Genomic DNA, 128,002 nt, shown 5'->3' with positions numbered 1-128,002 from the left:
ATAATAAAATATTTTTTAAAAATTTGTAAAGGTTTGAATGAAGATATACCGTAGTAAATAAGCACATGAAAAGATGGCTAGTCTCATTAGTCCTTATAGAAATGCAAATGAAAACCACAATGAGACAATTATTAGAATGGCTGAAGCTAAAAAGAGTGAACATACCAAGTGTGACAAGAATGTGAAACAACTGGAACTCTCATACACTGCTGGTGGGAATGCATAATGATACAACCACCTCAGAAAACAATTTGGCAGTTTCTTCAAAAGTTAAACATACACTGTCCTGGCCAGTGTAGCTCAGTTGGTTGAGCATTGTACCATGTACCCAGAGGTCTCTGGTTCCATTTCTGGTCATGACACGTGCCCAGGTTGTGGGCTTGATCCTCAGTAGAAGGAGTACAGGAGGCAGCCGATCAATGTTTCTAATCGATGTTTCTCTCTCTCCCTTCCTCTCTCTCTCTCTCTAAAAAAGAGAAAAATCAATAAAAAACGTATATATTCTTTAAAGGATAAACATACACCTACTGTATGATCTAGCCATACCACTTCTATGTATTTACCCAAGAAAAATGAAAACATGCACCCACACGAAGACTTGTACATAACTACTTCCAGCAGCTTCATTTATAATGACTTTATTTGAAAACAACACAAATATTCACGGACAGGTAAATAGATAAACTAACTGTGACATAATGGACTACTACTAAGTAATAAAAAGGAATGAATGTAATGATATGAGTGAATCTAAAAATAATTATGCAGAACAAAAGAAACCAGATAGAAAGAGTACATACTGTATGATTCCATTTATATAAAATTTTAGAAAATGCAAACTAATCAAATGTGACAGAAAGCAGATCAGTGATTGCCTGGGGATGGAGATGGACAGGAAAGATTGTAAAATGGACAGGAGAAAACTTTTTGGGGTGATTGATATATTCATTATCTTGATTGCAGTGATGTAGAGCTATTTTAAACTTATCAAAATGTATACTTTAAGTTACTTTGTTTATATATATTAATTATGCCTCAATAAAATTATTAAAATTTATTACTGAATAACTAGATTATGTATACACATACATTGTCAAATCAATTTTTTAAAGGGACAATCACAATTATTGCCACGATCTTGCAAATACTCCAGCCATTCCACTGGTTACATGACAGACATCAGTCCTAAAGTCTAAGTTATCCAAACTCTTTAAGCTTGTTATTGATACCAACATCAGGCATCATCTATTCCTTCATTTCTTCAGGGATTCAAGGAAAAGGCCAACAGTGTTCAGGGGGAAAAATGGATCAAGTGATCTTAAACTTCATATGAAGAACATGTTCCCAAGAATATCAAAGGAAAAGAAAAAAAAGGAAAGGGGGATTCAGCATAGCAGGTATCAGAACATTCTCTAAAGCTTCTGATTTTAAACACTATGGTATTAGGCCCTGACCTAGTAGGTCAGTTGGTTAGAGCGTTGTCCCCATATGCCAAGATGTGGGATTGATCCCTGGTCAGGGCACATACAAGAATCAACCAATTAATGCAAATGTAAGTAGAACAACAAATTGATATCTCTCTCTCTCTCTCTCTCTCTCTCTCTCTAATATATATAATTCTCTATCAAAAAATTAATCACGCCGAAACCGGTTTGGCTCAATGGATAGAGCGTCGGCCTGCGGACTGAAAATGTCCCAGGTTTGATTCCGGTCAAGGGCATGTACCTGGGTTGTGGGCACATCCCCAGTAGGAGATGTGCAGGAGGCAGCTGATCGATGTTTCTCTCTCATCGATGTTTCTAACTCTCTATCTCTCTCCCTTCCTCTCTGTAAAAAATCAATAAAATATATATTTAAAAAAATTAATCAATAAATTTTTTAAAAACACTATGGCATTGGATTAAAAATAGATCGGTGGATATACTATAGAATCCTTTAGTAGATATCAATATATGTGAGAATTATTTTTAGGTAAAGAATTTCTCCAAGTTTACAAAGCTTAAAATGCCCAAGCAAGCAATGGACCCAGGTCTGGCTAACTTCTAAAATCCTTTATTTTTATTATTTTCTTATTTGAGTAGGTAATACTCAAACTACCATTTTGTATGTTACAAAATACAAAAGGGTGAAAACTTTTCTGGTCAGCATTTCCTGTTTCCCAGCAACCCTGTGTCTCTCTATGGAGACAAACAATGGAACAAGGCTCTTGTCTGTCCTTCCAAGAATATGCAAATAAGCATATAAGTCAAAAGACACCACTAAGAAAATAAACAACCAAGGAACAAGTGAGGAAAAATATTTATACTATATAGATCTGATAAAGGATTCATAACCTGAATATCTAAACATATAATTCCTACAAATCAACAACAGAAAGACAACTCAAATTTTTTAAATAGGCAAAAGGCTTACATAGATTCTTTATAAAAGACTAGGGGCCCGGTGCACGAAATTCATGCACTGGGTGTGTGTGTGGGGGGGTGTCCCTCAGCCCAGCCTGTCCCCTCTCACATACTGGGAGCCCTCAGGCGTTGACCCCCATCACCCTCCAATCGCAGGATCGGCCCCCTGCCCCTGCAGGACGCCTCTGGCTGAGGCGTCCGGCCCGGGCAGCGGGGACCCACAGCTGCAGCGGCCCCGCGATTGTGGGCTTCGCTTTAGGCCCAGGCAAGGGACCCCTAGCTCCCGGGACTGCCAGCTTCGACCGTGCCCAGCTCCCATTGCTGGCTCCACCCCTACTTCCTGCTATCACTGGCCAGGGCGGAAAAGGCACCTGATTCTCCGATCATGGCTGGGGGGCAGGGCAAAGGCGGCCCTGGCCCCCAGCTCTTAGCTCCCCCCTGGGTTTCCAATCACTGTCAGTGGCAGGGGGCTTCTTCCTGCTTTCCCTTTCGCCTCCCTGCATTGTGCCTACATATGCAAATTAGCCGCCATCTTAGTTGGCAGTTAATTTGCATATAGCCCTGATTAGCCAATGAAAAGGGTAGCTCGTACGCCAATTACCATTTTTCTCTTTTATTAGTGTTGATGATACACTAATGGTGAATAAGCACATGAAAAAGTGTTCAATGCCATTAATCATCAGGAAAAGGCAAATTGAAATCGCACTCCACTAAAATAAAAATGGACTAGCAAGAGCAAACGTTGGCGGAGTCCTGTGGATCCAACTAGTACTTTCATACATTGCCGGTGGGAGTGTAAATGATACAACCACATTGGAAAAAAGTTTTGCAACTTGTTATAAAGTGAATCATACATCACCTCCATGACTGACTTCTTGGTATTTTCCCAAAAGAAATGGAAAAATTTGCACACAAAATGATTTGTGCATGAATCTTCACAACAGCCTTAGTAGTAATAACCCCAAACTGGAAGCAATACAAACTTCCATCACCAGGTAAATAATAAATGACTTGTGGTATTTTAATAAGTAGAATACTACTGAGCAATAGAAGGTACAATTGATAGTTGCAAAACATGTATTAATCTTAAAAACATATTCAGTGAAACAAGCCATTCGTAAAGGAGCACATACTGTGGAGTTCTATATATATGAAGTTGTAAAACAAGCAAAACTAATATATGGGCGTAAAAAATCTGAAAGTGGTTGCCTCTTGTTGAGGGATTGACTAGACATGGATGTAAGGGAAACTTCTGGGGGCATGGGAAGTTTAAAAAATATTTTTTAACCCTCACCCAAATAGATATGTATATATATTTATTTATTATTGATTTTTAGAGAGAGAAACATCAGTCAGTTCCCTCCACCCTGACCAGGGATGGAACCTGTAACCTTTATTTTTTAAAAAATGTATTTTATTGATTTTTTACAGAGAGGAAGGGAGAGGGATAGAGAACTAGAAACATCGATGAGAGAGAAACAACAATCAGCTGCCTCCTGCACACTCCCCACTGGGGATGTGCCCGCAACCAGGGTACATGCCCTTGACCGGAATCGAACCTGGGATCCTTCAGTCTGCATGCGGCTCTATCCACTGAGCAAAACAGGTTAGGGCGGAACCTGTAACCTTTTGATGGAACCAACCATCTGAGCCACACCAGCCAGGGCAAGTTTTTTTTATAAATTTTTTTTTGTTGATTTCAGAGAGGAAAGGAGAGGGAGAGAGAGATAGAAACATCAATGATGAGAGAGAATCATTGATCGGCTGTCTCCTGCATGCCCCACACTGGGGATCGAGCCCACAACCCAGGCATGTGCCCTGACTGGGAATCGAACTGTTACCTCCTGGTTCATAAGTTGACGCTGAGCCAAGCCTGCTGGGCCAGGGCAAGTTTTGATGATTACATAGGAGTATACAAAATTCATTAAATGAAACAGTTAAGATCTATACATTTTATTGTGTAAAGAAGGGAGAAATTAAGAGATGGAGAAGGGACCTACCAATTAAAAGAAACTTACCTAATTGCAAGGTATAAATTATGATTCAAACAATCAAACTAAAAAATATGAGAAAATTGGAAATTTGAACACTTATTGCTTATTTGATGAGATAAAGAACTTGCTGCATTTTAAAGACATGATTATATTTTAAAAATAAAACTTGGGAAATGGCGAAAGTATAGAAATGGAGAACAGATTAGGGCAGGGGTGGGCAAACTTTTTGACTCGAGGGCCACAATGGGTTCTTAAACTGGACCGGAGGGCCGGAACAAAAGCATGGATGGAGTGTTTGTGTGAACTAATATAAATTCAGAATAAACATCATTACATAAAAGGGTACGGTCCTTTTTTTTTAGTTTTATTCATTTCAAACAGGCCGGATCCGGCCCGCGGGCCGTAGTTTGCCCACGGCTGGATTAGGGGTTCCCAAGTTCTAAGAAGGAGGTGAGGTAGGAGGGATGTGGGCAGGTCTGGGTAAAAAAAAGCAACACCAGGGACCCCTTGTGGTAGAAATGTTCTGTATATTGGTTAAGTTGTCAATATCCTAGTTGTGATATTGCATAGAATTGTGTACAGTTTTGCAATATATTAACATGGAGGGAAGTAAGTAAAGGGTCCACAGGATTTCTCTGTATTATTTCTTACAAGTGCATGTGAATCTATATTTCAAAATAAAAAGCTTATCCTATCTAATAAAAGAGTAATATGCAAATTGACCATCACTCCAACACACAAGATGGCCGCCCCCATGTGTTCACAAGATGGCTGCCACAAGATGGTCGGCAGGGGAGGGCAGTTGGGCGGGACCAGGCCTGAAATGGAGGGCAGTTGGGAGCGATCAGGCCAGCAGGGGAGGGCAGTTAGGGGTGACCGGGCGGCAGAGTAGGGCAGTTTGAGGTGACCAGGCCTGCAGGGGAGGGTAGTTGGGGGCAACCAGGCCAGCAGGGGAGGGCAGTTAGGGGCAATCAGGCTGGCAGGGGAGCAGTTAGGCATCGATCAGGCTGGCAGGGAGTGGTTAGGGGGTGACCAGGCTGGCAGGCAGAAGCAGTTAGGGGCAATCAGGCAAGTAGGCAGGCAAGCAGTTGGGAGCCAGCAGTCCTGGATTATGAGAGGGATGTCCCAGATTGGAGAGGGTGGAGGCTGGGCTGAGGGACACACACCCCATGCACGAATTTTGTGCACCGGGCCTCTAATCTTATATAATAAAAGGCTAAAATGCAAATCGACTGAACAGCGGAATGACCGGTGGCTATCATGTGCACTGACCATCAGGGGGCAGATGCTCAATGCAGGAGCTGCCTCCTGATAGTCAGTGTGCTTCTACAGGGGGAGCGCTGCTCAGCCAGAAGCCGGGCTCAGGGCTGGCAAGCACAGCTCCCACCTCTGCGGCAGCGCTAAGGATGTTCAACTGCCGGCGTAGGCCCGCTTCTTGTGGGGAGTGGGCCTAAGCTGGCAGTTGGACATCCCCCGAGGGCTCCTGGACTGTGAGAGGGCCCAGGCCAGGTTGAGGGACCCTCCCCTCCCAAGTGCACGAATCTCGTGCACCAGGCCTCTAGTTTAAAAATAAAATAAAAATGGAAAATTGTAAAGTTTAGTCAGTCAAAATAAACAAAATAAAAAATAAGATATTCATCAGAGCACAGAGGATTTTTAGAGCTATGAAACTACTCTGTATATTGTAATGGTGGGTACATGTCAAATTTGTTCAAAGCTCCTTGAGGGCATTATGTTAAGTGAAATAACTCAGACACAGAAAGACAAATATTGTATGATCTCACTCAAATTTGGAATCTAAAAAGACCAAAGTAATAGAAATAAAGAGTAGAATGTGGTTGCCAGGGGATGGGGATGGGCGAAATGAAGAGATGTTTGTCAAAGGGTATAAACTCCCAGTTGTAAGATGAAAATATTTTGGGGATCTAATGTACTGCATGCTGGCTATAATGAACAATAACATAGTACATACTTCAAAGTTATTAAGAGAGTAGATCATAAATGTTATCATCATAGATGCAAAAAAGATAATTATGTGAGATGATGGAGGTGTTAAAAATTAACCTTATTGTGGTAATCATTTCACAATATGTACATGTACCAAATCTTCACATGGTATACCTTAAATTTACATGTTATATGTCAATAATATCTTAATAAGTCTGGGGGAAAATTAAAAACAGAAATAAATCAATTTGTCCAAATCCATTGAATATGCAACAAAAAAGAATGAATCCTAATGTCAAGTATGTACTCTGGGTGATAATGATGTGACAATATAGGTCCACCAGTTGTAACAAATATACCACTCTGGTGGGGAATGGTGAGAATGGGGGAGGCTATGTATGTATGGAGGCATGGACTGTATGGGAAATCTCTATTTTTGCTCAATTTTGCTGAGAACCTAAATCTGCTCTAAAAAAATAGAGTATCTATCTATATATAAAAGGCTAAGGGACCAACCGTCCATCTGACCATCCGACCAACCGACCTGCCAGTACATATGATGCGCACTGGCAATTTAAAAATAAATGTTGGCCAAAACCGGTTTGGCTCAGTGGATAGAGCGTCGGCCTACGGACTGAAAGGTCCCAGGTTCGATTCCGGTCAAGGGCATGTACCTGGGTTGCGGGCATATCCCCAGTAGGAGATGTGCAGGAGGCAGCTGATCGATGTTTCTCTCTCATCGATGTTTCTGGCTCTCTATCTCTCTCCCTTCCTCTCTGTAAAAAATCAATAAAATATATTTTAAAAAAAATAAAAATAAAAATAAATGTTGACTTGTGCATGCGTGATACATATAAAGCTCTTGCTGGCACCAATCACACGTGTGTGTTTCGATCTGTCAATGTCGCTCGTGAATTTGGTTGTTTTTGTTGACATTCAACGTGAACCACATCGAGATTTATTCACCAACAGTCCGATCTACTGACCAGCTGGTACATATGGCAAGCACTGGCAATTTAAAAACGAACATTGACTCGTGCTTGCGCAATACATATAAAGTTCTCACTGGTGCCAATTGCATGTGTGTTTTAATTTCATAATACTATATTATATATCTACTTTGACATGTAATTTTTTGCAATAATGTAATTACTGCACGAATCTTTCTTCTAATTAATTTCCTTCCAATGTGCATGAATCTCTGCACTGGGCCACTAGTATAAAAAATAAAATATAAAATAAAAATGGTTGGTACACATTGGAAAATATACTCAATTTTTAAAAGTAGTAAGCACAGTCCCAGCCAGTGTGGCTCAGTGATTAGAGCACTGACCTGCACACTGAAGGGTAGCGTATTTGATTCCTGGTCAAGGACACGTACCTGGATTGCAGGTTTGATCCCCAGCCCTGGTTGTGGCATGTGCAGGAGGCAACCAGCCATTGTGTCTCTTTCACATCAATGTTTCTCTCTCTCTTTCTCTCCTCCTCCCTACCTCTCTCTTCCACTCTCTCTATTAACAACAACAAAAAAATCAATCAATGGAAAACGTCCTTGAGTGAGGATTAACTAAAAAATAAAAATAAAACTACTAAGGATAATGCAAAATAAAAATAGGAGACATAATTTTCTGTGCATTAGATTGGTAAAAATAAATGAATTGACAAAACCCCATATCGGGAAGGGGGTGGGAGATGGGCAGGCAACGTAAGCTTTCAAAAAGGAAGTTGGGCAATGTGTATAAAATTTTAATAAGCCCATCCAGTGTTCCAGTAATTCTGCTTCTAGAACATTCTCCTAGGAAAATGCACTATATATATATATATATATATATATATATATATATATATATATATATATATATATATGGGAAAGTTCATCATAGAATTGTTTTGAAGAGCAAATATTATAAACAATTGAAATGTATGTAATTAGATCAATTCTAAGATACACATGCAATGCAATCATGCAGTAATTCAAAATGATAAAATAGATCTGTATTATTGACATAAAAATATATTCTCTAGACACTGTTAAAATATTTTTAAAAGTGCCCCCCTCTCTCTTAGAGATCCTGGTTTATTTGGTTCTTAGTCCCCCTGGAGCTAACATTCCCCTTTTCTAATCCAGCCACCTCCCACCACCAGGTTCGGCGAGGAATCTGTGTAGGGTAGACACAAATGACCTCCTTCTTAGGGTGAGCACAGTCTAGTTTCTGGAATGGTTTTGAATACAAATGTTTTGACCTACTGTCCCATGCAGTCAGGACACTCCTAATTTTAATGTCTGTTTTATAGCTGTGGAAACTGAGACTCATGATGTTGAACATTTTGCCTAAGGTCTGTCTAGGAGGTTCTTGCTGAATGAAAGGAGACCTGCTATGTGCCCTCTCAAAATGTGATAGAGGTTGCCAAGAGCGGAGGGTTAAAGGGGTGTGGAAACGAGAGCTGAAGAGGGAGTCAAGGTGGAAGAGGCCGTGAGGCCAGGTTTTGGGGAGAGGGGAGTGGCATAGAGAAGGTAAGGCAGGCTGTCACCGAAGACCTTCAGCCCCTCCTGCCACAAAGTCCTGTCTGCAGACACGATTCTTCAATAATGCCTATCAGAAGGGGGCCTTCAGCAAATGATGAATGAATGAATAAACGAATGAATAAAAAGAAACGTAGAATTTATTATTGTATTGGAAGTACAAAACCAGAATCAAACCCTTCTCAGACCTCGGTGGTCCCAGGTCTCTGTACGTCACCCCACATTCACCAAATATGTGAGTCTCCTCAAATCTGGACAGCCATGGGATGGGGGGGGTGGCTGTGCCCAGTCTATGGGGATGGGGGCTCCAGAGCCACCACCATCCTGGGTCTATGTTCAGCTGTTTACAGGCCCACAGATCTGAGTCTCCAGAATTCCCGGGTGGGGTCATGCCTGCAAGGCCCCCTTGCCTCAGAGCTAGGTCTTGGAGTGCAGAGAGATGAGCCCTGGTCCCAGGCTGTGCAGGCAGAGAAGAACTTGCTGGTGTCATCAGGACAGTGAGGGTGCCTCTAGATATGGCAGGACCAGGATCGAGGTGTCACCAGCCCCCAGAAAGTTGTCTGTGCCAGAGAAAGGTGAGTTGTCAATGAGGTCCCTCCTCCCAGTGCACCCAAGACATGGGAGCCCATCACCCCCAAATCAGGCCTTGGCCCCTGATCATACCTGTTGAATTGGGCAAACATAGGGGGTTAACTATTGGGAAGGAGAGGCATGTACACCTGAACGGGGAGTTAGGTATCATGGTTCCTTACCTGGGCCAGGGGGCAGTGCCGCCGTGCATACCACTCCTGGCAGTACAGGCTGACCTGGATGCCCTGGCCCAGAAAGAGCATGGTCCACATCAGCACGTTCCATGCTGGGCCCGTGTGTCGGTCATGCATCATGAAGTTCATCGGTCCTGAGGCAGGAGAAAAGATTGTCACGCCAGCTCCAGATACCCGTGCCTTGTGTCCCTGGCTGCTCTCCCACCCCAGGGCACCGGGGAGAGATGGAACGGGAAGACTCCATTGGGAAAGATCTTGAACTCAGCTCCAGAAACCCATGGAGGTCTCAAGTGGCTCATGTAAAACCAGGATTCCTCAGTTTACCCTTCAATATCCTGGCTCTCATACTGAACCTCCTAACCTCCACCAGTTTTCTCTCCTTTGTCTCCCTCTATGTGTGTCCTGCTCAGATGCTTCTCTCCAGTCAGAAATCTTCTTCCACATTCCCCAGGACACCCCCTTGTTGCCATCAGATGCTGCCTTCATCCCTGCTCCCAAGTCTCTTCTCACTCCAACTCTCACACACAACTCTCATGCCTTCTCCCATGAGGTATGCATATCCCCTTCTGTCCTGGGTGTGTGGCCTTCCCCATCAGTCTGGACTCTCCAGGGTCCGGAGCACAAGCCTCCTCCCTCTGGATGAATTCCCCTCCAGTGGCACACAGAAGCAAGCTCACCTCCAATGACGAGGAAGAGTATCATCATGACAGGGTAGAAGAAGCCCAAGACAAAGCAGAAGATATACTCATGGACGACTGAAGAGACCAGGAACACGCCCAGCATGGCTGCCCGTCGGGCCTGGCCACCAAGGAGCTGGCAGGGATAGGGGGAGGAATGTGGAGTGATTCTCCTTAGGATCCCTCCACAAAAAGCATCCCCCCCTCCCCTGCCCCGTTTAAGAAAGCCAGGAGGGTATGTGGTGCAATGGAAAGAATATGGGATTTGGGGTCAGAAGGGCTGCCATGTCTTATTTAAGGATATTTTATTAACCCATTTGGGCCTTAGATGCAATTTTTAAAAGGGGATGATATAATAATACTTCTCAGGGTTGTTGTGCAGATTAAATGTATGTAACAACTCTTGGTAACTGAAAATTGATATATGCATGCTCCTTAGGAGGGCAGAAAGGCTCTGTGGAGGGGGTGGAATTAAGGAGGAAGGAAGGAAGGAAGGAAGGAGGAAGGAAGGAAGGAAGGAGGAAGGAAGGAAGGAAGGAAGGAAGGAAGGAAGGAAGGAAGGAAGGAAGGAAGGAAGGAAGGAAGCTGAATCTCAATATGAAATTTCTGTCCATTGGATTGGGTAGAATGGGGGAATGGGGCAGGTGGAAGTCAAGGGACCCTTAGGTTGGATGGTGCAGCGGGAGGAAAAGAGAGGATGGTCTAGGGAGGCTCCATTAAGTGTGGGGGCTGCAGGGTCTGCAGAGCCCGTACCCACAGCCCATCTTGATACACATAGCTGTACAGCCAGTCGTGGACCACCACGTTCCAAGTGCGGTAGTAGTTGGAGAAGGATGTGGAGTTCCACCAGTCCTGGGGAAGGGAAGGGGAAAGGGAGGGGGAGGGGGAAGGGGAAGGGGGAGGGGAAGGGGAAGGGGAAGGGGGAGGGGGAGGGGAAGGGGGAGGAAAAGGGGAAGGGGAGGGGGAAGGGGTCAGAGTGGGAGAAGGAGGTAAGCATCAGGGTCCTGCTTCTTCCCAGGCCCCAGCTTCTCAGCTTCTCACTCCTCCCCTGTCCCCTATCCCAATGTCCTTCCACAAGAGCTGACCCCAGGCAAAACAGAGACAGCAGCACTCTCCCAGCTCCCTCTTCAGGACCTGGGGCCCTGCCTTCCCTGGTACTCTCCCTGTTTCTGGAACTCCCCTCCATCCACACAAAAGCAGTTAGCCCTGGCTAGTTGGGAGGTGGAAAGTTGGCATTTAACCACACCCAGAGGGCACATTTCTCACTGTGGGAGACTGCAGGCGAGGTGACACCCAACATTGCCACCATCCTCCCCAGATCTCTCCCTATCTCTCCCTGCCTCTAGCTCCCAAGGGGTCCAGGTCCAGGTCATACCCGGTAGAACATCCTGTCTCCAAATCGTAGCATCTCTGCGAAGGCGTTGAGCCAGCAGTGGAGGAAGGCAAAGAAGATGAGCAGCAGCATGAAGATGCCTGGTGAGTGGGGACAAGGGGCTGCAGGTTAGACTGGCCCACGTGGAACCCCCAGGAAGCTCTGCGGAGCCCTTGCACAGCAGCTAGGGTTTCAATCCTACCCATCATTTATTAGTCATTTACTAATTCATGCATTTATTAATTCATCCATTTGTTTATCCATATCAGAGATTGATGTCAGAGATTGGGGATATGAGATAATTCTTAAAACCCCTGGCCATTGAGAGTGATGGGGGGGAGGGGAGACGAGAGAGAGAGAGAGAGAGAGAGAGAGAGAGAGAGAGAGAGAGAGAAGAAGAAGAAGAAGAAGAAGAAGAAGAAGAAGAAGAAGAAGAAGAAGAAGAAGAAGAAGAGGAAGAAGAAGAAGAAGAAGAACGAGGAGGAGGAGGAGGAGGAGAGAGACAGAGACAGAGAGACATGTTCAACCACACATCGAGGTCAGATGTATCGGGAGTTAAGCATGGTGGCCATCGATGTGCTTGGGCGTGCAAAGCACAGGGAAAGTCATGGTAATTGATGCTTAAAAAAGGGAAGGCTTCCTCCAGAGGGCCTCTCACATGGGCCTCCAAGAAGGAACTGGATTTCATAACTGGAAAGTAGTGAAAGGGCATGCCAAGCTGAGGGACTAGTAGAAGCAAAGGCTTGGAGTCATGAAAGTAAATGGCTGGGGTTATGGTGGAATACGACGCATAGGACGGGCCTTGAATGCCGGGCCAAGGTTCAACTCTTATCTGGAGAAGCCAACAATGAGCTGTCACTGGAGCTTTTGAAGCAGGATCAGAAATGACTACTCTGTAGGACGGAAGTTCATCTGGGCAGCAGTGAACTCAGGGGCAGATGGGAGAGGAAAGATTCAGGTGGGAGGGACACAGGTTGGGAGGCTGATGTGGAAAGGGGAGTAGATGCTCATCTGAACTGAGACCCTGACAATGAATAGTGATAGGAGGGGACAGGAGTGCAGGGAGATTCAGAAGGAGGTGTTGAAACTGGCAGAAGGTAAAGAGCAAGGGGAGTGAGGAATTCCCGGCTAAGCTTTCCCAGGACACAGCCTTCTGCAGTCCTGCTTTAGTGGGCATACCTGGCAAGGTGGCATGCATGATGGAGAGCACCAGGGCACGGGTGCTGAAGGGCTCCCGGCTCATGTTGGCAAAGACAGGAACACAGAGGCGGCCCATGATGAAACAGGCATAGAGGAGGCAGCCCAGGGCCTGAAGTGGGAGTGGTAGGTACCTACATTTGAGGGGCGGGGCACTGGTAGCTGCCCCCTCACCCTAGAATTGGACTCTGGCCCAGCATCTTCCTTCTCTTCCCTCTGACCTCCTCCCCAGGCTTTCTCCACCCCCACCCCCACCCCCGCCACAGAAATATCCCCTCAGCTCCCATGAGTCACAGGTGGTCCACCCTTCTACCCCATCTTCTGACCTGGGCAAAGTTCTTGGCCACATAATTCCACCTGATGTTGGGTGTCCTGCAGCAGCAATGGGGATTATATGTTTCTTGTTCCCTGGTCAGACCGGGACCCAGGTTCTGGGGCCCTCTCTCCACAGCCCCTCAATTGCTCAGGGAGGTGGGGGACTAGAACAGCTTGCACCTTCCATAGCAGAGGTGGCAAATGGACTTTGAGCCTGCGTGTCAACCAAGGTGACCAACCATCTGGGGTTTGCTGTGGATCGAGGGACTTCCCAGGACCTAGGATTTTCAGTGCTAAAACAGGGACAATTCTGGGCAAACCAGGACAGTTGATCACCCTCGTGTCACCATGGGCTGGGCGAGGAGAGGGGGTAGTCTACCTGCCACTTCTTTCTCATCTCTGTGATGGGGCTGCTTCCTGAGGAAGTATCCAGGGGAGGCCAGGGACTTCAGGGAGAGGGGAGGAGGAGGGCAAGATCCCTGATGGGCCTAGGCATTTGGGAAAGGGTGCAGGGTCTTACCTGGGGTAAGTCTCCCTGTAGATAAGTGTGGGGCAGAAGAGGAAGTAGAGGTAGCTGGAGAAGCTGGGGGCCCGGACCCCCTCACCTGGGGAGGAGTGAGAAGGGTCCGTCAGTGAAGGGGAAAGGGAGAGAGGGCAGAGGTGTGGGAGGGTGGGACTAGGGTATGGAGAGCTGGCTAGGACAGAGGTGCAGGGGCTGGGTGAGGGGCTGGATATTGGGTTTAGGATGGGGTGGGGGAGGTGAAGCTGGGCAGGAGCTGAACCCCTCTTTTACTTCCATTCCAGGCACCCTATTTTCTGGGGCAGGACCTGCTCTGGCTGAAGCTTTATTTGGCACCAAGAAGTTCCACTATCCATTCTCCCTCTCTCTCAGGCTGGGCCTGGAAATGGGAAAGCACCAGGAGTTCTGGGCAACAGAGGTGCCATCTCTCAGAGTGGGACCTGAGAATGCGGAATGGCTCAGGCCCACAGAGCCCAGCTGGAGGTCAGAGCTGTGCCCAGTGGGCAAGGTGGGCTTAGGAAGTCAGAGCTTCTATGAGGGTCCTGCCGCTGCGGGCTTTATCCAATCAGCCCAGAGGACAGAGCTCACGACAGCGCCCGCTGAAGGCCTCACCTCCTCTGGCACGAAGGATACCAGGCACAGCCTCTCTCAGGAAGGAGTAGCTCTTCATCAGGAGTCTGACCTGAGATGGAGTGGAAGGGAGGTTACATTGGGGCGTGGCTTTAAGCATATCACAATCTCTGTGAGAGAGAGAGAGAGAGAGAGAGAGAGAGAGAGAGAGAGAGAGAGAGAGAGAGAGAGAGGCACTTCGTAAAATCTGTGTGTTCGGAGCACATACTTTATCCTTTTGTCGGATTACCTTATTGCTGGGATGACTCGAGGGTAAGGAAGGGGGCACGGAAAAGGCAAGGACAGAGCTTTCGTTGACCAACCCCAGTGACTCCATGAGGAGCTGGACTATATTTGCTTAGTCTGTCTGGTCCATTTCTTTGGAGCCTGCTGGGCCGCTCAAATCCCTCGCGACAAACTCCGCCCCTAGTAACTAGCTCCACCCCATGCGAAGAGCAGTGCCTTCCCTCACCCGGCCTCCACCGCCCCTTGGGGCGCCCCGCCTCCCCTCCCTCCCCGCCTCAACACCTGCTCAAAGACCAGGACGCAGCTGGAGGCTGGCGGGAGCTGATGCTTCACAGCCACGTGGACCGGGAGTATGCCCAGCACTGCGGCGTGAGCGGCCAGCAGCACGCAGCCCAGGCCCGCCCCCAGCGTCCAGGCGCCGCTAGCCTGGGGCCTCGCCCACAGCCGGAGGGCCTGGTAGGGCGCCAGCAGAGTGGACAGGAACATGGGGGCCCATGTCATCAGAGCCAAGGGCAGCTGTCCGAAGCTGAAGATCAATAAGTCGAACTCCAACATCAGCCTTGGGGTGGGGAAGGAGAGACAAATGAGACAAATGTGTAGCCCATTCTTTCCCCTCCCTCTGCAGCCAGAGCTCTTGGAAGATAAACTGAGGTATCTTGCAAAGCTTGTGAGCTCCTCATCTCTGAAAGTGTTCCAGGTGGCACCTCTGCTGCCTAGGACTTCTAGTGCAGGGCGTTGCCTGAGGAGACAGTTGGGAAGTGAGTTTGCTTCCAAACTGCTGTTGGAGCTGCTGTGGGTATTACGGTGTTGCAGAAGAGCTCGTGTTTTGCATGCTAACTAGGACAGGAGGTATTTAGTGTTTAACTTTGCTCCGTTCTTTGGAGGGCAGGTTGTTGAGTGTTTTGTTTGCTTAGATTGAGTATACAGTTTTAACGATGAAAAACTGAAACAACCTACGTGTCCATTAGGAAAGGACTAAATGAACAAAGCCAGGCATCTTCAGACTCTGTAGTCATTAAACACAATGGATTGACATGGAAAGAGGTCTAAACCAGGTTGCTAAGGAGTGAAAGCAAAACAATAGATATAGTGTCTTATTTATGTAAACCCTTACGAAGTACATCTCTTTGGTGCTTATACACATACTAGAGGCCCGGTACTTGAACATTCGTACACTGGGTGGGGGGTGTCCCTCAGCCCGGCCTGCACCCTCTCACAATCCAGGACCCCTCGGGTAGGGTCCCTAGGCCTGGCCTGAGACCAGGGCCTATTGGAGCTTTCCTTCCCGGGCTGTAGGCAGCTGGCCCCACCTCTACCGCTGCCACTGCTTGCCATCTGTGCAGCACTGCCTCCCTCCCCGCCCCCGCCACCAGTGGCCTCCCTCTGCAGGCGACAGGCGTGGGGTGCGATGGCTTGGCTGGCCTGGGCCTCCTTCTGCGGGGCAACCACTGGCCGGCTGCACACCTGCCACAGAGTTGCTGCCACCACCACTGGTGGCCTGGGCCTCCCTCTTTCTTTGCTGGGGGGCGGGACCAGCCCTGTGAGGGGCCATCTGCCTACCTGATAGCCCCTAACCCCTCGCCTGCCTACCTGATCACCCCTAACCACTTGCCTGCCTACCTGATCACCCCTAACCTCTGGTCTGCCTACCTGATCACCCCTAACCACTCTGCCTGCCTGCCTGATCACCCCTAACCACTTGCCTGCCTACCTGATCACCCCTAACAACTCTGCCTGCCTGCCTGATCACCCCTAACCACTTGCCTGCCTACCTGATCACCCCTAACCGCTGGTCTGCCTACCTGATCACCCCTAACCACTTGCCTGCCTACCTGATCACCCCTAACCGCTGGTCTGCCTACCTGATTGCCCCTAACCATTTCCCTGCCTACCTGATCACCCCTAACCACTTGCCTGCCTACCTGATCACCCCTAACCGCTGGTCTGCCTACCTGATCACCCCTAACCACTCTGCCTGCCTTCCTGATCACCCCTAACCGCTTGTTTGGTGTTGGGGAGCCCCGGGAGGGGCTGTGGTGGTTCTGGTCTCGGGTTGTCCCGGTCATTACGCTTATGGTGGCTGGCCTTTTATTATATAGGATGGGTGGAAACCACTCTGGAGGGAAACTCTCAAAACTGTTGAAAATGTTACTTCTGGGAAGCAGTCTGGGATTGAGGGGGGTTGTCAAGAAGGACTGTAACTTTACAAGTATTTGAATTTTTTACTGAGATTTGATCCTTAAAATATTCATAATTAGCAACAATTTACCAAAAGGAAGTGCTGTTGCTGAACTTGCAGACCCTTGGTCCTCTTCCTTTTACTGCTTCCTAAGCCCTACTTAGTGGGGAGAGGCGGGGAGAGCCTGCAAATACAGACCCCAGGGGTGTACAGTCTTCTGAAGCTCATCCCCTAGAGTGTGTGTGAGGGTGGTCTCTGGGGGAAACAACCCACCAAGGCACTTGTGTGGCTGTCTGTCTTCCCCACAAGGTTGGGAGTGCCTCATAGACAGGGATGGGGTCTGCCCCCAGGGCCGGTCCTTGGAAGATGCTCACAGGAGGTTACTTGAACTGAACAGCACTGACTTGGAAAGGAGAGGGGAGGGGAAGTGTGTATGTGTGCACACACATATGTATATCTGCCTCCAGACAAGGCTCCTATTGAGAAGTATATGAGGGGCTGTCCCCAGAATGGCTGATCCTGGGGGGACAGACTGAGGGCCATCCAAGGCTGTGAAAGGAAGAAGCTAAGAGTGTGTTTTAGGTGGGAATATTGTTGGAAGCAACAACGATGTGTGTGCAATCATCAAAGGGGAACCTGTGCCCTCTCTGGCCAATAGTTGGTGGAACCCCGGGGACCCAAGGGGTCTGATCTGATCTGCGTGCCTGTCCCAGGCAAGAGAGGGGCCTACCTGCCCTCGTCAATGAAGTCGATGGCCAGGGTGCTGATAATGAAGACACACAGGCCGGCGATGAACATGTGGTAGATGGTCCGGAAGTGCTGCACCTCCATCAGTTCACTGGAGGGAGAGGGCCCTGGATGTCAGTGCGGAAGGGTCCTCAAGGTCATGTGGACTGGCTCAGGCACCGTACACATGTGAGGATGGAGCCTACTGATTGGAAAGTCTGAGGGCTGGGGTGTGACTGGGACATCTGCCCAAAGCCCTTTCTTGCCCAGACACCACGTATCCTGGTGGCCTTTCTTCCACACTTCCACACAGGACAAGTGGGGGAACTGAACCTTAAAACCCTTTCCAGGTCCTCTCCCAAACCATCTAGAGCCTGAGGATGAGAACTGAGATGGACCCCTAACCAAAGCACTTCCTTTTCCTCCCACCCTGTCCTCTCCCTTAACTTACTCAAGCAGGGACTTGCGGTTGATAAAAACTTTCCGTTTCTTCAGGGGTGGCTCCTGGGTTCTGAATTGAGAGAGTTGTTCTGGGTCAGGAGCCAAAGGAAGAAGGCAGTGGGCAGAGGGCCTTGCAGAAGATCAATACTTGGGAGCCGAGAGTAGTAGTAGCAGAAGGTCAAGGCTAGGGCCAGAGGGCAGGATCAGGCAGAAGGTCAGGGCCAGGGCAGAGCATGGCTGCAGGTGGAGGTCAGAGCCAGGAAGGCAGAGGCAATAAAAGGAGAAGGGGGAAAGTGGAAGTGAGGGTCACGCCAGCGCTGGCAAAGGGCGCATGAGGTGATGTTTATGGCTTACAATCTTACAGTGGTGGAGCCTGCTCCAGCCATTCATCAGCCCCTGGCTCCTCAGACTCTTACTTGTTCGGGGAATCTGGAGAAATAGTGGGCAGAGGTCTGCCTTGTGGTGGGTAGGATTGTACGGCCTCTGACATGGCGCGATCCAGCAGCTCCAGCAGCTGTCTCTGCGCTTGCTCCAGCAGCTGCTCCTTCACAGCCTACGGGACAAAGCAGGGCCCACTGTCCCTCCAACCGGTTTGCCATCCTCTCATTCACTCAACATTTACTGAGCTCTCTATGTGCACAAGTGCTAGGGAGAGAAGACACGGTTCCTGCCCACAAATTCCCCAATAATTTCTCTCCCTTGGGCTTCCCAGGGCCGCAGTGATGATCAAGGAGAAACAGCAGTAGTGACATTTCCAGTTCCAACTGCCTTGTCATCTCTGACTTGACTCTCTTCTCCCTGACCCCAGCCTCCCCTCTCCTGACCTCTAGCCCCACTAACAGAAGACTGTTCATGGGCTGATTTTTGGCTCCTGCCCTGATGACCTGTGTTTCAAACCCCTTCATCTTAACCCTTAGCTCTTACCTGATCTGAGGGGTTAGAACCCAAGACCAAATTGTCTTTATCACCAAACTGGTCCTCTCCCCTACTGCCCTCCACTTTAAGACCTGCTCATCTTGACCTCTGACCTCTGAGGTCCCTCACCTCCATATGTTGAGTCCATTGCACCAAGTCAGGGCCTCCAAGCGCCTCAGGATTTCCTAAAAGGAGGGGTCAAAGGGCACACCCAAAGGGGAGGGGTTAGGGTTCTGCTGCCTGGGGTGAGCCCAGAGGCATCCTCTGCCAGGAAGTGCTTTCTGTGTGCTCAGCAGCCTCCCAGCCCCGCGACCAGAAGATATCTAGCATCATGGGTGCGGCAGTCAGAAGAGGAAGTTATTTTGTCAGGGGGTGAGGAGGCCATTGGTAAGCAGGGAGCCTGATGACTTTACTGGAAACAGGCTTCTCAGGGAACAGGAAGTCTCTCTGTTTACCCTCTGAGGTTGGAGAGTCAGAAAGATGAGGCAAGGCCACAGCTCTGAATGCCCCTTTTCTGTTTCCGTCTTCCAGCTGGGTGGTTAGGGGCAGAGGCCGGAGTCTGCCTTCCCAGGACAGCTGGAGGGGTTCCAGGTAGAAAGGAGGAGCCCCCTCTCGACAGGGTATCCCCACTTCCAACCCCACCTGAGCTTTCTCACTCCCAGAGGGTGGCTCACCTCCTCCGGAGGGTGGGTCCTCCTGCTCTCTTCTCGACCCCGCTCTCCTCCGAGAGCGCGCTGCCTTTGGCTCCATGATGTCAGCCTTGTCTGGGCAGCAGGTGGCCTCTGCCATGTTCCTTCCTTCCCTTCACTGCCTGCCAACCCGCTGAGCTCCCATCTCTCAGCTCAGCGACAGCTCCAAAGACGAAAGTCCTCTCAGGAGGGCGGCCTCCAGAGGACAGGGGATCTGATCCGGAGGGCAGAGCTTCTCAGCTCCAGGCTCGGTGGGCTGTCGCAGGGATGGACTGGATGCAACCCCGCAACAGCCCAACCACCCGCCAGATGCCCAGCTCTGAGCAAGTGTGCGCTCCCTCCCGCAGGAGGAGTGACTGTGCATGTGGTGGGAAGGGGGACTTTGCCTCTTTGAGGCTTATCACCTAGCATGGCTCACCTTCCAGCAGGCTGAAGGTCGGGGCGGAGTCAGAAACCTCTTCAGTTATCAGTACACTCAGCTCCCTTAGACCGTGAGATAAGGTGTGTGAAAGGACCTTGTCAACTTGAAAGCATTGTATGCCGGTGATTAATATTCTGATGGAGTTGACACCTGTGACAATTGTGGAGCTGTGGCCCCTCTAGGAAGCGCTAGGTGCCGTGTCCCTGAATGTCAGCTCTTCCCTACACTGGCTTGGGTTAGCAGGTAGGCAAAGTAGACACATATTTAGCACCTAAGGAATGCCAGGCATTGTCACATGCGGAAGAACTGGATATAAATCCTCCCTCCATCATTTCCTGGCTGTGTAATTTCAGGCTAGTGACCCAAATATTTTAAGCCACAGTTTCCTCCTCTGAAAAACAGGGGCAAAAGTCCCTTCCTCACAAAATTACTATAAGCACAAAAAGAGGGAATCCAGGTAAAAGCACATGGTCCAGGGCCCAGCCCGTGAGGGGAGCTCAATAAATAATAATGTCATCTCCTTTTTAGTAGGATGCAGCAGAAGGGTAGGTACTTTGAGAGTTTCTCTTTGTTAGGTTCCTGCTGGGGATTAACTATTAATTCTTCCTCTCCCCTGTGTCCAAAGATCACTTAGAAACAAGATCACAACCTCATACCAAGGCTGGGAGCTCAGTGTCTCCCCACCTCTGTCTCCGCCCCCGACTCCCTGGTGGGTAGCTGGGTGAGGCTTCAGGGCTTGAAGCCTCTGACAATGGCTCCCTCCTTCATTCCAAGAGCAGCGGGAAGGACCAAAGGTAGTCAGGCCACAGGAGAGGCGAATGGCTATTGGAGGGCTGTAAAGGGGGGGGGGGAGAAGGGCCAGGGGCTCCAGAAATGTGAGAGGTGGACACAGAGACATAGACCAGAGCCCCCCAAAACAGCTTTATTGACACCCCAAGCCAACACCAACTTTTCCATGTGTGATGTCTCAGGGATAAGGGGGGGAATGGGGCAGGGCCTGAAGGTGGAGTGTGGGACTGAGTTACTCATTACTCAACAAATGACCCAAGATGACAGCCCCAGGCTCCTGCCAGTGGCCCTGCAGGACCCCATCCAGCCTTAGCCACTGCTCCCTGCGGAGCAGGGGGAGCCGCCATTGCTGTCCGTGGATGCTGGCAGGGGCTGGCCCATCCGGTCCACGCACCAGCAGGGCCCTCGGCGCTGCCCCTGGGAGGAGCGGCACTGGGGAGAGAGGCATACAGATCGGAGGTGAGGCCAAGGCTCCAACAGGAGAGGTGGGCGGGGTCCTGTGGGTTGGGGACGGGCTGTGGACTCCTGAGCCTGAGTGTGCGGAAACAGCTAAGAGTTCTCAGGACCATGAGTCCTGCTGGGTTCCCTTCTTCCCTTGCTTCTCTTCTTCTCCACACACAAAATTGTGCCTGTTCTTCTAGGCCAGAACAGCAGTTCTCAAAGTGTGGCTCCCAAACCAACAGCATCAGCATCACTAGGGACGGAGTTAGAGATGCAAATTCTCAGGCTCTGCTGGTGGGGCTCAGCCACCTGTGCATTCACAGCCCTCTAGGTGACCCTGATGCGCTTCACACTTGTGTCCCTCTGAGTTAGGCATTCCTTGGGCAGTCTAACTCCTCTGCTATAGTGTGTGGTTGGTTATTCTGTTTGTGTGGGCTCTGAAGTTGGGAGATCCTTAAAGGCAGGGACAGTGTCTTATTTATGCAACCGTATAAGCCCCCCGCCCAGCCCTGGTAGGAGCCTTGTACTGATGGACCAAGGGGGAGAGAGGAGTGGCCTCACCTGCCGCTTCCGGTAGAAGCCCCGATGGTCACAATTAGGCACATAGAGAGTTTGAGACCCTCGGAAGATTTCGGTCTGGAGTTGCCGTAGCACTGAGTCCAGATGTTTGCGGCATGGGCCCTGGGAGAAGGGAGAACAAGCAGCTTAGAACCAGCTGAGCTTCACGGCACAGTCCCTGGGCCCCACCAGCCAGGCTCCCAGGGTTAACCTGGAGACTTCTCTGAGCCCCAGGAAGCAGTCCCACACGGACGTCCTCAGGGCTCCCCACCCCCTCCTGCTCCCTGCCAGCCCCGCACGCACCATCTCAGTGTCTTGGACACCCCCGGGATTGGGCCTGGCCGGAGTGGCAGAGGTCCCCAGGTTCCTTTGTTGGTCTCTGCGGTTCGGGTCCTGTTGGCGAGTGGTCCCCACTTGGGGTTTACTCGCCCTAGGATTCCCCCCTACGGCCAAAAGATGGGAGAAGAAAAGGCCAGAAATCAGCCAGATGTCAAAGGCCGGCGCCACGTGGGAAAGAGCCTTGCTCACCCCCTACTCACGGAAGTGGGGGACAGAGAGGGGCTTTTGGAGCGGCAGAGGTGAAGGGGGGTGAGAATCTGGCTCCACCCTTACCTTCTCCTGGCCTCAGCTTCTTTCCCTGGCAAATGGTACTATCACATTTCCTGACAAGGCTGAGAAGGGAGGAACACTTTGGAAAGGAAAAATCATGAACAAATACAATAGTTTCCCCTTATCTGTGGTTTCGCTTTCTGTGGGTTTAGTTGCCTGTAGTCATCCATAGTCTGAAAATATTAAATAAAAAATTACAGAAATAAATAATTCATAAGTTTTAAATTATAAATAGTGTGATGAAATTTCTCGCCCTCTTGCTCCCTCCTGCCTGGGATGTGAATCAGGCAATTGTCCAGTGTCTCTACGCTGTATATGCTCCCCATTCATTAGTCACTAATTAGCCATTTCTGTTATCAGACCGACAGTCATGGTATCTCAGTCCTTGTGTTCAAAACCCTTATTTTACTTATTAATGGCCCTAAAGTGCAAGAGTAGTGATGCTGGCAACTCAGATATGCCAAAGGAGCCAAAAAGTGCTGCCTTTAAGTGAAAAGATGAAAGTTCTCCACTTAATAAGGAAAGAATAAAAATCGTATGGTGGCCCAGCTGGGGGTGCTCAGTGGTTAAGTGTCAACCTATGAACTAGGAGGTCACGGTTAGATTCCAGGTCAGGGCACATGCCTGGGTTTCAGCTCAATCCCCAGTAGGGGACATGCAGGAGGCAGCTGATCAATGATTCTTTCTCATCATTGATGTTTCTCTTTCTCCTCCTCCCTTCCTCTCTGAAATCAATAAAAAAAAATTTTTTAAATCGTATACTGAGGTTGCTAAGATCTACAATAAAACAAATCTTCTTTCCATGAAATTGTGCAGAAGGAATAAGAAATCCATGCTAGCCCGGTCAGTGTGGCTCAGTTGGTTGAGTATCATCCCACGCACTAAGAAGTCATCGGTTTAATTCCTGTCAGGGCACATACCTGATTTGTGAGCTCAATCTCCAGTAGGGAGCGTGCAGGAGGCAGCCAATGAATGTTTCTCTCTCATCAATGTTTCTATCTCTCTCCCTTTCCTTTCCTTTCTCTCTCTCAAAAAAAAAAATGAAAACACATTAAAAAAACACACGAAGTCATGCTAGTTTTGCTGTCACACCTCAAACTGGAAAAGTTATGGCCACACTAAGTGCTTAGTTAAGAGGGAGAAGATATTAAATTTGTCAGTAAAAGACACGAACAGAAAACATGTTCCAACTGACGGCAATGTGTTGTGACAAATCACAGTGAGCCTATACGAAGACCTAAGCAAGGGATTCCCTGAAATGAGGGACATCAAGACATTTACTGCAAGTAAGAGATGGTTACACAGATTCAGGAATAAGTTTGGACTGAAAAAAAAAATAAAAATTATTGGAGAGGCTGCATCTGCTGGTGTAGCTCTGCTGCCACATTTCTGGCAGCGCCGAAGGCGTTGACTAGGGTTTGGTATTAACCTCGGTTTCATTGGAACGTCTTCTCCAGCGGATAAGGGGGACTACTGTATATTGGGAGGCCTTGGGCTTGGGGTGAAAGGCCTGGCTGTTCCACCAGAGGCCAGCAGGGGGTGCACTAAACCAGGGAGATGGGGCAGAAAAGCAATGGGAGAGGTCAGCAGCAACCAAGTGGAATGTGTGTCCCTGCTGTGACCCTGCTGTGGCTCAGCCCAGCGCTTCCAAGCCTGCGATGTGGTTACTTTTGGGACAGCAGAGGTCTCACCCTTCTGGTCCCCTGTGGCTCAGCCCAGCTCAACCCTAGTGGTCCCAGGAACATGTGAGATTCGTCAACCTAGACCGGCAGAGGGCAGGTGGCAAAAGTGCGGGAATGAGGGGCTTCCAACCTGCAGGTCGCTTCTGGCTCTGGGGAAGTTTCACATATGGTGTGTCTGGGGCGGGGGGTGGGGGGGTGGGGGGGTGGGGGGGTGGGGGGGGTGGGGGGGGTGGGGGGGGGTGGGGGGTGAGCTCAGGATGGAACAAGATGAAGAAATAAGTCAGGGCATCAGGATGAAGGAAAGGCAGGAAGGGGAGCATGAATTTCTTGGAATCCACCCAGCTGTAAAATGATTATGACCCCTGAAAAGACTATCTCTCCGTGCCCAAAGCAAGCTCTGCTTAAGTGCCCAGCCCCTAAGCATAGATAGAGCCCTCATCTGCTTACTACTTACAACTGGAGTCACTTCATCTGCAGTCCCAAATCTGATACTCCTTCCTCCACACTCCTCGGCCCTTGCCCCTCATTTCTTCCATTTTAACACCCTATCACGACTTCGCTCCTACTGCCTCCTCTGACCCGCCCGTTTCAGGAGGACCTCTAGCAGCCTGGACGCATGCACCTGGGATTGGAACCAGCTCCACGTTAATTTTCCAGCCCTTCCCATGGAAGAAACCAGGAACTCGGGTGCCCCTGGGGTGGGGACGTTTGTATTTCCTGCCCTCCCCATTTCCCTGCTGCCCCCCCCCCCATCTTTCAGGCTCCGACTCATTTCTGTTGTGCCCGCCCCCTGACTCAGCCTTCTGTTCCCCACTCTGGAGTAGAGTGGAGTGGCAGCTTTAAGCCATAACCCTGCTTTGATAGGTTCCTTCTTTCCCCACCTCGAGTCCCCACCGCCAGGACCCCAGCACCTACTCTCTGACCCCGTGACGGTCTGAAACAACTCTGGATGGAGGGCACCTTCTGTTCTTAGCCTCCTGTTCAGGTGCTTTGGACACCCCGATAGTGAAAGGAGAGGGGGGCTATTTCTCAGGGTGTGCAGGATTTGGGAGTCTGGTGTTCCAGTCCCTCTTTTTCCAAGTGGAAGCTGAGAACATCTGGGTCTCTTCTCCAACTTGGGGGTCTAGGACTGATGGAGCTGGGCCGCTATGGCCATAAACCCCTCAAGAGAAAGTGATAGAAGGGTCAGACACCTCCCTGGCCCTAGCTGCCCCCCGGCTTCCAGCTGCCTCCCGCACTTCCCCCTTCCCCCTCTAATGTGTCCCCCAGGATTGGGGTGGGGGGAGAAGCGTCAGGGGCAGGACCCAGAGGCTGGCAGGGCTGCCCGCGCCCACCTCCCCAGGATCCTGGCTGCGGAGAAGCGGGTCTCAATGGGCGGGGCGGGCGCTGACTCACCCGTGGGCGCGCGCGCGGGGCGGCAGCGGCCCCTGCCCAGCAGCAGCGCCCGCAGAGGAGCCTGGTCTTCCTCCGGCGGCTGACACTGCAGTCCTGGGGCGCAGTTAGGGGTGTAGACCCCGCACTGCTGCCCCTCCCTCCTGAGGCAGCCCCCAGCCTCCGCACATCCCTCTGCGGGCTGCCCCGCACCCTCCTCTGCCGCGCAGCCCCCTGGACAACCCGCCTGCGCCCCCTGCCCGCAGCCTGGGCACCGTGCCAAGGCGCCTCCCGGGCGGGCAGCGAGCAGCAGAGTTAGCAGCAGTGGCGGCAGCAGCCTGTGCGGGGTCATGGTCAGGGTTTTTGCCCCGTTCTCTCCTCCCAGAGCAGTCGTAGCGCAGCTGCTGCCTGCTGCCGCCCCTCGGCCTTAAATAGCCGAGCCCTTTAAGAGCCAGGTGAAGGGGGGTAAGCGGGGAGGAGGCAGAGGCATTCCCTAAACTGGGTGGGACTGGAGAGGCTCCCCCCACCCCACCTGGTCCTCCCCACTCTTCTTCCCGGCCCCCTTCCCAACTTCTGTTTACTCCCCAAACGACTCTGATTTTTCTTGCTTTGTAAGCGGGAATCTCGCCCAGAATTTGGAAGAGGGACTGTTGGCTGGAGGGCCTGGAGGACGGGGAGGGGTAAAAGGAGGAGAGGCCGGCTGTTGGGAAGAAGGGAAAACCTGAAATCCAGTTAGCGTGTGGGTGCTCGGGAAGCAGGGGACCAGAGACTCCGTGGTCTAAAAGTGGAGGGAGGAGGGATGGGCCTGGGGGTCATCAGAGGGATGGGGTGAATGGAAAGCGAAAGTGTAAGCACCCACATCTGGGAGACAACAGATGAAGGGCAAAGAGGCAGACAACGGTGGGAAGGGGCAAGGGAAACTCGCCCTGAAATGCACCTGCGGGGAAACTGTCAGGGGGCCAGCTGGGCTACGCGAGAAAGGGGTTTGGGGGGCAAGGGGGCGGTGGGGAGGCACTCCTTAAACAAACTGTCAGAAACCCTAATACTGTGGTGGGGCCCAGGGAGTCTGGAACGATTGCAGAGGGGCAAGTGTGCAGGGTGAGAACTGGCTGGACACCTGGGAGGCGGGGGAGGGATTGGCCATTTGAAATTACGGGGGGGGGGGGGGAGCAAAAGTTATAGGAACCCACACTCTGGGTGCTCTTGGGAACACTGGCCAGAAAGGTGGACATCCCACCGCCACCACCCTCCCTCCCCTCATTCAAGGCAGCCCGTCCTCTATTCCCCCTACTTTCCCAGAACCTGCCCCCCACTCCATCTCCACCCAGTGTCAACCAGTGGGTTATGTGGACTCTTCAGGCAGTGCTATGCCCAGGGTGTCTCCCCACCCACCGCTGCCCTCCCCCAGGCCCCGCCCATCCCCAGCACTCCTAGCCCAGCCTTCCTTCCTAGAGGGAGGAAGAGGAACCATTTCCTTCAGCAACCCACACCCTCCTGGCTCTGGATTATGCAACAGCCATCTCATTCTTTCCTAAAACAAGGGCTCTGGGCAGTGACTAAATTTAAGTTCTGGGCCTCCAAGCAAGAATGTCAGGGCTTCCTGAACTTTTAGGAAAATATAAAAGAACCTCACTCTCGGCACTGCCCCCCAGGCCTACCCTGGGTGCCTAGAACCCGCATTTGGGGAGTAGGGTCTTCCAGCAGCCCTGAGACAGTGGTGCAGTTGGCCAGGTAGGGAGGTGGGGCTTGGGGGAGCGGAGGAGGCAGCTCTCCTCCACTCTGCAGAGGCTCTGTGACCTCCTGCCCCAGGCTCTGACCCCAGGGTGCAGAGCTTTGTCTTGTCCCCAAACCTGTATCGCTCTAGTTTGCCCTGCACCTGGCTCTAGCAATGGCTTTTCTCTTGGGCTCCAGCTGCCTGCTCCTGAGTAAGACAGAAAGGCCTGTGGGAGGCTGGGATGGGGAGGACATGGCTGTGCTCCCTGCAGGCTCCCAGTGTGTGGTTTATTTTTATTTTTTATTGTTTGGGCTCCTCCTTTGTGAGTTATATTGCAGAAAAGCCCAATATTCTAGCCTCTCACATATACCACTCTCTTCTCAATAGTCCCTCCTCCTCCTCCTCCTCCTCCTCCTCCTCCTCCTCCTCCTCCTCCTCCTCCTCCTCCTCCTCCTCCTCCTCCTTCTTCTTCTTCTTCTTCTTCTTCTTCTTCTTCTTCTTCTTCTTCTTCTTCTTCTTCTTCTTCTTCTTCTTCTTCTTCTTCTCCAATGAGCTATCCATTGCACTATCTTCTTATTTTTAAAAAAATATATTTTATTGATGTTTTACAGAGAAGAAGGGAGAGAGATAGAGAGTCAGAAACATCTGATCAGCTGCCTCCTGCACACCCCCTACTGGGGATGTGCCCGCAGCCAAGGTACATGTCCCTGACTGGAATCGAACCTGGGACCCTTCAGTCTGCAGGCCGATGTTCTATCCACTGAGCTAAACCGGTTAGGGCAATACTCCCTTCTTAAACTCCCCCTTACCCCTTGCCACATCTCTGCCATTACCACCACCCATAGAGATTTCCCCTGTTTAATGCTCCCACCTGCCCAGCATGGTCCCTCCCTGCAGTCTAAACTGGGTTGTACAATCCAGAATCACCCACCTCAACATTGCACTTCCCCTCTCCCCTTCCCTCTGGCATGGAAGTCCAGAGCTGTATGCTGTCAGAGCTGGGGTCTGACCAGGCTCTTTCTTGCAGACTGGGACTCATGAATTTGCTTCTCTTCCCTTTGGGAAGGCCTCCACCTCAGCATCCAGAGCAGGGATCTGAAGCACATAGTGGGCACTCAGGATGGAGTGTGAGCCAAGGTGCAAAACCCTGGGAATCTGCTGGCCTCTGTGTGAGAGGAGTTTGCTAAAAGCTCCTGCCAGAGCTGCGGAAAGGCCCAGAGTGTGTTCAGGGTTCAATAGGCCCCAGGATAAATCAAAGAGGGCTTCCTGGAGAACAGGCGTTTACAACAGAGTTTGGGAGAAGAAATGAATATGGTGGAAGAGAGTGGAAGGTGGAGGGCGTCTCAGGAGGGACACCCTTTGTGTAACAGATATGAAGGAAAAGTATAGCTATGTGTATATCCATGGGTTAGCACACAGACTTATATTACCTAACTCTGTTCACTAAGAGGGCCTAGAAGCAATGACATCCCAACAGCAGTGAGTGCTCCTAGAATCTAGATCTTGGTTTCCAAATACCATTCTCCAATACAAGGAAACAGAACCTCTTCCAGAAACAGCTGCTTCTAGGCTGGAGGCAGGGAAAAACAAGAGAAGCTGGAGCGTCTTGTAGAATCAGAAAGTAAGGAAGCAATCAAAAGGATGGAAGCATATCAGAGAGGTATGAGAACCCATCTGAAAGAGCTCCCAGTGGTCAAAGCTGAAAAAATTTGTGCAATAAAAGAAACAGTATTGGACTAAATAAGGTATAAAATAAATATACATGAATGCACACTGATTGTGTGTGAGGGCTGCTGTAACACAGTACCGTAAATTGTATTGTTTCACAGTTTGGGAGACCAGACGTCCAAAATCAAGGTGCTGGCGGGGCCACGCTCCTTCTGAGACTCCAGGTGGAACCCTTCTTGCCTTTCCCTGGCTTCTGATGGTCACCATCAGTCCTTGGCTACTCCCTGAGCTGAGGATATAGGAATAAGTCTTTTCCCATGAAATGAGCTATTCCTGTTGGTCAGTCCTTCCTAATGTTTCCCCCATCTGCTCTTAAAGTGTTTCATTTCTATAACTATAAGATTTGGCCCTGCCTCCAACAAGATCACAGTCTAGTAAGAAGTCATATGAACTATTGATAACAACAATAACAAATAATATTATCTAATGCTTTCTATATGCAAGAACTGTGCTAAGTACTTTGCATTTGATCCTCACTATACATTTATAATGTGTGTAATTTTATTTTTCCCATTCTTCTTCCCGTAGGAGAGCACTGAGGCTTCAAAGAGAGAAGTGATGGAGGAGGGTTTGGAACCCAGATTTCACTTGAACCTCTATGACCTGCCTCACTGTCACCAACCCTCTCCTAATCATTTTGAGGGCTATTTTGGAAGGCTTTGCTTAGTACCATCTTCTGGGAAAATCTATTTCCAAAAGGCCTCTTCGTGGGCTGTGGGTTGTTACTCTCAAGGGCTTTTATTTTTAATTTTTTTAAATCCTCACCTGAGGATATTCTTTCCATTACTTTTCAGAGAGAGTGGAAGGAAGGAGTGGGGGAGGGCAAGTGAGAGAGGGAGAGAGAGAGAGGGAGAGAGAGAGAAGAGAAGAGAAGAGAAGAGAAGGGAAGAGAAAAAGAGAAAAGAGAGAGAGAGAGAGAGGTGAGAGAGACTGGGGATGGGGTGGGGAGTGAACCTGAAACCCAGGTATGTGCCCTTGACTAGGAATCAAACCCTGGACCCTTCAGTTTGCAGGCCAATGCCCTAACCACTGAGCAACCATCCAGGGCTCAAGGGCTTTAAAATATGTTCATTTAGACTTGGAAAAGCGCCATTCCATGAAGCATTCTATGGTTACATTCTGAACCCTTAATATGTTGTAATGGCCAACATAGCCACCAGAATATTAGGCATCAGAAAGAAGAACATGGAAAGTAACCAGAAAACATTTCCAAGAGTCCTAATGGAACTTTCCGCTTGCCAGTATTTAAACTCAACACATCTGAAACCATACTTCTCATATCCCCGGCTTTCCTATTTTTTAAAATTGTCTTAAGTTTTACATATGTCTCCTTTTTCCCCAGTTGATCCCCCCCCCCCCATGCTTTCCTATTTTTGCCACTGGTTTTATCACTCTCCCAATTTTCCAGTCATCCTTCACTCTTTTGTCATTTCCCATGAAATGAGCTATTCCTGTTGGTCAGTCCTTCCTAATGTTTCCCCCATCTGCTCTTAAAGTGTTTCATTTCTATAACTACCTGACGGTTTGGGTTCTCATTGTCTTCACCTGTACCGTGTAATAGTTTCCTATGGGCTGCCAAGTTTTCAGACACTATTCTATACCTAGACAATTCTTTCTGAAATGAAAGTAGAATATATATAATTCATCTGCTCAGAAACTTTCAATGACTCCTATTAACTCCAGTATCGAGTCCAAATCCTTGGTTTTAAATCCTCCAGTTCTATAACCCCTATTATTACTTGACAAGAACCCCCTACCCCTTAACCAAATATGCTCTTCGAATTCAGACATCTGAACTTTTGCTCACAATCACATTCCTAATCTTTCCCTTCTTCTCTAACTGCTGAACCACTGCTCTAGAGAAAACAGACAAGCAAATCAACAACAACAACCCTATCTATCTATATATATAAAAGCCTAATATGCATTGTCCCCTCGGGAGTTCAACTGGGAAACCAGGAGTTTGATCGCTCGCTATGACGTGCACTGACCACCAGGGAGTGGCACAGAACGAAGGAAGGCCCCAGCCAGCAGCTGGAAGGCCCCAATCAGCCCTGATCGCCAGCCAGGCCTAGGGACTCTACCTGTGCACAAATTTCGTGCACTGGGCCTCTAGTGTAAGGATAAGAAGGATCAAAGGCCAAGTGAACAGAGTGGTAGAAGAACTTAAGTTTGCCTGAAAGAATCAAAGAAGGCTTCACAAAGGAGGCGATGCTTTGGTTGATTGTTAAAAGGAGTAGAAGTTTGTGAGGGAGGGAACTAGGGGAAGGGTCTAAGCCAGTGGTTCTCAACCTTGGCTGCACATTAGAATCAACTGGGAATCTTTTTAAAATCCTGATTGCTGGGCCTCATCCTCCGGAAATTTTGTTTCTTTGTTACTAATGTTGTGGCCCCACCCCATAACGAAGAAACAGAATTTCCAGAGGATGAGACCCAGAAATCAGGATTTTAAAAAGATTCCCAGGTGATTCTAATGTGCAGCCAAGGTTGAGAGCCACTGGTCTAAGCAGAGGCAGCAGCACCTGTCTTTAACAAACACATGGCTGTTTATCATTTGTCTCTTCTTAACACCTCTTCCCCTATGTAAAATGGAAGTTGCAATACGTACTTTGCAGAATTGTTATGAGTGTTAGGGATAATCCATGTAACATACATGGTAGGCACTCAATAATTTTTTTTTTTTTTTGGTATGAATGAAGTGTCAAACTCAGTTCCTGGCACACACCAAGGTACTCAGTTTTTGTTGAATGAATGATCCTACCCTGGTTCAAACCTGTGGTGTCCACAGCTGAAAGTCTATGCTTTGGAAGGCCTCATTGGACTAGAAAAGATCCAGAGAAAGGCAATGTCTCAGCAAGGTGGGATACCAGCCTTTGAGAACTAAACAAACAGATGAGGGCTCTTCAATCTGAAAAGGAGGCAGAAATATTCAGCTTCAACTCAAGTTCAATAAATGCTTGTTTATTTTTTTGCATAATTCTCACAATGCTTCATTATGACATCCAGATAAGAAGACATATTCAGAGAAGTTAAATACCTTGCCAAAGCCCACACAGCTGGGTGGTGAGATACACTGGATCCCAAGTTCAATGCTCTTTTCACTTCAACACAAAAACTTTCATGATGTGGAAAAACATGAAGAGTTTGGCTAAGTTAAAAAAAAAAAAGAGTTTGGCTAAGTTAAATACAGTCTTTTCCCCCCTAAATTCTCTAAATACTCAAACCACATGTAATTTCTAGAGCAAGAGAGAGGTTGTTTTAAGATAAATAAAAGGAAGGGTTCTCTTCTATTGCGAGTGGAGTAGGAATAATCACAAGAAGTGTATTATGATAATCAGCACAGACTGAAAAAGGAAAGAAGTTAGAAAATAATAAAATGATAGATAAAAGATCTCTGGCAAGTCATGCAAAGACTAAACCTCTTCTTCAACTTCTTGAGCTGTGAGATTACCACAAGCTTAAGACTGGGCTCTTTCCAAAGGCAACCTGGGACTCTTTGAGGTCTGGGCAGGCCTGCTGTGCCCTCCCATAGCCTGTAATAAAACATTGGTTATAATAAATGTTTCTTTTCCTCCCTAAAATTTTGTCCTGAGAATCTAGAATTTAATACTAGACAACCAGAGTAAGCTTAGGGAAATAGCAACTAAATCTCATACATCAAATTCAAATATAGCCCTGACTGGGTGGCTCAGTTGGTTGGAGCATCGTCCTCTAGCACCAAAAGGTTGTGGGTTCGATTCCCAGTCAGGGCACATACCTAGGTTACAGGTTCAGTCCCTGCTTGGGGCATGTATGGGAGGCAAGTGATCAATGTTTCTCTCTCACATCGACATTTCTCTCTCCCTCCCTCTCTCTCTAAAATCAATGAAAACATATTCTCGGGTGAGGATTAAAGAAATCAAATATATGCAAAATTAATGTATGCAATAAATTATATTTCTGTATATTAGCAATGAACAATTGGACATTAAAATTAAAAAGAACATTTACAATTGTATAAAAATGTGGAATACTTAGGGGATAAATCTGACAAAGGATCTGCACACTGAACACTATAGAACATTGCTGAGATCAATTAAAGAAGACAAATAAATGGAGGGACATACCATGTTTGTGGATTTGAAGACTGCATATTGTTAAAATGTCAGTTCTCCCAAAATTGGCCAATTAAAATCCCAGAGAACTTTTTTTTTTTTTTGGTAGAAATTGGCAAGGTGATTTTTTTTTAAAGTGTTGCCACAAATTCACAGTGAAATACAGTGAAAGCTCGCGATGACAAATTTAGTCTTTCTATTTATTTGCTTTAAAGATTTTTAAAAGTTCATTTTCAGAGACAGAAGGAGAGAGAGAGACATTGATGTGTCAGTGAAGCATCAATCAACTGACTCCGGCACGACCCCCACCGAGGATGGAGCCCACAGTCCCAGCATACGCCCGGGAGTCAGGAATTGAAGAGGCCATCTTTCTGTGCACGGATGAGATCCAGCCAACTGAGCCATACCTGCCAGGGTGGCAAGCTGATTTTTCATATGGAAATACAAAGGATCAGATCTGGAATAGCTCAAACCAACTTTAAAAAAGAAAAACAAGCCCTGGCCAGGTTGTTAATTGGAGCATTGCCCTGTACATTTTAACAAAATAATGTTGCAAGTTCAAACCTGATCAGGGCCCAAGCCTAGGTTTCAGGTTTGATCCTTGGTGAAGGGTATGTAGGAAGCAGCTGACCGATGTTTTACTCTCACATTGATGTTTCTCTCTCTCTCTCCCTCCCTTTTTCCCTAAAATCAATAAAAACATATCCTCCAGTGAGAATTTTTAAAATGTAAAAAAAAAAAGAATAAAATTGGAGGACTGATATTACCTGATTTCAAGACTTATTATAGAGTTCTAGTAATCAAAACATAAAGATAGAACAGTGGAATAGAACAGAAAGTCTAGAAATATACTCACATATACACGGTCAATTGACTTTTTATCATTTTCTTAAATTTTTTTTTTTTTTACTTGCTCAATTGATTTTTTACAGAGGTGTGAAGGCAATTCAGTAGAGAAAGGATAGTCTTTTTAACAAATGCTGCTGGGACAATTGGATATCCATAGGCAAAAAAATAAACTTTGATCCATATCTCACACCATATACAAAATCTAACACAAAATGAATCATATATCTCAATAAAGTTGTTAATACATAACCTCAATCTAATAATGAGCAATCAGATAAAATGAAACTGAGGGACATTATACCAAATAATTGGCATATACTCTTCAGAAAATACTGAATCACTGTCCCAGACTAAGAAGACTAAGAAGACAATGTGGAATCCTGGGTTAGATTTGGTACAAGAAAAAAGATTATTAGTGGAATAATTGGTGATGTTTGAATAAGGTCTATAAATTACTTAACAGTATGTACTATGGTTATGTAAGATGTGAACATTAGGGGAAATTGGGTGAAAGACATGGAATTCCATGTACTATTTTTGCAAATATTTACAAATATAAAATTGTTTCAAAATAAAAATAATTTAATGAATTATAACTTAAATGCAAAACCTAAAAACCATAAAACTGCTAGAAGAAACATAGGAGAATATCTTTGTGATCTTGGACTAGGCAAAGATTTCTTAAATAGGACACCAAGCCCTAACCGGTTTGGCTCAGCGGATAGAGCATCGGCCTGCGGACTCAAGGGTCCCAGGTTCGATTCCAGTCAAGGGCATGTACCTTGGTTGCGGGCACATCCCCAGTGGGGAGTGTGCAGGAGGCAGCTGATGGATGTTTCTCAATCATCGATGTTTCTAACTCTCTATCTCTCTCCCTTCCTCTCTGTAAAAAAATCAATAAAATATATTAAAAAAAAATAGGACACCAAAAGCACGATTCATAAGTTAAAACTGGATAAATTAGACATCTTCATGATTAAAAACTGCCCTTTGAAAGACACTGTTAACAGAATGAGAAGACAAGCCACAGACTGGAAGAAACTATTTGTAAATTATATATCTGATAAAGGATTTAAACCCAGAATATATTAAAAAAAACTTTCAAAATGTAATAGTAAGGAAAAAAACCCTCAATTTTTAAAAATGGGCAAATGATTTGTACACTTCACCAAAGAAGATATATGGATAGCAAATAAGCATGTGAAAAGGTGCTCAATGTCATCAGTCATTATGGAAATGCAAATTGAAACTACAACAAAATACCACTACAAACCTATTAGGATGGTTAAAATCTAAAAGAATGACAGACAATGCCCTCGCTGGCTTGGCTCAGTGGATAGAGCGTCGGCCTGAAGGGTCCTGGGTTCAATTCTGGTCAAGGGCACATGGCCGGGTTGCACAGGGCCGAGTTGGGGGCGTGCAGGAGGCAATCAATGATTCTCTCTCATCATTGATGTTTCTATCTCTCTCTACCCCTCCCTTCCTCTCTCTGAAATCAATAAACACACACACACACACACACACACACATACACACACACACACACACACATATATATGTATAAAATTAAGTATACATCTACCTTGTAATCCAGCCATTTACTCCTAAGTATCTACTCAACAGAAAATGAAATATATGTCTATACAAACAGGAGTGCAGCCTTATCTATATATATAAAAGCCCAAGCGACCGTTATGCCCGGTTGACCGAACGACCGGTTGACCGGTCACTATGACATGCACTGACCACCATGGGGCAGACCCTCAATGCAGAAGCTGCCCCCTGGTGGTCAGTGCGCTCCCACAGCCAACCTCCCACGGTCCCTCCCCCAGGCAAGCTCTATCAGGACTGGGTGAGATGGCCCTGATCGCCCTGATCGCCCTGATTGCCGGCCAGGCCAAGAGACCCCACCCATGCACAAATTCGTGCACCGGGCCTCTAGTTTGTAATATTGTCCCAAACTAGAAACAACCAAATGTTCATCAATAAGTGAATGATAAATTGTGGTATATCCATACAATGGCATACTATTCAGCAATAAAATAGAATGAACTATTCATATACAGTAGGTCCTCAGGTTACGTCAGAGATCCGTTCCTATGGCGCGATGTAACATGATTTTCACCATAAGTCAGAACTCCCCTACATAAGCACCTATGTCACTCACATGAAGCACATACACAGCAGTAATGAAGTGAAATAGTAAAAAATAAATAAATAAATAAAAGATAACAATTACTGACCTTTACTTGTGGTAAATGAATAATAAAAAAACATAAAGCGGCCGAAACCGGTTTGGCTCAGTGGATAGAGTGTCGGCCTGCGGACTCAAGGGTCCCAGGTTCGATTCCGGTCAAGGCATGTACCTGGGTTGCGGGCACATCCCCAGTGGGGGATGTGCAGGAGGCAGCTGATTGATGTTTCTCTCTCATCGATGTTTCTGGCTCTCTATCTCTCTCCCTTCCTCTCTGTAAAAAATCAATAAAATATATTAAAAAAAAAAAACATAAAGCACATATGTACATACGTTGAAATGACGGAACTTTTTTTTCTAAATAAATGGGAGATGGCGATGTAACCACGAAATGACATATGTCGATTCCGACGTAACCCGAGGACTGTCTGTATACAATAATGTAAATAAATCCCCCCAAAATTATGCTGAATAAAAGAAGCCATACCTTCCCCAAGAGCATATGCTGTAAGATTCCATTTATATAAAATTCTAGAAAAGGCAAACTAAAATAATGACAAAAGCAGATTAGTAGTTTCCTGCAGATGAAAAGGGGGGATTATAAAGGAGCATGAGTACACTTTTGGGCGTGATGGAATGTTCACTATCTTGATTGTGGTGATATTTTCATGGGTATATACAAAAGTTATCAAATTATATGCCTTAAATATGTATGGTCGATTATATGTCAATTATACTTCAATAGAGCTGTTTAATCAAATTTATTTATTTATTTATTTATTTTAAATACATTTTATTGATTTTTTACAGAGAGGAAGGGAGAGGGATAGAGAGCTAGAAACTTCGATGAGAGAGAAACATCGACCAGTCGCCTCCTGCACACCTCCCACTGGGGATGTGCCCGCAACCCAGGTACATGCCCTTGACCGGAATCGAACCCGGGACCTTTCAGTCCGCAGGCCGACGCTCTATCCACTGAGCCAAACCGGTTTGGCAGATCAAATATATTTAGATAGCAAGCACAAATTATCCTAATTGGGTTCTGAGAATGTCAACAGATTGAGGATTCACCAAAAGGCACCTGAAGATGAGGAAATCCTGAGTAGACTCACCAACCATCAGTAACATTTCAGAAACACCTTCCGCCATTTCTCTCTGTCTCAGGCCCTGGCTAGCTAGCTAGTTTCTGGAGGGAGTCAGGAGACCCCGTCACGACCATGGACATGACTCTGGGAGCTGCCTGGCTGGTCACTCTTTAGCTGCCTTTGGGAAGAGCTGAGTTGACATTTGGAGTATTTTCATAGCTCAGGAAGCGGGGGTGGAAGGGAAGAAATGAAGGAAACAGAAGGAGCTGGCGACAAGTTAAGGAGAGTAACTATCCACAACTATGTAACTCAGGGCTGGAAGGGAGCTAAGAGAACACGTTTCAATACTTAAAAAAAAAAAAAAATAAGAATACCAAGACCTTGATCTTCCCATCACAGAATTGGGGCTCTAACCTAGGTTCTCAGTTTTTCATCAACACCTATTTCCAGCATGCCAGCGGTCACTGTTTATGGTGTAAGAGATGATGGCTTCTGTTTCATTCAACATTTGTGGAGTATCTATTTATAAGAATAGGATAAATCCCAGAGTCTGAAGTAGCTCACAGGCTAGCAGAGACAGGTCTACACACAGGTGACTTTCATAATACAAGTATGATTGTAATAAATGCTATAAATGAGGTGCAAACCACATAGTATGACGATACAGAGGGGAAAAACCTCCCGATTTGGAGAAGGGATTTGGTGATGGGAGGAAATCAAGGAAGTCCTCCCCAGAATGGCAGTAACACCCGTTTAGAAGGTACTCCATAAATGTTTGTATCCTTCATCTCTTCACATTATGACTCCAACCTCGCTTTCTTATCACACCAGACTGCTTCGTTCCTGACATTCCAAATGTTTGGACGTTCCGAAGTTTCATGCCACTGTGCTTTTTGCATTCGAAATTCTCTCCTGGGGTGGAATGTCCCATAGAGAGCAAAAGGTTACAAGAAATGGAGCTCGGAAGAATATAATGCAGGTAATAGTAGAGCTCAGGAGAATGTAAAGCATATAGTTACATTAAGCCCACGAACTATGGAGGCCACCTTCAGGCTCATTTGCCAAAAAAAAAAAAAAAAAGAGAGAGAGAGAGAGATAGTAATAAGATTCATCTCATAAGATTATAGAGTATATTAAAAGGAATCCCCGCAAAGCTTTTAGCATCACATCTTGCGCGGACCACGGCTCAGGAAACACTGGCAAGTATTTATCCGTGCGCTTCTACCTTCTCCGCCCGCCCAGGAGCCACCCCGCTACCGCCCCGTCAGCGCCCAGACCGCCCAGCGCTGCGCGCGCGCCGCCACGTCGCCGCCTCCCACTCCCCGACACCGCCGTTTGCCAACCCCACCCAGCGCTAGGTACCCGGTTCACCGGGCCGCGCCCGACCCTGACTGCGCCCTCCAATTGGCTCTTGCAGGTGCCTGTCGTCCTAGGTCGTTTAGGATTGGTCGAGGGTGGTAGTGAAAGGCGGGTCTTAGGGAGTAGGTAGGGCGGGGACCCGGATGTGTGTGGTGGCGACGGCCGAAGAGCTAGAGTGCGCGCTGAGAGGCCTATGGATGAGGAGGACGCGGCGGCCCCGGTAGGCGGGGATCGGGGGCGGGGTCCCAGAGATCCCGGGTCTCCCCGGGGCCTGAGGCGGGAGGCGGGGGTCAAGGGCGGCGCCTGACGCTCTTGCCCGGAGGCTCACCCCGTCGGGACCCTCGCCCCGTGCCAGGCTGGGGGAGGCTGGGCGTCGCCACACTGACAGGCTGGCCGCGGTGCCCTCGGGTCTCGTCGGAGGGACGGGGCCGTGCGGTGGAGGCGGGGCTGGTGCTGCCGCCGCTGGCCGGTGCCTCGGCTGTGGGGCTCTGGGGATCAGACCCGGCAGAGGGAGGGCAGACACAGGCCGCCCCGCAGGTGCTTACCCTTCTAGGCCTACCCTGACTGAGCACCTACTGTGTGCAAAGCACTGTCAGGCCTGAGGGGACCCCTGTCTCAGGGTTTGGGGAATAGGAAAAGCACCTCACCCTTTTCTCACTTTTGGCTTCGAGGAAAAATTCATTCATTCATTCATTCACTCATTCATTCATTCACTCGTTCGTTCGTTCATTCACTCGTTCGTTCATTCATTCACTCGTTCGTTCGTTCGTTCGTTCGTTCGTTCATGTGTTAGCACCATTGGTGGTTCCAACACCCAGATCATCCGGCTCCTCTCCACCTTCCCGGCTGCCATCTCTCCTCGGAACTGGTGCCACAACCTCGCCATTCGTCGTCCACCACCCTCGCTCCTCTTTTCGTCAGTCCTCCCACCACAGCCTGGCTGATCTCTAAGACCCGGCAAACCCTAGGTCCCTGTCGTTTCCCATCACACTTGGAATACATTACCGACGCCTCAGGATGGTCTCAGGGCCTCGCTCCGGCCCCTGCCTCCTCCTCGCCCCCCTCCAGGGTCATCTTCCCCGTTTCTCACACGCCAGCCACCCTGGCCTTTTATTTCTCTGCAGGCCAGCTCCCTTCCAGCCCAGGGCCTGCGTCCTGGCCGCCTGTGCCCGGCTCCTTCTCCTCTCAACTCTGATGTCACCTCCTCAGAGAGGAGCCTTCTTTAGGCGGAGGTCACCCCATGTTCCTGATCCCCTCACGCCGCCTTTCCTCCCTGTCTGACATGGTTACGTCTGGTTGTCCCCGGGCATGCCTCCTTACACTGCAGTGGGAGCCCTGTGAGAGCAGGCGTCCCCCACCGTCGCGCACACAGTGTGTCTGCAGCACCGAGAACTGTAAATGTTCGCGAAGGAAAGGATGAGGACGGAGATGGTGGAGGTCGATCTGGGCAACTGGCTTCCAGTCCAGCGCCCTCCCCAGGTTCCTGGTGAACCGGGCGGAGATGCTGTGCTGAGGGCCTGCTTCCTCCTCAGCCCCTGTCTCCCCACCCACAGGTTTGTTCTCATGAACAAGATGGATGACCTCAATCTGCACTACCGGTTTCTGAACTGGCGCCGGCGGATCCGGGAGATTCGGGAGGTCCGCGCCTTCCGGTATCAGGAGAGGTTCAAGCACATTCTTGTAGATGGAGACACTCTGAGGTGAGTGTGGGGGAGTTTTCCAAGTGTTCCTTCTTGTGCCAGATCTGAGAGCTGAAAACGGGCGTCTTTTTGAGGCAGAGGACGGTCGCACGGCCCTGGGAGGGGAAGGCTGTTGACCGTGGCGGCCTTTCTGAGGGGAGCAGTGCCGCTCCCCCTGCAGTTGCTTCTGCCGGTGCCTGGGGTCACTCTCCTGGCCTCATCGGAAGCAGCCCTGTGAGAGGCAGGAGGCTGGCGGGCGTCTCAGGCGTTGCCCAAGCGCCCGAGAGTGAGGTCCTCCATCTTGTGCAGAGGACAGACCTGTGGGTGGCGAGAGGAGGATTGGTGAGAGGTTCCAGGGGTCTCCTTCCTCTGTCTCGTTGCCTTAGGTGAAGAGTGGCCATTTCAAAGGCAGAGGAGTTCCTGTCTGGGGAAGGACAGTTCTGTAATGCACCCTGCTCACCACCCGACAACCCTTTGGATTGTGTTTCTTTTCTCTCTCTTTTCGGGCTTGTACCCCTTCCCCGACTCCTTTCGAGCCTAACTCACAAAGTTGTCATTGACGGGGGGAAGAGAGTAGTGCTATGTAGCCTGGAAACAAGAAAGCGGAGGAGTGGGGGCTGCATAACTGTCTTCCAGTCTGCGAGGGGCTCTGGTCCAGAGGATAGAGGCCAGCCAGCCGTTCTCCAGCTCCACGAGGACAGAGCCACAGGAAAAGGGCCGGAGCTGCAGCAGGAGGGATTGAGGTTAGACAGTTGTGAGACCCCTCGTAAGCAGCTAAGGAAGGCTCTGCTTTCGTCCCCCCCTGGAAATGAGGAAACCAGGCTTGCAGTGGTCAGGGTGGGTTGGACCCTGATTGGAGGCAGCGGGAGGACCTCAAGGATCTTGTTATGGTGTCTGTGCAGATGTCCTCAAGTGTGGCCTAATGGATTCTCCTCTCTGCTGGCCTTCGCAGGGTGGGGGCTGGAGATGAGGCCCTTCTCCCAACTCCTGGACTCGGTTGCTAATGAAACTTCCCACTCATTCCTCCTTCAGTTACCATGGAAACTCCGGTGAAGTTGGCTGCTATGTGGCTTCTCGACCTCTGACCAAGGACAGCAATTATTTTGAGGTGGGCAGAGCAGGGGGTGAGACTGTTAAGCTCCAAGAACCTTTTTTTTTTTTTTTTTTACTAGATTCACAGTCTGGGCCTTTTCATTTTCCATCAGAGCTGTCCTGTTGACCTGTTGGCTGGGGAAAGGGCACAGGATAGCATGGTGCCTAATCTGAGAGATAGGTGCCCTGGAGTCCTGTCACGCCGTCCCTTCTGCTCTCCTGCCCCTCATCTAAGTAGACTTTGACCCGTGTCCCTTCCCACCCGTTAACCCAAGCCCAGCATCTACTTCGTGTCCTATCCATTAATTGGAAATTATTTTCTAAGTAATCATGGTAAAGTAGGCCCCACTCTCCCAGTTCCCCCTCTGAGTGCCCTGTCTTTTCCTCTGATTCCCATGTCTGTTGTCTCTTTGAGCCTCAGTCCCCTTTGATGTCCAGCCTCCCTTCCCCACACGAGCAGCAGCTCCCATTTCCCATCTGTGCTAACTGTGCCCTGCTCTCCTCCCTCCAGGTGTCTATTGTGGACAGTGGTGTCCGAGGCACCATTGCTGTGGGGCTGGTCCCTCAGTACTACAGTTTGGATCACCAGCCTGGCTGGTTGCCTGACTCTGTAGCCTACCATGCTGATGATGGCAAGTGAGTTGCCTCCTGTGGAACCTAACCTCCTGCCTATGGATTCGGGGGTTAGGGAATCTATACTAATAAAAGGGTAATATGCTAATTAGATTGGGTCGACCGGCCATCTTCCAGATGTCTGACTTCCTTCCAGACAAAGCCATGGTGGTGGGGGCCGAGACAGAGGCAGTTAGGGGCGATCAGGCCAGCAGGGGAGGGCAGTTGGGGTGAGATCAGGCAGTCGGACATACCCCAAGGGGTCCCTGATTGGAGAGGGTGCTGGCTGGGCTGAGGGACTCCCTGCCTCACTGCCTGTGCACGAATTTCATGCAACAGGGCCACTAGTCTTAGATATAAAGTACTTCCTCCGAGTGGCTTTTGCCATTCCTTCACCTATCTTGGGGTATTTTCATAGACTTTTCTGATCAGGACAGGAAGATGGCCTAATGGCTACTCTTGGAGGTTTGTAGACTTAGAGGAAGTGTGGAGCTTGTGCTAGGACATAGATAGATGTCGTCACAGAATGACTGGGAGCAGCAAGGTGAGGCCTCAGCTATTGGTACTGGGGAGAAGTTGGGAGGCTCAGCTCAGGCCCTGTGTCTGCACTACTCTGTCCACAGGCTGTACAATGGCCGAGCCAAGGGCCGCCAGTTTGGATCAAAGTGCAACTCCGGGGACCGGATTGGCTGCGGTATTGAGCCTGTGTCCTTTGATGTGCAGACTGCTCAGATCTTCTTCACCAAAAATGGGAAGCGGGTAAGTGGAAATCCCAGGTTGGTTTTAAGCAGTTTGGAGCTGTGTGAGAATTTGTGGGAGTGATAAGAGTCTGCTGGCTGGCGCTTGCCCAGGGACCCACAGGCTCAGTTCCCATCTCCTTCAGTCCAGCCTCAGGTTCTCCTGAAGTCTCCTGCGTGTAGGAGAAGACACTTCCCTGCCCAGGTGTAGCTGGGGCATTACCCAGATGAAAGATGCAGAGGGGCAGTTAGTGCAATGGAGGATGAGCAGAAATTGTGGGGGACACAATTGGGGGAGGGTTTTGAGCAGGAACAAAGAAGAGAAGATTATGGCCTGGCTACATAAGCTGGAGGTCCTCTTTGGGTTTTTGACTTGAATACTTTCGAGGATATGTCCTTTCTGTGTTTATTTTCTTTGTTTCACTTCTCCTTCCCTTTCTTCCGAGAGAGACTAGTAGTAGGGAAAAGACGGGATAACGCACACAGCAGGGAGAGCCACCAGCTCTGAACCCCACCCTGGGAAAATTGCTTCCTCAGGCCCAGGCTGAGAAGTCCTATTCCCTCAGCACCTAGGCCTCAGCGCTTTCCTGCCTCAGAGCACACGCACTCATACCAAACGTATTTGGCAGCAAGTTGAGAGCCTTGTGTTTGCCTTCTAGCTCTGTGCATACCTTGCTCGGCTAGGAGTACTTAGCAGCTTTACATTTTTTTCGACACTTGTGTTTTTCTGTCAGTGTGTGTGATAGTTTTTTTTTGCATCATCTCAAAAGTAGCCTGTAAGAATTAGATGAGCTCTGCAGAAGTGAGCCTGATGGCAGCTCCCTCCCTCCCCCACTGCAGGTGGGCTCCACCATCATGCCCATGTCCCCAGACGGGCTGTTCCCAGCAGTGGGCATGCACTCCCTGGGGGAGGAGGTACGGCTGCACCTCAACGCTGAGCTGGGCCGCGAGGATGACAGTGTCATGATGGTGGACAGTTATGAGGACGAATGGGGCCGGCTGCACGATGTCAGAGTCTGTGGAACTGTGAGTAAGGGACAGTGGGGGTGGGTGGGAGGGCTGGGCAGGACACCTGTGGGCCACATAAGCACGTCTGAATTGCTTCGAATTGGGGGTGAGGACAGTGTCTTTTGTAAGGTTTTGGAAAATGGGAATTTTGGCAGGATAGCCTGGGGGAATCTTGACATGATTTTTTTAATCTGTTTTCTTCTTAGCACGGATTCGCTTTCTTCCCATCCCCTTCATTTGAGAGCTTTACTCTCGGAACAAGTAGTAGTTCTCCTTTGTCTTCTTTGGTTCCTTTGACACCTGGTGAGCCCTGCTGCCCTGCACACCTGCCTTTGAGAGGCTGGGCCTGATTGGGAGGCAGGAGGCCTGGCTCCCCCGTGGGGCTTGATCACAGCTTAGCTCCCCAGGCTTTCCATTCACTCCTGTGGGGCAAGTGTGGTCACAAGCCCTGCTCATGTGGAAAGGTTCTTTGAGATCATTTTGAGTAAGCGCCAATGTCAATCTCTTCTGTCTTCCCTCTACATTTTATAGAGGGTGAGACTAGAGGCATAGAAAGGTCAGTGAGGATCCTTGACATGTCACAGCTTGCTTTTTTTATACATCTTGTCATGCCTGCTTTAGTCTTTTCCTGGATTTTAAATTTTCTTGGGACGTTTATGCACCTTCACATCTACACTCAGTACCTCATGCTGGGTTGGGAGTGAATGGATGCTGAGTCGGGGTCTGGCCCTGGTCTCTAGTGGACTGTACAGACCTCCCACTTCGAATTGTCCCTCTGCTGCCCCCTTGCTCCCAGTTCAACCTTTTCTCCATCCTCTGGCCTTCTCACCCCAACCCAGGCTGTTTTCAAATCAGCCTTTGATAGCAAAACAGAAGCAGTGGGGGGGTTGGGAGTGGGAGTGGATTATGAGCAAGGCCCCCCCTCCCGCCCTTCTGGAGTTCAAGGTGAGTTAAACTCAAGGAAAATGGCAGAAAGTGTGTCGTCCTGTTGCTTCGGACACTCTGCACCCCCTTCTGACACGAGGGTTCAAGGACTGCAGTGGCTGTGAGTCAGGAGGCCTCCGGTGTCCACTCCTAGACCATTGTCTCTTCTCTTTCTTTTCCACTTCCACCACCATTTTGACAACATCTACAGAGTTGAACTTGGGACTGAGCCAGGGCTGTGTCCCCGCTCTCGTCCTTGACCTCCCCTCAGGAGTGTTTCCTGGCATCCTTTCCCTGCCTGGACCTGTCCCCACTCCGTTCCCGGCTCCTCCCAGGCAATCTGTCCTAATTGATGCAGAATCCTGTAGACATTTATAAATAGCCTTCATTCCTCTCTGCCCTTCCCCCAACACCCTCAGGCCATGAGTTGAAGAACTTTTTTCTTTCTTAGACGTAAGCTGGTAAGTTTGGCTCTTTTTTTCAGACCCTCACTCCAGCTTCTAACAGCTAGCAGGGCGGGCACACTACTCCCTGGACACTTGCTCCTCTGGGGCAGATTGGGCATGTGTCTCCTGAAGGAAATGTGCCTTTATTCCAATCTTGCCCACTGCCCCATCTTTCAAATAAGGGTGATTTACCCAGTTTCTTTCATTCCCTGGGCCTCCCATCCCACTTGTCTTTTCATCCCCTCCCTTTTGTCATCATGCACTGACTTTCTGATCCAGCAATCAAAGTTGTGCCATCTAGAGGAGCCTAGGAGAGGTCATTTGGACCATGCCTGTGCCTCCTATTTCTGTGTTCAGCATGGCTCTTTCTCCTCTTTGCCTCTCCTGTTTTATCATTCCCCTCTCTGGGGAGCCCTTACCTTTGCTGTGTTGAAGCTTGTTTATCCTGCCCTGGGTGATGTTCCCAGGAGAGCACCCTTTAGAACCATAAAGATTTGGGAGAGGCTTTGGTGCCATCTAGTCCAGGGTTTCTTAGTACGAAGGCTGTTGGGCATTTTAGGTGAGACACTTCCTGGATGGACAGGATGCTTAGCATCTCTGCCTCTGGACATTGTGACAGCCACTCATCCTCAAATATCACGTTATGCTATTGATGCAAAAACAGTCCCAGAGAAGTGAAGAGACTTGTTCAAATGTCAAAAAGTGAATTTGTACCTGGCCAGTGTGGCTCAGGCTCAGTGGTTGAGCATCTCCCTATGAATCAGGAGGTCACGGTTCGATTCCAGTCAGGGCACATGCCTGGGTTGTGGGCTCGATCTCCAGTGTGGGGTGTGTGGGAGGCAGTTGATCAATGATTCTCTCTCACCATTGATGTTTCTCTCTCTCTCTCTCTCTCTCTCTCTCTCTCTCTCTCTCTCTCCCTTCATCTCTGAAATCAATAAAAATATATTTAAACTTTTAAAAAAAGTGAATTAGTGACAAAACTAAGCCCAGATATTCATTCTTTGACCCCTACCCACTGCCTTTCCACTGTCTACTATGTGCCGTTACCTTCTGTCCAAGTCCGCTCTCCTGTCGCCACTCATCTCCCTTCTTCCTGCCCCCTTCTCCTAAAATGAATCTGGAGTTCCTGGGCCTCAATTCCTACTTCCCAGGGATTCTCTTGTCCTTCAGCCAAGGCCCTCCTGGGTGAGTTTATTTGGTTGCCTTGGAATTCTTTTATTCCTAGCCTTTTTCTCAGTTTTGGAATCTCAATCATCCTTTCTTCTCCCGTCTCACTGATTCTTCCCATAAAGAAAAGCAAATTCAATCTCTGACTTTTTTTCTCTCCTACATTCATTATGAAAAATTTTAAACATACAGAAAAGTTGAAAAAACAGTACAGTGAACACTCATATACCCACTACCTAGATTCAACAGGTGCTAATTTTCAGTCATGTTTGCTTAATCTGAGTGTCTATATTAGTCAGACCTGGCTCTTTATTTTTTTTAAAATTTTTTTAATTGATTTTTAGAGAGAGAGGAAGGGAGAGGGAGAGAGAGACATTGATGTGAGAGTGAAACATTAATCAGCTGCCTCCAGCATGCCCCCTACCGAGGATTGAACCTGCAACCTGGGCATGTACCCTGACTGGGAATCAAACCAGCAAAACTTTCGGTGCACAGACAATTCCCTGACAATGCCTAACCAACTGAGCCACACCGGCCAAGACCTGGCTCTTTCTTTCTTTCTTTCTTTTTTTTAAAAAATATATATTTTATTGATTTTTTACAGAGAGGAAGGGAGAGAGATAGAGAGTTAGAAACATCGATGAGAGAGAAACATCGATCAGCTGCCTCCTGCACATCTCCCACTGGGGATATGCCCGCAACCCAGGTAATGCCCTTGACCGGAATCGAACCTGGGACCCTTCAGTCCGCAGGCCGACGCTCTATCCACTGAGCCAAACCGGTTTCGGCCTGGCTCTTTCTTGAGTGGAATTCTTCCCCTGCTTCCAGTGGCCTCAGTTTCCCCTCTGAAAGAGTCCCCCTTCCTGGAACTCTGAGGGTGTTGGAGTGTTGCTGCTGCATTGCTCAGGAGTGGGGGTGTTGCCCCTCACCTCATCCATGCCCCAAGGCCTTGCACAATAAGCTAATGAGTGGAGGATGGGGGATACGGTTGGTAAAGCTTGGAGATTAGACTCATTCTGTCTTTGTTTTCTAGTCAGAGCTCCTCTGACAACTCCTTAGTGACGGGGCAACAGCTTTGGTACACAAAGGGGGTGAATGAGGCCTCACCCTCCCAGGGGCCCTTCATGGCCCCAACTTAGGGGGAGACCGTGTTAGGGCCTGAGCTGGCTGGTGGGGAGCATGTTCTTGGTTCCTGTTTCAGCTGCCTCTAGGCCCTCAGGGCACTGAGCCTTTGGTTGCTCCTGTCAAGAGGGATTAGGGCTTCCGCTGGCAAGAGGAGGGCAGATACCAGTAGGAGAGCACAGGCTGAGAAGTGCTGCTGGTACAAGGAGAGGGGGAGTGCAGTCGGCTGTCTACGCTCTGGTCTGCAGCCTCCACTCTGGCATTGAGTCCACCTATTTGGCCTCTCAAGGCTTTGGTTGTGTTTGGAGGGACACATAAGAGGCAGGGGGTGTGAGAGCCCCAAGGAAAGGGTTCACTCTACCTCCACCAAAGATACAGAGGAACATTCCTGCAGATTGGGCACTGCCTGAAGAGAAACACCGGGGAGGACAGTTGGTCAGTTGGGGTAGAGTCATCTGGGAAGTGGTCATTTGTCTTGGGGAAACAGTACTTAGTGCTGGGAGCCTAAGGGACTGTTCCCGTTGGACATAAAGGCTGAGATGAAAAATCATTTCCTAATTTGTGATGGGCATTTCCAGTCTGCTGTAGCTTTGGGGTGACAATGTTTAGGGAGCACTGATATGTTGGCCTGTTCCAGTATAACCCCCATTTCTGATTTATGGAAAGGCAGAAATGTGTATTGATCACCTACTGGGTGTCAGGCTCTGTGCTAAGCACTTGACACTTAATTTCGTCTTCTCACCTATTTTTAGAGGTCCTGATTTTACTGATGAAGAAATTTAGGCTTTAAGAAATGCTCAAGGTTAGTGGCTAATAAGTAATAGGAGTTAGGATATGAACCCCGGTCTGATTGATTCTCTTTCAAACTAAGGGGCATCTGAGGCACAGATTAAGGGACCAGCATCAGGCTTCTAGCAACTAAGATTCTCCTCTAGGTGCCTAATAGCCCTAGTCTAAGGAGGGGAGGAGTGCATTGAAGCAAGGATCTGTCAGGGAGGCCAAACTTGCCCTCACTCCATCCCTTAAGTTCTCTGAGAAGGTTCTGGAAAGATTAGGGGGACTTTGCCCAGGAGCAGGTGAGTGGATCCAGCAGGACCAGATGAATTGGGGTGGCTTCTGACCTGAGGGGTGGGTGGCTCCTCTCTTGAGGAGGGCAGATTGTGCAGGGATCTAGTCTTGCAGGCCATCAGCAGTCTGCCTGAACTGCTCTGTGGCGTGGGGAGTGGGTTTTAGAGTCCCGTGTTAGCGTGTTTCATCTTCCTGGCCTTTTGGCTTAAAGAAGCATCCCCATCCCATCCACAGACGGAACCGCAGTGCTGCTCTTCTCAGGGCTGAGCTAGAGAGAACGGTCGGGCGGCTTCCCCAGGATCAGGGTCTGGATCCGCTGTCTCTAGGCCCTGGAGTGGAGAACTCTTTGTTTCCTATGCTGAGGCCAGTTGGGTGGAGCGGGTCAAGGGCAGCTGTGGGTCTCCACCCAGTTCTGCAGTGCTGGGTGGAGGGTGGTCGGGGGCGGCTCAGTTAGTGCGCATCAAGCTACAACCCTTCCGGCTTATGGGGAGAGGTGCAGAGCAGGGCCCAGGCCGAGCAGAGAACTCGCAGAGGCCCGTAAACAGAATCTAAACAGTGTGGTCTTAAGCAGTGTCTAGAAGTTCAGAGTGTGGTGCAAGGTACCCCTCTCTGATGAAAAAGAGCAGTGCGATGTATGGGGAAGCCTGGGCCAGGAGTGGAATAGAAAAGAGCCGGTGTAACCCGAGATGTGTGAGGCCCTGGCTGCAGGAAGGAGAGAAGAGTCAGCCGGGTGTGGATTTAGGTGGTCTGTACACCTCTGGCTTTTATGCTGAACCCGCCCCCACCCCCGCCTCCAGTTCTCTTTGGCGAGGAAGGGAGGATGGGCTTGAGGTGGCAGGGCTTTGGGAATCCAGAGCTGAGAAGGGGACCAAGTCCCTGTATTTCCTCTCTGAAGGGGTGCTGAAGACAGGCTTCCTTGTAGGTGTGGGTGACATAGTTCCTTTCCTGTTCAGGCAGGTGCTCTTTGGTGGGGTGAGAGGGCAGTGTCCCAAGGCTTCCAGGAACCTGTGAAGGAGGTCGCCAGGGAATGTGTATTCTTCAGGGCTGCAAGGTGGGAAGGTAGAATAAAGTCTTAAGGGGCAGTTTGGCTAATTAAAAGGGGATTTAAGGAATCCCAGGTGGTGCTGAAGGCGGGAAAAGAGGGAATGGGGTTGAGTCATAGTTCTGTTATTACCATGACAACTGATAAATAAATCCTCCCAGATTGGGGGTTGCCGCCCCATCATGCCCAGTCAGGACCATTGTGGACTGAAGCGCCCCAAAAGCCCTACATTCATGTCCCCTCTCGTCCCCTCTCCACACCTCTCCTCCAGCTTCAAAGAGCCACGAGGGGCCGGGAACCGGAAATCTTGCCTTCCTAGCTTTGTTCTGCTGCTCCCCTCCCTCACATTAAATGAAGGAGTAGAGCTGTCCTCCTGAGTTCTGGCTCCCCTCGGCACCTCCCTGACCCCAGCTACAAACAGCTTTGTTTGAAGTCAAGTAAAACAAAAACCTTGAGAAATCATTTCAGTTCCATCCCAGACGGAATTGGCTTCTGAGCTTCCCTCCTCTCCCCCAAACATCTAGAGTTGGCACCTTACCTGTCCCCGTGAGGCCCTCTATGAAAGTGGTCAGGTCCCCTCTGACCTCGTCTTCACTTCGCCTTTTCTCTTGTTCAGGGGCCCTGGGTGTGCCTTTCCCAGCAGGGTTATTCAGGGCAGTGATGATGTACTAGTGGCCTAGTGTGGCTCCCAGCGCTCAGCCATCTGGATTGCTGTGCAGCTCTCTCTATCTCCCGCAAAACAAGGCTCAGTAGGCAGGCAGGTGCAGCATTAGGAAACTGGTCCCCAGATGGCCTTGGGACCCGGTTTCCAGGGCGGTGTCAGCCTGCCTCCTTACCTTCCCCCCGACTCTTCCCCACAGCTGCTGGAGTACTTGGGCAAGGGCAAGAGCATCGTTGATGTAGGGCTGGCCCAGGCCCGGCACCCACTGAGCACGCGGAGCCACTACTTCGAGGTGGAGATCGTAGACCCTGGAGAGAAATGCTACATCGCCTTGGGGCTGGCCCGGAAGGTGGGCACTAGTGCTGCTTTTGCCTGTGGAGCCGCTCAGCTCGGGCTTTTGGGGTGGGTCTGGGGGATCTTGGGAAATCTAGGGGCCAGGTTGCAGAGGGCAGGTCTTAACCGGGGACAGAGCCTGGTTGTGTGTGTCTGCTGTGTAAGGGTACAGACCCCAAGTGACCTAGGACCTGAGAGTGTTGTGACTGTATCACACACACTGAGCCCTGGGTGTGGGGTGGGCACAGCTTGCAGCCCAGGCCAGGAAAGCCAAGAACCCCTCTTACCTTCTCTGCTTCCCCTGCAACCTCAAGCTCTTGAAGGGGTGAGGCTGCAGGGGTGGTGAGCAGCCGTCTGGGTTGTAGCCTATTCCAGAAGACGGGAGGTTCAGATGCTACTCCCTCCTGTCCTCTTTTGTGCATTGTACCACAGGTTTTCTTTTTTCCGCAGGATTATCCCAAGAACAGGCACCCTGGCTGGAGCAGAGGGTCTGTGGCTTACCATGCAGGTGAGCAGGGGCTGCCCTGGGGAAGCTGGGGTTGTGGGAGATGTAGAGACTCGGGGACATCCATTTTCCTGACCCCTCACAAGTGGCCTCTCCTCCAGCATCTGGCTGGAGAGCTTTTCCCTGCCGTCATCTGCTTTCCTTCCAAAGCTGCTTTCTCCTCATCTGTTTTTCCTCCAAGCCCTCCAAGCCCGGGGAGCAGAGCAAGGGCGGGGATCTGGGCCCAAGCTGGACATTCCAGGCCTCTGAGTTGGCTCCCTCTGTGCCCTTCCTGCAGATTCTGCATTTTCTTTTTTTGGTCAGCTTGACTTCCTTTGGGCCTTTCTTTAGAAAGAACAAACCGTGAGTTCCTGGTCCCACCTCCCCCCTCCCTGGCTCCCCTCCCCTCTCTGACCAGCTCCCTGAGGATTCTCCCCCTTAGCTCTTGAAGTGGGCCCTCATTGTCTCTCTCTCTATATATATTTAATATATTTTTATTGATTTCAGAGAGGAAGGGAGAGGGAGAGAGATAGAAACATCAATGACGAGAGAGAATCATTACAAACCCCCTACTGGGGATCAAGCCCGCAACTTGGGCACGTGCCCTGACTGGGAATTGAACCATGACCTGGTTCATAGGTCAACGCTCAACCCTGAGCCACACTGGCTGGACTCTTTCTATTTTTTAATCTGGAGCCCTCTTCCCGCTTCTGTCTCTACATCTTTGTTTCACCTGTCTTCTCCCTTCCTCTGGGCCAGAGAGATGGGGTAGGGAAACGTCAACTTCAAGCAGGGGCTGCTTGGGCGGGGAGTGTCAGCCCCTCCTTCACTGTATGCTCTCTCCCCTCCCAACAGATGATGGGAAGATCTTCCATGGCAGCGGTGTGGGGGACCCCTTTGGGCCACGCTGTTACAAAGGGGACATTATGGGCTGTGGGATCATGTTCCCGCGGGACTACATTCTGGACAGTGAGGGTGAGTGGGGTGGGGCCAACCAGGCTGGTCAGGTGGAGGGCGGGGGCAGTACTCCAGCAGCTCAGGTTTTCTGGTCTTCTAGGTGACAGTGATGACAGTTGTGACACAGTGATTCTGTCCCCGACTGCCCGAGCCGTCCGGAATGTCCGGAATGTTATGTACCTGCACCAGGAAGGGGAAGAGGAAGAGGAGGAAGAAGAAGAGGAAGAAGATGGGGAAGAGATAGAGCAGGAGCATGAGGGCAAGAAGGTGGTGGTGAGTGTGGAAGGTTTGGGGTTGGACTAGGGTTCTTGGGCCTGGGCAAGGGCTGGTATTGTTGGGAATAGAAAGTGGAGCCGGGGTAGGGAAGAGGGAAGGCCTGGCCTTGCTGTGGGTGTGTTCATGTTCTGAGGCATTGGGAGTGCCGAGTTGCCGAGAGACTTGGTTTCCAGCCTTAGGGCGCCCTCTTGTGGTCACTTCGTGCATCACCCAAGTCTCTCCGCCAGCGATGCTGGGATTGGGAGTGAGTGGGGTTCAGTCCTGTGTAGCTAGCTGGTACATCAGAGAAGAGGCCGGAGCTGCCTGCTCCATTCTTCTCCCCACCCCACCCTCAGGTGTTCTTTACTCGGAATGGCAAGATCATTGGGAAGAAGGATGCTGTTGTACCCGCTGGGGGCTTCTTCCCCACCATCGGAATGCTGAGCTGTGGCGAGAAAGTCAAAGTGGACCTGCACCCCTTGAGTGGCTAGGCATTTTCTCACACACCGGCCCCTTCTCTCTCTCCTGCCCCTTTACAGGACCGGGTACCCAGTTCCTGACTTCCCTGAGGATTTCTTTACCTGAGGCCCCAAGGGTATAGTCACTCTGCCCCTACTAGGTTAGGCCCCTGCCAAGCCCATATTTCTGACCCAGTGCCACCCCTATCATCAGTCCCTGGGCCCTAGTCCCTGGTTGGACAGGGGCAGACCCAAATATAGTGTTCTGTCGGTGGGTCCCACTCGCTTTGGTCAGGGGTTCCATGTCCCACTGTCCCCGCTGGCCCATGTGGGCGGAGAGGAGTGAGCACCCTGCCTCAGCGGCTGCTTGGGCCTGAGGCTCCGCAGAGGGTGGAGCAGACAGCCCCTCCCCTATTCCCCACAGTATTTCTTTTTGCATTTCTTCTTTTTTGTTCCCTGTCCTCATCATGGGAATCAGTTGCTGCTATCACCCCCCTGGCTGGGCCGGGGGCCCTCTCTCCTTCCACTCACTGCTGTCCCTAGAGTCTCTGTCCTTTCTCCTGAGCACCGCTTCCTCCCTCACCACCTGTTCAGGCACCAGATTCCACAGAGAATCAGCCTCCGGCTCCCCCAGCTGGACACACATAAATGGGTGTTTAATGGTGAGAGAGGGGCTGTCAGGTCGGGGCAGAGACAGGCCTTTGTGCCATCCTTCGTCTACCAGTGGTCCCCTTGTGTCTAGTTCCCTGGGATGCAGGCTGCATGTCTCTCCTGTGGTAGAGAGGCAGACTCCAATGCCCTCACGGGGGTCCCCGAGGGCAGCCGGACTCCTCTCCCCTTCCTCCCCTGCTTGCTGCCTGTGCCACTTGTCTGTTTTGCTTCAGTGTTTGATTCTAGCACTTATGCGTGTCTTCCCCCACCAAGACCTCGTCTCCTAGCCCCTTGACCTCTGACCCCCTCTCCAAACAGTGACTTCTCCTGGGAGGAAGCGGGAGCAGAAGCTGTTGGCCTTGGTTTGCACAGAGCGGATAGGGCTTTGGGGAAAGGGGGGGTAGCTGTTGTGCTGCTGGGGCTGCCCCGTGGGCCCTCCCTTCAGTCCCTGCACTATGATGTATGAAATGTATGTACAGACAGAGATGTTTATACAACCAATAAAGATGGAGTTTCCATATTTATCAGCATGGCCAGGACACAGGAGTCCTTTCTAGTACACAGGGCTGGGGACAGGGCTGAGGTGGGGGCAGCCGCGGGCAGCTTGCTCACTGGGACATGTGGACCAGTGTGAGGCCCAGGATGGGGCTGCGTGTGCTCCGTGGACCTGGCTCTGGAGATGGGATGCCCCCTGCACAGGTACGCCCCTGGAAGACATGCACTTTGCCCTTCCTGTGAATAGGCACGACTCCAAGTAAACATTATAGAAGTTCTTTATTATTAGACAAAAATAGACTCTTTCCCCCCCTTTTCATGTGATCCCACTCTGATCTCTCTGCTCAGAGGAGAAGGCAGAGGAGGGAGTACGTTGCTCCCCTCACTGCTCCCCTCTCCCTGCCATGCTGGGACCTGCAGCTGGGTAGAACTGGCTCCTCTCCAGGGCTGACGGTGTACAGGTGGGGCTGTCCTGATCTCTTCCAGAGCTCAACTGCTGATGCCTCCTCACCCTTCACATGCCCATCTCTGCCATCTGCTCACGTGCAAGGTCATCTCATGGGCCCGTCCACTTAGCTTAGCAGGCTGGGGGCGGGGAAGGAGAGCGGTGTCCCAGGCTGATGCCCACTGCCTATTCCTAAGGGAGAGGGCTGGCTCCTGGGTCCAGGCCAGGGGAAGTGAGGGCTGTGGGATGCTGGGAGGGATGCAGTGTTGATGTGGGCTCTGAGCTGGTGGCCTTCCTTCATTTTCTCTGGCCCAGTAGAACTTTGGTGATGAAGGTGACAATGGCGCCTGCAGGCTGATCTGGGTCAAGCTCTGCAAAGAGGTGACACACATTCTCCCAGGGGCTTCCCGGCTTCTTGGCCACGAAACCAAAGATCCTAGGGGTACAAAGGCGGTCAGATGGGGGCTCAGCACCCTTCCCCAAGGGACTACAGAGCCCGGTTGGGGAGGAAGGAGGCACGTCAACCCCGTGGAGGGAAGAGATTGCACTAATGGGAAGCTTACTTGGAGGTGGTCCCATCGGGGTTGGTCCATCTGCAGAAGGAAAAGAACTGTGAAGGAATGCACCCCAGGGGATGGCTACCAAAGGAGGAGCTGGGCCAGGGGACCGGTCTGCAGGGCCCGATGGGACGGGGACAGGTCTGTGGGGAGACAGGGCTGGGAGGGAGTGTCACCTCCGGTCCTGAGGGTCAGTGCTGGAGAAGGTGATGCTGTTCACTGGATAATGGCGGCGAAAGAAGAGTCTGTGAAGAGGAGGGAGGGGGAGTCACGCCCAGAAATGGGGGTCCCAAGGGCCTATGTTTGGGGTTCCCCAGGAGCACAGCGCACACACTCACTTTCTTTGGTTGTCTGTCAGGGTAATGCCCTGGGCTGAGACCTTGAAGTGCACTACGGCTGGTGTTGGGCGGGGGCTGCAGCCCAGAGCTGCCGAGCTTGCCCGGGCGACCGCCTGGGGGCCGGTCAGTGACTCAGTCTCCACTGAAGTCAGGTAGAGCACACTGCAGGCTGTGAGGCAGGAAGAGTTGGGGGAGCACTGGCTCCGTCAGCCCTGAGATTTGTCTCCTCCACCCCACCAGCTCTTGTACTTTCCCTGGCTAGCTCTGCTCAAAATGCACTGGAATCACAAAGGTAACCTATTAAAAAGGCAGATTCTATGACCCCCAGATCTATAGCCAGAGATGCTGGAATGAGGCCTGAGGATCTGAATTCTGACGAGCCCCCTCCCCAGGATTCTCATGTTCATAAAACTTTGAGAACCCAGACTGAGGACCCCCTTATCCAACCTCCCTACAGATATGAGGCTCCCCCTGCCTTTATGGGTTTAAAAGCATCTGCCAGGGCCTGTCCATCTCAAGGCCTTTCAGTGTGCTATGCCTGTATCCGCAGTGCCCCCTTGGTGCCCAGGGAGAGGAAGGGGGAGGGAGAGGCCCCTACCGGCGCCCTGACGCAGGAGATCTGCGGCTGTGCTCATGTTGGCAGGCACTGGGATCTCTGGGGTCTCCTCCAGAGGATCTGAAGGGAAGGGCCAGCAGGCAGGTCAGCAGGGAGTGGCATTCAAGAGAAGTTGCAGAACTAACTCCCTCTGCCATCCCAAGGGAAGGCAGGCTGCAGTGGGTGGGGAGAGGTGGATGGACAGACAAAACACCCACCTTTGCTGGGAATGCGCAGGCAGCAGGGCAGGGACAGGGGGGAGATGGAGTGCTGGGAGACCAGGGCGGACAGGCTGCCTGCAGCGAGAGGTGAGAGAAGTCCTGGGGTGCCCGCAGGTAGCCCCAACCTTCCCTCCACCCTCCTGAAATCCCTTGGCCTCCCTAAACCAACCCAGTGTGTAGCCTCCCCAGCCCCAGCTTCTCACCAAAGTAGGGCTCACTGGGACAACCCTTGATCTTCACGCCTTTGGGCCCAGTCTCAATAAGAAAATGGCGGACCAGCTGTTCCAAGGGGTCCCCTGAGAGGCCGGGAGCGGAGAGAAAGGCTTTATCAGATTCCAGGTTCCTGCCTTCTGTCCTGCTGGGATTCTTTCCAGAGCGTGAGAGACACTTCCTGTCCCTCCCACCGAGAAGTGGCATGGCCCACCACCCCTTGTCTTGCCTCTGTACCTGCCCCGCTCCACTCCCCTTCTCGTGTGGGTCTGGGTGTCTGTACCTTTCCAGGGCTGAGCGCTGGGTGGGGGTGTAGCCACCTTGAGGGCCAGTCCATAGGCTCCTTGGAATGAATGACTGTCCCTGATGAGGAAGGCCCCAGGGTCCTTGTCCTTCAGCAGGGCGATGGCTGGGGGAGGCAGGAGGGTTCACAGTGGCTGGCTGAGCCCCATGTGGCCACTTCTTGGCTCTGCCAGCCAGCTCCCCAGGCCCCTGCCCTAACAGCGGGGGCAGTGCTGGGCATCTGGGTACAGAACTTTAGAATCAACAGGGAGGGCATTGACAACATCAAGTCTAAACGTCCTTGGGCACGAAGCCGAGAATCACCTGCTGGTGAGGAGGCAGTAAGGGCGCCAACTGGAAGGCTGGATCGGGCAAAGCCCAGACAGAGCCCTGGAGGGGGGGAGTGGTGGCCAGGCTGGCTTCTCACCTTGGTCACGGGACAGGTGCGGCTTGTACCAGAACTTGGATGTATCCTGGACAAACTTGACGTTGCTCTGGCTCTCTTGCAGGGGAGGCTCTAGGACAGGGAAGGACTGAGCTTGGTCCCAGGGCTCCCAAGTGCCTACGCCATGCCGGTCCCTGGGAAAAAGGGCTCTCCCAAGGTGGCGCCCCACACCCCCTCCCTCAAGGCCTTTATACCTGGGGGTTGAGGGGTGTTATCTGGGAGCTGAGGTGCAAAGGTGACATGGTGGCTGGTGCCTCTGGCTGGTGGTGATGCCTGCTCTGGGCCCCAGGGGCCTGGCTGTTGCCCAGGCCCCGGCAGGTGGCGTTTCTCAGGAAGTGGGGGCTGGGTGGGGCCATTGAGATCATAGGATGCTGCCACGGGGAAGGCAGGCGTGGGTGAGCTCTGAGGTGGCTCAGGGCTGGCCACAAGCCAGGGCATCTGGGTAGGCACAGGGGTGAGGGGGGACCCATCCGGGCTGTCCGGTGGCTCTCGAAGGCCCTGCCAGGGGGCATGGCGGAGGCCGGGCAGCGTGGTGGGCACAGGGCCCCTTGGACTGCCACTGTCTGAGCGACCCCCAGGACTCCTCTCCTGAGGCCAGTCATTGGGTGAGCTGGGGGGGGAGGTCGGGGATAAAGGGCTAGGGGCCGGAGGCTCCAGCCCACTTCTTGCTGGCAGCTCAGGAGGCTTTTCAGCACCCCCCTGGGATACAGGCAGCAAGGCCTCGCCAGGACTCAGTCTCTGAGTGGGTGCCAAAGTGGGGGACCTGGTGTCCTGCCGTCGGGTGCTGTGGGGAGGGAGGGCAGGTAGTCAGCAGGGCCTCAGAGCCCCAGTTGTGAGCTGCCCCCCAGCCCCAGCCTTCAGTGTCTGGGGCAAAGAGGTGCTTGCCTACCTTTCCTTGCCCTGCACTGGGCTGCTGGTGTGCAGGGGTGTGGAGGGACCAGACATCTCTGAAGAGGTGCTGCACGGGGCATCTCGGGGAGACCGAGGCAGGGTGCTGTGCCTGCTGGGGCCCTCCCTCCAGGATGCTGGCTCAGGCGACTCTGCAGGGAAGGGGAGAGTAGAGGCTGTGACCCAGGAACAGGCTTCTGCCTGGCTTAGCTCTTTTGCTCTGTTCCTTCCCAACCATAGTCTAGAACCCTCCTCTGCCCCGGGCACTTCCCACTCCAGTGCCCCTCACCTGCAGATGTCAAGGGTCCTGCTGGGGCCAGGTGGCTGGGCAGTGGATACCTGTCCCCTCCTTCCTCTGCAGGGATCTCGTAGCTCAGTTTCCTGGATGGTGGGTAGGGTGGGCTGCCCGGTGAAATGGAGCCAGCCCGTGGGGAGTGGGCACCAGGGCTGGGATAGCCTCTGCCCTCGCCTGCAGAGCCGCAGCTGTGAGGCACCCGGCCATATGCGGGGCAGTAACTGGGAACTGCTCCTCCATAGCCGTATGTCACCAGGGCAGGGTAGCCTGGATGCCCATACCTGCCTTCTGGGCACATGGGATAGGAGCAGCCCTCATGCCCTTCCTCGCCTGCCTTGGGTGGCTTCAGGCAGCTGTAGTCAGGTATTGGGGCATGGTGATGCCCGCAAGCTGGCACCAGCAGGGGAAGTGGGTGCCCGGGCCGCACGGGGTGCAGGAGAGGCTTGCTGGCCTCACTCGCCCAGCCCTCTCCAGCCTCCCTCTCCAGCCGTAACCCATAGAGGGCTGTGGTGGGCAGCGCCAGCTTCTCCTGACAAGCGGGGCAGGAACACAGGGCAGGCAGACCAGGTTCCTCCAGGATCACCACCTCCCGGTAGCCCGGGGAGCGGTAGCCGAAGTCCCCGCTGGCCGGTTTCCCCAGCTCAGGGGGGTAGGGGTACGGCCCCTCGGACAGGGACCTGCAGAGGCGCCTCTTCTCCACAGAGGCCTCGGCATAGCCCTGGGCCGGCCCCTCATATCCGTAGGCCAGCCGCCGCCGCTCCAGGGTTCCCTCTGGCTGGTAGTAGCCCCCATTGGGGACCCCGCAGGGTTCCCGGTAGCCCTGGCGGCAGGAGCAGTGGCGGCTGAGGGGAGGTCTGTGGCCCGAGTACGTTCCAATGTGGGTGCCTCCGCTTGCAGGGGGTTGCTCCTCATCATCCAGGATTGCCGTCTCACGCCCGGCCCCCCGGCCCCCACCGGCCACGCCACAGCCTCCCAGGAGGCGATCCAGCTCCTGCCGCTCAGCAGCTGTGGGGGGCGGCCGGCCAGGGGACTCTGCCGCTGGCTCAGTGGTGAGTGTGGATGAATGGCCGGAGTCGCTGCTGATGGACAGCAGCGGGGCTGGGGGCAGCTCTGGAGAAGGCGCTGGTGGAGTCTGGCGGGGGGCCCGCTGCACCTGGGCATACGGACTGCCATCTAGGGGGCCCCGGGTGTGGGTCAGGGAGCCTGAGTAGGGAGAGGAAGGGTGGCAGGCAAGGAAAGGAGAGAGAGAGTGTTAATGAGAGGGGACAGCCCTGGAGACTCCAGCTCAGGGGGTGTCTCTTGGGAGGCGGATCTGCTTGGGGAGGAAGGAGTGCACCCCCCAACCTCCCACCCCCTCTCCCCCACCTGTGGGCCTGCTGCACACACCTTCCACACTGTCCTCATGGTGCTGGTTGAAGTTCTCATAGGAGTCCCAGCGCACAGCGGGCTCTGCTGTGTTGTAGTCGACAGTGACCGAGGGGTCGTTCCGTGGGATGTTGCCTGTGGAAGGCCCAAGCGGTGAGAAGCGGGCACTCAGCCTTCAGCCCTGCCCCTGGCCCTGCTCTTACCTTTGATCTTCTCAGGGCTGGAGGAGAAGATGAACTCCACTGAAGCTTGGAAGGGGAACCTCTCATCTGTGAGGAGTGGACAGGGAAAAGCCAGGTCCCTCACAGGGTCAGGTCCTATGAACCTTTTGGTTCACAGGTTGATGCTCAACCACTGAACCCCACTAGCCGGGCTGCAAGTCTCTATCATAGACTCAGCTTGCCTGCCCTCTCCTGGGATCTAGCCCTCATACCACTTGTCTCCGACTCACCAGTCCAGGCCTCATCCAGCTGGTCTTTGGGAAAGGTGAGCCGTGGTCCGTGGATGGTGCATGTGTGGAACTGGACTCGGAACACAAGGGTCCGGTCCGTCCCCCGGCCACCCTTGTGATAGCACGTCACCTGGGTGAGGGAGACTGGGGTCAGGTCCTCATGTCCACTTCCACCTCCTCTGTGTTTCCACCCTCGGGACTGCCTGCCCACAGCTCTGCCCTGCCTCGGCCTCAAGGTGACCCCCATCTAGGGGACTTCCTTTCGCCCTCCAATATGGATTGCATTCATGATTCACTAGAGATTGTGCTGTTGGCAGGAGATGACAATACCACCCCTTGGCCCATCTCCAAGACTCCTCTTGTTGCCGAGGCCCCTCACCATGACGTCGCCTTTGAGGAGGAGGGCTGGCTCCAGGCTGATGCAGAGCTGCTGGGGACCAGGGCCTGCAATGTGGCTGTGGAAGAGAGGGGAAGGCAGAGCTGAATCAGAGGCCCTCAGGCTCAGCGTGGCTGTGAAGAGTCAGAAGGGAGTTGGGAGATGGGAGTCTGAGCCCTGAGTGAGAGACCTTTAGCTGAGCCTCAGCTTCCCCATCTGTGAAATGGATCCCATGATGGTGTTAGTTTTCAGGCACAGTGGCTAGAGCTGGAGGCCCAGGTGTTTGGGGAGGCTGGAGAAACAGGGAGCTGGGGCCCGGGAGAGCAGAGGCCTGGGAACACAGCACTCACTAGATTCCAGATGTGTAGACGAGCTGCATGGACTGGTAGATCTTGAGGAAGGGCTGGAAGCCTAGAAGGGCAAGAAGGCACATGAGGAGGACTGAGTGAGGGGAGTGGGGGAACAGCCCCCCGTGGAGTATATCCCAGGCAGACTCACCTGTGCCAGGTTCAAAGGCTGGCAGCACAGGCACGAGCACATAGTGCAGGAAGAGAGGGCTGCTGTTCATTCTGATGGAACCAGACAGCAGGCCACTGAAGTAGCTGATGTATCTGGTTGGGGGGAGGGGGCGGGGGGGGGATGTCAAGAAAAACATAAGCCCCTTCCTCTGGAGGTCCCCTTGTAGCACTTCAACTGTGCACACCTCCCGCCTACCCCGAGAAGGCCTGCCCTTCTCAGCACTTCCCTCCCATTCCAGCCACCAAAAGTTCTTCCTTGTATCTAACCTCAATCCTTCCTGCTGCTTCAAGATTTTATACTTGCTGCCCCCCTTTGCCTAGAATGCCCTTCCCCCAGATCTTAGAGACAGACCTGCAAGTTTCTCTTTTTATTTTTTTTAAAAAGGATGTTTTTTTGATTTTTTAGAGAGGAAGGGAAAGGGATAGAGAGATAGAAACACTGGTGAGAGAAAATCATTGATCGGCTGTCTCCTGCATGCCCCCTCCTGGGGATCGAGCCCACAACCTGGGCATGTGCCCTGACTAGGAATTGAACCCATGTCCTTTTGGTTCATAGGTTGATACTCAACCACTGAACCCCACTAGCCGGGCTGCAAGTATCTATCATAGACTCAGCTTTAATTTCTTCACAGCACTTGTCATCATCCGAAATGATCTTGTCTATTCACCACAGGTTTATTGCCTTCTACTTCACTGGAATGTAAGGTCCGTAAAAACAAGAATCTTGTTTGTTTTGAATGCTCAGCACTTGGAACAGTGCCTGGCACATCCAGGTGCCCCATTAAAGTGTGCTATGTGAATGAGAAAAACTTGACCTTGGCAGCCATGGAGGGACTGCTCCTCCGGCTATCCCCCACCCAGGTTGCTCACCGGCGCTGGGAGGGCTGCAGCTCTGCGGCCACCTTGTCCTCGCAGAACTTCCGCATGGTAAGAGTAGCCAGTGCCTGGTCTGCCCTGGGGAGAGCAAATAGGTGCAGGGGATGAGGGGCTGGTCTCCATCCTGGTCTCCCATCTCTAAGCCCCAGGGGAGGATGAGAGAGGCGACCCCCAAATCTAGAGAAAACTTATTGTAGTGGTAAAGAGAACTAGAAACCCCACATAAGTCTCTTTACTAGTTGTTGGACCTCAAACAGTTGTTCCCTGAGCTTTAGTTTCCTCATCTGTAAAATGGGGCAATAAGGCCATGTTATGGGTTGAATTGTGTCCCCCCAAAAGATATATACCTCAGAATGTGACCTTATTTGGCAATAGGGTCGTTGCAGATGTAATTAGTTAAGATGTCATACTGGAGTAGGGTGAGCCCTTAATCCAATATGATTGGTGTCCTTAGAAGAAGAGAAGAAACACAGACACACAGAAAGAAGGTCACGTGATGACGGAGGCAGAGGGTGGAGTGATGCAGCTACAAGCCAAGGAACACTAAGGATTGCTGGCCACCACCAGAAGCTAGGAGGAGGCAAGGAAGGATTCTACCCAAAGTCTCAGAGGGAGTGAGGCCCTGCTGACCCCTCAAGTTTAGATTTCTAGCCTCCAGAACTGAGACAATAAATTTCTGTTGTCTTAAGCCACTTGGTTTGTGGCACTTTGTTACAGCAGCCCCAGAGAACTGTGATGAAGTACAAGTGAGAAAAAGGAGGTGGCAATGTCAAGTTTTTGGTACATGGCTCTCTGAACACAGAGGTGGGGCTTCAGGGGAGATGGGCTGGTCAAGGACCAGCTGGAGGAAGGGGCTTTGGGGAAGGGGCCACTCAAGGGCCAGGAGCCTCACCCTGCAGAGATCTTGCTGTAGTGCATGTAGGCAGAGACGATGACCCCGAGCTTGCTCTTGCTCCCCTGAGGATAGAGACAGGGATACAGGGCCTGCTGGGGCCCCAGGTTGAGGGCATCCCGGCCCTGCAAACCCGAGGTCCCAGCCCACCTTGCAGTACAGTACGACCACATGCTGTGGGTCAGCACTGAGCCAGGTCTCCATGGCTTTGCAGATGGAGCACAGCTTGTCCAGGGGGGGTGCGTGCAGCTCAGGCCAACCAAAGTCCTGGACCTGGGTGGGGGGTGCAGGGGTGAAACTGGGAGTGGGGGCCCCAGCCAAGAGAGATGGATGGAAAAGGGACAGGGTGTATGGGTCTGGGGCAAGGTCAGCTTCTTGGTTGTCCATAGCAGCCTCAACACTTTGCTCACCTGTACAGTGGGTTGATACCTGTTGCACCATGCTTTGGGGTGACTCAAATATGTCATATAATAAAGTGCTTAAGAGTGAAGTAGATACCAGTTGCTACTGTTAATAACCAGGAGGCTGGGGACTTCTTGTGTGGGGATGATTCAGTTTAATGGCTTTAATGCCTTCCTACCTTGGGATTTAGGCGGGTCAGGTCATGTCTTTTTTCTGAAAGGTTGAAGAACTGCAAGAAAAGGGGGGAGGCTTTAGACCTGATGCAGGGAGGTGCGGTGATGCATGAAGGTGGTAACACCCCCTGTGACCCTGAGTCTTTCTCCAAAATGAGGAGGCTGCTAAGGCCCTGCCCAGCCGTGATAGATGGTCGTGGGCCCTCCAGGGCGGTTCCAGCCGCGCCTGGGCCACAGCCCACGAGAGCCTGCCCCGGGCCCAGCCCCGCCTCTGAGGGTGTGGCGTCAGAGCGCAGCCTAGCCCATCTAGACCTCCCAGACCTCTCATTGGCTGACTGCGCCGGCCCCGCCCCTCACCAGGTACTTGTCCCGGTGCTTGGATTGCAGCACGTGCGCCAGCTCGCGCAGGTGGCTCCGGTGTCGCTCCTCGTCCGGCCGCGCGGGGAAGGCGGCGGCCAGGATGCGCTCCGTCACGTAGGTGAGGTCCAGGTCCCAGCGGCGCTCCATGAGCGGGTCCAGGCTGAAGCTCCTGGAAGGTGTGAAGCCTGCGTGAGGGACAGAGGGGCGGGTTCCCCGAGGGCGCTGGTGTGATGGGTGGGTGTCTGACCGTGGGCAGGTGAGGCCTCCGGGTCCGAGGGTGGGTGGGACCTCTTGGGCGTGCGGGGCTGCCCGGGGAGCTTGGTTGGGGTCACTGTCCCGGGCTGAGGTGTGGGGACGGCTAAAGGGCTCAGGTGGGACCACCTTCGGCGCCCGCACTTACCTGGGCAGAGTGCTGCGCTGCTTTGAGTGATTCAGAGACTTGGTGGATCCCTGGAGGACGAGATGAGATGATGAGCAAGCGTCTCTCTGGGTGTCCCCCGCCCCCACTCTAGGGTCCCCACTCCAGATCACATGAACTTTTGTCCTCAGAAGAAACCTAGGTCCTTACTCCCATACTCCCAGCTACCTGCTTCCGCCCCTCGCCGCCCCCCCAGCATCACCTTACCAGGTGCTCTATGCGCCTCACAGGGGCCGTGCTTCTCCGCTAGAGGGAGGCGGGGCAGAAGGGCGTGGTTAGGATAGGAGCGAGGACCTGTCTGGGCCTGGGGAGAGCCTCAGGGCTCTATTGGGCAAGGGGAGAGAGTCCTAGCGCCCAGAGGCCCAGAGGAGGAGAGAGAGGGCTGAGACAATTTCCCTCTACCTCAGGCTGAACAATACCCACAGCAGTCCATTCAAGGTACCCTCCTGCCCTCCCACCCCCATCCCGTGGCCACCAGACCTTTGGACCCTGCAGCCAGGTTCCTTGCCGCCCCCTTCCATCCCAGAGCACACTCACCAGCTCTGCAGGAGGCAAGGCCTGACAGGACGAAGTCACCTGGAAGGAGACCTGAGTGAGGGGCTAAGCTCCTGGGAAGTGGGCTCTCCTGGGCTTAGGGATGGGGCCACCCCTCAGCCTCAGCAGGGTGGAGGGGCTGTCAGGAGATGGGTGCAGGCTCCAGCTGAAGTTCCTCTATTTAAGGGAGCCTCCCCTCTGGCTTCTAGGTCCCTCAGCCCAGGCCCCCCACTTGTTGCTCTTGGCTCCCAGCCCCGTGCCCACACAGACCCCCATTCATCCAGCTGCAGGGCAGGAGTTATATATAGAGCCATGCAGGCAGGCCATGGCCAGGGACTGACACTGGCCTCTTTCACCAGGAGACCCCGCCCCTGGGCACACAGCTCCCCAAGCAGGCTCCAGGGCCCTGGGAACCCCCATACTGCAGGAGGGGGACCAGGGAACCTCCTCAGGGATCAGGCTGTCTCAGGTCCCCAGTGGACAGTGTGTGCTGTCTACAGCTTGCACCTCTGCCCAGCCTCTCCAGGGCCTAGGACGAGACCCACCCAGGCATCCTGAGGCCCCTTCCCCAGAGGGAAGGCACGGCCCATCCGGCTGCCCAGTCTCTGAAGTCCTGCTCCCCCACCCACCCCACCCTTCCTCCTCCTCATTCATTCCCCACCCCCACTCTTGCCAGCTGCAGCCTGGGCACAGCACCAAGACAAACGCTGTCTAGCTGTCCACTCGCCGGGGCCAGACCTCCAGGGGGTGGAGTAGGGTGGTTCTTAAAGGGCCCAGAACAGCACCCTCTCCCACCTCAGCAGGGGTTCCCAAATGACGAGAGGGGTGGAGGGCTGATGCCAGTGTGGCTGGAGAAGCCTGTTTCGAGGAGGAAGGGACCCCAGTTCCCTTCTCCCAACCAGGTACCCACCTTTGCTTCACATTTTCTGTGTGTGGCCACCTTGCAGACTAGAGGGGGGTAGGGAGAGGAAGGGTTAGCAGGGGCCTTCTGGGGCAGTGGAAGGGGTGACCCTCTCCCATCTCCCCAGGCCCTGGAACCAGACACCCTGTGACTTTCAGGACAGCTGTATTGAGATGGAGTGGGGGGGGCAGGGGCAGAGAATGGCCGTGGGCCAGGATGGGGGGAGCTGAAAGGGAGGGAGGGAAGCCCCCTCACAGTCAGGGCGGGAAGGTGTTGTACTGGGGTCTCCTGGGTTGCTGGGGGTGTTTGTCATGGGGAGCAAGGGCTGTTTGGAAGGGAGGCAGCTGCCTCTCGGTGCCCATGCTGCCCAGCAAGGGGCAGTATGCACGTTTATGTTTCATGCTCTGCCAGCTGGAGCTGTGAGACAGAGTGGTGCTAGGCGGAGCGCTCAGAGCCACAGAACGGGGACCTCACCTCTGCATGACACGCCTGTCCCATCGATGGTCACTTTACACACGGCACAGACGGGTGGTTTCTTCCGGAAAACCTTCTCCCGGAAGCTGTGTGGCTCAGCTTTCCTAGGCTAGGGGTGGGGGACAGACACAGACAGGTGTCCGTTCCCAGTGGGCCCATCTCTGGGACCGGGCCGGCGTTAGCACTGCACTGGTCCCTGTCTTCCTCCGCCCGATTGATTGAAGTCCCTAAACTCGTAGGCACACTGGCCACAGCTGTTTCCGGCCAGCTGCGGGCCTGTCCTTGACAATGCATGGAATCTGGCCCCTTGCAACACCCTCGCTGGGTCAGCTCCTCCCAGAGGGTCACTTAGGCCCTTCACATGGCCCTGGTGTGTGATCCGCTGTGGTCACTGCCCCCCCCCCCCCCCCAGGAGAGCTTTCCTCCTGGTGGAGGGTGCTCTCTCACTCTCCTCCATGAGGCCCCTGTTTCTCCTCCCATCTTACCCTCCCCAGGTGGAGGCTCATGCGCAGAGTGAGCAGCAGGGGGTCCAGACATGAATGTCAGGGGGTCCAGACATGAATGTCGGAGGACAGTCCCTCAGCAGCACCCGGGCTGCCTGGTAGGAGTGGCCACAGCCAGTCCTGGTCCCCTGGCTCCTGCTGTCCCCACGCTCTAGGCAGCTGACATGCCCTCCCTCCCCCGTTCCCCCCCCAAGAACAACATGTTTACTCATTGTGCATTGAAGCTGCAGGCAGAAGTTGTGTAAGAAGGCGGGTGGTAATGCTGGAGGGAGAGGCAGACCGAAGCATGACACTGGGGAAAATATTTAGCTGGAAGCATGACACTGGGGAAAATATTTAGCTGCCTTGCTACTTCTGAATGTAGTGAGCACCCCGTCATCTGAGGAGGTTCAAGTGGGATTCCAGCATCAAATGGAGGAAGGGGTGGGTCAGATGTTGTGTGGAGGCTGGGATGCCCCCTATGACTCAGGCCTACCTCAGTCCCATGCCTTCCCTGTGGTTCACTCCTCCCATCCTGTCTGAGGACCACTTGCCTCCTTGCCTCCTCTCTCCTGCCCAGTTTTTCTCTTCTGGAGTTCAAGTTTCTGCCCCCTTCTTCCCTTCGATATATAGTATTGTCTCTCTATATAGTATTGCTTTTGGGGTAAAGCTGAAAAAATGAGAAAAGGAATGATAGGGCCTCCAGGCCCCCCTCCCCCCGACAGTGGGGGCTTCCAGGACCCCCCAGCCTGGGGACCCAGGCAACACCTCTGGTCTCTTGGCTGCCTGTCCCTGAAACAGCTGGATTAAACCAGCAGCCGAATGCTCCTAAACTGGACCAACCTGGCTGGACCCACTAAGAAACCGGGGTGCATTTGGCATGAGCGGCACACACAGAGGAGTGGAAAGCAAACCCCCTGTGCCTAAGGCAACCCTGAGTCCTGGCTGCCTCCCTCCCTTCCTTCACCACCCCACGCCATCCCCCCTAAACGTCTCAACTTGGGGAAGAAGCCTCATCTCTTAGCCTTGCTCTGGAGCTCGAGTGTAAGTGCCAGGAAGGTCCTACAGTGAAGTGTACCAAGAGGCAGGTGTAGGGGCCGGGACCCCCCCGGGCTGGCCTGTGCTGGGGCAGGAAGGTGATAGAGGAGCCAAAACATTCCGGTTCTGCCCTGGCCACCCCAAAGGGAGAGACACGGGGATGAAGCGTTAGGGGAGAAGGCTGGAGAAGAGGGTCTGGCCTGGTAATCTGATCCCCTAGTCCCCTCCCCCACGGCCCACACCTCCACCCCGCCCCTCCTCTGCCCTGCTGGTGGGTACTCCTACCCTGCTGGTGGCCCGGCTGCTGTCCCTCCTCCCTAGGGCTCTGAGCAGCCTCTCCACGGGGCCGCTGGACTTCATGGTGTCCGGCTGTCTGGGTGCCGCCGCGGGCCCTGAACAATGCTGGGGCCAGGCCCGGGGCTTCCTGGAAGCGGCCTGGCGGAGGCAGCCGCTTCCCCTGGGTGGAGGGTAGGCTGTCTGGCTGGAGTGAGGAGAAGCCCAGCCCTGGAAGCGGAGGGGAGTACAGGCGGGAAGGGGGCAGGTCGCTGCTCCAGGAAGTGGGGTGGGGGGAGGATGTGGGGGAGGCCAGGAGATCAGATTCCCAGGATCTACCCTGCTGGGAGTGTCAGCCCAAGATCTTTTGCCCCCCGCCCCCACCCCTCTTGCTCTGAAGCTGCCCTATACCGAGGAACCCATCCTATCCAGGGATCTGCAATGATCCTGAGACCCAGCTCCCCACCCCTCCCCAGGGCGGGGGCAGGGTGGGAATTTAGGTCTCAGGGCAGGGCTCAAGGGCCAGCAGGGAACACGGAGTCCTGACCGGGCCACCTCCCAGCCTGAACTCTCGGGCTCTCTGGGGACTTCTGGTGTTTGGGAGGGGGGTGGGGGTAGGCCCTAGGAATCACTGTCCAGGCCAGCCCAGGATCCTAGGATCCGGAGTGCATCCTGCAGATCAGGGAAAACGGGACTGAGAGCCGGCTTCCTGCCTCAGTGTCACTGGTTGTGAAGTGGGAAAGGGAAGCACGCACGCCCCGCCCCGCCCCCCCCTCAGGCTGGAAGGCAGATTCCAGCTGCTTTGCCCACAGGAGTGATCCATTCCTGCCCCAGCCCAAGGCATCTGGGGCCCTGCTGCTGACGTAGTCCCCCACTCACCCATTTCTTGGGCTTGTTTCTGCCTAACTTCTCAGATCCCTAGCCCCTCTTTGGAGCTCTGCCACTCAGGCCCTCGGGCTGCCCCTCCCCCAAAGCCTGAGTACTACCTTCATGGCTCTCCTAGCTCTGCTCTCCTTCCTCAGCTGTCCCAGGACCTGAGTACTGGACAGGAGTGGCCCCCCCCCACACACACACACACATACTCCACACCCCTCCATGGGCCTCCTGCCTCCCTCCTGGGAACATGGCCAACTTCCTGTCCCAGGAGTCAAGAGAAGGGGGTGGTTTGGGGCCTTGGAAATGGGGAAAGTAATCTTCCAAAAATATAAGGGGTTAATGCTCTGGGGCCTTCAGCCCCAAGCCTCGGACAGCAGCCCCTGGGACCAGCAAGAGCTGTCACTTGAAAAAACGCGCAAATATCTACCCCCTCATTTGCATGGTATTTACTGAATGTCCCAGTGCTCAGGCAGCTCCCCCAGCTCGGCATCTCCCACCAGGTCCTTGCACTCCCCCCCCTCCCTCCCTCCCTCTTGCCCCTGGGGCTGGTCTAGTCCCGCCCTCTCTGGATGACTCCCCTATTGGGAGTTCCCTCAGGACACCTCTGTGGACCTGCCTGGGTTGGGCCTTGCCTGAGGCTTCTCTCTCGAAGCTCTAATTCTCCTTCCAGGTCAGGAAGTCTGTCCCCAGGGTACCTTGCCCAGAGGGAGACATCTGTGTGGCAAACCTGGGCCCCCGGCCTGTAACTGGAGAGGGGCACCGGCTCCGCAACCCACTCCCACCCCCCAGCTCTGGCCGGGTCCCAGGACATTCCAGGCCCCAGGCCAGTGTGGGCAACTGGGCCTGGCCTCATCCCATCCCCGCGCTGCTGGGGGAGGAGGGACACTGGTAGGTGGGTGGCCTTTCTCTGCTCCAGTTGCTCACACCCTGACCAGGACCCGTCAGGTGCTCTTTTCTAGTTGCTCCCTTCATAGGGGCTGAAAGTCCCCTCACCTGGAAGTCACCCTCAACTGCAGCAGGTTTTCCAACATCTGACCCTCCCTTTCCTTTCGGGGCCTCACTAACCCCTCTGGGTGTCTGGGGAAGCCTGGCTTTGGGTCCTTCCCCGCCCTGTGAGGCACCTCTGGGGGAAGATGGAGATGGGAGAGCGCGGAACCCTCAGCCGGGCGGAGAGGAAAAGTGGCTCCTTGGGGCAGGCCTGGGAAGGCATGGCCAGACCCCAGGACCCTTCTCCTGCCTGGAACATTCCAGAGCCTGTCAGCTTCTCCCCCAGCCTGGCCCCCATCGCACTCTGAAGCCTGGGGTTTGTTTGGAGAAACCCCTCCACCCACACTCCCCCTTCCTGGAAATAGCTGTGGTTGGACGAGAGGCTGGGAGCCTGGCCGCCACGGAGGAGGGGTGAGGCGCAGGGAGGCGAGAGGGAGGAAGGCGGCTCTCAGGGTGTGCCCAGGGGGGTCTGCAGAATTGAGTAGCAGCACAAGGGGCCAGGAGTGGGGCTGGAAAGTGAAATCAACCTCATCTAGGCCTGCTTTCTGCCTCAGTTTCCCCGATGTGACGTAGAAAAGGAAAGCCCTCCCAGGCCAGGGCGGTCCCGGGCCTGCGGGTGGGGGAGCGTGCCCCACGGCGATCCAGGAGCGGAGTTTGACCGTGACCCGCGCCCCGCCCTCTGGTCACCTTCCTGGCTGCCAGCTGTCTGGGCTCGCCGTGACCCGCGCGATCTCGGACCCCCAGCCCAGGGACGCCAGCCCCGGTCCCCGCGCCCCCTCGGCCCCGCGCCCCCTGGCGACCGCCCCCGGCACTGCCCCCCCCCCCAGCCGTGACGCACAGGCCGCCGCCTTCCCGCCCGGCGCGGCCACTCACCTGCGGGGGGCGCCCGGCGGGGCGGGGGCGCGGCGGGGCGGGGCAGCAGCAGCAGGGGGAGCCCCCGGGCCAGCCCATCCCGGCTGGGCCCGCGCCGAGCGGCCGCGCGGGAGGCGCAGGAGGCGGGAGCGGGCGCCGCGCTCCTGGGCTCCCTCCCGCCCCGCCGCAACCGCGCCGCCCTCTCCTCCCTCCCGCGCTTCTCCCCTCCCTCCTGCCCCGCTCCAATCCCCACCTTCCGCCCGCTCCCGCCCCTCGTCCTCCTCTCTCCCTTCTCTCCCCACCTTCTGCGAACCCCGCTCACAAAGAGCTGGGAGGAAGGAGGAGCGCAGAGGCGCTAGGAGATGGGAAGAGCCCGAGAGATTTGGGGGAAGGTGGACACGGAGGACACAGGCCAAAGAACCCACACGAGCCAGACAGACGCAGAAGGAAAGGTGGGCGAAGGCCCAGAAGGTACTTGAGACAGGACGGAGAACTGCCTCGGCCTCTCTCAGGTCGGCCCCTCCACGGGAGTGTACTTGGGATGGGGCCTGACCCCGAAGTCTGGACCCACCCGCGCGCGTGGCCTGCTGGGGCTAGCGCCACCTAACCACGGGAGCGCTAGCCTCAGATGCAGATACCTGGGTCACCTGTGTGCCAAGTCTCTGGACACCCTTCCCTGGCCCTCTGCCGCACACGAGACTTCTCAGGTGTCACCTGTTCTCCCCAAAGGACTTACAGCCGAGGACCTCCACGCCAAGTTCAATACCAACCCCCCACCTCCACACACACACCACCATTGCTAAGCAACTCCAGGCAGCCCATCCACTGCCCTGCTCTGGAGCTGGACAGTCACTCCCACTCCCTAGGAGACTTTTATTAAGTCTTCCTCACGTTTAACTCAAGTCCCAGGCTTCCAGCGGATGTGCAAGTTCATTCTGTGGGTTAATATCATTCCCTTCCTTTGCAGTGTCTGGATCTGCCACTGGGTAGTAACTTCTTGTAATTGACTTGCGGGCGGTGGGGCAGGTTTGAGCTGTGCCGCCCTGGAGGGGCCGTAAAGGAAAGGGATGTCTTTCTAGAAGCGCTGAATCTGTATCCATTCCCAGTTCCCCAATGTACTTTAGCTGTGAGCACTTGCTGAACCTTTCTCCCTTCCTTCCCTCCCTACTGAATTTTCCGTGATGAAAACTGAAGGGGGGGGGGGGGGAGGCGGGGGCAGCGTCCAGGGGGAGGTGGCTTCTGAGGAGCCAGGGCCCAGGGCTCAATACCCAATGTCTGCTCAAAGCAGCCAGTACCATCCACTCTAATGCCCTCCATCCTTTTAATGCTCAGCCTGCCTTTGGCAAGAGCTGGGAAGTCTGGTTCTGATTACCAGGGGCGGAGCACCTGATTCCAATCTGTCCAATCTGGCGGCAGGGAAGAGGCTGTGAAGCAGCACATGGTGACAGTGTGGGTCCCCCAGAGACTGGCATTTGGGAGGGGTGGATGTTGCTGGGACTAGGGAGCCATGATCTTACTGCTTTTGGCTGAGTTGGTGTCCAACAGGCAGTCCAAAGGTTAGAGCAGTCACTGGGGTCTGGAGGGAGGGGCTGGGGGATTGGAATGGAGCTGGGGAGGGAAGAGGTTGGGAGGATAGACAGGAGTTAGGAGAGCAACAGGGATCAGAGGCTACTGGAGGGGGTAGGGCTGAAGGTCACTCTGTACTTTGGCAAGATTTGATTATGTAATTGAGATATATGCGATATGAAAATTGGTTCAATTCTTTGGAGCAAATGCTAGTTCTTTTACATCTTGCCTTTCCCAGGGTTCATTAGAGCCTTTGGTTGGCCCTAAGGGGGTAGGTTCTACTCTGTAAAGGTACCTGAGGAGAGATTGGGACTCAGCCAAGAGGCACGTGATTGAATCTCAGAGCTGTGGGTGGACTAGAGCCTTCCACGCAAGCTGGTGTTGCTGCCCTTCAAGAGGAACCCCTTTTGAGGTTCCCAGGAATTGGGAGAGGATCGTAAGATGGGTAGCTGAACTACCCGCTCCGACCTGATGCCTGCTCTCAGTGTGGGGGAAGGAGGCTGCAGAAAGGAAGCTGATGAGAGGCTGAGAGTGAAAAATTATACAGGAGGTAGCTTGGTGGGAATGAAATACAAATGGGTGGCACATAGGGCCAGCCAGGCAGACCAAGAGCTGAAGAAAGGGGAAAGGGAGGAGAAAGCCGGGATGATGTCAGTAAAGGTGAAACAATTTTAGGAACACCTTCTCACCCTCCCTCCGTGCAGGCTCTCTTACCTTGAGTATGCAGAGGGCAGCCCACCTTGGCACCCAAGGCTCAACCTCCTCTTCCATGGTCTGGGGTGATCCCATGCCTGTGACCCAGTGTGTTGAGATCCTTGGGGTGGGGACTATAGGAGGAGGGCATTGAGGGTTGGAAGAGCTCTTGGTCAGGGGAACTTGTGGAGGGCTGGGCGCTGGGAACCAGGAAGAGTGGGGGGAAGAGCAGAGCTGACCCAGAGGCGGATCTCCTGGCTGAGGACAGAGCTTGTATTGTCCAACCCGAGGTTGCTGCAGTTGGGCGGGGAGCAGCACAGCTTGCCTCTTCCAAACCCCTTCTTTCTGGTGAGGTGGGAGGGTGAGGGAAGGCGAGTCCCCCCTTCACTTGTGGCCCTAGGGGCTGCTATGGTTGCTGAGAAACAAGTTTTATTTGAGAAATAATGCTTCCCAGGAGCAGATGTGTAGCTCTCCCACTTCCTGCGAAACCAGATGCTGTGAGCTCATTTAGCACTTGAGGTAATGCCCGCAGCTGACTGGGACCCTCACTGCCTTCGGATCCGGAGCCTAGTGCTTGATTCTGTTTAGGAGAAAGTGGGCTACATGGCCCGTTATACACATGGACCCAACCAGCCTAAAATCGATCCTTGTAAAGTAGGATGTCATGCCTACACCCTTCTGGTTGCTTAAGGTTTGCAGCAAAGGCTGGCCAGGCCTGAGATGCATTTCTGCTGTAGGGCTCTGAGCGGATGGGGGTGTACCAGTGCCTACCTTTCCCCAGACTTTACCCTTTTGGGACATAGGAGAGGGGGTTCCTTCCTCCCTGCCCTTTGCTCAACCAACTTGAACCTCCTTCATGTTAGCCTTTCCCACTTTTATGCCCCACGCCCCATCACCGTTCTCCCAAACCTCAGTATGGCAGCGAGGGGAGTGGCTCAAATGAAGGTGTGGAGAGCGTGACGACTGTGGTGCCGAAGCGGCAGTTAAGCAAGCACAGCCATGTAGGTTCCAGACAGCCTGGGCAGGGCCTTTCCCCTCCTACCGACACCCACATGGACAGGCTGTACAGTGGGCCTCTTTCTTATCCCTCAACTTCGAAGAGATCCATGTACCAGCAAGAAACCAGAACCCCAGCTGCTGCAGTCGGCCCAGGGGAAAGCCACTGTATAACTACGCGCCCAACTCCCTTCACTCCCCCCTACCCTTTCCTCTTGGCTCCTAGTCCCCAGAACTGATTGAGGTTTCCTGGGCTTTCTGTGCCCCACCCACTTGTGACCTTAAGGATTCTCGGCCACTCTCCTAACCTCTTTCCTGCCCTTGCAACAATGAACAGCTTGTCCCTCTGTTTGGAAAATTCCCACAAAGTCTGAGCGATGATTAAAAATGGTAACCTAGCCCTGGCCAGTGTGGCTCAGTTGGTTCAGCTTTGGTCCCATGCACCAGGTCACTGGTTCACTTCCAGGGCAGGGCACATGCCCGGGTTTCAGTTTAGGGTGTGCAGGAGGCAGCCAGTTTCACTCTCATATCAATGTTTCTCTCTAATAATAAATCTTTAAAAAGTGGTAACCTAGACTCCATTCTGCCTGTGCAGTTCAACCCAGGAAAAGAGGCCGAATCTTTCAATAGCTGAAGGGCGAGGTTTATGGAGGCATCGCCTCAAGGACATGAGGCTTTATCCCCAGAGCTCACACTTCATCTTAGTAAAACAAACAGCATGCAGATATGGAAACGGAATGCAGATGTGCTCAAATGATATTAAAAGTTAACACCAGGCAAAAATGCTGGAGGGGAGTTGATGTGAATTTCTAGTTCTTGGGCCTCAATGACCAGATAAATTCCCCTTGTAAACCCTACCCTCTGTACTTGCACAAAATGGAACTCAGAGATGGGAAGGCAGGGTAGCAGACTGCCCGTGGGGAGTCCACAAAAAGGAGTGTATCGTTAAAGAATTTCAGCATTAAAATGAACTTTAAAGATCAGATTTATTTGGAGAAAACAAAAAACCCCCATAACCCAAAGGATGGGATTCACATCTCAAGACGTCTCCCAGGCAGTAAGTCTACAGATTACAAATCACTTTCATAGAAGATATTTTTGTACAAATTTTACATGTATCGAGGAGGACATAAATCCCTGTTGTTTTAATGGGGACATGGTAGGGGAGTGGGAAAGAACCGCTTTTTTGGACACAACTATTTGGAAGTAGACTTGAAGAGGGCAAACCCTACCTTTTCATCATCTACAGCAAATGGTTAAAAAAACCCTTTCAACCTCGGGTCTCTCTAAAAGCCATTTCCTGGCCATCCAAGCCAATTAGTTACTTAACTAGTATGTTTTTTATGTCCACCGGGTAAATGATTCATTATACCCCCTGCTGCAGCACTCGTAAACCAACACCCCGCATAGCTGGACAAGCTCTAACCTAGGACTGATGGGAGAAGGGCTTGCAAACAAGAGACCAAGGTCTCATGTTTCTGTAGGTACCAATATTGCCCATAAGGGTTCCACCTACTGAGCTGATAGTACAAAGGTACACATAAAAGCAGGCAAGTTAAGCTACTGCAAGAGAAACCAGGACCTTGTTAAAGAGTTCTCTCCATTATCATTTATTTTCAAGGGAAGCTAAAAACAAAACAAAACCACACTGATCTAGGCCACATTATAAATCCAAACACTGGTGTGGGATTTCAGTGGAGAAAAGGAAACTTGTAAGGGGACCCCCCCACCCCCCCCGCAAAATTAAAAGCCTCCAAACAAAACCCCCAATCAAGGTCATAAGACAGGCTCCCAGTTTAACTGTCCCTATTCACCCACCGCCCTTACCACCTAAGACCATTCTCGTTCTGAGGTGTAAAGGGTCAGGACGAACAGGAGTCAGAAGGCAAAGGAGCCCGGGTTTGCTTGAGAGCAGGGATTCCTCATGTGACAGCTCCCAGGGGCAGACCCAGATGCCGGGGCACCAGGTCTGTGGCTTCAACACAAGCTGCTTTTTGGGAGGTGACAGGAAGGAGCAGCGTGAGGAACACAAGACAACAGTCTAAATTTAAAAGCTTCAAGATTTCAACAGAATGTGGGTATTTGAACGTTGAGAAAGGATAGTGTTGAAGAAAGGGAAAAACCAGGACACATAAGAAACTTGGGAATTCCCACACCCCTAAGTGCTTCCTGCTCCAGGAAGTAACCATTCATGTGTTTATTGGAGGTCACATCATTTTCCCCTATTTCTGGTTCAAAATAATTCATCACCTCCCCAAAGCTTCTTTTCAAACCACGATTTCCCCACTTATTTTGGTCACCAAGCAGTCCTATTCTTTAGAGGCCTGTAGACTCACTCCCAGCTACCCCCCTGGGGGGTAAAAACGAAGGCATTCCCCCTAGGCTGGCCCCCGGAACTCACAATTAAATAAGAGAGGGGCTGGCAGCCTCCTGGAGACTAAACTTCAGAGCCTAAACCTATCTTTCCAAGGACAGGAACTTATTCAGATATCTGAGAATTCATAAATGCCACATTGGGATAGTAAGAATTAAAGGTACAAATCTCATCCTCTTCCTTATACCTGCCCTACTGCCCAACCAGATTCCAGACATTGCATCCCTGTCACTGCCATTTTCCTAAATGGAGGCCCCCTAGGCACTAATCACACGGGCGACTGCATGTGTCATAAAAGTGCACAACTTTCCCATTAAAATATGTCTGTCTTTCTGGCTATACTGACGATTCTCCAGTTAGTTCAATACTTTAAAGGCTGCAGCAGCATGCAAAAAAATTTCATTTCATTTCACTTTTTTAAAAAAAGTTAAGAAGTCTCCAGGAGATGTGAGTTTTATTTTGTCTTGTCTGGCTAGAGGTTTGGTTTGCTCTCGAACGTTCCAGGGTAGAGAGAGACTTGGAGAAAACAGAATGTAGAGGTCTAGTCGGTGTAATCTTCTCCCTCGTTTTCATCTTCACCATCCACAGAGAGAGCGGCATACTTGCTTGCAGAACTGAACTTCTGTAACAGAGAAGAGTGGTAAAGTGACCAAGGCCTTAAATTCTCACATCAAAATCCAAGAAACAGCCCAGCGGGTGTGGCTCAGTGGTTGAGAGTCAACCTATGAACCAGAAGGTTGAGGTTTGATTCCCAAACAGGGTACATGCCCAGGTTGCAGATACGCAGGAGGCAGCCAATTAATGATTCTCTCCCACTACTGATGTTTCTGAATCTCTCTCCCATGCTCTCTGAAATCATTAAAAAAGTATTTAAAAACAATTCCAAGAAACTGGATTCTGATACTTCAGTCCAGACCGCAACCACCTACTTGCTCACTGGCTTTTACTGCAGCGTTTCCACAGCCAGGGAGAGCGGCCAAAGGCACGCACACGTGCTCTTACCCAAGTCACACACGACCCTTCATCTTGAAGAAGGGATGAGAGCAGTGAAAGGCAGAACAGAGGAAAATGCTAAACTTTCATTATGTCAAATGAGCAGCAGGGCCTTATTTCCAACCACTGTTTAGAGCCCTAAATGTAAGGGGTCCAACAGGAAAAGCTAAGGGAAGCAGAGCTGGGCAAGCCGTTGACACTTACGGAGGCTGGACTCTCTTCAGGTTTCTTTGGCTCAGGTGCAGATCGGGAGTCTTGATCCTTTTTGCCATCTTTTCTGCAGAGATGAGTGTAAGACCACATCACATCCTTAGGAGAGGACTCACCCCAAACCCGTAAGCAGTTCTGAATCACTCCACAGGCACCTCCAGTCAACAGGTCTTGATACCTGGACACTTTGTGTTATTTCTAGATTCTCAGAACTGTAACTGTTTATAGTGATTGATTTTAGTTTGTTCACAGTGTGAGATCTGGCAATGCTTGGAGAACCAAGAACTTCTTAATTACAAAGACAGGGATGCCTAAGCCCCAGACAATAGTTACAAATGAAAGGAAAGAGAACACACTTACCTCTCTGACTCCTTCCAGTGGTCTTTGTTCCCTCCCTCTCCTGGACCACGGCTGGAGTTCCCACTTTGGCCTTTTGGGACACTCACCCCATCCACTTTATTTTCATCTGTTTGAGTGGAAATGCAAAAATAAATGGAAGGCAAGTAAATAATTACCCTCCCTCCCCTAGGTTTCCTAAGGATTGGAGAAAAATGTGCTTATTATGTACCCAGGGAAATTGAACCTCACCCCAACCCAGACTTCCTTCCTAAGCCCTTCTTCCCACGTACTCTCTATATATAACACACACCCCTCCCCCCACATCAAGATCCACTAAAAAGTTCCACTGTAGGATTACGCCATCATGAAAAGCCAACTGGCAATAAGGGCTATGATGCTGTGTTGTGAGTGACCTTGGCCTTGCAGATGGTGACATTTCTAATCTGCACTGAGCATGGTATTTTCCTTCCGATTCCCCCGCCCCCTCTTCTACCAGGAAAGGGCAGGGTTCCATGCTTTCTCTAGAGACCACTCCTGCCCTCTAATGGCAAGAAAAGGCAGACAATCTAAGAACCTTAACACAAAACCTGGTGCAAAATACACTGAAGTTCAGTATTTCATGACTTTATAGGCCTTTTCATGTAGGCCTCTAGCTGAATAAGACCTATTCTCCTTTTGATCTTACCTTTCCTTGCTGGTCCTTCCTCAGACGGTTGAGCTGGAACCACTTTCCCCCCACCGCTACAAGAAAAACGTGTGATCACATCATCAGTTGTCTTAAAGAGAAGAAACTTATCACTCTCCAAGCTCACAGAGAACCAAAAGTACATAACGCTGTGACACGTGAAAATACAGCAACAACAAAAGCATTATTTGAACACTAAGTGCCATGTCCTTTAGAATCATCACAATCACGTGAGGCTAATATTATTCTCTATTTTACAAATGAGGATCCTAAGACTTATGGAAGTGATCCTCCCATTGCCAACATGTGGCTGCTATGGGTTCTGAGTCTAGTATTTGCAGATTTTCAGGCGCCAAAGGAATGTCAACTAGCTATAAAAACTCTAGAAAATGGAACCATTGGTGCTCAGGAGCCAGCTCCATTATATCACTGAATCCGAACTAATAAAGTAAACAGGGTTAGGTGCTATCTAAGGCCAGCCCCCCTGAGAGCACTTTCTATCATGACATCACAACATTTAAGAGTCTACAGCTGCCCTGGTTGGTCTTGCTCAGTGGTTAGAGCGTCAGTCCGCAGACCAAAGGGCACATGCTTTGGTTGCAGGCTCGATCCCTGGGCCACGTCAGGGCCTGCTGTGCAGGAGGCAACCCATGTGTTTCTCCCACATCAATGTTTCTCTCTCTCCCCCCTCCTCCATTCCCTCCTCTCTCCTAAAAAAAGAAAAGAAAAAGAAAAAATAATCAATGGAAAAAATATATCCTCCAGTGAGGACAGAAAAAAAAAAAAAGATTCTACAGCTAACCAACTGCTGTTTCCAAGCTGACTCACCTTGTAGGGGATTGCTGCTCTGTGTCTGAGCTCTGAGATCGAGCAGGAGGGTTAGAACTTCGCTTCACCCAAGCATTCTCCTTTGGTGGAGGGGCTGGCATTACCTTTAGAGGCTGTTCAGGTTTGGGAGGCTTAGAAGTTGGAGAGTGACAGTCTTCCTCCTTATTGAATGTTTCATTTTCTAGAGACTTCTCACTCTCTCTCCTTCGTGCATCTGTGAAGTCAGAGTGGGGGAGATCAAATTATCAGAAATAGGCTTATTGTACAACCATCTATTAGGATCTCAACAGAGTGGGAAATGTTCTACGTCCATATTTACTGCTATCATTTTTCTTAAATACAGTCTCTAACTTGGTTCCCAAAATATGGGGAAATGTTTCACTGATTCAAGAGAAATTGGAAAAATGACTCTCCAAGGATAGCCCCTGACCTTTCCTAGAAATGAGCAAGCAGTCTTTGTTTTAGGATGATAGCTTTTCTAATCTCCTTGTTAAAATGGTTGTACTTGGAGAATGATGTGTGTGTGTGCGTGTGTGTGCGTGTGTGTGTAAAGGGGACCTATGGCCCTAGCTAGTTTGGCTCAGTGGATAAAGGGTCAACCTGTGGACTGAAGGGTCCTGGGTTCGATTCCGGTCAAGGGCACGTGTCTGGGTTGTGGGCTTGATCCCCAGTGTGGGGCATACAGAAGGCAGCTGATCAGTGATTCTCTCTCATCATTGATGTTTCTATCTCTCCCCCCCTCCCTTCCTGAAATCAATTAAAAAAAAAATCTCACTCATATGTGGGATATAATGATCAACATAAATGATGAACAAAAATGGATCCAGAGACAAGGTGGCACTGAACAGACCGTCCAACCTCAGGGAAAAGGCGAGGGGAGAGGGAGATTAGAGGTCAACCAAAGGACTTGTATACATGCATATCAGCATGACCGATGGACACAGACACGGGCGGTGGGGGCTTGCCCTCAGGGGTGGGAGTGTGTGTGGGGGGCAGGGGGGTTAACTGGCGGGGGCGGGGAAGAGACATGTAATACTTGAAACAATTAAAAAAGGGGACCTATGTTAAATCTGCAAACCCCAGAAACCACTGGTCAACTTACAGGCTCAACATACACAAATATATAAGTAAACACGATACCACCAGATTTATACATTTATGAAAATCAGAACACACCCATATAATTTATTTTTTATTTATTTTTTATTTTTTTTATTTTTATTTATTTATTTAATATATTTTATTGATTTTTTACAGAGAGGAAGGGAGAGAGACAGAGAGTCAGAAACATCGATGAGAGAGAAACATCGATCAGCCGCCTCCTGCACATCTCCCACCGGGGATGTGCCCTCAACCCAGGCACACGCCCCCGACCGGAATCGAACCCGGGACCCTTCAGTCCGCAGGCCGACGCTCCATCCACTGAGCCAAACCGGTTTCAGCATAATTTATTTTTTAAATACATTTTTATTGATTTCAAAGAGGAAGGGAGAGGAAGAGAGAGATAGAATACATTAACGAGAATCATTGATTGGCTTCCCCTACTAGGGATCAAGCTCGCAACTGGGCATGTGACCTGAATGGGAATCCCCTGGTTCATAGGTCAATGCTCAACCACTGAGCAACGCTGGCCGGGCTTATGAATTTTTTTAAAAAAATATACTTTATTGATACAGAGAGGAAGGGAGAGGAATAGAGAGTTAGAAACATCAATGAGTGAGAAACATCTATCAGCTGCCTCCTGCACACACCCCACCGGGGATGTGCCCACAACCAAGGTACATGCCCTTGACCTGAATTGAACCTGGGACTCTTCAGTCCGCAGTTCCAGTCCGATGCTCTATTCACTAAGCCAAACCGGTCAGGGCAGTGAATTTTTTTTAAAGCACGAAATGTCTCCTCAAAACTAGGAGCTTATTTTGTCAGATTCTTTTTACACTTTAAGCGCAAGCTCTTCAGAAGTAGGGATATACATCAACCCAACTATCATACTCCTGGGTACAAAGAGGCATTATATCTTGTTACTAAGAGTCTACTCCAGCATGAATAATTTCCAGGAAACTTCTACAGCATGTGGACAACTATTTCCAAATTACCCCAGCCTTGAGCCATGTTTTGAAATGCTCAAGTACAAATCAATTTAGATGTGGGAGAAGAAGCCTTAAAACAAAAACAAAAACAAAAAACCCCGCCCCCAAAACATTGGCTCACACTAAGGCAGTGGTTCTCAACCTGTGGGTCGCGACCCCTGTCGCCTAAGACCAATGGAAAACACATATATAATTACATATTGTTTTTGTGATTAATCACTATGCCTTAATTATATTCAATTTGTAACAATGAAATTGGGGGTGACCACAACATGAGGAACTGTATTAAAGGGTCGCGACATTAGAAAGGTTAAGAACCACTGCAGTAAGGGAAGGGAGGTGTTATAATTGAACTATTCTGCTTCCAAAGCACTAAACATGCTTATGACCAAGCAGTAAATTCAAGGGAGGAAGAAAGAATCAAGAGCAGAATATCATCACTTGAAACATTGATTGCTCTGAATAAATAAAACTCAGATGTCAATACATAAAATGAAGGGACAAGTGTAATAGTTAAGTGTACTCTTTAGTGGAAAATTATTAAACAGATCATCTAAGTCTCCCCCCAGTGCCCATTTGTCAGATTTTTCAGAGCAGGAGATGTAAAACTAGTACCAATCTGAACTAATCCAAATAGAGAGTCCAGGATTGAAATTAACACCCCAAAGTCTCTGCATAATTTGGTTATGAATAGGTTATGGAAAATGGCAATAATATGATACCCACCCTGGTCTGACTTACTTCTGCCAGATGTGGCTGAGGTCCCAGTCTGTGATGACTCACTTCCTGTCCTTGACCGTTCCCGTTCCTGAGTTTCTTCACTTCGCCAGCTTGGGTGTCTGTATACAAGATTTAACAAAATACATATGTTATTTGTTCAGTGAAGGCCACCTTGAACTCATGCTGACTCCCCAAGAATGACCACTTTTTGCATTGGCTAGGGCAGTGGTTGGCAAACTGCGGCCCCTTGAGTGTGGCTCTTCCACAAAATACCATGTGCAGGTGCGCACGTACAGTGCGATTGAAACTTCGTGGCCACACTCAAGGGGCCAAAGAGCCGCATGTGCCGACCACTGGGCTAGGGTTAAGAACATTCTCCTACATAATCTACAACACTAGCCTCCTTTACTGAAAATATAATTCTGCGAGTCATTTAAAACTAGGCTAGTTGTCCAGAACATTGTTATAGGTTTCTAACCTATTAGAGCCAATGCTACCTGTGATGACTCCTTTAGTATCTTAAGTAACCAACACACATACAAGTAAAAAAATGAAAAATAGTAAAACATCTTCTCTCTACTTTATCCCTAGTAAATTAATGAGGTAAATCCGCCCACTCACCACGGTGGAGTTTTACTTTATATACTAAAGCAGGGCTTGCAAATTTTTCTTAAAAGCCCAGATAAACTTCGCTTATAAACAAAGGCCCAGATCATAATTTGCTGACTTCTGTATTAAAGTACCACCAGTTTATATCTGTTGCAGGTTAAACCTTGTAGGCCTTTTGAAAAGTGTGAAGGATAGGCAACGACTCTTCACTGGGTAAACCGTCCATGTACTGCAGACCACCTGGCAGCCCCAGACCATGCACACTAAATGCCGATAATGACAGCCAATAGCATCCACACAGATTCCCCAAGTACCCTGGGGATGTAATGCCCCCACGAAGAACCACTGGACTCAGAGATGGGAAATTCATATTGGCGATAACCTCACCTCTCTCGAGGCCGCCGTTCTAGTTTTGGCTCATCCAGCTGACGCTGCAATTTCTCCTGTTCCTTCTGTAGCCGCTCCTCTACTTCTCGTTCTCTAGCAGCTGTGTCAACAGGTTTTGCCCCTCCAAAGATGGAGGCTGCTCGACTGGACTGGGAGGTGCTAGCAGAGGAATCATCTTCCTTAGGAGTGCTCCGAGGCTTTAGATTCAGTTTGGGTCTTTGGGGGGGACCTACATCAAATAAAACTCTTAAGTAATAGGTTTTCAAAATTAGAAGCTGATGGCTGGAAGCCAGATTCCCAGACATAGCTTTTACATGGGATTCAGATTAGTGGCCTAGCCAATTCAGCAGAGGTAAGGAGGGAGATTAGAAAATGGGTGGTTTGAATAACCAAGTCCAATCAATCTTTCCATTACCACATCCAATGATGTAGTACCAGACTAAGGGAAAGACTAAAAATGGTAAAAATTTACATGATAAAAACAATCCTTTATCATGATTATTATTACCTGGGAAGAAATTTTCAACCACAATAAACTATTACATGAAAGTATCTTGTTCAAAAATGTGGTCTGGAACAGCGGTTGCCAACCTTTCAGACCTCATGGACCACTGGTTGACAACCGCTGGTCCAAAGGTTTCCTTAAATCAGTGGTCGCCAAACTTGCGGACCTCACCACCCACCAGTGGTCCGTGGAAGATGGATCACTTCAGTAGGTTAAGAGCTTGTAACAATATGCAGGGCAGACTCCATCCAGTCTTACACTCTTGCCCGGTGCATAATATACATTTGACAGTGACTCACAGGGCAGAGCCTGCAACACTGAGCTTCTGAATACGCTCTACGGGAATCTGACTCAAGTCATCAGCATTTCTCAAGGTTGAGTGTTTCAAGGAAGCCATGTTTCTCAAATTCAGTGTTTATCCTACATATTTCAGACACACAAAGATAAGAAGAAAGCCTATGTGCATTCTCCCTCCCAGGAGCAAGCCCGTGCCTTTCCCTCTCCCTTCTTCTTCTCCCACAGGTGTGCATCTCCAAAGCTCTAAAGGACCCTTGAGGCTTGCAACCAGGAAGCAATGAGCAGTGCAGCTCACCCTGGGCAAACCCCCTGAATCTGTCCCCAAGGACCCCTCTTAGTGAGCCAAAGCAGCTCAGCCTAGGCTCACTTCCCCAACCCCCTTTTTAATTTAAAAAAAAAAAAAAAATTTTTTTTATCGATTTCAGAGAGGAAGGGAGAGAGATAGAAACATCAATGTTGCCGAAACTGGTTTGGCTCAGTGGATAGAGCGTCGGCCTGCGGACTGAAAGGTCCCAGGTTCGATTCCAGTCAAGGGCATGTGCCTGGGTTGCGGGCATATCCCCAGTGGGAGATGTGCGGGAGGCAGCTGATCGATGTTTCTAACTCTCTATCTCTCTCCCTTCCTCTCTGTAAAAAATCAATAAAATATATTTAAAAAAAAAAAAGAAACATCAATGTTGAGAGAGAATCATTGATTGGCTGTCTCCTGCACGGCCCCTACTGGGGATTGATTCCGCAACCCGGGCATGTGCCCTTGATTGGAATCGAACTCAAGGCCTTTAGGTAAACAGGCGGATGCTCTACCCCACTGAGACAAACCAGCTAGGGCTCCCCAGCCCTTTCTTATTTCACTGTCCCCAACTTGAATAAATGTCCTCTAACATTCAAAAAAGAATATGCTAAGTTCTACAAAACAGACTTATTCATATGAAAGTTGTAAGACTGGGACAGCTTTAAAGTGCTAACACCTGAGTCTTGAGAACTGCACACCTAATAGGGCAGATGTAGAAAGGATGAGAGACAACATTGAGGAGATAAGCTGGAGGCAGAACAGTGAAGGGCCTTTATGTTAGAAATACAGACAAAGAGATATCTTTCAGACCATGGAGAGTAAGAAATTTTTAAATATTTTAAAAATTAATTTTAGAGAGGAAGGGTGATAGAAAGATCGATTTGTTGTTCCACTTATTTATGCATTCACTGGTTGATTTTTGTATGTGCTCTGACCAGGGATCAAACCCCCAACACTGGCATGTCAGGGTGGCACTCTAACTAACTGAGGTACCCAGCCAGAGCCCAAGACTAGGAAGGTTTTCAAAAGAAGGAGAATAACCTAATTAGATACTGTTCCAGAAAGACAATTTGGGCCAGTGTGAAGAATGAAGTGAGGCAGGGAAATCTGTTAGAAAAGGGGTAAGGCCACCAGGAAAAAAAAAAAAAAATCAGGTGAACAGCTATTGGGGGAGGGAAGGTATGGCATGAAAGGAACAGGTCAGGAGCCAAAGAGGACCTGAGGCCCACATCTGAGCCTCCACTTTTCTCACAAGTAAAGTGATGATAACTGCAGACAAATTCTTATAATCCTATCTAATAAAGAGGGAATATGCTAATTGACCCTCACCCCATCACAAAGATGGCAATGCCCACAGCCAATAAGGAGGGAATATGCTAATTGCTGCCCCACCCTCAAAGACGGTGGCACCCGGAGTCCCCCAGTCCCCTCAGTCCCCCAGGGTCAGCCCAAGGCGCAGGTAAGCCTCAGATGGCAGCTGCCTGGCTGCCCAGGGCTGCCCGAAGCTCAGGTAACCAGGACCAACAAGGCTTGTGCTGCCAGCAGTGGCAGCAACAGAGGTGTCGCCTCCTGCCGGGCTGAGGGACCCCCCCTCCACCAGTGCATGAATTTTCATGCACCGGGCCTCTAGTTAGATAATACTTGTGTGAGAACTCAGCTCATTGGTGAAAACGCTCAATAAATGTCAACTATTATTTATATACTAGAGGCCTGTTGCACGAAGAGATTCGTTCAATAGGCCTTCCCTTGCCTTGGCTGCTGGCACCGGTTTGCCTCTAGCACCCAGGACCCAGGCCTTCGCTCTGGCCGGGCTCTGGCTGGAGCTGGCCCCGGGGCCATCAGGCTATGCTCTGTCGCTTGGAGCCTATGTACGAAAATTAACCGCCATCTTTGTTGGCTTAATTTGCATACTCTCCTGATTGGCTGGTTAGCGTAGCAAAGGTATGGTCAATTTACATGTTTGTCTCTTATTAGGTAAGATTCCTTGAATGAAAAAAGATAATAGCAATGCTTTTAAGAATTAAAGATTTTGTAGGAAAAACTGAAAATGCTATTTTTGCTTTGTGTTTTTGAGGAGAAAAGACTGTACTGTGCTGGACTTTCAATATGGCTCTGATGACTTCTGTCACCCCACTGTGTTTTGATAGTTCTCTAGGTCTACCTTCCTTAACGGGCGGGGTGGGGGGTGGGGGGGGGAGTCATAGGTGATGATATATATAAAGCACTTGGCACCAAGTCAGGGTTGATAAAAGGTTGTTAAAAGGCTAGGATTGTTTTCTTCCTTTCCAACTTAGTTTACTCAATACATTTTAACCCAAATATCTATGTACTAAAGGAAGTTAGAAATATTTTGCTTTATTTCCATTATGTCATCCGTATCCAATGCTCTTTCCATTACACTCTGCTGCATCCTTCACAATATATAAATTCTTAAGGGGTTTGAACATAACTGAGAATTTTCCCATCAGTTTGTGCAGTGGTCTGCCCCATTAAGCAAGCAAAAGAAAATGATTACCTCTATCATCACGCCTATAATCATCCCGAGAGTAATCATCTCTGGAACTCCATGACCGGTCATCACGTCTCTCATATCTGTCCTCATAGCGGTCCCCGCCTCCTCTGTAGTCATCATCCCTTCGGTACCCACTACCAAATGCTCTTCTGCCACTGCCTACCCTGGAATCATAGCCTGTAAATAAATATACCCCAAATTGTAATCATCACACTGGATGGAAGAAAGGAGTTCTTAAAAAAAAAAAAAAAGCAATTTAACTTAATGGTGTTTTATAATGACCTCTATCATAGTCTCTGCTGCCTCTGTCATCATAGCGATCCCGGCCACCATATCGATCCATATCCCGGCGCGGGCCGTCACGATAACTGTCCCGATACCCATCACGGTATCGGTCTGAGTCGTAACGATCTCGATCTCGATACTCTGGAGAAAAGAGAGACAAGTAACATTTTTTTGGACGCTAAAGAAATAAGAGAGCCAATTAGGCCAATGTGGTTTGAGTTCATATTCACTGCTGTATCCATTTTTATAAAAATATGTCACACTATATAGTAGAAGAATTTGTATTGAATTGAAGTATTATTGAATTAAAAAACATTTCTCTAGTAATCCAATACACATTGCTGGGCTAACAATTTAGGAAGTTAGGGGAGAGAAAAATATATGTTCCATAATGAATTTCCAGGATTAAAGATTTAGGTACTAAAACATCCTATCTAATAAAAGAGAAACATGGTAATTGGCGTACGACTGCTACCTTTCCCATTGGCTAATCAGGGCTATATGCAAATTAACTGCCAGCCAGGCAGCTTAAAGCGAACATGAGGCTTGCTTGCTTCAGTGACGGAGGACTCCAACATTCCCCGCCTGCTGCTGCGGCCTCTGAGCTGCAACTCTAAGCAACTATGTTACAAATATAGAAGCTAAACAAAACCCCAGAAACCTGCTTTAGTCCACCGGGCTTCAGCCAGCAGGATTGCAACATTGTTTCGAATACAGAAGATAAACAGCCATCATCCCCTCACCCAGGCTGGCCAGGCACCCCAGTGGGGACCCCCACCCTGGTCCAGGACACCCTTCAGGGCAAACCAGCCAGGCCCTACCCATGCACCAGGCCTCTATCCTATATAGTAAAAGGGTAATATGCCTCCCAGCACCGGGATCAGCGTGATAGGGGGCAGCGCCCAAACCCCCTGATCGCCCTGTGGCTCTGTGTGTGACAGGGAGCGGGGCCACAACCTCCCTATCCGCCCTGCTCTGTTCCTGACGGGAAGGCGCCCCAACCCCCTGATCAGCCCTGCTCTGTGCCTGATAGGGGGGAGCTCCCCAACCCCCTGATTGCCCTGCGGCTCTGTGTGTGACAGGCGGCGGTGCCCCAACCCCCTGATCGGCCCTGCTCTGTGTGTGACAGGGTGCGGCGCCCCAACGCCCCCCCCCCCATACGGGTCTGCTGTGTGTGTGATGGGGTAGAGCCATAACCTCCCCATCGGCCCTGCCCTGAGTGTGACAGTGGCAGCACCCCAACCCCCTGATCGGCCCTGCTCTGTGGGTGATAGAGGGCGACGCCCAAACCGCCCCCCACGGGCCCTGCTCTGTGTGTGACGAGTTAGAGCCATAACCTCTCCATCGGCCCTGCCCTGAGTGTGACAGGGTGCAGCGCCCCAACTCCCCTATCGGCCCTACTCTGTGAGTGACAGGGGGGAGCTCCCCAACCCCCTGATATGCCCTGCTCTGTGCATGACAGGGTATGGAACCCCAACCCCCCTGATGGGCCCTGCTCTGTGCATGACGGGGGGAGCTCCCCAACCCCCTGATCGACCCTGCTCTGTGCGTGACAGGGTACAGAGCCCCAACCCCCCTGATGGGCCCTGCTCTGTGCATGACAGGGTATGGAGCCCCAACCCCCCTGATGGGCCCTGCTCTGTGCATGACGGGGGGAGCTCCCCAACCCCCTGATCGACCCTGCTCTGTGCGTGACAGGGTACAGAGCCCCAACCCCCCTGATGGGCCCTGCTCTGTGCATGACAGGGTATGGAGCCCCAACCCCCCTGATGGGCCCTGCTTTGTGCATGACAGGGGGTGGCGCCGCAACCTGTCCATCGACCCTGCCTTGAGTGTGACAGGGGGCGGTGCCCCAACCCCCCAATCGGCCCTACCCTGAGCGTCACTGAGGGTGGCATCACAACTTCCCGATCTGCCCTGCTCTGTGCATGACAGGGGCGGCACCCCAACTCCCCAATCAGCCCTGCTCTGAGCCCGACCAGGGGCTGCACCTAGGGATTGGGCCTGCCCTCTGCCACCCAGGAGTGGGCCTACGCCAGCAGGTCATTATCTCCTGAGGGGTCCCAGACTGTGAGAGGGCACAGGCCGGGCTGAGGGACCCCCCCTTCCCCGTGAGTGCACAAATTTTTGTGCACCGGGCCTCTAGTCTATAATAAAAGCCTAAGCGACTGTTACAGCAAAATGACCGGTCGCTATGATGTGCACCGACCACCAGGGGGCAGACACTCAATGCAGGAGCAGTCCCCCGTTGGTCAGTGCGCTCCCACAGGGGGAGTGTTGCTCAGCCAGAAGCTGGCTCATGGTTGGCGAGTGCAGCTGTCACAGTGGGAGCCTCTTCTGACTCCATGGCAGCAGGCACAGTGGGTCGGGATGAGTGTGAGCAGTGTGGTGCCCAGCCCCGATTTGGTCTCCTCCCTGGCTACCTGCTGTACATCTCCCGAGGGGTCCTAGACTGCGAGAGGGATGTCCAATTGCCAGCAAAGGCCCTGTCCCTTCCCCCATCCAGCAGGCCCTGTCAGGCCTGGCCCCTATTGGGGCTGGGCGAGACAGCCCCAATAGGCCCTAACTGCCAGCCAGGCCTAGCCTAGGGACCCCACCCTTGAATGAATTTCGTGCACCGGACCTCTAGTGTAAGTATAAAACATTATAAGAAAATATAGTTGGAATCTTATAACCTTGATGCCAAAGATCCAATCAGACATCACTTAAGTTTAGCATGAAAATATATGATACATCTTGTGTTGGCAAAGTTTAGAGGAGAAAGTCAATTCCTACACTGTTGATAATTTTAAAATAGTACAACCACTCTCAAAGTTGTTTCAGAACTATGTATTAAACTATGTATACCCTCTGGGCCAACAATTCAATTTCTAGGAATTTTTCCTGAGCTAATAACTGGACACATGCACAAGAGGGGGTTCGCTGTAATGTTTTCTTATAGATTAGGTACATTAGGGGCACCCATACAGAGCAACCACAAAAATCCGAGAAATGTAATTACTAAATGTATTCATGACACATTATTTGAAAAAATTATGTTATAAACTTTATTGTACACACACATACGTTAATGCCAGAAATTTTTATAAAAACATGTAGCTCAGGAGGCAACTGTGAGTAGTATAACTCATTTATAAAAAGGGGGTTAGTGGCTATTTAACTTCAGCCAACTTGCTAGATCTTCCAATTTTCTGAGAAAAGCTGGGAACCCACATTTTTATATGAAAAATCTCATCTTTTAAACTTGAACTAACACTTTGAGTTTAATCATTGATGCGTATAGACCAAAAAGGAATAGTAATTTTATTACTGCATTCTTTAAAATAATTATTGCATTTTGCAAAGGCCATCATTTTGTCTATGTGAACAAACATTCTGTGATTGTTTAAATTTATAAATTGAAGGACATGCTGATGTTAGTCAAGTAATTATATACAGCAGAGCATGTGAAATAGAATTCAAAAAACAAACATACAAAAAATCTGCTGTGTGTTTATTTTGAAATACATTTTTAATTTCTGAAGAGGTAGTGAACTCTATACTCAATTTTACTTAGATAATATTAAAACAATTATAAGCTTGTATTCACTAAGAAAACAGGGATCAACAGTGAAGAAGCACACCAGTACACTGTTACTAAGACAGCCAGGAAATACACAGGTTTTGAGATTTAATATAGATGTAGCTTAAGAACTCCCTCTACCCTCTATCCACAATCATGAGGGTGGTTACATCACCATGCAAAAAATGTTATAAATTATGTATTAACACTATATATTGTTTTCAAATTTCTACATTCCCTGCCCCCCAAAGGTTTTGAAATTTATCCCCATTTTGTTACATGGACATTATGATATAAAATAGTCCATTATAGGAGCAAACTACTACTTAGTAACTTCCTTACTGAAGAGTAAATTCCATTTAAAAAATACAAACATTGTTGAGTATTTCTGTATGTATTTTAATAAAGTTGCATAACTTTATCGATAAACATTTTACAAAGCTCCTGTTGGACTCAGGTGATAAGTGTGAAACTGTGACCCATCCCAATCCCTACCCCATGACGTTCCTTATTCCCCTTCTTTAAATTACCTTTTATTTGCAGAGCAGAGGCCCAGTGCACGAGGGGGAGGGGGTGTCCCCTCAGACCAGCCTGCGCCCTCTTGCAGCCTGGGTCCCTTGCTCCTTACCGCTTGGCTCACTGCCCCTTAGCACTGCTGCGGAGGCGGGAGAGGCTCCCACCATCACCGCTGTGCTTACCAGCCGTAAGCCCAGCTTCTGGCTGGGCGGCACTCCCCCTGTGGAAGCATCTGCCCCCAGTGGTCAGTGCGCATCATAGCAACTGGTTGTTCTGCTGTAACGTCACTTAGGCTTTTATTATATAGACTAGTGGCCCGGTGCATGAAATTCGTGTGTGTGTGTGTGGGGGTGTGTGTGTCCCTCAGCGCAGCCTGTACCCTTTCCAATCTGGGACATCCCTCTCGCAATCTGGGACCGCTAGCTCCTAACCGCTCACCTGCCTGCCTGCCCCTAACCACTCTGCCTGCTGGCCTGCTCGCCCCCAACTGCCCCCCCACCCTGCCGGCCTGATCACCCCCAACTGTCCTTCCCTCCTGGCCTGATCGCCCCTAACTGCCTCTGCCTCAGCCCCGCCATCATGGCTTTGTCCAGAAGGTCTCTGGGTCTAATTAGCATATTATTGTTTTATTAGTATCGATTGTTTCTCTTCCCTAGTATAAACAATGTCCAATGAAGATGGGATTTTTGTCTGTTGTTCACTGCTTTAGCCTGAACTTAGAACAATATCTGGCATATGGCAAAGTATTTTTGATGTGAATGAATTTTGTTATTTTAAAAGGTATTTTTATAAACTTACGTTTTGACTGCTTCTAGTGATGCAAGGAATTTTTGTATAGCAAATTCTCCAATAATGTAGAACTTAACTCTTGTTTCTATCAATTAGCCTATGGTAAAACTGGTTTCATTATATGCTGTTTCACTTAAAAGTTGCAGAACCTATCAATTATATCAAGTGAGGAATTACTAAATACCACTCTAAACCCATCAATCTTGCTGGAGTCATGTTAACTCAAGTACTTTACTTTGTAGAATCTGTTGGGTTTCTTTATTAACAACAGTCTCTAAAAAAAAGAGAGAAAGTAACACAGAAAAAATGAACTTGATAAAAATGAACTTACTGTCCCCAAAACTATCATCACTTCTTCTAGGTGGGTAGTCATCAAAGCTGTCTGTGGCAGGACGGGCTCTCCAGTCTGTATCTGTTTTGTCAGAATCCCGATTTCTATCTCGGCCAAAAGAACGATCGTCCCTGTCTATAGATATATAAAATAAAATAACAAACAAGTCCACAAAAACATTTGCTCAATATTAATTGCATGCGTAGAAAACTCCCTTCAATTTACATTATTTCTTTTTTCTTTTTTTATTTTATTGATTTTTTACAGAGAGGAAGGGAGAGAGACAGAGAGCTAGAAACATCGACGAGAGAGAAACATCGATCAGCTGCCTCCTGCACATCTCCCACTGGGGATATGCCCGCAACCCAGGTACACGCCCTTGACCGGAATCGAACCCGGGACCCCTCAGTCCGCAGGCCGATGCTCTATCCACTGAGCCAAACCGGTTTCGGCCAATTTACATTTTTTCTTGCTCATACCACAGCACAGTCACGAAGTTATCACAAGTGCACTCTCCAATTCAACTGAGTGATAAATTTCCTCACATTGATTCCTACTGGCTTAACGCTTATCTCTCAACTTCTGTATTAGGAGGAGCCCTGATATATACATAAATTAGGCCCCTCTTGTGTCCAATGTGCTGTTGGGTAACTAATCTATTTGTTATACATTTAACACCTATGTCAATCAGGGCTTCTCAATCTCAACACTACTAACATTCTGAGCTGGACAATTCTTTCTTGTGGGGGGCTGTCCTACGCATTATTGGATTAGTCCCTGGATTCTACTATATGTCAGTAGTACTCCCCAGTTGTGACAACCCAAAATGTCTCCAAACATCAACAAATGTTCCCTAAGGGCAAAATCATCCTTAGTTAAGTACTAATCTAGATTAAAGTAGGGCTACCACTATCTACTTCTATTAAAATCTTCTGGGAAAGGACAATAACAAAACAGGAGAACTTGTCAGCTTCCTTACCTTTATCCTGGGCTTGATCAGCAACGTCCACTCGAATTCTCCTGTTACCTAGAGACTGAGAGCATAGGACCATATTAACCAACCTTTTGCCCCATTATGCACAAATCCTATGAGTGACCTTGAACATCTGGGCATAGCAGAAGCACTGGGGGAAGGAAGATAAAGGAAAAACATTGTAATCTACCCAACATTCCAATTTGTTGGCTAAAGAATCCTTTATAAAGACTTGAAAACTTAGTTAAGTTGGGCTTAAATGATGTCAGGTCAATTAACTTATTTTTATAAAGATAAATTTCACAGAATAGAGTTAATTTAACTTTTTCAACTATCAAAGGCAATTTAATACCAACTATAGTAAGTTAAAAATAATCCCCAGACATCTAAACAAAAGACACATTTGGGTCCAGAGTAATTATTCATTCAAACATTTATAGAGCGCTTACTATGTATCACAAAGTTGCTTAAAGCATGGTCTCTGTATAACCTTAAATTCTTCCACTTAATATTACCTTTGGGTAAATCAGTTCCTCCAGGATACCCTCTGATTTCCCTTGCCCACATCATTATTTATATACTTTGAACCCAATTAATTCTACTGCTGATTTTTCCTCATTTCGCAGTAGAATCTACAGTTGAAGAAGGATAACAGTGAATTTTAGTTGAAAATACCCAGAATTATATTAAATACAGCTGTAATAAAATCTCTAAATACACAGCAGTTCCTTAGTTTGGACCATGACAATATTTTAACAGTTAATCCAGCAAACTTCAGATCTTTATTATTCTTTAGATGTTATTACAGATGTCCTCCCTTTCCCCCATTGACCCCCTCCACCCAGCACCTGTCCTCCCATGCTATTCTCTTAAAATCCAGACTGAGAAGTTAAAAATTAGTAATATTAATAAGATCTAAAAAAGGATCTGAGAAGAATTATTTTGGAATAACTTCAGCTTTTCATATATTTAACTATATAAGTGAATTTTTATTTCTAACTAGCATTTACTTCAGATTATCAAAGTGGTACTCAATTATGAGGTAGGAAAATATTTTAAGAGGTGTTGGTTTTAATCATGTCAAATGGCAGATCTGGACCATAGAATTATGGCACAAATGGCACTGGAAACTGCCTTCTCAACAAATAATGAGGGATATCTGGAATTAAGAGAAAGAAAGAAAAAAGTCTTTTTTTCTTCCCAGATATAATTAGTTTGATTTCTAAAGTCACTAGAAAAAGAGAAGTTTCAAGATTACAGACTTCCATCACTAAAAGGTAAATAAATGCTTCAGTATCCTGCCTAAGAATCACTACATAGCACCAATCATGTAATAACTGTGAATCTCCTCTCCCTACTTAACTGCCAATTTGTCTGGATAGAAAAACATCTATGGGCAATGATAAAAAGCAGGATTGAATGTTTCCTGTCATTCTTCTGTGAAAGATTCCTAAGAGCATGTATTTATTACAAAGGACGTTTATATAAGAAATGTTTCCGAACCCTCTTAAAATTATAATGAAACACCATTACTTCCCTGAAATGAGAAAATGCCTTTTAATACTAAACTGATTAATATGATTTTTCTATTGGTTTGATTTGGTCAGATTACTTTGAAAAAGCAAAGCCACCAGAGCTAAGGCAAAGCTATGAGCGAATGTGAGATTCTATTAAAGACTTGGTGTGGTGAATTTCTTCCACAATTTCCCACCTAAGTTCCTCCCTGAGTTATCGGGGCCTGTTGATCTTGCTGAAGTGTGGTGTGACTTTTAAGTGTTACATTGTTAAATAACCCAGGCTTTTCTTTATAGATATTCTGGGAACCTTTGAAACAGTTACTGACCCAACATAAAAAAATAACAGTTTGATAAACATTAGATTTGTCAGCTCCCACCCTTCAAACTCTCCACCCTTATTTTCTTTACCTCTTCATTGAGGCTCAGGGCATTGAACAAGGAATCCAGGTCCTCGAACTCAGCATAACCAAAACCTTTCAACCTCTCTGGATTGCTGGGTTCACGTGGTAAACGCACTGCACTGATCTGAAGTAAACAAGCAAAACAAAACAAAAAAGACAACAAAAAATGTTTCACAAATCAATGTTCTGGTTCATTTGCCTCTTTTGACCACCATACATTATTATATGCAATAAAACTTTTTGAATACAGAAGAACCTGGTTGTCTTCAAGCAAGAAACCACTGCAAAGGGATAGAAGACAGACTTCATTGTATACCCTATCAAACCTCTTCAACTTGAATATAAATTTAACCCTTAAAAACAACAACAACACTAAACAGAAACAACACGAGTGCAGTGTATTCCTTGTATCGCCCATTCCACAATTAGCATATTTTAGTCTTTAACTCAATTATTGCCAAAAAATTTTCTGGGCAGTATATTTTGCAGAAACCTTACTTATCTGAGAACTACTGTCTTCATACATTAACAAAAATTTGATAGAATCAAACACTGGATTGTAAACTCCCTCATCCCTAACCCTTCTGCTGAATTCTGAGATGGCAAACCACTCAATTTTTACTCTTTGAAGCACAGGAAAAAATTTACACTGACCTAGTTTTAATTTGAGGTTAACTTGTGTTTTCTTTATGTCCAATTTTAAGATAGATTTCAAATTCTTTTGTTTTCCCACCATCTCCTCTCCATCATCCACATCTATTTTCCTTATCCTTTTAATTTACTATATTCAAGTTTATCTTCTGGACTAGTGATTTGACATTTATTCTGGTGTCTGATATTTAAATTTTATTACTGTCTTTTAAAAATTCTAGTTTAATTAAACTCATGATACAGTAGAAAAAGGAACGAAACATGGGAAGGGAAGTAGTTACAGACCAGTTCCTGAGCATAAAGGTGAAAAGCCTGAATAGACCAGAGATTTTATCCAACATTCTAGAGAGAGAGGCCACTAGAGAAAAATCAAGAACAGGTCAACCTTTTAGTTGGTCTAGATAATTAAACAGAGAAGAAAATTTGTAGATGGCAGTCAAAAATAATCACATCAATGCCTGGCCAGTGAGGCTCAGTGTTTGGGTGTTGACCTATGAACCAGGAAGTGATGGTTCAATTCCGGGTCAGGGCACATGCTCGGGTTGCGGCCTTGACCCCGAGTAAGGGGCTTGCAGCAGGCAGCCGATTGATAATTCTCTCTTATCACTGATGTTTCTATCTCTCTCCCCCTTCCTTTCTGAAATCAATAAAAATGTATTAAAAAATATAATCACATAAAAAAACCCAACTAGAACAGAATAAAGAGAGAACCTCGCTATGCTGATCAACTGAAAAAAAAAAAAAAAAAAAAAACACCAAAAAACAAAACAAAACAAAAAACGCAACTACAAAATAGGAGGGAGCAGCTGCTTTTAAGTATTTTCTCATTGGCAAAGACTGGAGAAAAACCTAATAGAACTAAAACCTGCTGCTCATTGTTTCATTTTTTTAAGTCCTTAGTATTTTTTAATCAAAGTTTGAAAAAAGAACTTCTCAGGACCTCTATACTCTAGAACAGCGGTTCTCAACCTGCAGGTCGCGACCCCTTTGGGGGTCGAACGACCCTTTCACAGGGGTTGCCGAAGACCATCGGAAAACACATATATAATTAATCACTATGCTTTAATTATGTTCAATTTGTAACAATGAAAATACATCCTGCATATCAGTTATTTACATTACGATTCATAACAGTAGCAAAATTATAGTTATGAAGTAGTAACGAAAATAATTTTTTTGTTTGGGGGTCACCACAACATGAGAAACTGTATTAAAGGGTCGCGGCATTAGGAAGGTGGAGAACCACTGCTCTAGAACTTTCTAGACCAGCATTTTGAAACATACCATTAAAAAGAGATGAAAAACCACCATTTGCGATAACATTGATGGACCTTGAGAATATCTTGCTAAGCGAAATTAAGTCAGTCAGAAAAAGCTAAGAACCATATGATTTCACTTATATGTGGGATATAAAACTGAAACAGAAACAAGCAACTGTATGATGGTTACTAGAGGGAAGGGGAGCGGGATAGTAAAGGGTAAAAGGGACCAAATATATGGTGATGGAAGATGATTTGATTTGGGTGTTGGGCACACAATGCAACATACAGATCATATATCATAGAAATGGACGCTTGAAGCTTATATAATCTTATTAACCAATGTTACCCCAATAAATTTAATAAAAAATACTTATCTTAAGCTTTTAAAGCAAGCAAACTTTGTTAATATAAACTATACTAATATATCCGCTAAGTTAAATATGTTCTTACAAAAAATTAGTAATCTTGATGTAAGCCTGAATGTCATTAACAGAATGGCTGAGTTCAGAGAAACTTTCTACCTTTTAACATTTAACAGGGCATCTCACGTTTAAGTTTCTTAATGAGAAGGGGTATAGGTTTGAGAGACTCTCCCTGTATCAATAAGGTACCATTAATTTTTCTATGATTGGACAATGGTGTTGGATGAGAACATTCTCAGCCAAAGAGCCTAAACATTTAATTATACACCTGCTTCTTCCAAGTCTAGCCACAATCTTAGAATCTTTCTCAACATAGAAAATCAGGGAAGTCACTATCAATAATGCTATTTTTTGTATCTAGTTAATTGCCTAAACCTTTATTTATTTATTAAATATATTTTATTGATTTTTTACAGAGAGGAAGGGAGAGGGATAGAGAGTTAGGAACATCGATGAAAGAGAAACATCGATAAGCTGCCTCCTGCACACCCCCTACTGGGGATGTGCCTACAACCAAGGTACATGCCCTTGATTGGAATCAAACCTGGGACCCTTCAGTCCGCAGGCAGACGCTCTGTCCACTGAGCCAAACCAGTTAGGTCTGCTTAAACCTTTAGACTTACATTTAATCCTCTAAAGAATTCCTTAATGGAGTCTTCGGTTACATCATAGGGCAGGTTCCCTAGAAAAGCAGTGTAGGGCGGCGATTTGGGAAGACGGCTCCTGTCAATATTGGGTTCCCGAGCAGCCCGTGGAGCAGTGGGCAGGATGGAACGGTCAATTGGAGGTGCCCTATACACATCATCGTCATTACTGTGCCAAGTGGTTGAAACTAGGATAGAAAAGTGGACATAAGTTAGAGGAAACTTCCCTCACTGCCATTCTAGAATAAGAGGACCTATGCTAAGTGCCAAGCATTAAATAAGCTACCCCCCAAGAAAGAAACGGTAATATTACAATCAGAAAAACAACACAAAAAAGACTCACGTCTATTTGTTTCTAAGTATTTCAAGGCCCAGGCTTTAGTTAACAGAATCATGGTGACTCTTATTCTTTATGTAGCAAAGAGAAAGAGAGAATATCAACTATTTATGGAATATTACTATGTGCTAGATATGTCATATTCATTGCATCCCATCTTATCTTTTTAACAATCCTGTGAGATTGTTCCCCATTCTAAAGAAGGAAACTCAGATTTCAGGAAACTAAGGTCACACAGATGGTAGAGCAAATAGCTGGTAATCCTGGTAGAGCTAGGATTCTGACCTGGGTCCCTCTCACGCCAAATGTATTTAACCACTATGAACAGCTCTCATTCTAGCCTTTCAGTTAAAGAAGTATTTTCTCATGGTTTATCCTCCCTTTATTTAAAAAAAAAAAAAAAAAGATTAATTCTGTCCCTATAGCACTGCCCATGAATTTGCACTTCAGGTATCAACACTTATGGAAAGTACAATCTATGAAATTATGAAAATAGGTTACAATAGAAAAATTATTCTTCAGTCTACAATGAAAGCTTTTAGAAAAACAAAAAACATGGGTAATCAGATTTATTCCATATCCAATTATATGTAGCTCCTGCCTACTCCTTGAAAGTATAAAACTTATCTAAATGACATCCCATGACTCTGCTATATTTCTCCACCATAGTTACTATTCCTATACCCTTTTATCAGACCACTTTTATTTACCCAGGGACACTGTGACTTCATAATAACAGCTCTTAGAATGAATTTCCTTGACCCTGAGTATAAGCAGCTTACAGATTACATTGCAATATTCTTTTATGAGGACATCATAGAAGTTTAAACCTAAAAGGAAACAATCTAGTTCTTACTTTTCAAATGAATGACTTAAAAAGGACAGTACCTTAAGAAAAATTTGTTCATGCAAGAGCCAGAACTAGCTTTCTTGAGTCACAACTTTAGTCCCTATTACAAACTCTCAAAGCCTAAACCTAACATTCCATAAAATACATAAACATAGTATTTCAGGTTCTACAAAATGAGTTCTTTAAAATTACAAGTGTGAACCACTATTATGGAATAGGTTTTGTCTAGGAGATAATGAAAAAGGAAAATTACCATCTCCTTCCAAGTCGTCTGTTTCATCGGCCCAGCTGACTGGTTTGGGGACATACGTGCTTCCCCCACCAGTCCCTCCATCCTCAGCCAGAAAGTCTGTTAGGGAGATAGTCTTCCCCTTCTTATTCTTCTTTTTTGCTGTTTTAAAAAGGGCAGAAAGATTATTCATCAATACCTGGGTATTTACAGGGTTATACAATGTACTACTGTTAAAATATATTTATAAAGAAAGCAACTGGCCGGTGTGGCTTATTAGTTGGTTGGGCATTGTCCTATGCACCGAAGGGTTGCTGGTTTAATTCCCAGTCAGGGCACATGCCCAGGTTTCAGGCTTGATGCCCTGGTAGGGGGTGTGCAGGAGGCAGCTGATCCATGTTTCTTTCTCTCTCCCTCTCAAACAAAACACAACACACAACGCAACATAAAGGTTTATCAAAGGATTGGATGATGGCATTTATATGAGTACTATGCATATGTAAATAAGAAAACACAATATACTGCACAGAAAGCCAAGAGTGAAAAAAAAAAAGAAAAAAAAAGGTTGCAGAATACATATTATTTAAGTCCCTTTGTTTAAATACACATTATTTTTATGCATGAAAAAGGGTCTAGAAGGATTTTCAAGTGTGCCTTATGTGGAGAAAGGCTGGGATGAGGGCAACCTTTTTATTCCCTACTCTATTCACTCACATAATTTGAGATTTTTAATTTAGCAACTACTTGCATTTTAAACAGGTTACAACATTTGTTGTTCCTGGGATACAAATAAATAAAACAAAATTCCTATGCCTATAACATTCTGTATGACACTTATTACTGTTTACTTTATTTAAAAAAAAATGTTTTTATTGATTTTTTAGAGAGAGAAGGGAGAGAGATAGAAACATTGATGAGAGAGGAACATCATCAATTAACTGCCTCCTGCATGGTCCCTACTGGGGATAGAGCCCACAAGCCAAGCATGTGCCCTGACTGGGAATTTAACTGGAGACCTCTTGGTTCCTGGGTTGACACTAAACCACTGAGCCACACCCACTGGGCTGTATGACACTTTTGAAGATTGTCTGATACTTACAAAATAACCATGTGAGGTAGGAATCACTGCTATAAAAATTTACAGAAAAAACAAAAACTCGGAAACAAAATGACTACTCTGAAGTTACAGAACTACTGGATGGCAGAGCCAGAATTAAACCCAGGGTTTTGCATACCAAGTTTTGGGCTCTTCCCAAAGAGGCCCAGCCTCTAAGCAGTTTGTTGTTAGCTCCATGGCAGGTTGTAATAATCATGGTAACATGTTGTGCTCACTGTCATTTGAAAGTGTTAAAATGCTATGGTTCATATACATAGCTAGAGGACCTCTCCGCCCTCTAGAAAAAAAATTTATCTCCTCCCCTACCTTAACACTACGTATGAAAACGAGATATTATACTAAAGGGAGTAACTAAGAAATCCCTAAGAATCAACACATTTAAATGTTTTCCAGTCATGAAATCTTCAAGAATCTCCAAGACTCCATTTAGTGGACTGACCTTGGCTCTCTGACTAGTCCTCACCACTTCCGAGACGGCATCAATCAATAGCTAATGCAGAGAGCTGAAAGGACTAAGTTAAGTTCTAGAACTGGCCCCCGAGAGCAGTCACTACATGGTAAAAATAAGAAGCTTTGTTGTAACAAACATCAGTTTCATGGCCTTTATAGCCACGAGTTCATCCTCCATGTTCCAAATCTCCAATTTTCAATCCAAGAAAAATCTGTAACTTGATGCACCATTTGCTTAACTAAAAAGGGTGCTCTCTCACTTGGTATCTGCCTTTCCTTTAAAGTCCAACTTATTCCTATAAAGTCCTGTTTGTGATGAATGTTATGAACAATCTTTTGGACACAGCAAGAACTCGAAGTATTATGGTCTCAATGTGCAAACTAGATGAACTTGGCTGCAATAATACAGGGAAAGATGGCCTTGAATGTGAAGTTTCCATGCTTCTCTCAAGTGAATTAATACTATTCCTTCTCCAAAAATATAATTTATGATCAACCAGGTTATACTGGATCTGTTTTATGCTTCCAAAGAAAGCAGTTATGCAGAGGTTGGGTACTATAGCAGTGATACTGCTCCTGGCTCATATGCAAAAGCCTAGGGAAAAGTTTAAAAAGCTAATTTGAATAAGACATAAAGCATACCTGTGAGGTAAAAAACTTATAGTATATAGGCTTATTTTAGTTTTCTCTATGTTCTCTAATTCAAATACACTGTCTGGGACCAGTAAGATACTAGCTAGAGCACCTTACCCTCACAGGACTTTATCTAGTGTGTCATCAGGTATGACCAATTATTAACCTGTCTGGTTATTGGAACAATAAAAATAGAACTAGTGGTTCGTCCAAGTTCAACATAAGATTAATAAGAATTTGATTAAGGTATCCCTTTCCCCTTTGTTCTATATACGTATCTAATAAAACTGCAGAATCTGAAACTAACTTGCCCTTTGGTCTGATTTTGGCTTAAATCAACTTTCTCGATCAGGATTTCTCAACTTTTACCCCTTGACTCTTGACAAACAAGTCTCCTTCAATGTTATTTGAAATTCCAAAAATAATAAGCAAAACAAATTACTAAAAAATATTAAAGCACTGTTGTAGAATGCCTTTTCAAATCATACATCTCCATTTCCCCTGATTTTGTCACTGACCACTCTAAAAATTTCTGGTTGAGAAATCCATGTTGGATGATGACAGATTTCAAATAATTCAGGCAAAAATTCTTTCATAAGGTTTCTAACTTAAGTTTCTTTAAATCTAGCAGAACTGACTCAATCACAATATAAGCAGCAGATTTAAAGAAACTAGCCTTTAAATAGCAAAATCAACAAATCTAAAGTGCGTGCCAATGTTTGCTTCACTCTATTTTATTCCCAAAACTGAGAAACTATGTTCTTTAAATCCTGTGCCCTTTGCTCCTCCAATATCTAGGCCCACAACATGTTTAGGGTTTCAACAAAGTACTCCTCTTTATAAGGTAAAACATTGTTTTTAACACTCAAGATTTATCAATCCCTTGCCACAATGATCCAACTGACCTACGTAACTCATTTTTCTTTAATCCAATTGGTTAAAAAGTTAAACCAACAACCTCACAAAACAAGCCCCAATTTAAGACCAAACCCACATGGGCTAAGGGGGGAGAGAGGAAACACGTGTCTAGAAATTTTATTAAATCCTCTGCCTGCTGCCTCAATTACAATCGTAACTGACAAGCACTGGGTACAGTGATCTCTAGGTATCCACAGTCCCAAGCTCCTTCCCCCATGAATACCCAAATCCTCAGATGCTCACGACTTTTATATGAAATGATGTATTTTAACTCATCCTCCCATATACTTTAAGTCATTTATAGATTACTTACAATACCAAAAACAATGTAAATGTTATATAGTTAAACTGTATTTAGGGAATAATGACAAGAAAAAAGTGTATATTGTCTGTACACATGCAACTATTGCAGACCTAACTACATAGTATACCTTTTCCCCCTAATGTTTTTTTCCGTCAGCAATTGGTGACATCTGCCCACGAGACACCTGAAGGTAGAGGGTCGACTACCTGTGAAGCTCTTTGATAGACTCATATAATTAAATAATAGATTTTAAACCCAGCTGGCATGGCTCAGTGGTTGAGCACCAACCTATGAACCAGGAGGTCACGGTTCGATTCCCGGTCAGAGCATATGCCCGAGTTGCAGGCTCCATTCCCAGTGTGGGGTGTGCAGGAGGTAGTCCACCCATGATTCTCTCTCATCATTGATGCTACTATCTCTCCCTCTCCTCTCCGAAATCAGTAAAAATGTATTTTTAAGACATCTTAAAAAGAAAGTATTTTTCAAAATTCTTGTCCTTAAACAAGAAATAATACATCTCTAGCATTCTCAATAAACAGAATTTGTTATGATATATAAAAAAATAAAGACAACCAATCAACTTAACTCTGTCAGTTCCTCAATTTCTACACCACTGACATTGTAGGCTAGGTAATTCTGTCGAGGGGACTGTCCTGTGCATTGCAGAATGTTACTAGCATCTCTAGTTTCTATTCATTAGATGCCAATAAAAAAGTCCCCACCCCACAAAAATGCCTCCAGACACTGCTATATGCCTCCTGGGGGGAGACAAAATTGCCCCTGGTTGAGGACCACTGTTCTAAGTGTTATTTTCACATTAATAAATAAAAGGACAAATAAAAGGAAATGTTAGCCCAACATAAAGTACAGCAGCAGAAAAGTGACGGCAATAAACCAAGTATTCAGGATTATCAGGTTGCAGAATGTAGAAAATATGCTTTCTTTGTATTGGTAATAAAAACACAATTGGCAGCTATTGGAGTGATAAAATCCATAGAAACTGGCTGATAGTTCTGTATTTCAAAACAGAGGACATCTTAAAGTACTATAAGCAATAAAGCTTTTTGGTTGTACAACGCCGTCCACTCCTACACCTTTCTTAATCTCTTATTTAGGAAGGGGGAGTTCAAGTAACAAGGCTTTGTCAAAAATTAAGTTTCTTAATTTTAGGTCCTGTCAGACTAAGTCCCACTTACTTTATAGGGTTATCAACTCTTTTGAATGTTTTAGTAACCACAGGCTAAGAAAGTCAGAAAGTGTCATAAAAACCTATATAAGATCACAGCAGTATTATTCATACTAGGCAAAAAAACCTGGAAACAACCCAAATGTCCATTAACTGATGAACGGATAAATAAAATATAGATGTCCATACAATTTGGCAATAAGGACTGAGTTCCCATACATCTTACAATACAAATGAATCCTGAAAACATGCTAAGTGAAGGAAGCTAATAACAAAGTCCACATATTGTATAAGATATTCAGGACAGGTAAATACAAAGAAACAGATTAATGTTGGAGGAGGGGTGAGGATAAATGACTGCTAATGGATAAGCTGTTTCTTTTAAAGGAAGTGAATCTCGCCATATCCTCCAGAATGAAAGAATAGTGATTAACAAATGTTTCCTTAAAGAAACAGCATTGTATAAATGCAATCAATGCACCCAAATACAAGACTATCTAGAACTACTGTAATTAGAGCCCAGACTGAAGAGGTTTCATACAATGCGATATCATGATGTTGAGAGGCCTTACCTTTACTGCATTATAGTTCAGCAGAGTAGAGAATAGAGACTAAGTCAGAACTAATAAGCTCCATCACTTCAACCCCTGGGTTCAGGTAAATATGAACCCTTCTTCTCTGCCCAATTTCATCTTGACAGTCTGAGGAAAATGCCTACTGCCCTTTCCTCACCTTTCCACTCAATTTGATAATTATAAAAATAAAAAATAAACACATCATACTAACCACTATACAAAGTACTTGGAGATTATCTGTAAGAGAGGAGCTATAAAAATTTAAGAATAACTTCTTGCTTTGGGCATTTTCCTATCATTAGGACCAAAGCAATATTTATTACAAATCTGAGAAACTGACTTTGGTATATGCACTTAAAAATGTACATACACATATTTAATTACAAATAAGCACTTGGTTAAAAAACAAACAAACACACCCACCTGAATGAAGTTCATTCTTTCTCACACCATCATGAAAAGAGAATAAATTCTAGGCTGTTTTGAGACTAATTCCAAATAGTAGGGTACTGCATTCTAAGCCATACATATACGGTATGTGAATTATATATCAAAGCTGTTTAAAGTGTATATTTAAATGACATTACTTAGAAACATTTTTACTTTGACACTACTCTCTGTATTTGTATTTGAATTGTCATTAAGTTTTAGTTTTGGCCTTCTGATTCTGAGTGTATTATTCCCAGAGTAACAGACATGGTAGACAGAGGATGGGATTTGAAAATAGGTAATATGTGAACAGCATCTATAGCAACCAATGTAACTATTTTTAACTAACTATAAGGTTCAGTTGTACTAAGTGATGTACAAAAACCATCACTGGACACCATCCTCTTTCTATAAAAAACAATAAAACAAGATCCCGCATATAATGGCATTTTATAAGTGTTAAGCAAATGAAAAAGGCATTTTGTGGGCATATATAAATACTACTTCCAGTTTTAAAGCATTTTAGACTGAAAAATTAACCTGTATCAAACATTTAACATCAAGAAATATACTGAAATTACACTCTGAGAATTTTATAGTTTTACTAGAGGCCCGGCACATGAGATTTGTGTGCGGGTATGGTGCCTAGGCCTGGCCTGTGATCAGGGCCATCTTCCCCAGCTGCCTGAAGCCAGCCCTGCCCCCTGCCGCCACCCACCCACGGTTCCCCTTTTGCCATCTGGTGATAGGTGCCTGACAGCTGGGGGAAGGGACCAAGAGGTGGGCTGTTTCTGCCCACTTGCTGGCCCTACCCCCACCATGGGTCGCCCTCTGTGTGTGGGGCGACTGGCCGGGCACTGGCGGGGCGGGGGCCTTGGCCTGGCACCCATCCCTGGTTCCCTGTTCGCCATCAGGCGATTGGAGCCTGCCGGCCGCGGAAAAGGACCAAGAGGTGGTCAGTGCGCCTCACAGTGACTGGTCTAGCAGTCGTTCTGGTTGTTCCGCCGTTAGGGTCAATTTGCATGTCACCCTTTTATTATATAGGATCACTACAGCCATATTGGTTGAGTGACCAATATCTGGGAATACTGGTCACTCAACAAAATTAGTGTGATTAATTAGAAAAGATTCAAAGTAGGTAAAGAATTTTGATAAACTCCAAATTCTTCAAGGGCAGACTATCAGATACTAGCATAGTTCACAATCTAAAGAGATTAAAGGAGATAAGAGCTTCCAAGAAAGAGTAAATATGCAACAAGAGATATCACTAAGCAAATCCCGTTGACCCTTCGGGTTTTCACTCAACTCTGAAATCAATGACACAAATAGCTAACATGTCTTCCACTTTTAAAAATTCCACAAAAGTTACGGAGAAAGGGAGTATAGCTTTCTCACTAAATATGACACTAAGCTGTTATGATGGCAAATGCAGGCTGAATAAGCACTTTGTTTCAGATGAAGCTTTTGGGCAGCACCCAGAACTTATGACATGGAAGCCAACCTTGTTATTTCCAAGTTGATAATGGAGAAGAGTCAGGAGTCTCAAAGATTTCAACTTTGCTCTGCCACCTGCATACAGTATGACCTTGAACAAATAATTTCATCTTCTTCAGCTGGGAGATACCACCATCTAGCTACATTTATCTCAGAGCATCAAACGAGACAAGAGACACAAAAGTGCTTGGTTAATTGTCTAGTGCTACATTGATGAAAAGGTATGATGTTCAAATGCATCTCAATTCCCTCAACATTCTCCAAAGACATACACAATCCTTAGTCTCCTATGTAATAACAGAGATGATAAATTCTTGGTGGTAAATGAGTGTCCAGAGACAGCAGGGGCTCAATAAATATTTTGTAGTATGCAAGGTCGGGCCAGGGAAAAGGAACTAGTGGATCCTTGGTACTGTAGGAGGTTTTTCCTGGGCCTCTGTGGATACTAAAATTCCTCATATGCTCAAGTACTTTATTCAGAATGGCATAGTATTTGCATATACACTATAAAATCCTCCCGTATACTTTAAATCACCTCTAAATTACTTCCAATACCTAATACAAAGTTATGGTATGTAAAGAGTTGTTACACTGTACTGTTTAGGGAGTAATACAAAAAGTCTATACATGCCCAGTACAGGGTAACTACATAATACACGCCAGCAACACAACACCCCCCCCCCCCCCCAGTATTTTCCATCCCCATGGTTTGAATCCTCATATTAGGAATGCCTACCGTATGTCCCCAAAACCAAAATTAATGCTACAAAATGCTGCACAGCTCACTGTTAATTTCATTAGAAATGTAAATAGACTTGCATGGCAGTGATATTCCCTCCCTCCAAGAAGTCTAAACAGAAACCAACTCGAGCAACTAGTATTATTTTAAAATCACTCCTAGTTGTTCAATTATCTCAGAAAAAAATAAAGAGCTGAATCCCACCATTGAAAGTATAAAAATTCAACCAAAATGGAAGCTGTCAAGGGATCTGATCTTGCTCATCACAGTATCTCCAACACCATGAACCGTGTGCTAGTCTAGTTTGCGTTCAGTAGAAATGTGTTGACTTACTAGAAACCTGACTCCACCCTGCTTCCTCTCTTCCAACACGTGGGTGCACCAGTGGGTTTCCCAATCCCACCTAACTGTAACTCCAACCTCCAAGCCTAACGCAGACCCTTGCAATACACAGGCCGGGCCACACTCCAAAGGGGAAGTGGAAGGACATAAAACAACACAGGAGCGCGAAGTCTTGCCATCTGCGCTCTCGCGCGTGCTTTCAAGGCGCGCCCGTCTCCACTACCTTCAGCTCTCCTCCCGCGCACGCGCACCACTGCCACCTCCCGCCCCTCCAGCTACTCGCGCTCGGGTTCTAACTGCTCCCCGCCCCCCCCATCCCCTGCCCCCACTCCCGTCCGCAACGGCCTCGCGCCCGGGAGACCTTGTCTAGCGTGCACCCGTCCGCGCGCCAACCGCCTCCTCCTTTCCTCCACGCCTTCCCGCTGGCACAGCGCTTCGCGTCTCCGAGAAGGCCTCCCGCCTCCCGCCGATCTTTCTGTGCCTCCTCTCCGTTCCAACTCAAGCCAGAGTCCATCATTACTCCCCGCTCCAACCTCGCGCAGATGGGGTGAAAAGGGGGCGAGGGGGAGGGTGTCCTTCCCCTCCCCCTCCCCCCTAAATATCCCGAGGCGGTAACCTAACAGGGCCAAGTCGCCAGCCTGCCGCAGCCTCCAAATCCCAAGGGAAGCAGTGCCGCCGACTCCCCGACTCCAGGGAATCAGGAGATCAGGCTCGGAGAGTGGCTTGGGAACCCGGTCCTTGGACGCACTCGGCCGCTCACTCACCTGAGGCCGCCATGTTGGGAGAGGGAGAGAGAACGCAAAGGACCCGGATGAGGCAATCACGTGATTATAGCGGGAGCGCCGGGCTAGGAGTCGCGAAACTGAGAGGGGGCGGGGAGGTGAAGAGTGAGACAGGAGGCGGGGCGTTGCTGTTCTGGGTTCGTAGAGCTGCGTGAGGAGGTGGCGCAGTGTCCTACGGGAAGACCTACGCGACGTGTGGCCTAAGGGGTGGGGCCTGGGCTGTCGCGAAATCCTAACGCTTTACGTAGCCTTACGTGCCGACTAGGGGCAGGGCCTGAGCCCGGGGCGGGGTCTCCTGGTGCCCGGACTTCCTGTCGGTGGGGTCAGCGGAAGGGGCGGGGCCGCGTTGGCTACCCTGGGAGGGAATGGAACCGGCTGGAACTCAGAATGGGTGTGCTACAATTGATTTTCTGAAAGCGAGCGTTCGGAGTTTCTTTTTAAATTTCTGTTTGTTGAAGCAAAACAAGCCCACAATCTTGGGTAAGGATGGTTCTCATTGGGCATGTTTAGAAGGAATTTGAAAGTAAAAGATAGGGAACACTTAACTTGCCTTGGGTTTTTACCTCATTTAATCCTTCCTTTTACTGACTGGCTTGATTCAGTCAAACTCAGGCTCCATTTTTCACAGAAGCTGCTATCCATGCTTCTCCAGCTAATGCTACACTTTATCTTATATTATTTGTCATATTAGCATTTCACTCCGTGAAACATTTCATTGGGTAGCTGCCATGTGTCAGGTACTGTTAACTGGCTTTTTTAACTACAAGAGATAACAAAACCTCCCCAAAGGAGGTTGCAGTCCAGTAAGGGAAAAATAAGCACTTCGTAATCAAGGTCATTTTGAGAAAAGGTGACTGGGTGCAGCTTTAGATTGCCTTATCAGGGAAGGCAAGTCTCTGAGGTAGTGACATTTAAACTGAGATCTGAATTACAAATAGCCAGCCCTGTGAACATCTTCAGGAGTTTTAGGAGAAGGCAGAGGATGCACAGCTAGGTCAAAAGCTCCAAGGCTGGAACATCTTGGCACGTTGAAGAATGTAAAGGCTGGCAGCTGGAGCATGGTAAGGGAGGGGTACAAGATGAAGTTTGAGAACTAGGTAGAGGTTGGATCACGTGTGGCTTTGTAAACCAGGTTTAGTAGTTTGATGTTATTCCAAGTGGGTTGGGAGAGCATGGAAGATTTTGTATAAGGGAATGTCATTAGTTGAAATAAAAATTTGAGAAGGATTAGTATCTTGATGTGGTTGGTGGTTATGAGTGTGTATTTATGTAAAAATTCATTGCATAGTACACTTAAAATATGTGCATTTTACTTATAGACGTTATACTTTAATGCAAAAAAAGAGAGGCCACAACAAGAATACTCAGACTGTTGAATGGAGAGTGGATTATACAGATGCAGTAATGGAAGAGAAAGACCAGTTATTTAAAAGGTTGTTGCTGCCGGAGCCTCATTATGACTTTTCTTTTTTTTAAAAAAAAATATATATTTTTGTTAGTGTCAGAGACGAAGGGAGAGAGAGATAGAAACATTAATGATGAGAGACTATCATTGATCAGCTGCTTCCTGCACACCCACAATGGGGATCGAACCCACAACCTGGGCATGTGCCCTGTCCTAGAATCGAACTGTGACCTCCTGGTTCATAGGTCAGTGATCAACCACAAAGCCACACCAGCTCAGCCCCATTATAACATTTTGTAGACTCTAGGCACTTTTGCCTTTATAGGCTCCTTTCTCCATAAAAGCAATATTAAAAATTATATTTTATGATTATTGGTATAAATACAAATATATTAATACTAGAGGCCCAGTGCATGAAATTTGTGCCATGGGTAGGATCCCTAGTGCTGGGGTCCAACCCCAGCAGGTCCAGGGGTTCCCAAAACTGTAGACGGAGTCGGCGAAGAAGGAATGACACGGAGACAGGGTTCAGTTGATAAGCAGCCTAGCCAGGATCTCTAGCCAGGATCTCCAGCCAAGTTCTGGTCTGGATCTCCAGCGAAGTTCTGGAGTTTATTGTCTTGTTACATCCGTATTTATACCAGTTGATTTTAATCCTGTCAATTTCTATTGCAAAGGTTAGGGCGTTTCTTATCTCCATTCCAGGGAGTAAAGATTATGTAGCTTAAGCATGATTGTTTGTAGTTAGATTAACTACCCGCCTGGCACTTAGTTAAGGAGTTTTATCCCCTCCCTGACTTCAGGGAAAAATCCCTACCTGGGGAAACAACCTTTCTCGGAGAGGTGACCTTGGTTAAAACACACAGCGCTAAGGGGAGCAAACATATTAAGAACGGTATGCTGTATACGCCAGGTCCCTTGAAACATATGCTGTGCAGATGTTTCTTTCCTGCAGTGACTGTGTCAAGCAGCAAGGATGGACTGGCTTCCGGTACCCTAGGCCTGGCTGGCGATCAGAGCTGATTGGGGCCTTCTGACTGCTGGCCAAGGCCTTCATTCTGTGCTACCCTGTGGTGGTCAGTGCACGTCATAGCCAGCGATGGAACTCCTGGTCTCCCTGTCGAATTCCCAAGGGGACACTTTGCATATTAGCCTTTTATATATATAACTAGAGGCCCGGTGCACAAAAATTTGTGCACTTGGGGGGGAGGGGAGTCCCTCAGCCCAGCCTGTGCCCTCTCGCAGTCTGGGACCCCTTGGGAGATAATGACCTGCTGGCTTAGGCCTGCTCCCAGGTGGCAGAGGGCAGGCCCAATTCCTAGGTGCAGCCCCTGGTCGGTCTCAGAGCAGGGCCGTTTTGGGATCTGGGGCGCCGCCCCCTGTCATGCACAGAGCAGGGTGGATCAGGAGGTTGCGATGCCACCCTCAGTCACGCTCAGGGTAGGGCCGATTGGGGGGTTGGGGCACCATCCCCTGTCACACTCAAGGCAGGGTCGATGGGGAGGTTGCGGCGCCACCCCCTGTCACGCACAGAGTAGGTCCAATCGGGGTTGGGGCGCTGCCCCCTGTCACTCACAGAGCAGGGCCCATCAGGGGGTTGGGGCTCTGTACCCTGTCACGCACAGAGCAGGGCCCATCAGGGGGTTGGGGTGCTGCCCCCTGTCATGCACAAGCAGGGCCCATCAGGGGGTTGGGGCGCTGCCCTCTATCACCCACAGAGCAGGGCCGATCAGGGGGTTGGGGCGCCTCCACTCTCACACTCAGGGCAGGGCCAATGGGGAGGTTATGGCTCTACCCCGTCACACACAGAGCAGGGCCCGTGAGGGGGGAGGGGGTTGGGGCGCCGCACCCTGTCACAAACAGCCGCAGGACGATCATGGGGTTGGGGAGCTCCCCCGTATCAGGCACAGAGCAGGGCTGATCAGGGGGTTGGGGCGCCTTCCCCTGTCACGAACAGAGCAGGGCGGATAGGGAGGTTGTGGCCCCACCCCCTGTCACACACAGAGCCGCAGGGCGATCAGGGAATTTGGGCGCTGCCCCCTGTCACACTGACCCCAGTGCTTGGAGGCCTCGCGGCTCCGCTGATCCCGGTGCTGGGAGGCATATTACCCTTTTACTATATAGGGTAGAGGCCTGGTGCATGGGTGGGTGCCGGCTGGTTTGCCCTGAAGGGTGTCCTGGATCAGGGTGGGGGTCCCCACTGGGGTGCCTGGCCAGCCTGGGTGTGGGGATGATGGCTGTTTGCAGCTAGTCACACACCCTTCAGGGTGGGGGTCCCCACTGGGGTGCCTGGCCAGTCTGGGTGAGGGGCTGAGGGCTGAAGCTCCCAACTGCTCCTTTTTTTCTTTTTCTTTTTTTATTCTGGGCCAGCTTTAGCTTTGAGGCTTGGCTCCAGCTCTTAGGCCTCCACTGCTGAAAGCAGGTTTCTGGCCTTTGTTTACAGTGTTGCGATCCTGCTGGCTGAAGCCCAGCGGACTAAAGCAGGTTTCTGGGGTTTTGTTTAGCTTCTATATTTGTTACATAGTTGCTTAGAGTTGCAGCTCAGAGGTCTGCAGCGGCAGGCTAACGTTGGAGTCCTCCTTCACTGAAGCAAGCAAGCCTCATGTTAACTTCAAGCTGCCTGGCTGCCGGCCGCCATCTTGGCTGGCAGTTAATTTGCATATTGCCCTGATTAGCCAATGGGAAGGGTAGCGGTCGTACACTAATTACCATGTTTCTCTTTTATTAGATAGGATAAATAACACATGAAAACATTTTCTTTAACCTTAATGGTGGGGACTAGGCACTGTGCCGACTGTGCCTACTGGATAAGTCAGCCCTAGCTGCTATAATCCTGGTGAGAGAAGATGGTGGCCCGGACATGAGTATAGAGATGGAAAGGGATAGATGCAGACCTATTTTGGAAGTAGGCTTGGTGATTGCTTATACATGGAGGGCACAGGAGAGGGAGCTGTCAAAGATGACTCCCAAGTTTTTGGCATGAACATATGGGTGATGCTATTTACTTAGATGGCAAAGCCTGGCATAGAGCAGGTTTGGAGAGGGTGTGTGGGCTCTGGTTTGGCCATATTAAGTTTGAGGTGGCTACCAGTTCAGTGCTTCTCACATTTTAATGTGCTTGTGAATCACCAAGAGAGTTTGTAAAAAGCCATATTCCAATTCAGTAGGACTGGGGTGAGCCTGAGATTTTATATTTCTTCTGGTTTGGATCATTAAAATGGAATGATATCTGAGAATTAAGCAAAAAAAGCATTGACCCAATTACTATTGGGGACAGATTTCAGAAAGTTCTGAGAAAAGCCAAATAAGGTAGGGATGTACAAGGTAGGGAGAGACTTTCATTTTCTAAGCACCTATATATTTCATGGTAATACAGGCAGTTAAAAAACTAATTTGCATAGCCCTCACAATGGCTCTTGAAAGTTAATACTATTAATACTATTTAAAAATAATGATTCAGACCCTGGCCAGGTGGCTCAGTTAGTTGGAGTGTGATCCTGTACACCAAAAGGTTGCTTAGTGATTAGAGCATTGGCCCTCACACGGAAGGTTCGAGGTTTTGATTTCCAGTCAAAGTCACATACCTGGGTTATAGGTTGGATCCTCAGCCCTGGGAGAAGGCACTTGTGGGGGACAACCAATTGATGAGTGTCTCACATCAATGCTTCTCTTTCCCTCCTTCCCCCTCTCCCTCTCTTCCCCTCTCTCTAAAAATCAATGGGAAGAAAATACTCTCTGGTGAGCATTAACAACAACAACAACAACAACCTTAAAATCTCAAGATAAGTCTACAACCACCACTTTGTAGCATTTGTTCTGAAGAATCCAGAAGAAACAAACTGTGATAGTTATTGATTACTATATAACAAATTACCCTAAAACAACAAACATTTATTATCTCAGTTTCTGTGGGTCAGAAATTGGTTATTGCAAATCACTTTACACATATAAGCATAACCAATGGACATAAGACACTGGGGGCTAGGGGAGGCTAGGGGACTGTCAAGGGCGGGGGGGGGGGGGCGGGGGAAGGACACATATGTAATACCCTTTGTAATACTTTAAGCAATAAAAAAATAAAAAAATAATAAATAAATAAATAAAAAATCACTTTACAATTCCTGACATTTCCAATGTCTCACATTCATATCCTCTTCTCCATTTTCCTTATCATTTTTTACCCTGACCACTGCATTAGTCTCCTAATGAGTCTTCCTGCTTCAACCCGTGTAATGTGTAGCTACTAGATTTATTTTCCTAAAGCATAGTTCTGAATACATTCCCCTGCTAACAAACTTTCCATGACTCTCTCTAATTGGCTTGGGCGGACATTCAAGACTGGTATACTCCAGCCCCAAATCACTTTTTTTCTACTATCCTCCCTCCCTTGTCTGTAGTTAAATTCCAAACATGCACACCTGTGCTTTTCTAACTTATTCTTCCCCCCGCCCCCTTTGCTCTTTGTTTTTCCTGAATACTCTTTCCTCATTCACTACCAAATGGGTCAATAATCAAGGCTCTTCAAATGTCATCTTTTCTAGGAAGCTTTTTTTGAGCTTCTTTCTCTGAACTCCCCCAGGACCGTGCCTGTATCTTCTTTTGGCATTTGTCATTTTCCTCCTTGAATTGCCTTCACTCCTCCTCCATCAACTCCTCAAGGGCAGAATTCATGTTGATTATCTTTGTGTTTTCTGTGCATTAGCATCTGGAACATTATTAGTGCTCAGTATATATTTGTTGTTGCTACAGTCAGACTTTTAAGGAATTATATTCATCGAGGCTATCATAGCACATATTGATTCATATACCTGGATTCGTTTAGTGTTCATCAAACTGGAAAATGTAGCCCTTAAATCCAGTGGTTTCTTCCGCAGGAAAAGAGCAAAAAAGGTTTCCTCTTTTAGACTTTTTCAAACTGAAAAATGTTTGGAAACTAGGTTAAAATAAAGCAAACAAGCAAATGCATATGTTTATTTTCCAGAGACTGAATTTACTAAGCTAATTGGCTTAATGTAATATTTGAGGTTTTCACAATAACTTGGTTGAAATTGTCCAGATTTTCTTTTGAAAACCATCCTGTTATATATACACACACAACACACACAAATAAACATATATCAATAGCAAATAATTATACATGGCAGTTAAAAAAAATCTCAAGTATAGCCTTGGCCTAGGTAGCATGGTTGGTTGGGAGTGTCATCCTGTACACCAAAAGATGGCTGGTTTGATTCTCAGTCAGAGCACATACCTAGGTTTTGATTGGATCCCTGGTCAGGGCACATAAGGGAGGCAACCGATCAATGTTTCTCTCTCACATCTTTCTCTCTCCCTCCCTCCCTCTAAACAAAAACAAAAACAAAATGTTCCCTTCCTATAAAAAAAACAACAACCTCAACTACATTAATAAATTTTAGTTATATAGCCCTAGCTGGGTTGGCTCAGTGGATAGAGTGTTGGCCTGCGGGCAGAAGGGTCCTGGGTTTGATTCCAGTCAAGAGCACATGCCTAGGTTGCAGGCTCCATCCCCAGTAGGGGGTGTGTAGGAGGCAGCCCGTCAATGATTCTCTCTCATGATTGCTGTTTCTATCTCTCTCCCTCTCCCTCTCCCTCTCTGAAATCAATAAAAATATATTTTAAAACATTTTAGTTATATAAAACATTTCCTGTCCCTCTCTGAGCCTTAGAATTCTAATCTGCAAAAGGAGGGCATTTGACTAGATGATTTCAAAGATCTTTTTTGTCATTTTATGAATTGGTGATGCTAATTGTGGATATTATGATCTTTCCCCTGGTAAAACTGGCAAAGACATTTTTCAGATAACCAGGACTAAGCTAATCTATAATAATAAAAGCATAATATGCTAATTAGACCAGACATCTTTCCGGATGTCCTTCTGGACAAACCTTCCGGACTAAGCCGGGGCTGTAAGGGAAGCCTGGTTCCCTGGTGCCTGCTGGCAGCTGGAGGGAAGCCCAGGTCCTGGGTGCCAGAGGGAAGCTGGTACCGGCAGCCAGGGGAAGCAAGGCCTACCCTTGCACAAATTTTGTGCATGGGGGCTATAGTCCATTAATAAGAGAATATGGTTCATATGCCAGTTACTTCCATTTTGTTCAGCTTGTATAGCTGAAATAATAAATTGTCATTGTTTTCTGCTTTTTGACTCAAGGGCCACAATGGGTTCTTAAACTGGACCGGAGGGCCAGAACAAAAGCATGGATGGAGTGTTTGTGTGAACTAATATAAATTCAAAGTAAACATCATTACATAAAAGGGTACGGTCTTTTTTTTTTTTTTTTTTTTTTTTTAGTTTTATTCATTTCACACAGGCCAGATCTGGCCCGCGGGCTGTAGTTTGCCCACGGCTGCTCTAGGAGATGTATCCGCAAACATAATTCTATAAGAGATGTCTGAGATTTTGCTGCCTATTGTTTCTTCTAGGGTTTTTATGGTTTCACGACTTATATTTAAGTCTTTATTCCATTTTGAGTTTGTTCTTGTGTATGGTGTAAATTGGTGGTCTAGTTTCATTTTTTTCACAATTTCCCAATACCATTTATTGAAGAGACTGTCTTAATTCCATTGTATGCTCTTGCCTCCTTTGTCAAATATTAATTGAGCATAATGGCTTGGGTCAATATCTAGGGTCTCTGTTCTGTTCCATTGATCAATATGCCTGATCTTGTGCCAGTACCAGGCTGTTTTGATTACAGTGGCTTTGTAATATAACTTGTTATCTGGTATTGTGATCCCTCCAACTTTGTTCTTTCTCAAGATTGCTGTGGGTATTCGGGTCTTTTTTGGTTCCATATACATTTTTGGAGTATTTGTTCTAAGTCTGTGAAATATGCCATTGATATTTTAATAGGGATTGCATTGAATCTGTAGGTTGCTTTGGGTAATATGGACATTTTAATGATGTTAATTCTACCAACCCATGAACATGGTATATCCTTCCACTTGTTTATATCCTTCTCTATCTCTTTTTTCCATGTCCTGTAGTTTTCCAAGTACAAGTCTTTTACCTCCTTGGTTATGTTTATTCCTAAGTATCTTAATTTTTTTGTTGCATGATAAATGGAATTATTTGTTTAGTTTCTCTTTCTGAGAATTCATTATTGGTGTATAAAAATGCCATCAGCCCACTGGCATGGCTCAGTGTTTGAGCATTGACCTATGAACCAGAAAGTCAGGTTTGATTCCTAGTCAGGGCGTATGCCCAAGTTGCAGGCTTGATCCCCATTGTGGGGCATGCTGCTTGACACAGTTGCTGCAGGGAAGAAACATCTGCACAGCATATGTTTCAAGGGACCTGGCATATATGGCATACTGTTCTTAATATGTTTGCTCCCCTTCTTAGCGTTATGTGTTTTAACCAAGGTCATCTCTCCGAGAAAGGTTGTTTCCCCAGGTGGGGATTTTTCCCTGGAGTTAGGATTTAACAGGACTAAGAAAGGGAATAAATCAGTAAAACCCCTTAACTAAGTGCCAGCCGGGTAGTTAATCACCTTAACTATGAACAATCACGCTTAAACTACATAATCTTTACTTAGGATAATCTCCTTCAGTTACTTCCTTGTAGCTTAACAGAACAGTAGAGTAGTGACCTTGGAATGGAGATAACAAACACCCTAACCTTTGGAATAGAATGGATAGGATTAAAATCAACAGAACTAGATGGAGATGGGATTTTTGGCAAAGGTTAGATAAGAGACTATGGAAATGAAACAAGAAACTGTAAAAGATTACCCAAAACATACGATGATGTGATTATAGAGGCATGCTTATATGATCAAATGGTATAAATACAGATGTAACAGGACAATAGACAGAACCTGGCTGGAGAACCTGGCTAGAACCTGGCTAGAGAACCTGGCTAGGCTGCTGATCAACTGAACGCTGTCTCTGTGTCATTCCTTTGCCGACTCCATCCACACCTTTGGGAACCCCTGGCCCTGCTGGGGTTGGAACCCAACAAAAAATGGGTGTTAGATTTGGTTGAATGCTTTTCCTGTGTCTATTGATATGATTATGTGATTTTTGTCTTTTAATTTGTTTATGTGGTGTAATACGTTTATTGACTTGGGAATATTGTACCAGCCTTGCATCCCTTGCAGTAGCTCAAATCTGTTTCTTTTTTCTTTCTTCAGCTGAACTGTTTGCAGCAGAACTCTAGCTCTCTTCTTTACAGGATCCTCTCCCCCTTTCCCCCCAATATGCACACATACACAGGCTTGTACGCACACTTTCTGAGAACAGGGACTGACTGCCCTTGACAATGCCTTCCTAACTATGGAGGCCAGAAGACAGAGGAGCAAGATTTATAAGCGTTAGAAGAAAAAAACATTGCTCTAAGGTATAGGTACCCTGGAATTCTATATCCAGAGAAAATACTATTTGGTAATAAAAAAGAATGAAGTATTGATACATGCTACAAAATGGGTGAACCTTGAAAACATTTTGCTAAGTAAGAGAAGCTAGTCACAAAAGACCGCATATTGCATAGTTCCATTTATATGAAATGATCAGAAAAGTCAAATCCATAATGATAGAATATCAGCCCTAGCCTATTTGGCTCAGTGGATAGAGTGTTGGTCTGCATACCGAAGGGTCCTGGGTTTGATTCCAGTCAAGGGCAGGTACCTTGGTTTCAGGCTCCTCCCCAGCCTGGGCCCTGGTCAGGGTGTGTGCAGGAGGCAACCAATCGATGTGTTTCTCTCACATTGATGTTTTTGTCTTTCCCTCTCTCTCTTCTGCTCTCTCTAAAAATCAATAGAAAGCCCTAACCGGTTTGGCTCAGGGGATAGAGCATTGGCCTTCGGACTGTAAGGTCCCAGGTTCGATTCCAGCCAAGGGCATGTACCTTAGTTGCAGCCACATCCCCAGTAGGAGGTGTGCAAGAGGCAGCTGATCGATGTTTCTAACTCTCTATCCCTCTCCCTTCCTCTCTGTGAAAAATCAATAAAATATATTTATAAAAATAAAAATCAATAGAAAAATATCCTCAGTGAGGATTAAAAAAAAAGATAGTATATTAGTGGCTGACTAAGACTGGGGGATGGAAGGAATGAGGGATGACTGCTAAAGGGTGTGATGTTTCTTTTTGGGGTGACGAAAATGCTCTAAAATTGTGATGATGGTTGCACAACTACATAAACTTAACTAAAATCCACTGAGTGTGCACTTTAAGTGGGTGAATTATTTGGTATGTGAATTACATTTTAAAGTTGTTAAAAAAATGAAGGCAAAATTAATACATTTTCAGATTCAAGAAAAATAAGAGTTCATTGTGAGTAGACCTGCATTACAATGAAAGCTAAGGAAGTTCTTCAAGCTGAGGGGAAATGATACCAGAGGGAAATTCAGATGTTCAGGAAAGAATGGAGAATATCAGAAATAGTAAATTGCTGGGTAAATATGAAGGACTTTAATATACATTTGCCTAATAAAAGCAAATACTAGAATATTGGTGGGCTGTATAATGTATTTAGATGTAATTCATATACAGGGTGGGCAAAAGTAAGTTTACAGTTGTGCATATGGAAAATAATATAATCTATCCTATCTAATAAAAGAGAAACATGGTAATTAGCGTACATCTGCTACCCTTCCCATTGGCTAATCAGCGAGATATGCAAATTAACTGCCAGCCAAGATGGCGGCCAGCAGCCAGGCAGCTTGAAGTTAACATGAGGCTTGCTTGCTTCAGTAAAGGAGGACTCCAACGTTCCCCGCCTGCCTTGCCGGCCTCTGAGCTTGCAGTTTGAAACATTGTTACAAATATAGAAGCTAAACAAAACCCCAGAAACCTGCTTTCAGCGAGCCGGGATCTCAGAGCTGGAGTTATACATTGTTTCGATTATAGAACCCAAACAAACCAGATACCTGCTTTCAGCAGCAGAGGCCTAAGAGCTGGAGCCAGAGCTAAAGCTGGCCCAGAATAAAAAAGAAACAGAAAAAAAGGAGCAGTTGGGAGCTTCAGTCACCTGCCAGCCTGAAAACAGCCCTCAGCCCCTCACCCAGACTGGCCAGGCACCCCAGTGGGGACCCCCACCTTGAAGGGTGTGTGACCAGCTGCAAACAGCCATCATCCCTCATCCAGGCTGGCCAGGCACCCCAGTGGGGACCCCCACCCTGATCCAGGACACCCTTCAGGGCAAACCAGCCGGCCCCCACCCATGCACCAGGCCTCTATCCTATATAGTAAAAGGGTAATATGCCTCCCAGCACCGGGATCAGCGGAGCCGCGAGGCCTCCCAGCACCGGGATCAGCAGAGCCGCGAGGCCTCCCAGCACCGGGATCAGCGTGACAGGGGCCGCGCTCAAACCCCCTGATCGCCCTGCGGCTCTGTGTGTGACAGGAGGCGGCGCCACAACCTCCCTATCCGCCCTGCTCTGTTCGTGACAGGGGAAGGCGCCCCAACCCCTTGATCAGCCCTGCTCTGTGCCTGATTGCCCTGCGGCTCTGTGTGTGACAGGGTGCGGCGCCCCAACCCCCTGATCGGCCCTGCTGTGTGTGTGACAGGGTGTGGCGCCCCAACCCGCCCCCCCACCTCCCCCGCCACGGGCCCTGCTCTGTGTGTGATGGGGTAGAGCCATAACCTCTCCATCGGCCCTGCCCTGAGTGTGACAGTGGCGGCACCCCAACCCCCTGATCGGCCCTGCTCTGTGGGTGATAGAGGGTCGTGCCCCAACCCCCTGATCCGCCCTGCTCTGTGCATGATGGGGGAGCTCCCCAACCCCCTGATCGACCCTGCTCTGTGCATGACAGGGTACGGAGCCCCAACCCCCTTGATTGGCCCTGCTCTGTGAGTGACAGGGGGCAGCGCCCCAACCCCCATGATGGGCCCTGCTCTGTGTGTGACAGGGGCGGTGCCCCAACTCCCCAATCGGCCCTGCTCTGAGCCCGACCAGGGGCTGCACCTAGGGATTGGGCCTGCCCTCTGCCACCCGGGAGCAGGCCTAAGCCAGCAGGTCGTTATCTCCCAAGGGGTCCCAGACTGCGAGAGGGCACAGGCCGGGCTGAGGGACCCCCCCTACCCCCCGAATGCACAAATTTTTGTGCACCAGGCCTCTAGTCTATATATAAAAAGAGAAAATATGCAAATTAGGCTGGGATGCCATATGGGTCACGACCAGACAAGAGGAGGTTGCACACGGAGGTGAGGCCTGGAGTGGAGACACAGAGAGGGGGCTGGCGAGCCGCCATGCCCCGGCTCAGGCTGGCCCCCTGGAGCTGGAGTGGACAGGGACAGGGGGCTGGCCTGCAGCCTCAGTGGCCGAGTGCAGGCAGGCCCGGAAAGGAGACAGTGGGCCCGCCTCCTGTGGAAGCAGTGCGGCTCCCTCCTGCCTCCTGCGGAATCGGTGTGGCTCCCTCCGGGCTCCTGTGGGCACCAGCGGCTCTATTCCACCTCCCGCGGAAGCCTCATGGCTCCCGTGGAAGCAGCATGGCTCCCGTGGAAGCAGCATGGCTCCCGGCAGCGCGCTGCGGTTCCCACCGGCTCCCACAGAAGCAGCGGGCAGCCTAGTGCATGCGATATTGTGCAATGGGCTACTAGTAATAAACAATAATATAAGAATAAACTGTGTTTTGCATACTTACAACTTTAAACCTACTTTTGCCCCACCCTGTATTACAACTATAGCATAAAGATGATGTTTCTTCTTTTTGAAAAGATAAAATATTAATCCTAGTAGGCCGTGAAATGTTAAGGCTGTATTCTAAATCTTAGAACAAGCATTAAAAATAATACAAAGAATTATAGTTAAAAATCTAACAAATAAGTTAATGTGGAATTCCAAAAATTATTTAAATAATCCCAAAGAAGCCCTGGCCGGTTTGGCTCAGTGGATAGAGCGTCGGCCTGCGGACTCAAGGGTCCCAGGTTTGATTCCGGTCAAGGGCATGTACCTTGGTTGCGGGCACATCCCCAGTGGGGAGTGTGCAGGAGGTGGCTGATCGATGTTTCTCTCTCATCGATGTTTCTAACTCTCTATCTCTCTCCCTTCCTCTCTGTAAAAAATCAATAAAATATATTTTTAAAAAAATCCCAAAGAAGGCAGAAACAAAGGAACAGATAATAATAATAATAATAATAATAATAATAATAATAATAATAATAATAAAACCAGAGTGGGGGGGGGATGATATATAAAACAAACACTTTAAAGGGACAACACATACATTGAATCTTCCTCAGTAACCTTTTCCATGGGGATCTGTACTGTCCAGAGCCTACTAATGCAGGTTCTCCTTGCAGCTCTGTTCACAGAACAAGGGTAAACAGAGGAAGCACAGTGCAAGGGGAAGTAAAGTGGATAGACTATAGGAGTCTTGACTGAGGAATTTGAAATATGCAAATAGTTGTGACACAAAAACATTTTGAATCTTCACCTTTGGAGAAGAAGCAGGTCGCCTCAGTGGGAAAGGTATGGCTAGGTCACCTCCCAGGGTCGGTCATGTATAGCAGCTACCTTCGGGAGGTGAGGAAGGGCAGGAAGACATCTGGCCGGCGTAGGGTTCTGTTATGGTAGCTACTCCCTGGTAGCGTTTCACAGGGTTCTCTCACCAGCCTTCCTCTCTTTTTGTACCAAAGGCTGCAAATGCAACGTGCCTCCAGGAACCCAGCAGGTAATGTGGATGATTAAAGTACCCTGGCAGGCATTGGGGCATACTGCAAGCAGAGCATGTACTCCCTGTGGCAGAGACACTTACTGCTCACTCAGTATCCGTGAGCTGCTTGCTGCGGGGCATGTGACTAGTTCTGGCAAATGGACTGTCAGTGGAAGTAACGTGTGCCCTGTCCAGGGAACAAGTAACACACTTCCAGGAAGTTTACACCCGAACACGGACATGTGCTCAAATTAAAGTACAAAGTTTACCTTATCCTAATATTTTCTCCTCCCTTCCTTAAATCTCTATGATACTTTCACTTTCCAGATATCTTTCTACTTAGCTTGTTTGAGTGCCAGCCTAGCCCAGTGAGTAAGAAGGACAGTTGGGGAAGTCAAGAGATTTGTCCAGCACCACACAGAGGCTTAACTGTAGGCCAGATCCCAGGCCTCCTGCTATAGTGCCCAGTGGCCCAGTGCTGGGTACTGCCCCAAGGAGGTGCTGTGTTTAATCCTTTTTCTCCAAGGATCCTCAGTCCAGGATGCACACTGTAGACATACATATGAACTCGGATGATGCCAGTGTGGCAGTGTGGTGTCAAGGGAAAGATCTAGTTCAGTCTCTTAGCTCCATCAGCTAGTCAGTCACACAACCTCTGTAAATCTCAATATCCTCAGTGAGATTAAAATTATATCTACCTACACATTAAAAAACCTGTAAAGTATGCCCGGCCGGTGTGGCTCAGTGGTTGAGTGTCGACCTATGAACCAGGTCACAGTTTGATTCCCAGTCAAGGCATATGCCCAGGTATGGGCTTGATCCCCAGGGTGGGTTTTGCAGGAGGCAGCCGATCAATGATTCTCTCTCATCATTGATGTTTCTATCTCTCTCTCCTCCCTCTCTGAACTCAATAAAAAAATATTAAAAAACCAACCAACCTGTAAATTATGGTTGTATCTGGAATAAGGTATGGGTCTGGGCGGCTGAGCTAGGGGGAAGACTTACTTTTCATTTTATATCTTTTGTACTATTCAACTTTATAATTGTGATGATTAATTTTATATGTCAATTTGTCTGGGCTAAGAGATACCCAGATAGCTGGTAAAACATTACCTCTGGGTGTGTCCGTGAGTTGTTGATGGAAGAGATTGGCATTTGAATCAGTGGACTGAGTAATGACCATCCTTACCAGGGAAGGCAGGCATCATCCATTCTACTGAGGACCCACATATGACAGAAAGGCAAAGAAGGGCAAATTCACTCTCTGCTTGAGCTGAGACACCCATTTTCTCCTGCTCCCAGACATTGGCACTCCTGATTCTTGGGCCTTTGAATTCAGACCAGGACTTATAGCATTAGGTCCTGATTTTTAGGCCTTTGGACTTGGACTGAATTACACTACAGTGGCTTTCCTGGTTCTTCATCTAGCAGAAGGCAGACCATGGGACTTCTCAGCCTCTATTATTGTGTGAGTCAATTCCCGTAATAAATGTCTTACATATCTCTCTCTATATCTTATTAGTTCTGTTACTCTGGAGAACCCTGACACAGTAATCATAGGGCAAACATTATTCATTCAATAACAATACTAATTAACCAAGAAATAAATGATTCATCTATAATAATTCTAATTAATATCATATTTTAAAAAATGAAATTATGTCTTTCTCCAGTGGTATATAGAGTATTTGACACTTCTTCCTTTAAAGGCCAAAATTATTTTTAGTAAGAATTATCAGTTTTTTGATTCACTTTTCAGCTCTAGAACAATTAACAATTTAAAAATATTGCTTAACTTAAAAGATATTATTCAGCCCTGGCCAGTATGGCTCAGTTGTTTGGAGCATAGTCCCGTGCAGAGCACATACCTAGGTTGCCAGTTTGATCCTAGTTGGGGTGCATATGGGAGGCAACTGATCGATGTATCTCTCTCACATCGATGGTTCTCTCTCTCTCTCTCTCTCTCTCTCTCTCTCTCTCTCTCTCTCTCTCTCTCTCCTTCTTCTCTCCCTCTCTAAAATATAAAAAAGGAAAGAAACAAAGATACTATTCAAATCCAGTATAATATTTCATGTATGAAGTAAAGATTGCATTGCCAAACAAAAATATTATACCTTGCAGTTTGCATTGTCATTATTTTAAATTTCAAATACAAATGAAAGTTCTAACTGACCACATAGAATGACAGAATTGGAGCAAGTCAAGTTTTTTTTGTTGTTGTTGTTGTTGTTTTTTTTTTTTTACAATCACTGTGTGTGTAGTTGTGTATTTGTCATCTACTGTTTAAATCCAGGATTATGTATTATCACACAAGCTGGCTGGGTGACTGCTTGGACAATTCTGAACTGTTACAAACTTTCCTTAAAATAAATTGGTATAGTGGAAAACACTGAGTAGTCACTCCATATAGAATAATATATTTATTAAAAGGTAAATAATGAAAGTATGTTAATTTGAAGCTTACTCATTCTATATAATCCTATATAATCCTATATAATAAAACCTTAATATGCAAATCGACGTAACAGTGAAACGACCCGTCGCTATGACGTGCACTGACCACCAGGGGGCAGACACTCAATGCAGGAGCTGCCCCCTGGTGGTCAGTGCACTCCCACAGGGGGAGCACCGCTCAGCCAGCAGCTGGACTCATGGCTGGTGAGTACAGTGGCGGTGGCGGAAGCCTCTCCTGCCTCTGCTATTGGCAGGCGGTAAGGAGTGAGGGGTCCCAGACTGTGAGAGCCTCAGACTGTGAGAGGGATGTCTGACTGCCGGCTTAGGCCCTATCCCCTTGGGATCCCGGACTGTGAGAGAGCACAGGCCGGGTTGAGGGACCCCACCCCCTCCCAGTGCATGAATGTCATGCACTGGGCTTCTACTTTATTATTCAAACTCAACAGGAATTACAGCAATTGTTTATAACGTATACCAACAAACAATGTTCTCACAGGGCATTTATCACTGATCTTGTTTGGAATTGCCCACACATGAAGATAATAAAAACAGACTTTTAATCAGTTTTATTGATAGTTTTAAAATTCTCTATAGACAGTGCACTGGCTTATTGCCTAATCCTAAGTGGACTACTGCCACAGACCTTCCCTCCTTACAAGGTCCTTGCTAAAGATCAAATGGGCCCTAGCTGGTTTGGCTCAGTAGATAGAGCGTTGGCCTGCGCACTGAAGGGTCCTGAGTTCAATTCCAGTCAAGGGACAGGTTCGAGAGGCGGCCAATCAATGATTCTCTCTCATCATTGATGTTTCTATCTCCCTCTCACTTCCTCTCTAAAATAAAATTTTAAAAAAGATCAAATGGGGTAATATTTTCAGGGGGTTCCAAATTCAAATGCTGCCAGGGTTCAGAGAAGCAAACGTGAGGTGGTGTAATCCACAGTCACAGAGAGTGGTGCAGACTGTGAAGACCAAGGAGTGTACGCCCTGCCTAAAGGCATTCATGCTAATGTCTTGTCTGAGACACATCCATGGGGGGGGGGGGGGGCTGACAGCTCGTGACTCCTGATCAATAAACAATTCAAAGTTAGGTCTGGGCTGACTTCAAAGCTCTTTCCACTATGCCATTTGGCCTTGCCCTAAGCCCCAGTTTCCTCTTCCATAAAATGGGACCATCTATCTTGGGAAGCTTAGGGACTATTTATTTCAAATTCTAAGCACAGCCCTGGTCAGTATTAGGTGTTATTATGAAGGACCTAAACACTCGGTAAAAATATCACCTTACTTTGAAACTAAATTATAGGTGGATACTGATTTATGTCTGAGGTAAGAACAGAATAAGAAACATGGGAGCCTGGAGCAGCTGAGAGCTGAGGTGTGGGGCAGTTAGATTAGAAGTGGGTCTACTCGTCCCAGTGCTTACAGAGGGGAGAGGTGAGGATGGCGGACGAGGACTGTCCTGACGGGAAGTGTGGCTCTCCATCAGGGAAAGAAGGGCGAGTAGGTCTATCTCTGGGGTCCTCACAGTTTTTACAGCGTGATGTGCCATCCGCATGAACATTTACAATTCAAATTACTTAAAAAATGGCCACAGGGATGTTTGTTGCAGGTCACTTTGTGATGGCAGAAAACTAAAAGCAATGCAAATATCCAAACCGAGGGGACTCGTTAATGAAAGACATTATGCTATATCCATTCATTGGAGGCATACTATTCAGTTCTTAAAAATAATATTAGAATCAATGTAGATGAATATTTGTTGATGAGGAAAGAAATTCCCATTACATGTGTAAAAAGGAGATTATAAAATGATGGATACACTTCAATCTCACCTTGGTGAAACAGAAACAAGTGTGTATGTTAAAAGATCTTGAAGACAGCCCATGTGGCTCAGTTGATTGGAACGTCATCCCGCACACCAAAAGGCTGTGCGTTTTTCCTGGTCAAGGCACATAGCTAGGTTGTGGGTTTGATCCCTGGTTGGGGCACATTCAGATTGTTGTTTCTCTCTCACATCAATGTTTTTCTCCCCCCCATCCTTTTTCTCTAAAATAAATAATAAAAAAAATCCTCTGATGAGGATTCAAAAAAAATCCTGAAGGACATACATCAAGGTATTAGTAATCGTTATCTCTAGATGGTGGTATTCTGGAGGTTTTAAACATTTTATTATTTCTACTCATCTGTGTTGTCTAATTTTCAACAATTAACACACCCTTTTGTTATAATAAGGAAAACAACAAAATTTATTTTTAAAAGGGTGTTAAAAAATAAAATAAAAGGATTGTGAGGGTTAGATGGACAAGAGCAAAGATTGTATTAATAATCTGGAAATGTACCTAGTAGGACACCCCTGACTTTCCATGCAGAGTGAAGGAGTATGAGAGGTATGTATGTGGAGGACCAGATTGGGGGAAGGGCCAGGAAAGTTGGGATAGCTTGGATATAAGGGAGATGTCATGGCCCATGATCATTTGCCACTCTATCCACATCTCTAGCATGGCTCTCTAGAATGAACTTCAAGCCTGGGATAAAGCTCTGGGAGGGACTTCAGTCCTCTAATGTCGCATGTACTCCAAGAGGTCATGGCTCTTAAGAACTCTGCCCACTGGGAATATTGAAAAGAAAGTGGTGAATTTGGGTGGAGAAGCCAACTATTTGCAGCTTTGGCCAGGTGGTGGTGCTGTAAGGCAGAAAGTCAGAGTACAGCATAATAGTGCTGGGTTAGGCAGAAACAGCCATCTGCATCAGGAAGGCCACCAGAGGGCAGAGGGAGATTAAGAGTGGTGCTGCTTCCTCAGGGCCAGCTGGAGTTACCAGTCAACAATGCCATCAGCTGCCATTCAATGAAACGGAACATGGTAACAATGAAGTGCCAGGGACAAAACAGAATAACTCAAACAGGTGCAGATCTTGAAACTAAACGCTTAAAGGTACAGCTCAAAGTACCTCTCCAGGCTCATCCCTCAGCCCTCCCCTGCTTGCTCTAAGCCTCACCCTCTTACCATGTCTTTTCCTTCTTTCCCTCTGTCCTTTCTTCTTCCATATTCACTGAATATCAAAGCATTTAGCCAGAGCCTGGGAAGGTAAAGGAAAGATCCCTGTGGATGAGGTGGGGAGGAGCTAAGTGAGGGGCAATGTGTGTGTGTGTGTGTGGAATGGGTGTATCAAGTGTGACTGGCAAAGAGGACCACACCCCCAAGTCCTGGCGCTGGAGGAGTGTGCCTGGTTAGAAGAGCCAGGTGAAGCCCAGTGGGGCTGAAGATTGGTCAACAAGGGGGAGACTGGAAAAGCTGTGGCTGGAGAGAATGCCCTGACCATGTAGTTAGGGCATTTCTGAGACCATGGAAGGATTCTAAGTAGGTGAGAAGACCGTGCTGGATGGTGTGTGGAGGGGTTACTGGTGATCACGAGAAGACCTTCCTTTAGGGAGGTGTAGTACAGAGGAGAGATGTCTGCAGCCTGGACAAGGTGTGTAGATGAGAAGAAGGGAATAGGTATGGATATATTTTGGAACTAGACTTCACTTTATAATTAATTAGATGCAAGGGGTGGGGTAAGAGAGATGGA

At 48.5% G+C, this 128,002-nt stretch overlaps 5 protein-coding genes across 16 annotated transcripts; 1 reads left to right on the top strand and 4 right to left on the bottom strand.

The window, feature by feature from the left end:
* Positions 1-8,989: 8,989 nt before the first annotated feature.
* SOAT2 (sterol O-acyltransferase 2) lies at positions 8,990-19,894 on the bottom strand. The gene is made up of 15 exons (XM_059682994.1): positions 19,503-19,894; positions 18,958-19,013; positions 18,330-18,466; positions 17,924-17,983; positions 17,477-17,584; positions 14,850-15,126; positions 14,325-14,394; positions 13,713-13,797; positions 13,204-13,249; positions 12,860-12,989; positions 11,684-11,781; positions 11,062-11,160; positions 10,309-10,444; positions 9,620-9,765; positions 8,990-9,427 (listed from the first exon to the last, which is right to left on the bottom strand). Exons 1-15 carry the CDS (start codon positions 19,615-19,617, stop codon positions 9,377-9,379), a joined length of 1,614 nt encoding a protein of 537 aa, XP_059538977.1. The 5' UTR covers positions 19,618-19,894; the 3' UTR covers positions 8,990-9,376.
* Positions 19,895-20,835: 941 nt separating this feature from the next.
* On the bottom strand, positions 20,836-25,898 carry IGFBP6 (insulin like growth factor binding protein 6). The gene is made up of 4 exons (XM_059682995.1): positions 25,413-25,898; positions 22,030-22,169; positions 21,730-21,849; positions 20,836-21,159 (listed from the first exon to the last, which is right to left on the bottom strand). Exons 1-4 carry the CDS (start codon positions 25,738-25,740, stop codon positions 21,037-21,039), a joined length of 711 nt encoding a protein of 236 aa, XP_059538978.1. The 5' UTR covers positions 25,741-25,898; the 3' UTR covers positions 20,836-21,036.
* A 12,602-nt stretch (positions 25,899-38,500) lies between these two features.
* SPRYD3 (SPRY domain containing 3) lies at positions 38,501-53,642 on the top strand. The gene is made up of 11 exons (XM_059682988.1): positions 38,501-38,631; positions 39,965-40,111; positions 41,123-41,198; positions 41,694-41,818; positions 42,418-42,553; positions 43,372-43,557; positions 50,172-50,321; positions 50,756-50,813; positions 51,645-51,764; positions 51,847-52,019; positions 52,358-53,642. Exons 1-11 carry the CDS (start codon positions 38,555-38,557, stop codon positions 52,490-52,492), a joined length of 1,383 nt encoding a protein of 460 aa, XP_059538971.1. The 5' UTR covers positions 38,501-38,554; the 3' UTR covers positions 52,493-53,642.
* Positions 53,643-53,867: 225 nt separating this feature from the next.
* TNS2 (tensin 2) lies at positions 53,868-70,318 on the bottom strand. Of its 9 annotated transcripts, none has more exons than XM_059682957.1 (29): positions 70,151-70,318; positions 65,622-65,730; positions 65,157-65,194; positions 64,250-64,288; positions 63,920-63,958; positions 63,695-63,744; positions 63,292-63,463; positions 62,940-62,990; positions 62,510-62,632; positions 62,360-62,424; positions 61,462-61,545; positions 60,572-60,684; positions 60,424-60,484; positions 60,077-60,152; positions 59,698-59,827; positions 59,450-59,515; positions 59,268-59,381; positions 57,876-59,084; positions 57,588-57,738; positions 56,893-57,482; positions 56,681-56,770; positions 56,255-56,380; positions 55,965-56,057; positions 55,759-55,836; positions 55,544-55,621; positions 54,946-55,114; positions 54,784-54,852; positions 54,614-54,643; positions 53,868-54,486 (listed from the first exon to the last, which is right to left on the bottom strand). In XM_059682957.1, exons 1-29 carry the CDS (start codon positions 70,226-70,228, stop codon positions 54,348-54,350), a joined length of 4,230 nt encoding a protein of 1,409 aa, XP_059538940.1. In that variant the 5' UTR covers positions 70,229-70,318; the 3' UTR covers positions 53,868-54,347. The 9 variants fall into 9 exon arrangements, with proteins under 9 accessions (XP_059538940.1, XP_059538941.1, XP_059538944.1 ...); XM_059682958.1 differs by lacking the exon at positions 70,151-70,318 and adding an exon at positions 67,427-67,658; XM_059682961.1 differs by lacking the exon at positions 70,151-70,318 and adding an exon at positions 66,107-66,129.
* A 4,033-nt stretch (positions 70,319-74,351) lies between these two features.
* Positions 74,352-108,102, bottom strand: EIF4B (eukaryotic translation initiation factor 4B). Of its 4 annotated transcripts, none has more exons than XM_059682967.1 (15): positions 107,946-108,102; positions 99,019-99,156; positions 97,558-97,766; positions 94,607-94,723; positions 92,688-92,742; positions 91,709-91,843; positions 86,508-86,651; positions 86,229-86,402; positions 82,620-82,848; positions 81,630-81,742; positions 78,814-79,027; positions 77,986-78,041; positions 77,322-77,430; positions 76,956-77,028; positions 74,352-76,380 (listed from the first exon to the last, which is right to left on the bottom strand). In XM_059682967.1, the coding sequence occupies exons 1-15, from the start codon at positions 107,956-107,958 to the stop codon at positions 76,300-76,302; spliced, it is 1,860 nt and encodes a 619-aa protein (XP_059538950.1). In that variant the 5' UTR covers positions 107,959-108,102; the 3' UTR covers positions 74,352-76,299. The 4 variants fall into 4 exon arrangements, with proteins under 4 accessions (XP_059538950.1, XP_059538952.1, XP_059538953.1 ...); XM_059682969.1 differs by having other exon boundaries at positions 77,322-77,427; XM_059682970.1 differs by having other exon boundaries at positions 81,645-81,742.
* Between the last annotated feature and the right edge of the window lie 19,900 nt (positions 108,103-128,002).

The sequence above is a fragment of the Myotis daubentonii genome, chromosome 2, assembly GCF_963259705.1.
Source record: "Myotis daubentonii chromosome 2, mMyoDau2.1, whole genome shotgun sequence".
Taxonomy (NCBI): Eukaryota; Metazoa; Chordata; class Mammalia; order Chiroptera; family Vespertilionidae; genus Myotis; species Myotis daubentonii.
This window is presented reverse-complemented; position numbering and strand designations above follow the sequence as displayed.

Coding starts and splice junctions, on each gene's coding strand:
- SOAT2 (XM_059682994.1), bottom strand. CDS start 19,617: ATGGCAGAGGCCACCTGCTGCCCAGACAAGGCTGACATCATGGAGCCA. Junction 15,127..17,476: donor GACTTCATTGACGAGGGCAG/GTAGGCCCCTCT, acceptor CCCCACCCCAAG/GCTGATGTTGGAGTTCGACT. Junction 11,161..11,683: donor GAGACAGGATGTTCTACCGG/GTATGACCTGGA, acceptor TCCCTTCCCCAG/GACTGGTGGAACTCCACATC.
- IGFBP6 (XM_059682995.1), bottom strand. CDS start 25,740: ATGACCCCGCACAGGCTGCTGCCGCCACTGCTGCTAACTCTGCTGCTC. Junction 21,850..22,029: donor GTGTCCAAGACACTGAGATG/GTGCGTGCGGGG, acceptor CCCTTCTCCCAG/GGCCCATGCCGCAAACATCT. Junction 21,160..21,729: donor GCTTCTACCGGAAGCGGCAG/GTGAGGCCACTC, acceptor CTCTCTCCCCAG/TGCCGCTCCTCCCAGGGGCA.
- SPRYD3 (XM_059682988.1), top strand. CDS start 38,555: ATGTGTGTGGTGGCGACGGCCGAAGAGCTAGAGTGCGCGCTGAGAGGC. Junction 40,112..41,122: donor GTAGATGGAGACACTCTGAG/GTGAGTGTGGGG, acceptor TTCCTCCTTCAG/TTACCATGGAAACTCCGGTG. Junction 41,819..42,417: donor TACCATGCTGATGATGGCAA/GTGAGTTGCCTC, acceptor CTCTGTCCACAG/GCTGTACAATGGCCGAGCCA.
- TNS2 (XM_059682957.1), bottom strand. CDS start 70,228: ATGGGCTGGCCCGGGGGCTCCCCCTGCTGCTGCTGCCCCGCCCCGCCG. Junction 65,195..65,621: donor GACAGGCGTGTCATGCAGAG/GTGAGGTCCCCG, acceptor ACCCCCCTCTAG/TCTGCAAGGTGGCCACACAC. Junction 56,381..56,680: donor GCACCTGTCCCGTGACCAAG/GTGAGAAGCCAG, acceptor TGCCTCCCCCAG/CCATCGCCCTGCTGAAGGAC.
- EIF4B (XM_059682967.1), bottom strand. Junction 81,743..82,619: donor GAACGGCGGCCTCGAGAGAG/GTGAGGTTATCG, acceptor TCTTGTATACAG/ACACCCAAGCTGGCGAAGTG. Junction 78,042..78,813: donor GAGCAGCAATCCCCTACAAG/GTGAGTCAGCTT, acceptor TTTTTCTTGTAG/CGGTGGGGGGAAAGTGGTTC.